The 131,258-nt window shown below is 45.0% G+C and overlaps 2 protein-coding genes across 6 annotated transcripts; one reads left to right on the top strand and one right to left on the bottom strand.

Moving 5' to 3' along the window:
* The first annotated feature begins 7,950 nt into the window (after window positions 1-7,950).
* Usp32 (Ubiquitin specific protease 32) lies at window positions 7,951-66,731 on the top strand. Of its 4 annotated transcripts, none has more exons than XM_077654321.1 (32): window positions 7,951-8,120; window positions 11,969-12,096; window positions 15,531-15,636; window positions 16,285-16,406; window positions 16,892-17,051; window positions 17,756-17,887; window positions 19,486-19,593; window positions 21,809-21,918; window positions 22,162-22,245; window positions 23,850-23,933; window positions 24,038-24,099; window positions 24,640-24,745; window positions 25,585-25,839; window positions 27,278-27,406; window positions 28,096-28,384; window positions 29,578-29,741; window positions 32,582-32,663; window positions 37,378-37,452; window positions 39,645-39,783; window positions 40,192-40,297; window positions 41,338-41,441; window positions 43,796-44,071; window positions 44,401-44,690; window positions 48,739-48,953; window positions 53,329-53,544; window positions 53,665-53,855; window positions 55,370-55,456; window positions 56,863-56,983; window positions 61,571-61,762; window positions 62,001-62,462; window positions 63,712-63,804; window positions 65,579-66,731. In XM_077654321.1, the coding sequence occupies exons 1-32, from the start codon at window positions 8,063-8,065 to the stop codon at window positions 65,747-65,749; spliced, it is 4,917 nt and encodes a 1,638-aa protein (XP_077510447.1). In that variant the 5' UTR covers window positions 7,951-8,062; the 3' UTR covers window positions 65,750-66,731. The 4 variants fall into 4 exon arrangements, with proteins under 4 accessions (XP_077510447.1, XP_077510449.1, XP_077510448.1 ...); XM_077654323.1 differs by having other exon boundaries at window positions 48,739-48,872; XM_077654322.1 differs by having other exon boundaries at window positions 25,591-25,839.
* LOC144121224 (carboxypeptidase D-like) lies at window positions 66,726-118,271 on the bottom strand. 2 transcript variants are annotated; one of them, XM_077654319.1, is made up of 26 exons: window positions 117,391-118,271; window positions 111,827-111,969; window positions 106,230-106,399; window positions 105,065-105,161; window positions 103,065-103,275; window positions 102,316-102,507; window positions 97,619-97,905; window positions 96,169-96,271; window positions 95,810-95,952; window positions 94,211-94,377; window positions 92,873-93,137; window positions 92,210-92,312; window positions 91,044-91,305; window positions 88,235-88,400; window positions 86,754-86,862; window positions 86,107-86,247; window positions 83,894-84,074; window positions 82,665-82,863; window positions 81,006-81,135; window positions 79,987-80,202; window positions 78,028-78,092; window positions 76,655-76,786; window positions 75,747-75,932; window positions 74,592-74,694; window positions 73,765-74,053; window positions 66,726-70,616 (listed from the first exon to the last, which is right to left on the bottom strand). In XM_077654319.1, exons 1-26 carry the CDS (start codon window positions 118,262-118,264, stop codon window positions 70,607-70,609), a joined length of 4,944 nt encoding a protein of 1,647 aa, XP_077510445.1. In that variant the 5' UTR covers window positions 118,265-118,271; the 3' UTR covers window positions 66,726-70,606. The 2 variants fall into 2 exon arrangements, with proteins under 2 accessions (XP_077510445.1, XP_077510446.1); XM_077654320.1 differs by having other exon boundaries at window positions 73,761-74,053.
* Window positions 118,272-131,258: the final 12,987 nt, after the last annotated feature.

Here is a 131,258-nt window from a genome sequence, read left to right on the forward strand (position 1 = left end):
GCAAATTAAGATCTATAGGCATCTGGAAGTGCTTCGCCTTAACTGAAGCATGGTGGTTTGTGCTCAGCTTTTTTCCTCGCATAGTCGCTGTTTTGAAACAATGCAAATACGAATGAAAATATCTAACTTACAGGTGCGCAAGTGCAACCTTTCTCTGAACAGTACATGTTGAGAGCGTTTTCTTGAGTGCACCACTTCACTCTGCTCATAGTTTCATTTTGCGAAGCAGCCATCTACTCCTTGTCCAAGAGGGATTTGCAAGCTGTTCTACTTTTTGTGAAACAGAATTGAATGCGATATTTCACTGCTCCCCAGGCAATTTAGACAAAGTAGCCGTTATGGTGGAGTAAACAGCTGCTAAAGAGAGTAAAGTAGTAGGTTTACTCCTGCCAGGCTGCCTCCAGTTTTTAGAGTGTAACACTTGCTAACTGTCAGATCGCGTGACTGTAGTCCACATCTGGGCCACATTGAAGCGGCACTATTAAACGCGGATTCCTCACGACGGCTTGTGCAACTTCAGCAAGACCATGCACGCTGTTCTTGTGGTTGCTTTCGTCATTTACACCAAGCTGGAGCACCACGCATCTAACGAGTGAAATGACATGCCTCTGGATGAAAACGGTAACCCCCTCGTCTGTCTGGATACTACATAGACGCTGTTATGCACCATTTTTGCTCCTGATACACCTTGCACTGCAACAGGACGAGCGGCCTATTTGATGGAACGTTTGACTTCGTGATACCCGAATTTAGAGGGCTTATGCATTCAGTCTCACGGGCCATGCACAGAACTTCATAAAGAGCTTTCTGGGATACAGCACATTTGCAAGTCTAAGGTCATGCAGCAGTCGGAGTCAGGGACCTGGGGCCATCCTACTACTGAACACTTTCTTTGGGAGTGCCTTAGCTTCTCGGAGCTGTGGCAGGGCGATTGGGCAATCGCCTCCCCCACCTGCTTTCTTAGCTTATGAATGCTGAGACACTCCTTGCAGTACCGCTAGGATGCATTCGTAGATATACCTGTTCAACTGAAGAACGAATTTGTGCAGCGACATTTTCTCAGCTCTGCAAGGACGCTGTCACCCTGGCAGGTATGGAAACCTCGGTCTTTACATGTATACTTTACACAGACGTACAGACGCAACACTCCTGTATTTTGGTGGAGCTACAGGAACAGCGGATGGCATTACACACTGACTGGACAATTGGGGTGGCAGATTTGAAAATAATAGCTAGAAGTTTTACAGTTGAGGCGGAAAGTGCATACAAACTGTGCATACAACCCCCCCGTCCTGGCAGACTAGTGGGGGGCGGTCCCTACAGAGCGGTCGGGATATATTTCTCGGGATGAGAAATGCCCGTTGGTGACCCAGTTGTAGAAGGGTTGAAATGCGGGCCAGTTGGTACGGTGTAACTTGAAAAAAAGCCAGTCACAAGGGACAAGAGAAAGAGTGTTTACGCCACAACGACTGAACTATCAAATGAGATTTATTGGACATAATAAATCTTCGTTGTGTTCGGACACGATCGCGCGCAATGCTTCTCCACAGCCGGTCAGTTGTCGCTCTGTTAAGAAGGAAGCATCCCCGCTAGCACCGCTGTTTGCCATCATGTTGAGGTTCTCAAAGCTCTGCGTTTTTGAAAAAAAAGTAACTGATTAAAAGTAATCAATTACAAAAAAATTCATTGAATTACGCAGAATGTTGCCTTTGAAAAAGTAATCGATTAAGTACGAAATTAGAAAAACGTTATTGATTACAAGTGATCAGTTACTTGTAATGTGTTACGTACAAGTTATGTAACATGTTACGTACAAGTTACAACCAACTCTGACTGGAGTGCGCAGTTTGTAGCGGTTTAAAAGGTATGTTGGGGGATCGCAACATGCAAGATTAGGCGCGGGGAAATTTGACTGTGTGAGCCTCGTAATTGCAGACAATGCCCTCATGATCAGGCAGGTCAACCATAACGCAAGTGCTAGACATTTTCCAGCACTGGAATTGGATTGCAAAACATTTATTTCGTCAAAAGGCAAAATGCAGATGGTCCGTGCTAGGTGGCTAACAGTCCACGGCTGACAGCGACCCGAGTAGGCCATTCAATGGCCCAGGTTTGAACTCCCTAGTCTGAGCTTACCAACACGGCCTCCCATTGCTCGAGGCTAGGAACTTGTATTAGAGATTCCGGTGGCGGCTCCTCTTTACAGTTTCACAATATGTGAGCTATTTCGCCACATAGTGTAGATTCTGGGTCATAATCACCGGGATAGAATTTTGATAGTAAGGAATCATTAAAGGGCCCCAGAAAGGGGCTCTCAATAAAGTTGCGATATGTCTGGGATGTTAAAGGATGCTCCTTCATAATTATCCTCCAGCAAAAAAATTTCTAATATGTTTTGTGGAAGCTGATATATATGCAGACAAAATTTGAACTTCCACATCTTCGCGCCTTTCCCACTCTCGCACGCCAAAACGGCGGCGCTCCTCCGCCAGCCCCACCCACTCGGCCCCTCTCCTACCTCCGCTGGTTGCGGCGCGCGCGGAGTGGCCGCGGCCGTGGTAGCACGTGACGTATGAAAGAATTTGGCGCTGTGAACAGTAGTCCCCCGGCTGCTGACGTCACTTGCACGACGTGACGTCGTGTGCCAGGTTTCGCGCGAAAGTCCGGCACCGCGCGTCGCCGCGAGGTGCGAAAGCGGGATTTTTTTTAATGTATTGTAGATTTCCCGCTCGCTTCTGAGGTCTCGTACGCGGCATGGACGCTCGGTGGCTTGTACTCTACATAGTGCAAGCATTTTAAAGCCAAGCTCAAACACCCGTTTCTGTGGCCCGCCAGGTGGTCTTCTGCTCCTTATCTAAGGTTTTGTTTGGAGGAGAGATCCTCCTTTCTAGTTTAAAATGGTTAGTAATGTCGTGATATGATTCTAGGCAGTCCTTTGAGAAACTCTCAGTAACAACCGCGTCCCCTGCTTGGCTGACAAATACGTCCGAGCTTTGATGTGTGCCGCTTCGTTACTAGGATTCCCAGGTCAGCCGGGACCCATATCAACTCAACAATTCAAAGTTTTTTGTTTGACCCAATATGTTCATTGCTGCCTGAGAAATTCTGCCCCTCGCAAAGGTGATGCAGGTTAGTTCTAAGAAATATTGATAGCGTTTATTTGAAAGCGACCGCAAAACTTTGGATTAGTGTATACTTCCAGCATGACTTCCAGTGCTGGAGATGCTGAGCGAGAGAGAGCCATTGCAGTTGGTGAATGCCGACATCTTCTTGGTCCGCGTCCCTATTCCGGGATGCTGCAAGATTCCACCCTCGCGATCTTGACGTGCGAGGGCAGCTTGTGCCGTCGCACTCGAGCACTTGAGGAAGGTCTCCCAAGCCTCTTTAGTGGGGGAGGGGTGGGCAGGGAAGTGGGACTGTGGAATAGAGAACAGAGCTCATCACAGTATGGGCACAAAAAAAGGGGAGGGGGGGGGGGTTCACTTTGGGTCAAGCGAGCAGCCATGGCGGGACACCAGTAGGTGTTCGTCTGTAGCTGTCGCAAGATGTGTTTGTCTGCCTTCGACGGCTCCTTTGCTGGTGAAGGGAACTGGCGATGCCGTAATGGTCGACTCGATTTCTCGAAACCGCAGAAGCGGTCGGCTAGGCTCATCGGTTGGGACGCGGAAGTAGGTGCTCGGCCAGCCGCATTCGCAGCTTCGTTACCACGGGGTCCCATGGTGGGCCGGTGCCCACACGATGCGTCTAGGCGTGGGCTCGGAGTCCTTAACTGCGTTGTATAGTATATCATAGGCTAGAGGACTTACCTCGCCTTTGACATAGCTCTGTCGCAAGCGAAACGCGAGGCTGAGATGACAATCTTGCTTTGGCGGTCTGCGACCGCGAGGGGGATAGCGACTTCTTCAGCCCAGTGGGCATAATTCTCGGCGCGGAAGGAGCTCGATCCCATTGGTTTGCAAATTCTGGCGTCCGACTACGGCTGCCGTGTAGATATATAGTGGCCTGATGGAGTCGGACCTGCGACATCAACGTAGAACACGCCGGGTTTAGAAGCATGTTGTGCATCCAGCGCCCACGCGCTGAATTCTCCGCCCTTCGTGTGTGTGTGGAGTCACGTTGTGTGGCACCGGTTCTATCCATAGCCTGTACCGCCACAGCTCCGGGATAGAGAGTGGTTACTCGGCGGGACACAGGGTATGCTTATTTTGAGGCGACTGAGTATACGGCGTCCTTGTCCCGTCTGCTGCAGTCCCGTGTATTAATTTATTCATGAGATGAGCCTCTCGCAACTCTGAGTAGGTGTTGAGCACCCCCCAACTAGGGCCGTGAGACGGACCGTGGAGGTGGTAATCAGGAGGACCAGGGCTCGTTTCACGATTCGAATAATGACGTCCAACTGCTTTATGTTAGCTGCATTCAGGCGGAGGTACGGCGCCGAGTACAGGGGCGTGACGGACGCATTGCATCCGCGCAAGCCACCGCGCCGGCAGTCGTAACATATATACGGCCTACCATTTCCCCCACGCGCTTGATTTTGGCGATGATGGTGTCGTCTTTTAGCCAGCGATGAATGCATGCATGTAAGCTCAAGACTCTGATCTCGTCAACCTCGCGGACAGGACTCTCGCAGAGAGTAACGCACATCGATGTGGAGTTGGTCTTGCAGGCACGAATGTGCAGCTGTAGCTCGGTCTTGTCTGGGGCAAGAGCGAGCCCGCATGAGCTGGCGTAAGTTTCGGCTATATCGTCGCGGCTTGCTGGATCGAGGTTGTCCCCCATTTCACCGACGCTGCGTTGGTAGCCCATAGTGTTACGTCGTTGGCTTACACTGCGTAGTGCACCCTCCCCACCCGCTGCGGGAGGGAAGGTAGCTCCATCATTGCGATATTGAACAGCAAACGCGAGAGCACAGTGCCCTGAGGAGTGCGCCCTGGTTCCCATGCGGTAAGGTCCGTACTCCTGATTATCGATCCGGAGCAGGGCCTGCCGTTGGGAGAGGTAGTCCCGGACGTAGCTGAACGCCTTTGCACCTCAATTTGTGTGGCTGAGATTGCTGCCGTGTTTGATTAAGGTCTAATGCCAGAATATCACGGTCTCTGCGTGTGGACGTCCGAGGAGCGATGATATGTCCTCGCGGAGTTGTCAGAGTACGTCTTGAGCCGACATGTGCAGGCGGTACCCGTACATGGTGTCTGCAAACGGACCCTTCGAAATAGCTATGGGCTCCGTGCGCTGGTATGGTGGCGCCAGCAGCGACCACATCGCCAGCGCCGCCTCGTGGTACTCGCCGCGTTAACCGGGCGCTCAGTCACGGCCGGTCACTCGAAGGGAGAGCGCGTTACCATCATCTCCCACAAGCAGGGGCGTAGCCAGGGGGGTGAGGTGGGGAGAGGGGGGGGGGGGGGGCGTTGTCTTTTCTAGTCGGAAAAAGGCATTGTAGGTGACAAAATCCAGAATGACTTCCGGCGCCGGTGGTTGTTTTGGTTAGCGGTGCGTGACAAAAAGTATGGTGGGGCAGCCTAAAAAGAATGTAAACAATTAAGCCCCTGCCTGTGCCACTACGTATAACAAGCTTAGCGGTGCGTGACAGTTCGAAATAATTACAGGCGGTGGGGGCTTATGGGGTTTTAGCCCCCCCCCCCCCCCCCCCTACACCCCTGAAATTTTTTCGAACTGTCACGCACCGCTGACCAAAACAACCACCGGCGCCGGAAGTCATTCTGGATTTTGTCACCTACAATGCCTTTTTCATCTAGAAAAGACATTCTGGCGCGAACGGGAAATTACGGGTATAAACGGGCAATTACGAAAATGTATGACTGCTCAAGCCGCAGAAATTTGTGCCGTTTATTGTAATAGTTAGCACCGTGATCAAAGTTACCATGCGAATACGAAAATTTTGAGGACTTCAATAACCGATTTTGATTGACCTTGCTCATTGAAAGCCCTGCTCACGCGGTGTTTCCCAAGCTACACACTCGGATATGGGTTATTTCAACTTGCGGCATCATTCGTGGCTTTCGTTTGTCCTCTTCTTTCCTTTTTATCTACCTGCATGCTTTTACTTTTTCTTTGAATCAACGGAATACCCTTCTGTAATAATGGGTGCAGAATAATTGTCGCCGTGCAGGCAGTTAAAAAATACATACTTTCGTATTTATTTCTGCATTGTTCCTCTATTATTCTAACCATAGGGCGCTGTCGCGACCGCAGCATGGCCCAAGTACACATCGCGACTTCTGCTATCATAGTTTTGTTCTTGCCTGGATCATCTGTCTTCCCGTGTGTAAAGTTTAATTACTATCTGCGATTGGGCAAGATCTTTATTTCCCCTGTTTGACGCATTGTATACAGTGACTTTTTGCTTATATATGTATATTTAATGGAGACATAGGTGTATTTAAATATCTTGTTGCGAGGTTTTGTGCATACATACAATGAATTTGTTTCCAGTGTTTTTCTTGTCCTTTATCAAGTTGTATCATCGCATTTCTAATACTCCATTTTACCTTCGCACTTCTAATGTATATTTTTCAAAACTCTTCGTTTATACATGTGCTCGCTGTTGCGAATAAAATTTCGGTGCAATTACTCGCAATACATGATCGGTGACAGCTGCTGCTGCTGCGCAGCTACACTGGAACGAAGGACAGCGTCAGTGAGATTTTTCCCTGGCCGTTGGATATGTACAAAAATCTAAATGTTCTTGAACGACAAAGATTCATTAAAATGTTTGTCCTCTGCTTGCTCATTTCACGTTCTTTACGTTTTTCACATCAGCGCCGTACACTGCTTTGCTGGTTTCGGACTGATATAGTTTTAGACTTCGTGTTATATTTTCCTTACTAATTAAATACGCAAAAACATGGAACCTTTGGTATCAGTTATGTCTGCCACGATTTTTAAGACACACGAATACATTCTTTTGTTTAAAGAATAAATATTTCACTCGTCTAGACAGGGCGTAGCGCTATCTCATGCACAATGGCATTGTCAATGGCAATGCAGTTATTATTGCGTTTGATTCCTCCACAAATTCTATGAGGAGGCCGCCCTGCAATATGCCCCCCCCCCCCCCCCTCCCCCGAACAAAATCAAAATTTCTGGCTACGCCACTGCCCACAAGGTCCCGATGCTTGCGAACCTGCCCGACCAGGAGTACCTTGAACCCCTCGACTACATCAATCGGATTTAATTGGGACGGGTTCCCGGCCCCTCCCTAACGAATGGAAAACGTCCCTCGTAATTTTCATTCCTAAGCCTGGAAGGACAGTACATTTCGACAACTTGAGACCCATTGCGCTAACCTCATGCGTGGGAAAACTCCTCTGTGCGGCATATATGTAGCGCTCACACAGGTTCTCAACTAGCTGTGCATTGGTGCCCGATGAGCTGTGTAGAGCCCACTTTAGGTTGCGTTGTGTTTCACCTCACGTGTTTGACGTGTCTAGAAGAGCTCGAAAGAGGTGCCAGGGGCTCTTGGAGCTCATCTGTCCTGCAGCTCGGTTGCAGCGTGCGGTCCAGTTGGAGTCAACCAAACGGACAGCATATTCATCGGCCTGTGTAGTGAGTTGTGCTATGCGTATCTTGAGACGCTGGCTCGTTTTGTGTGTGCGCCTCCATCGACGGATGAGACCGCGGCTCCAGCACTGGAAGTCATGCTGGAAGTAAACTAATTCGAAGTTTCGCGGTCTTTTTCAGTAAACGCTGTCATCATCATTAGTCGTTATCATTGCTTAAAACGAATATTTTTAAAACTAACCTGCATTAGCTTTAATTTTTTTGCTTTGATCCAAATAAATATTGTTTTATATTTAATTACAAATCTAACATAATATGGACGAATATTTTTGATGATGATAATGAGTTTAAAAAGAACGACATCTCTTATCGTTTTTTAGAACTCGAACATTCACCTGACCAAAAACACTCGTGTGTTTAGTCATGTGACCAACCAGCATGGCTAGCATTTTGGAGTGCGGTGGTAGTGGCTCTGCATTCCTTCTGCTCAAATGACTGCAAGAAACCTCGCTATGGCGTTACCGTGAAAAGGAGGTGTGCCATGGGTGCTAGAGACTCGAAGCCTTGTTCAATTACCAATGAAGATGCTTCCAAAAGAGGTAACAGCTCGTCCATGAAGTGGCACTTCGATGATGTTAAGCCTAAATTGCTTGTCGAAATCAGACTGCAATTTTTGCGAAAATCGTGTGAAATGTGACCTTCCTACGAGCTGCGACGTTCAGTCAAGTTAAGAGATACTGCGTGCTAGTGCATTTTTGGGCTTATAATCGACGAAACATGCTTGGATTACAATGTCGCGCTGTTATTGCATGATTGTTTACTCCTTCATTCAGACGGTCACTTTTTTTTTTCTGTTATGTTTCATTTTTCCTTCCGAGGCTCTGTATCTGCGGAAGGTGGCTTCGGTTTCGAATATCGATGCCCTTGGACGTCTTTCGTCACGTCTTCCCGGTGAAAATATGGCTGTGCATGAGAGCATTTCTTGTTCGGGAGGCGGAGTCGTGCTCTCAGATCCTGTCAGCTGTTCCCTCCTCCCGAAGGCTTCAGCGTTTAAATGGCCCCGAGAGATTGCTTTACCTTGTCTTTTAAATTACTCCTTCAGCTTTTTCCGACTCATGTGGCTGTTCTAGGTATTCTTAAATAGTTTTAAGTAGCCGAGTCGGTCGTAGTTTATCCGCCAGCTTATTTTAAGCTTTACCGCGCCCGCAGTCGCCCCTGAACAGCTATCGAAGTGAAATGTTCTTGCTTGTCGCCGTTCAAGTCGTAGCGCAGTGTGAAACTATGAGTGATTGAGGCTACTTACGTAACGGCTCTTACGGAGTGGATTTGTTTCCACTTCTAGCAGCGCTATGCGAAATGTGCGGGCTATAAATTGAAGCTTTTCGTGAAAATACGATTGTTCTTTGCGTTGTTGTGTTTCGTCACGTACTGAAGCCTTAGTATCCCCTTATTCTGGTTTAATATAATTATAGTAGCTACAGCTGTTTATTTTTAATGAGTCGCTTAATTGTGCTGATGGTTGTGATCGGTTGGACGTTGTTTAACGCTTGGGTTTGCAATTGCAGGCGCCTCGTGTTCTGTATGTTTTTGTTTTCGCGTTTTACTGTAGTCTCATATCAGTTTCGTGGACTGGCAGAACCATTAAACAGCATGCTTCCATTCGAAATGAGGAATTTTAATTTTCTTTGCATAGCTTCTGTAAAACTGTCATGGCATGATTTGTGGCAATGCCTGCCTTGATTGTTTTTGCATTTGGGAACATTCTGAGAATTTCGTCTGTTTTTTTAAATTGTATTATTAGGACAGCTACTTGCCTTTGCTCTTTATGGTACAAGCTCTTGGTAAAAATGGAAGCGTGACATTTTCCTGCTTGTGAACAGTAAATGTTAACCACACTAACTGTGAATTGGTGGTTCTTTCATGCACAGCTTTTGGAGGCATCTCTTGAGCATAATTACTTGTGATTGGACTTGCAGCTTTTACTTTTTTCACTTTTGCACTTGATTAAAATATTGCCATTGTGGCTAACCAGTGTGTTTGTAATGTGTGAACTGAAACCGTTGGAGAAGTTAACGCTACGTGCAAAAAACTTTCTTTTCTGATGCGCAGATTTTTTTAATTCAAATACTAATCAAGATATTTAAAGGATGACTTTTAATACTCACCAAGCAGTAATTTAGTTTCGGTGTTACTAGCCATTGCACTCGGTCATTTGTGGTTTCTTTGATGGTATACTTTTTGCCAATGTTGCATGCTGCTGCTATTTAAAACAATTCTTTTGAAAAGAGCTGTGTTCATTTTGGCAAGTAATGAATGTGAGAGTAGGTCTTGTAATAATGTAAGGCTATTAAATTTTTATTTCAAAGTAGTCCATCGTAGCAAGTCCGTTTAGCAGTCTGCTTTTTAACATGCCGAGTATTGGTTATAGCAGTGTACCTTTCTGATTAAAAGGACAAGCCAGCTTGTCTTTTCTTATGGTCTCATAATGTGTCAGTCTTAGCTTGTGCTCCCTCTGAAAAATTTGCTCCTGTTGTTGTTGTTGTTAGTGGCTATTTATTAATAAAAGTAAGAATGGAAGGAAAAGGTGTTGCTAGCCGCGGCATCTGCCATCGAAACCTGAAGCACCTGAGCTGCGGCTAGGGGGAATAAAAGGACAGAGAGGGAAAAAAAGGCGGAGCGATAGTAAGAAAGGATAGGGATGTGGCAGCAATGTACACTATGTACAAATACAGGATATGGAAATACATGTGGGGTGCTGCACCGCGCATGTTGCCAGGAGTACCCGGTGTGTGGGCGGGTAAATTGCTTGATGGGGGGTGGGACACCGGTCGCGGCCCACACGATGGCTTTCATACCAGCACAGATGGGTTGCCCTGTGCCACACAGCATTTGCTCATTCTTGACGTGCCGAGAGTGGCATTGCGACGTGGCTCGATAGTTGGAGTGTTTACTTGGGAGTAGATGTGCAGCGATTGGTTGACTAGGCAAACAGCTTGACAAATAATACATGTGCTTATATTTTTAGATCCATATCTCGGCTGATATTGTGGGCACAGTATACCTTCTATTCAAAGCTTTGTGTATTTGCCCGTCCTTTAATGGCCATGTGTTCTCAGGTATTGTAGTTTGCTTGGCTAACAGTGCACAGCACCTCTGCATACATGTGCGTACATCATGTAGCAAATAAGTGAGCATTTGGTTTTTATTTCAGTGCTGTTCATTAATGTGAAGAGCATCTCAGAAGTTGGACCTGGATGCCGTTGTAAAAATCGTTGCGAGGACTACTTTTGAGCTTAACTGTGTCACATCATCCTGTAGTCACTTGCAGCTTGAGTACAGCCTCGTTATTTTTTTTAGCATTCCAATCGCAAAGCACCTGGCTTCCTTCTCTCCTTGTGTAAAGCTCACAGTTTGCTGCAGTAGTCGCTCTTTGCGAGCTTTGAGTCTTTTTCCACATTTCATCTTCGTACAGCGTATGTCTAAACGTTTCCATGCATATTTCATAATTAGAGCCCTTCGTTTTTGGGTAAAACTTGATTTTACTCGGTTCTTGCACCCCGAACACATTGCTAATTGTGTTAAACCTGTCTTCTTCCCGAAATTGCCCCTTCTAAAGAACACACAAGGGCAAGGGAGCGAGTTGCTCGTTAATATACACTTATATATTAAAGGCCATAGACAACATACGTTTCCCTGAACAAAGCTGAAGGCACCACATGAAAATTAGCGAATGTCCTGTGCAATTGTTTCAGAGCCGTGTTGGTTCAACTGGCGATCTTAAACCTATATTAAAGCTTGCTATTCATGATGTAGCTTAATTTCAGGATATGTCCGAAAAGTAACTTTTAGAAGCTTGTTTGTTGAAGTTTTTTTCTGTGCAACCTGTCATTTCCATGTTTGTGTCCTGCACAAGGATGAGTGCTTGTAGTAAATTCCCTTTTGATGCAAAAAAAAAGGACCTGTATAAAACAAACTATGGAAATTTTTGCTGAATAACCCGATTGTACCCAAATTTGAATTAAAAAAAAAATGCCAGATTTTTACCCTGTTAATTTTGGAAAAAATAATACTTGAAAACGAAAGGCCTTATTCATAACTCATTGGCCTTGCAAGTGCTTTTCAGTGTGGTTTTATCCTGTCTATACCGTCATTGAACGCCCTCTTAATTTAAATTTTTTGCTTAAACGTCTCTGAGCAGAATCCAAGTTCTGTTATTAAGCTTAAAGATTGATGTAACCCTGCAAAGAGGCGCTGGCATTAAGTCCGTTTACTGTGGAGTCGATAAGAAGTTGCTAGTCTGACAGCTGATTTTTTACTCAACTTTTAGAATTTTTTTTCTGGGGTATAGGCATGTTATAATTTTATCTAGAGGAAAAGGTGGAAAGCATGAAAATTTGTTATGCTGCTAGTTTCATGTGTATGTTTCTTCCTTTTCATTTATACGCAGTGAGTGAATCAGAGTTAAAGCGGCTGAGAGATGCCTTCAAAAGGGCATCAAACCTTAGTGGCATCATCACACGGCAAGCGTTCATCAAAGAAGTGCTTGGTGAATTCGTACCACTCAAGCTAGCTGAGGTAAGCGGGCCTTCCAGTAGGGCCACATTGCTGTTTTCTTCTTTCTGAATGCTTCCTTTTAAAATGGTGCAGCTGGCACACTTTATTCTGCTTGGGGAGAACTGTTAAAGTACTGTGAAGTGCTAACAGCTGCTTTTTGCAAGCAAAGATGTTTGTGCGTGCAGGGTATCAAAAATACTTACAAAAACATGGAATAAAGCTGTTCTCGATCGAGGTGCTAAGCGAGAAGTAAAATAAGTTATGCTAATCATGTGCTTAGAGAAAAAGCTGCCCCACCTCATCACCCTTGTGCAATGCAACTTTGGTTGGAGGGAGAGTGTTTTGGTTGTTTTTTACTGTAAATTTTTTTTCAGGAGTTAAAAATCTAAGGTTCATGAAGCCAGTGAAATAACTTTTGTGGAATTGCCTAGGCTGCACTGTATTGAAAATTGTGCATACTTGATACACACACAAAAAATGATCCTACCTGCTTCACTTGTGATGAAAGTAATTGAAAAGAAGACTGAGTGCAACATGAGAGTCCACTTTCTTACCAGTTATTTGCTGACACGTGGGTCCTGTTCCTTTCATGGCTGCTTGTATGGCACTTATGTTTGAAGCCTTTATAGTTGTTACAGTCTATTTTATGCTTTGAAATGAAATTCGTGTGCATTTTTTTTCGTTCATTTGGATGCTGAGAAAATTGCTTAAGCAACTTTTGTGCCTTCAATTGCATACAAGCTCCAAGTTTTTCCTTTCTCGTTAAATGAAACAAAATCTGCATGTTTGTTGTGTATATCCTGCAGCATTGTGTTGCAGTACGTGAAGACATGCAGTGTTGCTGCGCAAGGAATGCGAAAAGGGAGAAAGTTTAATCAGGCGGATTGCAAAACTGTTGGGCGCAATTCTTTGTAGTGTGGCTTGCGGTTTGTTTTGCTTTTGCCATAATTTGGCTGCCTTTAGTGTGTCTGTTACGAGCTGCCCCGTGTACCTTTTCCTTCCGGTCTGTACAGGTCTTATCACTGCTGCTACATTTCTTGTCTAGTGCGTTTCTGTGGCTTGTGAGCAACCTATTGTTGCAGTGTGACAGTAGTAGCCTTATCTCGTTGGCTGTGAATGTAATCTTGCATATTTTTATCCCCACGTTTGCCATTACACCGAACTGTTGAGTGTCCTCTGATGCGCATGCACAGCGAAACAGCAGGAACCATTGCACACATGACTAGACCGCATCATTTGGAGAACGTCTCTAGCATTCCTTTTCTCTTTCCTATATTGTTTTGTGCTTTGTCATGGTTTGCCACTGCACAGCCATGCTGTGTAATTGTACACGGATGTTTTGCTAAGAATGATTGAGAAAAGTAAACATATACATAAGTGCTGAAAACTGTGACATCCAGAGTGCATTTTAAAAGCTTTAGTAGTCAAACACATCGTTGCACAGTAGGCTTTAATGTAGGTCTGCTTACAGAAAAGGTGCCTTAGCAGTAGGGTTTGTGGGTTTTTGTTGGAAAGTAAATTTGTGAGCCAAGTGACTGTGAGAGGTTGTTCCTCAAACTGTTCTCTTCCTTCTGGCTTCCCTTGGTGATACATATTTTGCCTCATCATGTCTTGCGTCACAGACATGGTGTATCCACGGTTAATTTTGCACGGCGAATGTGGATCTAAGTCCCCCACTTTTGACTCTAACTTCAGTGCTTGTACAGAGCGCCGTGATTACATCAAAACCGCGCTTGCTGCTTAGGTTGAAATTGCTGGTACACACCGTTTCTAAAGCGGTATCCATGTGGTGCTCCCTGCAACATATGATAGCGACGTCCACTGCCTATTGCTCCTGGTGCTGCACCTGCATGAAGCAACAAGGCTTGGCAGGAGAGCGGTGCATTTCAGCAGTGTTGATTAATTGTGGCCGCTTCAGTGTTCAGTCACCTGACATTGTCAAAGGAGTATAACTGTGCTAGTACTGTTTTTAAGACTTAAGCAGAATGAAGCACAATGCAAGCAGTGATGAAAATCTATCTTATTAGGTAATATATTGCATTTTGAAATATGCACCCGAAGAATACTGCACACTAGTGCCTACTTACATTTCTAAGTTGCTGAGAACCCGAGACAAGTCATGTGCCCTACAAAACCTGTTCCTGTTCCACAGCTGCTATCAAGCTTTCACTGAACTTTTTCTATGTATAGGTGACAACGTAGCAAGCGTTGGCAGCTTCATTGCTGAAACTGTGCTTGGAAAACGACGTCTGCTGGCGGGATAGGTTGAATTCACTTATCCGCAAGGCCTTCTGCTATTGGCTAGTCTCATGAGCCCCTTCCAGGCGATGGACAAAATTTTATGCGAACTGGTAACCTGAACAATGCATTGAGCGACAGTGGCTCAGCAGCCCTGTGCTCATCGTGCATGTGGCATGTTGCAGCGAATTATCTCCTCATGCGGTTTAAGGATTAGGTGCGCCTACTCAAGTAAAGGATACAGAAGTGTTTTCTTTTTTTCATTATGGAAGCAGATTTGAAGGATAGGTTCTGAAGATTTCCGGGTTTAATATCTATTTCTCATATTGTGATGTAGTGTGGCACCACACCTTTCCCATCTAATCTTTTTGGTATGAGGAAGTTGGTGTTTCAGGTATAGTATTAGCAGAAAGCTGAGGTAGATCAAATTTTATGGTGCAGTACAGGGATGCACTTCTGCTTAGAGAGCCACTCCCACCCTTACTACACCAGTAAGAGCAGCAATACTGAACAGCACGTAGAATGCAGTTCTGGCTTTTCATCCAGATATTGCGGCAATTACGAGGAAAGTCTCATCAGTTATCTTCTAGTTCTCCAATGAGGTGGTTATCAGAATGAGAGAGTGCTGCAACTTTTGCAAAAATAAGGTGCTGACAGTCTTGTGTGATGGTTAGCAGGAAGTGGCTGCACCTGTGAGCAGCATGGCATAAACACATCTGTGGTTGAGGACATAAGTTAGCTGAACATGTTGGCTCTCCTGGATCAAGTGATTCATTTAACAGTTAAACACAATGTGCTAACTTGTGCGACCATTGACAAGCATTAGCCTCCCTTTTGGAAACAAGGGTCCATAGCGCAGGTTCCTTTGCTGTAGGGTTATCACCATGCAGTTATGTTCTGCCACATATGTTGTCTGACTGGGTCATATCAGATTGCTGCTATTTCTCATGCGACTTTATCTGCACCTAATGAGCTCACGAGGTATGGGCATAATTTATGAACAGCTGAGTGTGCTGGCTAGTCGCACTTTTTGCCTGGGTCATCTGGCACTCACTTGACCTAATGGATGTTACATCATAGAAGAATGAAAACCTCCACAGAGATTGAACTGCTGCACGCCTCTCGAGGGACATTTGTGCCTTGTGTGTGGATTAGGGTTTCCTGTCTTCTTTCCTGACTGTGGCCTGCATCCATTTTTTTTTTTTGTCTGTGCTCAGCACATCTTCCAGGCATGTGGTGGCACCAGCAAGGGCATCACGTTCAAGGACCTCCTCTGTGGCCTGGTGCTACTCACGCGAGGCACCCGCGAGGAGCGAATTCGATGTGTGTATCGCAACGACACTGTCCCCTCTCTCCCTCTGCCCATCCTCCATTCTGTGCCTTTTTTCTTTCCCAACCTTCTTCTCTATTGTCTCCCACAATTTGTTCCACTTCTGTCCGTTTCGTTTCTCTGCTTGGTCTGATTACTTCTGTTCCTCTTTCATTCTACTTAATCCGCACCCATTGTTAACTGGCATGTAGGTGTTGGCTTTGGACCGCTGCTGTACTGGCTGGGGTCATTTTTCTTCTCTTCCATTCCTTGATTTTTTTTTATCCCTTGAGTACTGCTTTGTTTCACTAATTAGTTCAGTGATTCTTTTGCATGATTTGGTGCAATATCTGTGCATATTGGTGATAGATGGTTTTCATTTTTACATTTTGTTTGATATTCCTCTGTAAAGTAGTAAAATGGTTTGACAGCTGCCAGAGTGAAGCGCATCACTTGATGTCTACTACTTGGCACTCGAAAAACCCAGAGAACTGTTTCGGCACAGCCTGCCATCTACTTGGCATGGGGAGTGTTGACAAGCAGAACTTGTAGCAGGATATCAGGAATATTCTTGCATGCTGGATCGACGGAGAGAGGTTTTTAAAGTGTACATGGGCTCTTGGCTCTTCCCCCCCACCCCCTTCTACCCATTGTGCTTGCAGTTATTTTCAACCTGTATGCAAACGAAGGAGGCACACACATCCACAAAAATGACATGATCAAGCTGGTGCTTGCCTGTGATGGTGGTTTCATTCCAGAGGCCGTGGCTGACTGCTTTCTCGAGGTGTGGCCCGTTTCTCTACTCTTTTACATTGCGTCTGTCAGGAAGGGACATTGCATCACTCAGGAAGGGACATTGCATCACTCAGGAAGGATTCTGGAATAGCTTGGTGTTGCTTTGCTGTGAATACTGTGAAGTTGCGTATCAGAAGCATTTTCTTTGGTGCAAAATGGAATGAGGGGAAAGTGTATGGGGCTTATAATAATAGAAGTGCGTACTGTTGGTAATAAGTTCCTTACTAATTTACTCACTTTGAATTTCTTGTGGAGTTTACAGGAGTTGGAAGTGCTTGTGCTTGACACGTTGGGATGATTCACAGAGTGCATGGGTTCAGAAATACAACTAAGGCAAAAATATAGCGGGGCTTATTGCTGGTGTTGGGACTCATATTAGCATTTTTATCATGTATTTTTTATTGCATGTCTTGCCGTTGGGGGTGGGCTGTGTTGACTGATGATGCGGTGCACAACGGACTCTCTTTTTTCCAGAGTGAAAAGGTGACATTTGAAGAGTTCCAGGAATGGCTTGAGCTGCACCCAGATGCCACCTCTCTCACCAGGTGGCTTCTGAACGAGCCGTCGTCGGTGACCCTCTCAAATGATCTGGAGACGCCAACTTTCTACCAGACGCTGGCCGGAGTCACTCACTGTGAGTGCCTGTTGGCAACAGCATGCAGCATCATTGAAGGGCATCTGTTGGCCCCAAGGTTGATGGGTGCTGAGCCATGAGTGTCCATTTGCAGAGCTGTTGGAATACAGGATTTTGAGGCTATGTTCATGTAGTACACACTGTGCATTTTATCACATTAACTTCATAGCGGAGTCAAGTTGAGGCCAAGCAGTGGGTTTGGAGGGGGATGACTTGTAGAGGGTGCTGTGGGGCTATTGCCCCATGTCTTCACTGCAGGGTGAGTGACAAGTAAAGACTGTTTATTTTATTTTTCTGAAAACAGATTGGTGTATATGAAAGGAAGCTGTTGTTAATTAGGTGTTGTTAATGTCTTCATGTGAATACTTATAGCATGTGATTCAAGACTAGCTTGCGTAGCTCTTTATTATGTTGAATTAGGAGTATTTTAATCATTGTATAACTTTTTATATAAATTTGTTCATATTTTTTTGTCCTTGCCATGTTGTCCTTGCCCATTATTTAGTGGCGCAATATCTGTGGGCTAACCATTTGTAGTCTCCCACCTTTTGTTTTGCCCTGTGCATGGCGAATTGTTGGGCTGGATGGAGCTCATTGTAAGTGCTGCTACGAGCCAAATGTAGTGGTGCTTTCGTTTGCATTCTTGTATTTGTCCGAGAGTTGAGGGTTTGTGCTAAATTTAATTTTTTCTTTCTTTTGTGCAGTGGAAGAGACGGACATTATAGAGCTGGAAAAGCGCTACTGGCAGCTCAAGACACAGTCCCGGACTGGACGCTTTGACCTGGAGATGCTTGGCCCACTCATCTCGCCACCCGTGCCTCCAGTTCTCTGCCAAGGTCCCTGCTTCACTCAGTTTACTCCTTGCGTCATGTGCTGTCTTCAGGGCTTGCTTCAATGCAGCTGTGGTGCTATGCTAAATTGTTGGCATCTTAGCAAACAAATTTGGTAAACAAACAAACAAAGCTGCATTTGATGTCTTTGCAAGCATAGAATGATACAGCATGGCGCTTGTCGCTACCCGTAGTTGTAGTTACCCGTCGCTACCCGTAGTTGCAGTTACCCATAGTGGTGAAAACGTGATAGGCACAGGCTACTTCCATTATTTTATATTTGTTGTGAATTAAATTTATACAGCTACTTCCTACCTGAAACTTATTGCGGTGAAAGATGATGCACAGGCAGCTGCTGTGTTTTCAGTTCCCTCCTTGCACTAAAATCTACAAATTGCTTGTCATCGTCGTTATCACCACCAGCCTGACTACGTCCAGTGCAGAGCAAATTCTTCTTCCATGTCTCTCCAATTAACCCTGTCCTTTGTAAGCTGCAGTCACCATATCCCCACAAACTTCTTGATCTCATCCGACCACCTAACTTTCTGCCGCCCCCTGCTTCACTTGCCTTCTCTTGGAATCCACTCAATTACCCTTAAGGACCAGCAATTATCACTGCTAAGCTAGCCTCACTGAATGAGGTTCTAGTGGTAAATGTTGCCAGGTTCAGTTTCCAATGGTGGCCTGTCTGGAGCCAGAGATTCTTAGCACCCTCCGCTGCATGACAGGTCTGACCGTCGCCTTGGTCAGTTGTTCCGCTGCCACTGGGGACTGAGGGCCGGGGGTTAATTGGTTTGTTCATATAAGGTTGCGGCCAAGTGGCCAGGGTGGCCAAATCCTGTTTCTTTCTTTTAAACCTAAAACCCCACATTCTGTTGGGCACATTTGATGAATGCATTTGCCAGGGGCAGTTCTCCTAACTATACTCCTGTGATCACCTTTCAAATGTCTGGCCACGTTGCCACGCTGCCTCGGTGAGGAGCAAGCACAGCTGCATTGACTAAAACAGTGTGATGATAGAAATGTGAGATCTGACTAGGTGTCATGGAGAACAGAAGAGGAAAGAAACGCTGTGAAGCTGCAGGTTTTTGCATGCTGGCCGGCTGGCTCTGCTGGCAAATGGTGGCCCTGATGGCACAGCATGTTGTGCTTGTGGCTAGTGTGGCACAGCTTATTTTCCGTGCTTCATTGTAGTGCTATATCGTGGGATTACAAAAATAATGGACACAAACTGTCAGATGTGCTAATGTTTCTGGTATGCTTTACTGTGTCATTTTTGTGTGTCGAAGTAATAATATATATGGAACCATTTCATCATTTTTTTTTTCATTTTTAATATATTGAACAGTTTCTTTTTTTTTTTTTCGCGTTTGATCTATTTTGGGTTTGGCTGTTGTGGTTTTTTTTTCCTTGGTTCACTATTTGTATCTTCCAAAATAATTGGGCATGCTGTGACATATGAAAAGCACTAATTAGTGGACATAACCCTACTATGACAATATTTAAAAATGTTGAGAAAATCAGTGGGACACTAAATTAGTAAATGTAGTAAAATATCGGCTGCAGATGCATGGTGACCGCCAATGTGTGTGATCTGTGTGCAGGGATCTTCAATGCCTTTGATGAGAATAGGGACAACCACATTGACTTCAAGGAAATGGCTTGTGGTGTGTCGGCATGCTGCAGGGGACCACTCACCGAGCGGCAGAAGTGTACGTTGCATCGTAGTGTTCTTTCTAAGAGGCTCTTAAAAGAAAACTTTTATTAATGAAGTCAAAAATGTAAACCTTTCATGGAACATTTACGTTTACGTAACGATTCCAAACAGTATGTAATTTAATTTCGTGTAAAACAAATCCTCATGCATGCCCATAATATGTTATGCAGCTCTTGTGGCTGCAAGGAACTTGCTGAAATGCATGCCTTTGGTTTCTCTTGACCTCAAGGAATGCAAAAATTACCAGTGGCACTTAAGAAACTTTCGTGCAAGTAATGCAAAATTACAAAGTAATTTTAATTCCATTCCAACTCTATTCCTTTATAGTTCGTGCTGTTGTAAGTACTAGTACTGACTGCTAGTACACTGCATTTTTTCCTACGTTTGATCGATGACGTCACACTGTTTTGACAAATTTTGTAACCATTTTTTGGGCTATGCCAGGTTTTCGTGTCGGTGAGCCATCTAATGCTTTCGCATTAATAAGGGTAAAATTATCATTCTGCTATCGTAGAGCATGAGTTAGTTTCACGGATCTGAATTCTACGAAAAAAAGAAAATGCAGTTAAGCTTAGATTGCTTCGGAGCTGTGTTAACTTGGCTGTTTTTTTTTTTTTTGCTTGCAAAGAAGTTGTAAACAAGATGCGACAGCAGTCCAAAAGTTTATCTAACTTTCTTCTAGGTACCTTATCATACCGTATATACTCGTGTATAAGCCGCACTTTTTTTTATCAAATTTTCTCAGGTGTGGTTTATGCACTAATCAGGCCTATAGAACACACTGTGGTGCCACTGCGACTACTGTGTCAAATAATTAAAAAGCTGGCGACAGATAGGAACATATTATTTCGCCATTCATTGCCGCTTTCGCGCTGATCACCATTGGACGATCTCAGCTCATCGGCACTCTCACCGCTGTTGGACGAGCTTGCCTCATTTGCGTGCTCCATAAGCTGGTTGTCCTCTGTGCCTTCATGGCGTTTGACAGCCCAGGGACTTTAAAACTCTTTGAGATAGTGTCCGCTGACAACGAACGTCACGCGTGCAGAATCCAAGCGCACACTTACTGCAGGGACGCTCTCTTCAGCCTCCCTGTCGGAGTTGTTCCATGGTCACCCGTGGCCATCCACTTGGTGTAGCATCACCGAAATTCTGTCTCGAATGGTCGGTTAACGCAAACATCGAGAGGCAGCAGCACACTGGTCAGGCCACCAGGAATTACGTCCATGTCCGTTTGGCAGTCTGCCAGCAGGGCCTTCACTTGGTCTGTTAGGTGCCCTCTGAAGCTGTCAAGCTCAAGACAGGGGTCCGATCAGCATGGCCTATCTGTGAAATATCATACTCATGTTCCGGAAGGAGAGTTGGTGCCGTATCATAAAACGTTGAAGCCACCCTCGACTGACTTTGAATTCTGCAGGTTGAATGTTCATGTGCTGAGCGATAGCGATTGCTTTGATGCGGATAACTTCCATAGATATGTACCACAAAGCCTTCGCTCCTAGTAGTGCGAACGTACTCGACGAGGTCCTCTTCAAGTTTTGCGAACTTGCAGTGCTTCCTACGGAAAGCCTTCTGGGTTCAGGTAGTCTCGACGAGGTCCTGCATTTGCATACACCAGCAGTGAACACACTTTTCATCGACGTCAAACTTGCACCCAGTCTTCCATTTACAGTGTTCCTCAGCGTACTATTTTGACACCTGAAGTTTCAAGCCTGGAGCGTCGGACCAACTGTGCTTGCCCATTGCTTTTTGTTTGCATTCAAAAGCACGCAGCCTGCCACACGACGGCACATGCAACACAACAGATTCCGCAAGCAGTCCACACACTTCAGAATGAAGCACCGGATAACTAAGACCAATGGGCAAGGCACTGTGAAAACAGGAAACAAAGTCACGGAAACGTCGTGTTGTGCAACAGTGATGATAATGGATGCGGTGTGGATGGATGGATGGATGGATACGGCTGAACCCTTTAAATCGGGCAGTGGCTCAAGCCACCTAGCCATGTGGTAAAAACGTAACTAGTGCCATCTTGTAGAATTTTGTGGAACTAGGCGCATTTTTGGCGTGTTCGTTTTTTTTTTCTTCAAATTTTTGTAGTTGAAAGTGGGGGGTGCGGGCTATACATGAGGGCGGCTTGTACATGTGTGCATACGGTGTGTGGCACCTTCCCTCTGACCATTTTCCCCCTTCTTCTGTTGCGTCTGCAGTCTGCTTCAAGGTGTTTGACCAGGACATGGATGGCATGCTGTCGCGGGAAGAGGTGGCCAACATGCTGACTTTGCTGATGGTGCTGCAACAGGAAGAGAGGAACGACGAGGTGCAAGACGCATTGCTCAGTTACTCTGGCTCCGTAAAGCGATGCATGCTGCTACTGTATTGAGCTCTAGTTACATCAGCAACTTGTTGTTCTGCAACTGAGAGGGCTCGTAGCTCTTGTTTGCATAATTCTGGTTTGCCAGGCCAACGTGGAACAGTTTAAATTTTTTGTCTGTGCGTGAGATCATTTGTTTTCTGAAAGTGTTATACTTAAACATTATTATGCCTGCGATTCTCCCGTCAGCTGTTCCAGATGCAAGCAACTCCTGCGAGACCAGACGTGGTGCCACTTATCGATGAAGTATTTGACAAGCACGACCCTGGCAAGGTTTGTTTCAGAAAGTTGTTTTTTTAATTGTGTTTTACACCTAACCCAAATCGTTCCTCATCTTCTGAGACGATGAGGGGATGTTAAGCGCCCATCTTGCAGTCTTTTTACGCTTGTACGGCGTGCTCATGAGCTGCTAGTCACATTTTGCATTGTTTCCTGGAAAACCTGTCTGACAGAACTTTCAATCTAGTTAGTTGTGAGAGCTGTGCCATGTAACCTGCAATGCAGAACAACCTTGTAATTGTGTTATGTCCCTGTTAAACCTATCCTGGGTGTCTCAGAGGATGGACTCTGCAAAGTTCTGTTCCTGGTGGCTTTTTTGTCATTATTTTCATTGTTTCCATCATCATCATCATCATTAATGATGATGATGCCATCTCCATGCAGCGGGAGACAATTTTGGCGTAACTGCAGTTTTCTGAAAAATTTGACACATCCCAAACTAATGATTGTGAAAGTAGATTATATCTGTAGTGGCCTAATGCTCTGAGAGTACTTTAAAGGGGCTCTGAAAGGAGCTCTAATAAAGTTGCGGTATGCCTGGGATGTTAAAGCATGCCGCTTCACGAATATTGTACAGGAAGAATTTTTTAATGCGCTTTGTAGAAACAGAGTTATCTGTAGTCAAAATTTGAATTGCAGCGTCTTCGCGCCTTTCCCTCTCCTCTCGTCACATTTTGCATGCTGGAAGGTCGGCCCCACCTCCTGGGGCGAAGCTTCCTGACCCGCCAGAGTTACGCGGCTCATTTGCTGCGGCCTTGGTAGCTGCCTGACGTCGGAAAGAATCTAATCCATAGCCATCTTTCAACATGTATACGTAGATGCGAGTGACGGAGGAGGTTGCGAGCATGAAAAAGTCACCGGGAAGGGCTTGCCAACTTTCGCGCATGATTGTGGGTCCTCTGCTGCTTGTAGAAGTGTATTATTTGGCTCAGATGTTCATGACAACACAATGCAGTGATTGAGTGAGTTGATGTGCTCTCCTCAGAAGGTGTTTCAGAGCCCCTTTAAAAAAGTGCACATAGTACACTGTTCTTCATATGAAGAAAAAAAAGAATTGCACTTGGTATGTTCATGCCATGCACTAAAGCAGTTTATCGCCTCTGTCTGGCAGTATTGGACCCCACTTTTTCTTCTGCCCTGTTTGTGATGTTAGCAGTACATTTTGTTTTTGTCTGTGTTCTGACTTTTGAGGCTGGCATCTGAGTTATCCTCTGTTGCATGACACTAAGAGTGCTTTTCTAAGCTATGTAAATGCCCTTGTAACAAACATTTCACTTTTGCTTGAGGGCAAGACTGCTTAAAACTAGAAACTAGACTTGTCAATGTAGCTGCTCACACTCAAGGCAGACTTGACACACTGTTGCTAGCAGAACTGACACCTTATGATTCCCTTGATTGCTGCGCTGCAGGTGGCAAAAGAACAAGCAACGCAGCTCAAAAGAATGTAGTAAAAGGAAATGAGGGAAACGATTAGTAAAATAAGTGTTGTTATTAGTCTGTTGTGCCTCTGCAGTTTAGCTCGGTGTGACCACAGATTGACATTTGGCACGATGTTGTTTCATTTTTGTCTTCTTCATGTGCTTGTTGTTCATCGGCAGACGGGGGCCATCACACTGGACGAGTATCTTGTGTGGACTGTGGGAAACAATCTCACCATCAGCCTGCTCAACCTAATGTTTCAAGTGAGTGCTGGCCTCCTCTACAAACCTTCGCGCAGGCCTTAGCCCACAGTGGTGCTGGGCCACATTTGTCACCAATGTGTGTGCATACCTTGCTTCTCTCTCAGGTGTGCCATGTTGTGTTTGGGCTGAGGCCATCTTCGAGGGAAGAAGAAGGTGACATTGTCAGGTATGCCTGCATACTTGCTGAGAGTTGATGACTGCACCGCGTATGGTAGAGAAAAAAAGGGGGGGGGGAATGTACTTGCATTAGAGAGGTCATGGAAAAAGAAAGGCCTGCTTGATCTGTAGACTCTGAGAAGTGTGAAATCGATTTTGGAGCAGGATTTATTGGGAAATTTACTGCTTCTTGCGAAATGTCCTGCTACTTCTGCATTGCTCTTTAGCTGCTCTGTGGAAATCTGGATTGCTGCTTTGTGGGAAGCAGCTTTTGGGGACGTAGGAAAATGCAGAGTGATGATCTTGTTATCATATTGGCACTGAAGTGATACTTCCGTTATTAATTCTGCCGTTGTTGAAAACAAATGCTGGTTTAAACACTTCTTGCTGCTATCCATTGTTTGCCTGATTATCTGCGCAGTATGGACATGCCGCTACATGTGGAGCGTCTTTTCTTTAGTTCACTTTGTAAGCAAAATTATTGTTCTTTTACTGATGTCAGCATTCGATAGTAATTGTAATAGCAGCTGAAATAGCATTGAATTTCCAGGAGTTGGCTCAGGAGGGAGGAACGAAGAGGTCTCAAACCCGGCCAAATGCTCTACCTCATTTCTATGGATTGGTGGAAGTCCTGGAACGACTACGTTGACTGCAAGGTAACTGCTGTCACCACCGCCACTGTAGTCCAGTGAATGAGGCGTTCTCTTGCTGCACATTGGTTCGCGGACTCAATTCCAAACTGCGATGGTCACATTTTGGTGAAGGTGAAATGCAACAATACGACTTGCTCTAGCTTTTGCACATAAAATTTCTGCATTTTTTTTCTTTTAAAGCTATCTACTGGTAGGCATAAGCGGGACTGTGGCCTTGTTAGGCATGGCATGGAGCATCTAGAATTCAGTGGTAATGTTGCTAAGAGTTTGCAGATTCACTGACAATGGTATTACTGTTAGGTTTTTCATATTGCTTCTGTTCCATCAGACGACAGTAGTTTGGTTTGGTTTATGGGGGTTTAATGTCCCAAAGCGACTCAGCCTTAAGGAAAGCCATAGCGAAGGTCTCCGGAAATTTCGGCCACCTGGGGTTCATGTGCTGACATCGCCCAGCACACGGGCCTCTGGACTTACGTCTCCATCGAAATTCGACTGCCACGGCCGAGACCGAACCCGCATCTTTCGGATCAACATCCAAGTGCCATAACCCCTGAGCCACGGCGGTGGCCAGTCCTCAGTAGTGTGGATTTAGTGAAAACCTGGCAATGAATAACTTGCAGAGCATGGAATATTGTAATGATCAGCACTTGAGCATTACTTCAAGGGTAAGCACTTGTTTTATAGACATTTTCATATGTTCCATTGTTTGCTTAGTCTGATTCAGCTGAGTTCTGAGTTCTCTCATTTGGAAAGGTGACAGATCGTTTGACAAGCGTGAGTGTGGCCAGCATGTGCGTTGCATTCCTCAGAGGATTAGGGACAGGGGCTCACGTAGTTGGTAGTTGCAGGCCGCGGGGAGCAGCACTGTGTCCTGCGGGGTCAGTGGGGTCAAGGTGACAAGCCGGCTGCAGCGCAAGGTGGAGTCTAGCGTTGCACGGTCAGCAACTGACGACGGGAGCGTGGTGCTGGCCAGCGTGACTAGCCTCTCCACCGACAGCCATCACCTGCTTGACCCGGTGACTCCATTTGATCCAGCCACCAACTGCCCCAGTGTTCCGGGCTCTCCCAAGTGCCCCCGGCTGTCCTCTGCCCTTCAGGTGGGTGTCTTGTGGACATGTTGTTCCTTTTTGTGGGGTGCTGTTCAAGGATATCGTTAGTGTTCTTCTAATGCCTCTGGAGAAGTGGGTGCCAAGGAAAAGGAAGACCTTGTCAGATGGCTTACAGAAAATTACAAATATTGTACTAAAAGAAAAAAAAAGCATTTTTTTCTTTTAGTTTAATCTTTGATTGTCTGAGATATTTCTGTACCAAGGAATGTTTAAATATATTTTGGGCCGACTCACCTCAGCTTTATATGCAGTAAAATCCCTATAATTCGAACTCTGTGCATTGAAAAGCCTGGATAATTTGAAGAATTTCTGCAGTCCCATAATTTCTAGTGCAAATTTGATCAGATAATTTGAAGTGGTGGCGTGCACCTGTATGGTTAATTTGAAGATCTGGGCTGTTATGCGGGAATGCCTGATCCCGACTTTGCCACAAACTGGTGAAGTGATGGCCTCTTAGAGCTGCGAGGCTGCGCAGGAAAGTAAGTCCGATGCTTGATATGTGAAGCGCCCCAGTCCTAATCCTCTGAGCATCAAAACCAGTCTATGCCATGGCTTCCGGACCTCCGAAACGTGCGCCTGTGTTTGTCCCGCAACGCGATCACCTTGCTGCATGCTCGCGATGGGTTGACTGCACGCAATGCCAGTGTGCACATTACTAGCTTATCTTATTTGGGTACCGTTTAAAGAAAATTCAAATTGCACGCTGTTTACTTGGTACTTCCGCGCTGGCAGTCACTTCATCTGGCGAGCGGCAGGCAACGAAAGAGCATACTTCCGATAATCTCCCGAGGCCTGCGTCGCACCGGAATCCAAAACTACAGGACCGTTTGCAGTTTGGTTCGCCGCTAGTCCATCGGGCCACGCTTAATTGTGGAAAGTAGAGCAGAGTGCAGTTTTCTCGCTTTTGGTCTGCATTGGCTTTAGACTGCTGTCCTCGTAATCACATCATTAAGTGTTCACTGCTTTGAGTTGCGCATGCGCCTCGATTCCATCCCACATGAAGCTATACAAAACGAAATGCAGTGGCGGGACAAAGCAGGGGTGGTGCCGTATTCATTGACTTATATTTTCAGTCAAAGTAGACTTTTACATGTCAATACTATGTTGTAATCTCAAAGTTCATTCAATTAACGCAGCTTGTTCCCGAAACAGAATTTTTTTTGCCTGTGTTCCATTTTTTTGTTGTGTTGGTTAATACGAAAACTCGATTAATTAGAATATTTTTCACGGTCCCAATGACTTCGAATTAACGACGTTTTACTGTACATTTTTTTGGTGTGAGCTAGATGGAAAGTAAAAAGAGCAGGCACGGCAGTTAGGTGTCATCTGTCTCTTTATAATGAAATATCAGGGGAGGGCAGCCCAGCTGATGATTCTGGTCTGCACTGCTCAGTAAGGCCTGACAATCTTGCCATTTGAAATGCAGTGTCCGGAGTCGTCCTGTCCGTCATCATTAAACCCTTCACCAAGCGTCTCTCGGAAAGTTGTCCCAGCCTTTGTGCAGCGGCCACCGTCAATTGACAACTCTGGTCTTGTTGCCCCCAACACTGTAAAGGTCAGTGCATGGGCATGTTCAGTGATTCTTACGATGTTTATTCTGTGCTTCTCAAATTATGACTACCAGCCATTTGCAGTGTTTTTTTTGTTTTGTTTTTCTTGCTGATAATGTTCACTTAGTCATCCTCTTGAACAAGAGGAAAATGAAGTGTCAGAATTGTGTGCTTATTGTTGTGCACTGATGCATGTCAATTATTGATTGCTGCATGTTTTCCAGGTGAAGTGATTTTGTTGCTGTGGTGTGTCAGTGTGTGATCATAACCAGTACTTGTGACTGAAGAAAGTGGTCGAGGACAGATCTGCATTCAGATACACATGTGAGAGAGAAAGTTATCCATGTTCTATATAAGTTATCCTAGCACATTTGAATACCACATTACTGTATTTCCTTTAGCTTCAAGTAAAAGGTGTTTAGTGCATTTGTTGTGCTGTGTGAAACTTCTGTCATCACGGCAGAGGGTGCTTTCTGTATCTTTCCTTTTTCTTTTTATATGTTTCTTCTGCTGTTATCTGGTATGCGCATAAACTTACATTTGGAGCCAATTTTTTTTTTTAGACAGTGAGGGCTGCGATTTGGGGGGTCAACTTGTATTCGTAGTCTACTGATAAGCATTTCGGTGGGGAAAAATAAATTGTTTCCATCGGGAATAAGAAGTAGTTCCTGAAAGAGTTAATTTGCATTTGCAGGCGGCTGTGCTGACAGGTGAAGGTGGTCGCCTGGTGCGTCCACTGAGCCGTGGCAGAGACTTCGAGGCTGTGCCTGAGGCCATCTGGCGGGCACTGTTTCAGTGGTACGGAGGCTCACCCGCACTGCCTCGGCAGTGCATCCGCAGTGGGAAACATGGCATCGCACCAGAGTTGGAGCTGTACCCACTATGCTTGCGCCTGTGGCGGCATCAGCCGGCACAGTGTGGCCCCCGACAGCAGAACAGCAGCAGCTGGACGTCTGTGGTGGGAAGCGTGGCGTCTGCCTATGGTGAGCCTTAGCTCTGCCGCAAACAAAAGCAATATGCGATGAAGCCAATGTGCAGTGGCTTTAGTAGTGCAAGCTTGCAGGGGCACTAGGGCTCTGCAGGGCTTGCCTGACACAAAGGTCAAGCAGTTTTCTTTTCGGTCAACTCATAGTCCTGGCTGCCCATGATTTCAAATTGGAAAAGTTTTTTTTTTAATGCGTGAAGCATTGGAGGGCTCATGGAGAGAAATCATGGTCTGGAACTGATGCATGGAAAGGAGGAAAGTGGAACAACAACAGAAGGAGCAAAGAAGAAAAACATAAAGGTGGAGGGAGAGCAAAGGTGCTCCACATAGTACTTTTCTCATTCTAGCATAACTTACTATTTTCCTTATTATTTTCTTTCAGTGTTCCTGACCATACAGATAGCAAAGCTAGTCTGGTACGTGTGCAAGGCACAGCAATTAGCCATAGCTGCCTTTTGCCCTACTTAAAGGTGCACTAAAGAGGAATCTGAACTCGTCTTTTTACCGCAGGAACTCTATCTACACGTTCCGGGCATTCTTTGAAACTTCGAATTATTGTCCTGTGTGGCCGATTGTCCTAATTAAATCAGATTTAACATCCCGGCTCTTGCCGTTTTTTTAAACTGAACGCGGTAGGTAGGAGGAGTCAACCAACGCGTCAACCAGTCCCGTGGCGGCTTGCTGCTCCGCTATCGGCAGAGTGACACCGAAATCAGAGTCCACGTGTATTTTTTTTTTTTTTTGTGGGCCTAATTTGTGGCTACATTGCGTGTGACTGAAACTGTTTATTCACTGAAACCTAAAAATCAAATAAAAGCAAAAGCAAAGCCGCCACTGGACTGGCTGAAAGGCACTCCACGCGTTGGTTGACTCCGCCTGCCTACCGCGTTGAGTTCAAAAAAAGGCGGGAGCTGGGACGCTTAATCCGATTTAATGAGGGAAATCGGCCACACAGGGCAATAATTCGGAGTTTCTAAGAATGCACAGAACGTGCAGATAGAGTTCCCGCGGTAAAAAGACGAGTTCAGATTCCTCTTGAGTGCACCTTTAAGACCCTTAAAGAGCCCTCGTGGTGTGCTGTAGGGATCCTGTGCTGTGATGATTCCATATTGCTACTTCTTTTTGTGGAAGCATGTGCTTTGCAGACATTGTGCCTTAGTGAGCTGTTTTTTTCTCTTTTTTTGCATGCAGTGGGTGGTGTGGCCCCTGGCCAGCCTAGTCCAAGTCCCAAGAGGTATCTGGCATACCAGGCGTCTTTCAGCAGGACGTCTACACTGCGTCAGGTGTTCGACTTCCTTTGCACCAGGCTGCGGCTAAGGCCAGAGGACACCCGCCTCTGGCAGCTTCAGGATGAGGTAGGCCTCGGTTTGCTACCTGGCTCAGTTGATGAGCGTGCCATGCTTGCAGTTTGTGCCAGATTGTACAGAGGATCAGAAATTCGTGGCAACAATCTATTTTGCTGTACGGTAGCCGACGGACAATTCGGACTCCAATAATTGGGACTTGTAGGATATTTCGGACTTCGATGAGGCACCGTTAGTCACCCCATAGAAGCGCATACATATTCGCGACGGGTATTTCGGACTTTAAAAGTCCGAAAGTTCAGTCGTCTGCAAGCCAAAATCTGCCATCTTATCTGCTTTTCGCCAGCGCAAAAGGCGCCATCTTGGATTGAGGTGGATTTACTCTGCAGTTGGATTGGCTTGACATACTTTCAGTACCTCATTTTTGCCAGTAGAGGTCCCCCTGATCTCTGCCACTCTGAGGTGGCAGTCAGATTGTCATCGCCATCAACTTGCTTTTGTCGCCAACGTTATAGAGGGCAGTTATCGCTTGTCTCGTACGTTTGCCATTCGCTGTTTGAAAATGAAAATTGGTTTTTGGGGAAAGGAAATGGCACAGTATCTGTCTCACATAGGGGCAGACACCGGAACTGTAAGGGAAGGGATGAAGGAGGGACCAAGAGAAGAAAGGAAGAGGTGCCGTAGTGCAGGGGGTGAATAATTTCGACCACCTGGGGATCTTTAACGTGCACTGACATTGCACAGCACACGAGCGCCTTTGCGTTTCACGTCCATCGAAACGCGGCCGCCATGATCGGGTTCGAACCCGGGTACATTCGTCACTTGGGTTTCTCCGACCGCGTTGACCAAGTGGCGCTCCATCTTCACGAAGTTACATCCGTTCGCCGTTTTGTGATTGCGTCCGGCGGTTCCATCACTTTGAACAAAAAGTGCCTTATCTTTGCGTGTGTTTGGCGAGCGGTGTGGTGCACACTGGTTGTGGACAACATGGCCCTGCCGATGCCGCCAGGTCCATCATAGAAGCGCGGCAAGTATTCAACTGAACGCCGTGACCTTGCTGTCTAGCATGTATAGTGAAAGCACAACTTTGGTGCATATACAGGCGCAAATCGTCGCCAGCAAGAGAAATTTGTCGCAAGGTAATATCAGTGACCTTTTTAAGCCGATTTAATTGTACTTCACGGATTTTTCGGGCTGTTCGATTATTTGGACCATTTTTCGGTTCCCTTCGAGTCCGACAAATTGGTCGGCGACTGTATAGGGGGAGGGTGAGCAGGAGGTATTTTGAAGTGAAGGGCAGTCAGCTGCAGTTACACGGCACATACCATGAAACTTGGGTCACCCTCTGGGTTACGTAATTATGATTTGTGCTAGGAATTTAAGAATTTTAAAAAGCTTTTTTTTTGTATTCATTTTTTTCAACTTGAAATGTTGATTGCCTACTTACTGAACTACAATTTTGTGCGCATGTTTCATGCTTTGAGTACACCATAACTGAACACTGCACAGAGCCAAGACAATCCAGTAGAGGCACGTCTTGAGCCACCACTTGGTGGTTGTTTTTCTGATGCCGCTTCGCTGGTTTATGCTCATTTGATTAGTGAAAACTGTGGATTGGGATTTATACTAATTAGCACAACTACCTTTTGCATGATTTGGGAAGATATGGCAGTTGGAAATGCTGCCGTGTCAGCTGATGGTGTGGGTCCATTGACTGGTTCAGCTGTGGTCCCCGACCTCAGCCGAACTGAACTGCCATTGAGATCTCGACGGCAGTTCGCTCTGCTGTGTAACAACTCTTTGTGTTCAACTGAAATTAAACTTAACTGCCGTTGAAAGCACCTGTTTAACAGGGGTAATAACCAGTGCGAATCCAGCAGCATTTTAATGAACGAGCATCCGACATCACAGGCTTACATGGGTGTCTGCTGGAAACACAATGCAGTTTGAATTACCCTTCATTTCTAAAATAACAAGGATCATGATTAACAAGTTTTTACTGTGTAGTATTCCTGACAGGCTCAGTGAGGCAGATTGAAGGGGGGGAAGCGGCTTTCAAATCTCCCAAAAATGGCAAAAGAAATTGATTTTTAATGACTGTATCTGCTTGTATGTCTAGTTTTTACTGTCCCAATGTGTCATTGCTGAAATCGACCTGGAAGCACACAAAAAAAATTGTTTCATGAACTGCTGTGGCTGTGCATTGCAGGGAAACTTTTGAAAAGTGGGCATTTTTCTCAGTTATAGTTTTCTTCCTAGAAACTCACTTTGCATAGCAGATTTCTTCACTACTGTGTTATCTGTTTTGACTCCGTTTGTTTTGTTGCACTCGTACGACCACAGTGCAGGTCAAGACATTCTTTGTTTTTCTAATTTGTGAATTTTAAGTTTCTTGCATGAAATTTTTTCTCTTTTTAGGTATGTTGATGGACAGTATATAGCAAAAATTAAAACCCAAGTGTGTGCTTTACGAAAGAAAAAAAAATTTAAGAATGTCTTGATCCGTAGCACGCTAGTAGGTACGCATTGAGTCTTGATCCAGCCTTCTGCAACATTTTTTTAAATCTGCAGCCTTTTCACAAGATTCAGAAGAAAAATGTACGTTCCTGTAGATATAACAGTGAAACCTTGTAAGAAAGGTCAAAATATTGCTTCTAATATGCTCAAAAAATTTCGTGTAGATACATAAAAAAAATTTTTTTTTTTTTTTTCTGAAAGCATCAAGACACTCATGTCTTCAAGACCGTTTACTGGTGACAGCTACGCATGAAGTTATAATCATAGTGCAGTGATTGTGCAGAATTACAATTTTTCTACCAGTTTTTTTTTTTTTTTGCACCTGTGTTCTGCCATGTTGCGTTAACTTTGATACCCTTGGTTTTGTTCCCAAGAATAATCTGACCCCACTTGAAGAAGAAGGCTTCACATTGGAGCAGCTTGGGGTTGAGGATGGCGAGCAAATTCTCATTGAAGGTGAGCTCCTCCTTTCTTAACGTCTTTGATTTGATTGCATTTAACTTCATGGAAGCAAAGTACGACAAGCTCTCAGTCTACAGGGTCTTCTATCTTTGGCTGGAGGGTTTTAAAAAATTCCTGTATGCAAACTGCTGGCTATTTGTGTTCAAATAATCCACACGTGGTGACATATTGGTCTACATTGCTTGAGAAGTACTGTATATATGTGCATAATGAACCCACTCGCATAGGGAACCAGTCTCCCACTTTTCTCAGTGAGTTTTTTTTTTCCTTCCGAACTGCTAGCTTCTCTTAGCGCATTCCTCAGTTGTAGTGCTGTCCACAGCGCAGACCTTAGCAATGTGCCATAGTGCTGTGCACCAGTAAGATCGTGACTCGTTTGTTTACGGAAGCGGTAGCGGCGTTGGCTTGCTTGGCATGGTGCTGCGCGTCTGGCTGCTCTACTGTATGCTCAGCAAGCCGGCGAGCACTTGAGCATTGAAGAGTAGCGTAGCAGTTTAAACCAGAACACTATAAAGCATCCTGTGCACTGAAATTCTGAGGGAAGCAGTACCTTCAGAACCCCGAGCAATCTGGTGAGATCAGGAAAAAAAATGCCCAACTCCTCACCACAGCTAAGGCTTAATTGCGTTACATACTTGTAACCGTCTTGCGCGTTTTTGTAACCTCTCGTAAAAGACATGCACCTGACCTTCAGAGCAGGTGTTCAGCATGTTTGCTTTATCTCGCTGTGATTGGCTGGCCCCGCCAGCTATTGCAAAATTGTCGGATCACACTGTGATACAGCAAACACCTGAAGAATTAAACTATGCTAAACGCAGGTGACACGAACGCGTCTGACACGAACGCGCATGCCTTTGTTGATAAAGGATGGAAGGATGGTTGGGCGGATGTATGATATGAAATTTTACCTCTCCCAAAAAATCTGTTCTGTTCAAACTTTTTTTTCCCGTGTAATGAACCCTCCCCTCAAATTGACGTCAACTTTTCTAGGAAAAATGTGGGTTTATTATGCGAGTACAGCTTAGACCGCTTATAACGCATACCATGGGAGTCAGGAAAATCCGCATTATAAGCGGTACCACATTGTAACCAAAACATAGCATTTTCATGCATTTGAGTTTTCAAAATGGCCAGCCTACCTTCCAAAGTGCACCTGACAACACATCAGACGCACAACACTGCAATCACAGGCAACAAAGAAGTTTATTAGACCTTTTCGTCAAAGTGTCGTAGTGAATGAAAGAACGATGTCATTTTAGTCTGGCACTGCGACTGAACTGTGTTGCTAATGGCTTCAGCTTCAAAAACAGTGAGGCACTTGAGCGCTTGCTTGCTGACGTTTCTCTGCGCAGTAGAGGCGCAGTTTGTTGCAACAGTCGAGCGCGTCTTTACACATAACTTCTGCTGCACTTTCACTCACTTCGTTGGGCTCATCCTCGGACAAAGGCTCATCGCGACCATGCACCGCTGCCAAGATGTCTTCATCTGTGGCGGCTATTTCACACACAACGTCGTTGGGGTCTGCGACGACGAGCTTATCTCGTGCCAGTCCATGAAACGCTGAATACAACCATTCAGTGGGTTGAAACCATCATGCCCCAAAATGTTTGCAAAGCACCTGGCCTTGGCTTGCAATATCGAGCCACTCACAGGAACGCTCTGGGCCCGGACCTCGTGAAACTGTTCAAAGAAAGCGGCGACATCTTTGTATTTGACGCATGAATCCGCTTCCTTGCAAGCGATGTGGGTCTTCCTGCATCTGTTGCCGCAACTTGTCGCTGTTCTTCCAAATGGCGGACACAGTAGTGCCGGCGACACCATACTTTTTTGCCACCGTAACCTTTTTCAAACCGCTCTCGACGTCCCTCACAATGCTCTGCTTGGTTTCGGGAGTTTGTTGTTTTCGGAGGAGCAGACGCTATCGGAACTGAAGACAGCCGAGGCTGGCAGACTTGCTCATGTTGTCAGCTGACTCGCCCACATTGTCAACTTTTCACTACACGCGATGACACGTCTTGCTCATGGGCTCAGGCGTGACAAGATGCTGCCGCACGCACACGTGACACGAGCAGCGCTTGCAGCATCATGTCATGCACTCGCCCCTGCCGCCGCGCCCGCCGCTCCAGTATGCTCGTTTGGCCGTGCCATCAAGTGCTTTCAAGGTTTGTCCAATCAGTGTGCCCAATGGAGGCGCATTAGAGAGTTAGAGGAAAAACGCCTGCTTTCCGACTTCTATTTTTCTTTTCTATTCTCTCCTGCCTTCAGCCTTGCCTTGTATCACACAGACAACGCTCCCCCGCCCTGCCTGTTGCCCCCTTATTGCGCAGTCTGGAAAGCACGCTTCTCGCGCCCGCCGGTAACTGGCGCGGGCCGCCAGGCTTTCCAGAACCCGCGTGATACGCGGTCTTCAGTTACAGGCTACCACATATTAAGTGGTATGCCAATACATTGGACTTTATGGGAAGCGAAGCGGTTGCCACATAAAGCCGCATATAATGTGCTCCAGCATTATAAGCGGTTACATTATAAATGATCTGGGGTGTATATACAGCAATTTAACACTAGCAGTTGCCTGGATTGTCCGGAACCATTGAAAAATTGCTGTTGACTGTGACTCATTTGCAAAGAAGTGAGCTTGGCAGATGAATTGACAGGTGGCACCACCTGCCAGACAAAAGCGCAGCCGACACAGAGAACACCCACATGTGCTGGATATGCAAGTTGTCTGGTTACTACATGGATTCCAAAGGAAAGGCAACAGTGCAGTGTGCAGCCAAACGAGTAGAGTTAGAAGATGGGTTAGTAGGTTATGGCAGTAGCTAGTGCGAAACAGCACTAATTGGCAATGCCGTTGATCTTAGCTGGACTTACCGTGTTTATTCTAATTTAGGCCAGTAGTCTTTTTTTCAAATAATCATATTTCAAACTCTAGGGTCGGCTTAGATTCGAGGATTTTAAAAAACGCGCCAGTTTTTCATTGAAACTGCTAAATATGGTGCATAGCTAGCGCCATCTAGAAAAGTCAGTATCGCAGCCGCTACTCGCCGTGCCAGTAGCCAACCGTAAACAAGCGAGGTCGCCATTTTTACCTGTGTCGTGTTGGCCGTATCGGTGTGCAGCGTGGTGTTATCGCGATGGCACCAAGCAGGAGATGCCACTACAGTGCCGCTTTCAAGCGAAGAGTTGTGATAGCCGCAGAGGCATCGTCGAACCTTCAAGCCGGGCGGGACTTCGGTATCGACGAGAGAAACGTCTGTCGTTGGAGGGTACAACGACAGCAGCTTTTTGCGTGCGCTGCAATGAGGATTGGATTTTAGCGGACCAAAGAAAGGCCGTCTCCACGAAGTAGAGACAGTTTTGGACGACTTTGTTCGGACGCAGAGAGCAGCTGCCCTTCCAGTGACAACAGAAGTGCTCCAAGCGAAAGCTAGGGAACTTTCGACGGAGTGAGGCCTAACGCCAAAGGATTTCAAAGCCAGCCAGGGCTGGCTTCAGAAATTAATGAAGTGCTTCAGCTTCAGCCTCCGACGTCGCACTTCAATCACCCAGATGCTGCCAAGGGATTTCGAAGAAAAGCTGATAGCTTTTCAGCGCTATGTGCTGTGAAAGAGAGAAGCGGCAGGCTACAACCTTGGGCAAATAGGCTACGTCGACCAGGCGGCTTTGTATTTTGATATGCCAGTGGCGTACACTGTGAATGAAAAGGGTGCCAAGGAGGTGAAGGTGCGCTCTGCGGGCTACGAGAAGCAGCACGCAACTGTGATGCTGTGCTGCACAGCTAATGGACATAAACTCCCTCCTTATATGATATTTGAAAGGAAGACGCTGCCTGCTCGAGAAACTTTCCCAAGAAATGTAATTGTGCGGGCAAATGAGAAGGGGTGGATGACGGGTGTGATGGTGGAAGAGTGGATTAAGATTGTGTGGCGACGGCGTCCAGGAGCCCTTTTGGCAGATTTCGCTTCTTGTCGTCGACTCTTACCGTGGGAACTTGACCGACAGTGTGAAGGCTGCGCTCGCCCAAGCGAACACAGACCTCGCTGTCATACCGGTAGGGTGGCATGACGGGCCAGTTGCAGTCACTTGATGTCTGCATCAACAAACCTTTCAAGGATCGCCTGCGGAAATATTACACGGACTGGTTGACTGACGAAGACCACATGCTAACGGCAACGGGCCGCATCAAACGTGCATCGCTATCGCACCTGGCGGGCTGGGTAGCTGCAGCGTGGGACGACATCCAAGGTACTTTGATCGTGCACGTCTTTAAAAAGTGCAGCATATCTAATGCGCTTGACGGTACCGAAGATAGTGCACTGTTTGAAGGTGACTGACAAGGAACACAGCGACGAGTCTAGTAGCGACGACGATGTTGAATGAGCTCTGCACGTTCAGATCCAATAAATGCTGTTTGCATTTTGTGAAAGCTGTCCTCGCTTTTTTGTTCGGCCTACATTCGAGGTAGTTATCATTTTTTTTTGTTGGCTTCGGACTTTAGGAGGTCGGCTTAGAATCGGGGTCTGCCTAGATTCGAGTAAATACGGTAGTCTGTCTGGTGATAGTGATGACTTGGTAGAAATGGTTTGTTCTATTGGGCGCTTTATTTTTTTCCATGTTCCTGATATTTGACAGTGCAGCATTTTACTAGCAGACTTTTGTGTTAATTGTTGGCCGTTACTAACGTTGTTCATTCATTTTCTTTTATTAGTAAGAAACAAGGACCAGACATGGCCAGAAGAAATGTCTTGCATAATTAACTCCAAAATAGACCAAAAGAATCAAGGTAAGTAGCGTTTGTTTCATTTTTTTTTTAACTAGATGCAGTAGTATTTTTTAGTTTATAACTAGGGATACATCTTCTTGGTGCTCCATTTTATATGTAAATGCAAATGATTAGAAATGCTGTACTAAAATGTTTCTAGCATAAAATTGGTCTGCGTAGATCACTCAGCTAATTTTTGACTGTAGATCATAGAGGTAAGTGTTTTATAAAGAATAGCGAGCAGCATAGTCATGTGATACTGTATATGTGTGGGTAAGGGCTGCAGTCATGTATGGGCCACTTTCCCTAAGTTAAGAATCTATAATCTGAAATGTGTGTGTGTGCGTGTGTGTGTGTTGGCTAAAAGCAATTGCCCAGCCCTAATTGTGTAGCGCAATTGCTTTTAGCCAATATATATATATATATATATATACAGTAGAACCTCGTTGATACGTTCCCGGTTCGTACGATTTCCCGGTTCATACGATCAAAATCGAGGGCAAGAAAAAATGCCCCATAGAGTTACGTGTATTTGTTTCCCGGTTTATACGTTCCCGGATCACACGATTTCCCGGTAAATACGTTTAAAATTTTGACAAATTGTGGTCGTATAATACGTTTATTGACCAACCGCACATGTGCAAACATACAAGTGGGCCGAACGTGAGGGCACTCGTGTTTTTTGCGGCACTAGCCCGCCGTGATGGCTTCTCTGCAGTGCCTTGGTGCAAGGAGGCGAAGCACCACAACCATGTCTAGGAACAAAAAAATTAAAAACTGCGCGCTAGAATTCACGAAAGCCGTTTATGCGGGGACGCGATATGAAAAGGAAAAACGCTGAGGTTTCTATGCGGTGCATAAGGGAAAGAAGGCGAAGCTTTTACGAACTACAGCGATGCGTTTATATACCAAAGGGCCGGGTGTGAGAAACGCAACTTAAAGAGCAGAAACGCTGCGACAATCAGCCGCCGCGGTGGCTTTCCCACAGTACTTGGGAGCAAAGGGGGCGAAGCATCCAAAAATGACAAGGAAGAGATTTTAGTTACTATCGTCACTACCGTCGACGGACCGGATGCGGTACGAATTTTCTTCCGCGCTAAAGAAAGCGCGAACGCGGACTGAATTCAGCGAGCACTGGAATAGGATCTGTTCAGCTCTTGTGCCAAGGAATGCCAATCGCGTTTTTATAAAGTGAAATTGTCAATAAATTTTTCTTTTTTGCCTCATTCAACAGCTCCATTTCTCAAAACCACGCGGTTTGGATCATACGTTTTCCCGGTAAATACGTTTTTTCCCGCAATTAAGAAAAAACGTATGAACGAGGTTTTACTGTATATGTGTGTGTGTGTGTGCGCGTGCGTGTGTGTGTGCGTGCGTGTGCGTGTGTGTATGCTTTTAGCATATATATATATATATATATATATATATATATATATGCTTTTAGCCTATATATTGGCTAAAGGCAATTGCGCTACACAATTAGTGCTGGGCGTGATTGCTACATGGTGATGCTATTCATGATGGCTGATAGAAGGAAATTATTCCCACCTTCTGTTGTCTTCAAGCGAAAGACACTTCCGAAGTTCCGAAGGAGGCATTTCAGAAGGGAATCATTGTGAGAGCTCAGGAAAGTGGCTTTGTGAAACGTTAGAATCACTGCTATATTTGCAGACAGCTTTTTGTGGCTATGCAGTGGAAGCTACGAGGGCGAGGTGCAAGGTTTTCACAAGTGGGCGCCTATCGCACTCTCACTAGGGAGAGAGATAGGCTTTTAAGCTGGCGGCACGCGCCTGTAGCTTCCATAGCATAGATGGAGCATGGTATTTGCCTTGTAGACTAAACAAGACAAAAAATGAAATTCGTTTAGTGCAGTTGCTTCCTATTTAATCATTTGTTTTAATTCTCTGTGTTGCCGTGGTAGAAAATATGATAGTACTCTACTGCACTTCATAGCAGTGTGTAAAAGGCTAAAAACCGAATTGTGCTTCGTAATGCTGAATGCATGAAGTGACCCTGTGGAACACATAAATCTCACTGTTTGGGATGCGGGATCTCCAGGCTTTTGTCTTGTTAGTTATTTGAAACTGCTCCAAGGTGTTAAACTGTGGCTTTCTGTAGATGCAAAAGCTTCATTTTGCTTGCTACCCTTTATCTCGTGCTCGTTTCGTGGCGATGTCTCTGGTGTCAGTAGACTGTTCTTGATTTGCTCTCAGGCCCCACAGAGAAAGGCGCCACAGGCCTGAACAACCTCGGCAACACCTGTTTTATGAATGCGGCTCTTCAGTGTGTCAGCAACACAAGGCCACTCACTCAGTATTTTATCAACGAAAAGCATCTCTATGAACTGAACAGGTCAGTGCTTGGCTTAACTGTTGCCACTTTGCCAAAGGTTCTTTGTTGTTCCTGTGGCAGCGAAGGCGAATGAACGAAGTTATCCTGCACACTACAGAGCGCAGAAGTAGAGGGATTGATGTTCACCTATAAGCTGTTTTCTTTTCTTCGTTTTTTGAAATATCACTAAAGAGCTGCCGTTACACAATGCAGATATATAAGAAGGAAAATAAACTTTCACAGGGTTCTGTTAGCAAACTGCTATATTTGGGGAAAGTCGTCATGTATGGGCAGCACCCCCATGCACATTGAATTTTTCAGTTAGCCCATGAGTCAACAATTTTGTGCTTGTGGGTATGGTGTTGCAGCACCTTTCTTGTGTTTTTGTTTGTGCCAACCTGATCAAGGTGTTTTGTCCGTTTCATTCAGGATGAACCCCTTAGGAATGAAAGGCCACATTGCCAAACGTTACGGTGACCTTGTTCACGATCTCTGGAGTGGGACGTCCAAAACAGTTGCGCCACTCAAACTAAGGGTAAGCTTTTTTCGAGTTACTGGCTTACTCAGCGTTGTGGTACTGTCCTGCTCAGAAACTCCTTTGGCAGTGCTTTCAAGTTGAGCAGAATGCAGGCATATGTAGGTACAGTAAATCGAACTGGGATAAATAATACTTTGATTTCCTCCAACAAGTTTTCATAATTTTCGTGGGCACATCACCTTTTTAATTGATGTCGAAGCCATGTAACTCAGTATACAGTGTAACAGATCATTTTTGTTTGTTGTTCATAGAATGCTGCTGTGTTGGTCAGAAGTAACTGAACTTGGATATCGTCCAATGCAGTATAACTGGAATTTGGTCAATTTTGGCCTCTATGCCTAAAAGCTCAGCAATACAGTAAAAGAGCAGTGACTTCAGTCTGTCAATGATGTGGCCACAGCAAGCAGTTTTTGACTTGGTAGCATTTTCATGGTGTAGGCACTGCTTTTTCAAATCCAGCCCAGCGTTGCTTGTTTTTTTTTTGTAACTTAGTTTTGTATTGTCACTGAGGCTAGAAAGTATAAAAACTCCAAAGGAACTCTGTGTGAAGATGAGTATCCTCATTATTGAAGCATGCTGTCGGCAGCCATAAGGACAAAAAGTAAGCTTGCAAGCACTGTAATGTCTGACATTACCAGATCATTGGCTCCGAGTTGTTTGAATAATGGAAAATTGTCCTTTAGGCATGCAACTAAGATGAACACGCGACACCAGTTGTGGAGTGCACGCCCTCCCTGTCTGGTAGCTTTGGTCAGAAGTCCTTAAGACACATGTTTGCTATGCTATTCTATTCAGCCTTTTAATTGGCCTCTTCTAGCACCCTTTTGCACTCATGAGGGGTGTGAATGAGAAACCTTTTTGCCCAGCATAGGTTTGGAGCACTAGGGGTACGTCCCACTCAGAAGTGCCCAGTGGCAGTTAAGTTGACATGGAGACTTTTGACCATGACTGGGAACTTTTGTTTCTTCATTGAGGCGGTCTCTTTAGCATATGTGCACAGGCATGTGTGCACATGATGGCATTGGGTTCTCTTCCAGTGGACAATTGGGAAGTATGCACCTAGGTTCAATGGCTTTCAGCAGCACGACTCTCAGGAGCTCTTAGCATTCCTTCTTGATGGTCTACACGAGGACTTAAATAGGTGAGTTGGCACTCTGATAGGGCTGGCACAGGGTAGCACAAGTTGTTCTACAGCAGATGTAATGGGTCTCCAGTGTGCATAAAAAGATAATTAAAATAATGGTTTGCTTTCTTTTGTATAAAAGCTTCTTAGCAGCTGTTGCTTTTGGTTGGAGCAACTGTGCATGTTCAATCTATTATGCATGCCACGTGTTGTGTCCTTTGAATCCTAGGAATCCTATCCCCCGTTAATTAGGACATTCAGATAATTTGGACTGTTGGCAGGGTCCCAGTCAAGGCTGATTTAAGTCTAGTGTCGGACACTCGTTAACTCTGATGCAGCTGAGTTCACATCAAATAATTGTCTGTTGCTGCAAGCATGCACAGACTGGCTCCGGCATACGTGCGGGAGTGCAGGCACGCAGTGCAGAGCCGGAGATTTGGTTGCGGACGCCGCGGTGCCATCCTGGAGGAGGTTCACCGTACTGAAACCACACGCAGCAAGAGTTCCGAAATGTTATTCACTCGAGACGAATACTACTTCGAGGTTTCGAATACCAAACATTCAGATCGAATCGAATACTGAATACTGTACTACGGAATTATTGAACATTTGCACATGCTTACTGACTTGCTTCGTGCTATGTCACCCGCACACCCCTGATATGAATGCACTGGTAGGCATGACAACGTTCGGAGGGTCCTGTCAGCAAAAAATAGTGCGAACACATAGTTTTAATTTTCTTTTCTGAGTTTCGCTCCAGACCCCAGCAATGGCAGCCTTGCCTTGCATCGGCCAGCACACGGAGTACAGTTTTGTGCAGTTTTAGACCTGATTTGCAAGTCACTGGCCTTTTATTTTTTTTTTTCACCAGAAAGCATCTCTCTGTTCTAGGGCTGCTGCATGTTTCACTTGCTTCCTTTGCCATGGTCCTTCCATTCTTCTTATGCTCTGAAACTGCGTGCTCATCACCTACTATTTATAGTTTGTGCTGTGGAGCCTTTTCACACTTCACAGTGCTGCTTGTGGGGAGGCTGCACTGTTACAGCGCCGCACTGTGAAGAGGGCCGTTAAGGCCTATGTCGTTGTGCAGCAGTTCTGTTTTCATATTCCTGACAGTGTGCATGCAGTAAAGCAGCTGTCAGAACTGCAGAAAATTATCAGTAAAAATATACCATATTTATACGATTGTAAGTCGCCCCAATATTACATTTCAGAAAAAGAAAAAATAGCTTTGAGGTCGTTTAAGCGTGGCCTTTAACAATAGAATGCGATAGCGTTAATTACCCTGTGGCCGCCGCTTATTGCCAGCCGCTATCGGCTGCCGCATGCAGGTGTGCCCGTGGGCACATTACGAAACTAAAATGTATTAGTCACTGGACTACTCATCTACTCTTGCGCCATAGTCCTCACTAGTGCTGCCATTGTGGTCACTGCTGCGATTCTAATGTTGTCGTGCGGCGCAATCCCCCAATTCGCATACAGCCGCATCACGTAATCGCGTGGAACAGCTGAAAATTTTGCCTCACTGCAGCTGCCACACCTGTATTACCCGTTGGGAACGTCAAACTTGCGGCCCGGCGCGCAGTTGTTCATTTCTTCGGCGTAAAGAATGTGGGGAGGGGGTTTGCTGCTTAGTGACAGCAGCCATTGGCCGCCTTGCATGGGGTGGGGATGCCGGTTCTGCGCGTTGACATAGCAGCTGCTCAAGGCCAGCACCAAGAGTGATGCGACGAAGCTGCGTAGCAAAAATGTAACCACCCTGTGTCATGCCTGATATCTCGTTTCTCTCCTTTATTTATAGTGCCATGCTTTGGTTTCGATTGCAAGTTGACCTCCTCCCCACTTCGCTTTTTCAAATTTTGTAAAAATAGGTAGACTTACAATCGTGTAAACACGGTAAATTTACTATTACGCGAATGGTTTTTGTCAGATTTTGCAGGGTTATTCTTTAATTTGGACTTTCAGATAATTTGGACATTTCTCCTGGCCCCTTGAAGTCTGAATTTATTAGGTTTTTGCTGTATCTGCAGTGCATTCATTGCAACCACCAGCTGCCATGAATGCTTCTTTGTTGTTAATCTCAATTTTTCATTTTTAGACAGTTCCATGCATGCCCTTAGATGTTTTAGAACAACTCGTGTGCATTTGCAGTGACTTGCTTTTTTGAATCTTCGACTGATGTACTTGCCTACTAGGCTTGCAGTGTTTAGAATGGTTTGCTTTAGAAACGCTAGATAATGCAGTTAAATCCACAGTGGTTTTCATTGTGACACCTCACTGCAGCAAGTACTACTACTGTGTGGTGGGCAGGCATTGGATTTTAAATCCCCCCTTTTCCTCTTCTTATTTTCTCATTTCATTTTGCTTGACAGGGTCCAGGACAAGCCTTACGTAGAACTGAAGGACAGTGCGGGGCGCCCTGACGATGAAGTTGCACGCGAAGCCTGGGAGAATCACGTATTGCGTAACCGGTCGGTCGTTGTGGACCTGTTCCATGGCCAGCTGCAGTCGACAGTGACCTGCAAGGTGTGCGGCAACACCAGTGTCCGGTTCGACCCCTTCAATTTCCTCTCACTGCCGCTTCCCATGGAGAGCTGCGTGCACATAGAAGTTGTCGTGGTGCGGCTAGATGGCAGCGTGCCCATCAGGTGTGTGTGGTACTTTATTTTTTCCTCATTTAGAATGTGAAATATACATATGTGAAAGTGAGTGAAGGAAATATCTTTCATGCACCGATTTTAGAGAGCACAGCTGAGAACCTCACTTTGTTGTACAGAGACGCTGGCGTCAATGTGGATGTTATTAGGAATGCATTGAAGCCAATAAAGCAAAACGGCAACCTGCCTACTTTGAAAGCGGTTCGTGGTTGCATTCTGGAGTGATCACGAGGCTAAAGTTCAGTTGGTATGGAAGCTTTAATCCAAGTGAACAGTGCTCAGAACAGACACGCATTTGCTTTTTTTTTCCCTTTCCACAGGTATGGTCTGCAGCTGAACCCGGACGAGCGGTACCTGGCAGTGAAGCAGCAGCTGGCTCCGCTCTGTGGGCTGGCCCCACAGCAGCTGCTTCTGGCCGAAGTATGGGGTGCCGTGGTGCGTGCCCTGCTGCCGGATGAGCGCCGGGTGCAGGCCACAGCAGGTGGTGTGGGCCTGTACGCCTACCAAGTAGCCCCACCCCTGGAGAGTGACGAGGGTGGTGCTTCAACTGGGGCACCCCACGTGCGGGAACCACAGACACTCACCCAGATCCAGAGGATGGTGGTCACTTGTGAGTATTGGTTCCAGTTCTTATCGCGGCTGTTCTCTCCTTGCATGTGGGCTGTGCTGTGCTTTGTGGCACTTGTAGGGTTTTAAGCGGGTACCACACATGAAAAGAATTATAAATAGAAAAGTGGCTACAAGAATTTGACGAGTAGTGGTGCCTGATCCTTCATGGCACCTGCAAGTTGGAGCTGACAGCTGGCTGCTGCAGAGTCGGAGTTAAGGCATTGTCTTACGGTGTCAGCAGGGCTCTAAAATTGTGGTACAGTGCTCTCTCTCCATCTCTGTCTCCTGCAACGGCAGTGCTCATTTGTCAAGAGGTTCATGTGCAGCTATCTTTGTCTACAGGGCGTTTCAGCAAAGCCCACCAGCAGTATTTAAGTAGGCAGGCTACACAAAGGATAAGAGCCAACCAAATCCGACTGGTAGTTCTTGTGACAGCATTTATTGTGGGTTGTGTAAATTTTAGGGAATTCTTCATAGTGGAGCCGCTTTCAAGCAAGGGAGGTAATTGTGGTTGATATGGAGCTCTAAGCTGCCATATGGCTACAAAGGAAAGCGATGGATGTTTTCCAAGCCTGTGCAGCTAGTTTTCAATTGTTGAGATTTGAAGGGACTTTGCAGTGTTTCTTTGCCAGCTCTGTGGCTGCACTGTGGTTTCGCTGTGCAGTCGAACCTCTCAATAACGGAACCGGCGGGGAAGGAAAACTTTTTCCTTCTTGCGAGAATTTCGCTCTCACGAAAATGGACAAAGAAGCACACCCAGTACTTTCCAGAACCAAAATTTATTGAAAAAGGTCTCTTGTATTGCTCTGCTTCACATTGCTGTGTAGGATCTTCACGACTCGAGTTTCGCAGCTTGATAAGCTATGCACAGCTTCGTCGTCGTCGTGGTCGCCGAGAAAAGTCTGGATAACATCAAAAGCGTCAAGCACATCACGCGAGCTTACTTGCCTTCTTTGTGCTTGGTTTTCACCATCCTCGTCGTCACTGTCCTCATTTCCTTTGCGCACACTGTCGATAATAGCGTCATCGCTGAATTCCTCATGCACAATCAAGACGGCGTCCACACACAAAAAGTCATCCAGTTCAACAGCGTCTGGCACCATTGCATCGACACTGCGAAGCGCGTCCCATGCTTCGGTTAGTGGTTGCAGATCGTCACCTGCTTGCAGGATACTCGCTTCCGGTTCTGCCAAGGCATGCTGACCAGCTGCGAAACCGGCTTGCCTGAAGCGGTTCTGGACAAGGGTGGCCGAAGTAGCAATCCACACCCTGGAAATTTCGCATTTCAAGTGCCATGAAAAGATCAATTTCCGTCAGTAGCTTCATTTCGATGTTTAACAACATCCGCCGGATGAGTCTTTCCCGGTACGCAGACTTGACTCTCTTAATAACCCCTTGGTCAAGAGGTTGAATAACGGATGTGCAGTTCGGAGAAAAAAAAATCAAGCGGACGCCGTCATGACAACGTCTTCGATGTGGTGGGCACTGCAGTTATCCAAAAAAAGGCAGACTGATCTGCCCTGCTTCTGCATATCTGCATCAAAGGCTTCCAGCCAGCTGGAGAATATTGCGCGCGTCATCCAAGCTTTCTGGCTAGCAGTGTACTCGACCGGAAGCCTTCGGTTACCTTTAAAGCACCGTGACGCCTTGCTCCGGCCGATCACGAGGAGGGGACACTTGTCGGATCCGTCCATGTTTGAGCACAAAAGAATGGTCACCCGCTTTTTGCTCAGCTTGCCGCCATGGCATTTTTGTCCCTTCAGGTCGAGCATTTTCGATGGCAACATTTCATAGAAAACACCAGTTTCATCCGCATGATAAATTTCGGAAGGCTCGTATTCGTCCATTATGCTTTCGTAACTTTTCTGCACCCAGGACGATGCTGCTTCAGCGTCGACGCTTGCATACTCCCCCGAAAACACCTTGACGACGATGCAGTGCCGTGCTTTAAATCGGCTTAGCCATCTGGCGGCGCTCACCTTAATGGGGGAGCCTGGTCTTGACAAAAAAAATTTTATTAATGAAGTCACAGTTAAGAAACCTTCAGGGAACATGTATTTTTATGTGCCGATTCTAAATATGTCATTTAATTTCATGTAAAACAATTACTTGGGCACTTATGTAATTTTTATGCATGTATGTTGTGAAGAGTTTTGAAAAAAATTTGCTGCAGAAAACTTGATGGTATGTATGCCATTGGGTTCTCTTGATACTAAGGAATGCAAAGAGGGTAAAATTGTCTTCCTGCCTATCATAGAACTTAAGTTATAGCGTTTTAAAGTTGTCGCTTCAGAAATGCGAATAAAAGTGTGTACAGTAAAACCTCGTTAATTCGATATCGCTTAATTCGAACTTCCGGTTAATTAGAACTGACGGCCGGGTCCCGGCAAAGCCCTGTGTATTTCAATGGGTCAAAACTCCCGATAATTAGAATATGCCGGTATCCACGTCGGTTAATTCGAACTAGGCGCCGATGGCTGGCATTACTCCTCGCATATAGAAGTCACCTCGTAGCAAATACAATGCGCTGAAAATTTTAAAAAATGCAGATTGATGAGAAAAAAAGTAAGCCAGCACGCATGTCAGCACGCACGAGGTGAGACGTGAATTTCGTTGCCCGAACCAACCCTCCGGTGCATGCCGTAGCAGGTTTTCGCTGCCGGAGCGTCGAAGCATTGGCTTGTCTATTTTTGGCTGACGCGCGGTCACGCGGGTAGCCACCCTACCGCGGGCGCCGCCTATGCTCCGGCCACGGTGGCTCCGGCGCAAGCCGTTGCAGCAGGTCAACTAAAGGACTACCTTGCCGATTACTCGCTCAGCGATGTGTTCAATGCAGATGAAACCGCGCTTTAAGTTGCTGCCGAACAAGACTGTCAGTTACAAAGGCGACACGTGTTCAGGCGGGAAGAGAAGCAAGGAAAGAGTGACGGTGTTGGTGTGCGCAAACGCGACTGGCACGGAACGGTGCCGCTTGCTAGTTATAGGCAAAGCAGCGAGGCTTCGCTGCTTTAAAGGGCTAAAAACTCTCCCTGTTGATTATACTTTCAACAGAAAGTCGTGGATGACGAAAACTTGCTCTTTTAACAGGAGGCAGCATATTTCCGACAGGCCAAAAAAAAAAAAAAAACACTGGACACCAGCAAGTCACGGGCGAATTCGGCCTGCACGAGGCGTGGTAGCAAAAAGAAAAACAAGGGTTCGTTGTTCTGCCTAGATGCTTCCCCGGTTGGCCGGCGGTGTCGTCACGTGAAACGTCACGTGCGTGCGTAGTTGCCAACAGATGGGCAAGCGAAAACCCGCTTTCAGTGAACAAAAAAAAAAAATCTCGTTGCTATGATCATCATTACCGAACTGGCAGAAAGTAAACAGCAATGGCCGTGCCGGTGCTTGTTGGCAGAAATGAATGGCCCCGACTTGTCGGATGAGTGTGCTGCTGCAGCTTTGCCACTTCTCTGTTCCCAACTGGCTGATGTGCAGAAAAAAAAATGGCTGTGGTTTAGCTCTGGTTAAACTTGGAGTGACTCGATAGCTACAGCTGGTCGAGTGGAACTCGCTCAGTCAAATTGCAAAGTCAGTCTTTCGCCGCTCCGCTTCGCTGGGTGTTCCTTCTTCATCTTCGTCCCTGGACGTGGAGTCATTCCACTCGGTTTCACCGGCGCGGTGCGCCGCCGGCAACTGCTCCGCACCACGTGACCGTGGCGGCGCCGCCACGCTGAAGGCTTGAAATGCTAGCGTAATGTAGCTATCGCTACAAAATGTTGCAGATCACTACCTCAAACTTTCGTTAATTCGGGACTGCATTTTAAAAACTCTTCGCTGTTGAGAGGGAGCAAATGCATTGAACTCTATGGAAGTTTGCTGGGGGCGCCACAATTTTTTGTTGCCGCAAAAATTTCGTTCTTGAGGGCTTTCGTTATTGTTGGGTTCGACTGTAGTGGACGTCAATTGGGGTTGTCTTCATCACTTGGAAATCTCGTTGGTGCACTTGCTCATTGGACACAAAGGGTGGAGAAGCTTGATACTAGTGCATGTGCCGCATTGTGGTGCAGGTGTGAACGGCCCGCACAGCAGCAAGCCGCTGGTGAATGGCAGTGTTCCGTCGGGTGATGGCCTGGGGCTGTGTGGGTCGCCCATGGAGCTGGGCTCGGTGGCGGGTGCCGGAGAGGCCCCCTCCTCCTGCCAGGTGACCACCACCGCAACGTTCTTTTGCTGCAGCAGACGGGGTGGCAGCCGGTGTGGCCCCCGTGGGGCCGTAAGCAGGGTCGTAAGTGCAGCCTCGAGACACAGCGCGCGCCAAGGCTCACCCATGTGTCCGTGTGCGTGTCTGTGCGCAACAGCCAATCCCCTCTGTGCGTGCGCACCTTCCTTGCATACGTACCTCAAGTGTGCATAGTGGTGCTCCTCACGTTCACTTTTGTGGCCATCAGTTTGGTGTCCGTCACCTGCTGCCCCCCCACTTGCTGCCGCTGCTGCCGTGGCTGCTGCTCATCCTTTTTTTTTATTCTTTCTTTCTTGCCTTTCGTGTTGCCACTGCTGTTGATGTTGCTGCCTGTTTTTTCCGACACTGTGGCGTCTCTTATTAAGCTCTGTTTGATATTAAGTCTGACTGGTTGTGACAAATTTTGCTAAGGTTCCTGTGTTACACAAAACCTTGGAAAACTTTGTGTTCATTGAGTTCTTTTATGCAGACTCCTTTCTTTATCACTAGTTAGTAGCACATATAGCATGCCAGGTTCCTTGGGGCTTCACAGAACTGCTGAAATAAAAACGTGAGAGCATTTGCAAATGTTGGTCACAGGACAGTTTTTAGCTCTCTTACGCTCTGAAAGATTCCAGGATTTGAGCATAAAAAGGTTTGTGCAGATTGAGTTTGTTGTGGAGCACAACAAGGTATATATACACATGCAGTCACTGGTGCAGGTGCCATTGTTCAAGTTAGAGGCACACTATGTCAGAGGAGCAGGAAAAGCAAGCTTATCACATACAACTTAGGCAGTATTCATATGCGCCAGTGGTGCTTAAATTGTGCACTGTGGACTTTCCATAATATCGCATTATGGATTTTCCTGAAATTAAAGTTTCAAAAAGGGGGTGCGCAAATTTCATGAACACATCCTAAAAGACTCTACAAAGGTCGTAACGAGCAGTGTGCACGACATATTGCCATGTATGAGTCGACCCCGCAACTCACGCCCCTCACTGGTCAAAACAAAAAAAAAAAGTTGTCGAAATCAAAATCGGCTTGTAGCCCCTCCTCCCTTTCTTGCCCACCCCAGACCCATATCATTCGCAAAGCCAGCTGTCAAAGGCTGGAGATAACAAGGCGACAAAGCAGCAGCCTTGCATGGGCCCGGCTGAGTAGCGGCAAAGAGATCAGCCAACGGTTCGGTAGTTTAGAATTCTGGCACAACGTATTGTATTTACTCGTGTATAACCCGCACCCCTAACTTTGAACTCCACGGAAAAAAAAAAACCTCTCATATAACTCTCACGTTTACCTAAAAAAAAAAAAATGAGCACTACAAAGATACAACTGCACACTCAGTGATCATTTCATTTTCAGAACATTTATTCAAACGACCGCCACCACCATGTCACTAGTTATCCAATTCTCAATCGTCGCTGCTCTCACTGCTGCCATCCGAGGCTTCATCGCCACTCTCAAAGACTTGGTCATCCTCAGAACCATCCAAGATGTTACTGACGGCACATTTTTTAAAGCTTTTACGCACCAAGTGGGCCAGCATCTCTTTCCACGCATTCATGATCCACTGGCACAGCAATGGAATATCGGGCCTTTGCACGCATCCCATCGGTGTGAGGGCGTAACTCATGACGCTTAGTGTCGGGCGGTTTCGCGTACTACACCCCAGTTTTCAATGTTCGCCTGCTTTGTTTAAACCAGGCGAACATTGAAAACTGGGCTGTAGTACGCGAAACAGCGCCTGACACTAGGCAAAGCAATGCTTGCTGTAGAAAACGTGGCCAGTGGCGTGGGGAAGAATAAACAGACTATGAATGTGGATTTGGCTATGGTTGGCCCCTATCGGCTTGACAAGAGTCAATGATGATTGGGATGGTGGACTGCACGGGCAGGCCGCCGTGCATTGCCGTGAAGCTGACCCCCCCCCCCCCCCCCAAAGAAAAATTTGCAGATAACCCGCACCCCCACATTTTAAACCCGTTTTTTTTTTTTTTAGATTTTGGTGCAGGTTATAGTACGTGAGTAAAATACGGTACGCTCCGGAGGCTACCGGAAGTGTGCTCTCGCAGCCACTCATACAGGAAACGACCACCGGCACGAGCGAGCCGGGTAAACTGCGCACAGTTGACTTTTTTTTTTTTTTTTTTACCGGAACCAATTTACAAAGGAATTACTAACAATTTTGACACCAGTCGCTCACATTTCGCTGTCACACCGATCTTCCCAAACCTGCCCTGCGTGCACCCGTGTGCATGCTGGTGTGCTTGCGCAGCAGGGAGCGCAAAATATGAAATTAAATTTTTTTTTTTAATGAATTCAGGTAGTAAATTAGGGCTGCACAAAGAGCGTGTGTAAGTATGCTACGATGGTCCAAATGAATGTTGACATTTGCATGATTTTAGGTAATTGGACCTTAACAGTGATACACTAAGACCTCGATAATTTGAACTCTGTTAATTCGAAGAATTTCTGTGGTTCCAAACTTTATGATGTAAATTTGGCTTTGATAGCAATTCGAAGTGGCAGCCTGCATCAGTCCAATTTGAAAATTGATGGGATGGGATGCTCAGTCCCGGTTTCACCGCAAACCGGTGAAGCTTTGGTCCCTTGGAGCTTCTGAGGCAGCGTTGTAGAGCAGTTCCAATGCTTGGTATGCGAAGTGCCCTAGCCCCAGTACTTTCTGCAAAAAAAGAAAGTCTACGGTACAGCTTGGGGACCGCCAAAACGCGAACTTCCAACGCAGCTGTGAATGTGCGGAGTAATGTGCTCTCGACGGTTTGTCAAGGTACGGCCGGATTGGAGGCAGTGGTGCGTGCACTCATTGTTCTTCTCCAACCCTACCATGGTCAAGACAGCATCTAGTGGAGGCACAGTCATCAAAGCAGCTCCCATCCCTAGCGGTGTCAGTGCACATCCTGCAACGCAGTCATTCTGCTGACTGTGTGCAGCGCCAGCCGGCGCCATTTCTTTGGGTTGTGTCCTGTGGTTAGGGATAATTTGCCAGCATCTGGTTACTTTAAATACCATTGTGTATAAGTCGACCTTTCTTCAGAAAAACTACGATCAGCGATTGGATGGTCGAAATATATGTGGAGCCGACCTATTTGCAGGGTCTAAGGTAGTTTTGGACGAGTGGCGTGTAGTACACGCCCCATGCCGCTGCCCATTCCCGGCAGGACGCACAAGGCTCCATGTGTCACTAAAAAAAAAGTCATTCATTCATTTGCAGGTCGGTTCTGCTAAAGACAAATTGAAATTGCGCACCATTTATGCGGCTCGTTTTAACTGGTGGTCACGACTTCTTTAGACGAGCGGTAGGCAGCGCGAGACCAAACTTTTCATTTACTCTGACACTCCCCAGGACATGCGTCGTGCCGGAAGCTGGAAATGCAGAGCTGTTTGCAGTTCGCTTTACCGCTAGTTAGTCAGGCTGCAGGCAAGTGTGGAAGGCAAGGTGGAGTGCTGTTTCTTTTTTGTTTTTGTTTTTTTTTGCTTTTATCTTCACTGGCTTCTGACTCCTGGCCTTTTGTGATAAAATCGTTACATGTTTACTGCTCAGAGTTGCGCACATACCATGGTGCCTATTCCTTGGAATTTTGTATACAAAACAAGTGCGGTGGCGGGACGAAGCGCCGACACTGACCCAGCAGTATACAGTAATCGCAAAGCTGGCCCAATAAAGGTCACTTGTTCCCATAATGAAATTTGTCTGGATGCCATTCTTATGTGTGGTTTGTTAATTCGAAAACTATGTTACTTCAAATATTTTCCACTGTCCCAATGACTTCGAATTAATGAGGCTTTACTGTATGTTGTACTAAGTAATGATTTTCAGATATTGCTATTGTTTCCACTATCAGTGCTTAGCTCAGCGCTTCTCTGATATGAGAATGCAATGACTCATGGCACTTTGATTGCATTTGACTGTGTGTTGGGATGCTAATTTCGGCCTCGAAGGTGTTGCCAAAGTTTTTTTAGATCTTCCAAACAAATTAGTCACGGCTTAAATTGTCACCCTTTGTGAAACAAACCCTTGTTAAACCGTGGCATTGCCCCTGTCTATGTCTATAGCAGTATCAAGACTCTCAGTGGATATGTGGTGTCTCACTCTCATCAGAAAATGTTAATTTAATCCCTGAAAACAATATCCTGAGACCCGAAATAGTGTGAACAGTTTACTTGGGAAGCATCGCACTCCTCGGTGCTACTCTTGTCTGCCCTAACTTGGCCCACCCTCACTCAAGCACACTGTTATCTGACAGCAGTGTGTAGAAACTGCAGTGCAATTTGCACTTTTTTTATTGCTGTGCTAGAAGTAACAATCTCTTCATTCATGATTTGACATCATCCATCTGACTCTTGCACCCTAGTCACTTTAACTGTCACTACTGGAAGGCTTCTCTGTGATAACTGATGGTTATTTCTCACTGACCAGGGACAAATGGCAGGGAACGAGGGCCTGCCTGAGCGGCCAGACACCCCAGGTTCAACATCGTCGGGAAGTGCCGCCAACTCAGGATCCTGGAATGGGGTGGGATCCTACCCGGAACTGCCATCTGGCATGAGCTCTAGCCTTACAAGCAATTGCTCAGCAGCTGACCTGTCTGAGCTTCCGCGGAGAAACTTTGTTGTTGCCTACCATCGAAAGATGGTGAGTACCCTTGTGGATAAAAGGCTTCAGATTGCAGTTTTCCTTCCAAATGTAGAAGTTTTTGTTGTTCGAAACCTTGCTCTCCTCTGAATTAAACGTGTGTGGCTCCATCTGTTGCAGATGCGGCAGGACGTGTACTTCCTGTCGTCCCAGAAGACACGGCCAACGCTGTTTGGCCTACCTCTGGTGTTGCCTTGTCACGAAGGCACAAGCCGGCAGGACCTGTATCGGCTTGTCTGGACACAAGTCGCACGACTCGTCTCCCCACTGCCACCCTCTGAAGCCACTGTGCCCAACCATGCGCAGGACTGGTGAGTGTCAGTTGATGAAGTGCATGTACTACCAAGGTGAAAAGAGTCCAAGATGTGGGAGCAGTTGTTGAGGCACGTAGGTTGCGAGTGCATGCAAGCGGAGTGTGCACACCAATTGCCCTTTCCAATGTCCAAGCCAGCTTTCACTGTTGCAAGCGGTAGAAGCACACTTCAAAGACACGCCGAGGCGGAAGAACATTGATCAATCACTAACTTTCATCTGGCTTTATTTGCGCATCAGACCAGCAAATATAAAGTAAAAAAAGGTGTGCACAGAAAGAAATGAGACGATTGACACACTTTCACTTGCACTGCTCGGTAAAGATCAATTTGGATTAAAGCAGTTTAGCCATGCGCTCAATACATTAGCCGATACATTCGCTGCCTTTCTTACAGGATAGCCTTCTAATAAATATGCCATTAGTATCTCTGTGGCACTCTTGAAGTCTGAATTGATGCTTCTCGAGTGGTTACTTTTATGCTTTGGCTGCCTCGAGTGCTGCACTGATTGGGGGCAGTCACATGCTCTGAAGTTTGCATTATCTCTTTGTGTTTAACTCTACACTCACCGTCAGAAGTTTATGGACGGCTACTTTTTTGAAGAAATTCAACTTCTGGCATCCGAACTGTACTGCTTGAGACATAATGCTGCACTGTGTAGTACGCACAGTAACAGTTAGACTGCATATATTTATTCCATGATGCATGGGAAGGTGGCGATGAAATTAAAATTCTTTTGCTAATAACACCTTCCATAAACATTTCACTGTGGGTGTACATGGAACCATCGCGTGCGGCTATCAGCATACCTTTCTGGCACCAGCAAAGGAAAGTAAGTCACTGGTGTGAGGTTTAGCAGTGTTACGAGGACATAGTTGTAGGCCACTTGGTCAGACGTTCCTGCTTCCATCCTGTGTTGTTTGCAGTTTTTCGTTGCTGTAATCATTGAGGAAAAAGTAGGCTTCAACCACACAAGCCTGTAAAGGGGTGTTATATTGGTGTCGACATGGTTCTATTGGTGTTGAAGAAGGTGTTTGTAACACTACGTAGTTATCCTGAAAGAGAACCTCTGACTGAACACAGGACCCCTGAACACAAGACCTCTGCATACAAAAACATGTGTAGTGTTTGAAAGGTCAATGCATGTTGTAAGGAGCTCTGAAAGGAAACTGGTGTAGGCTATGGCTGCTGATCTCTAAGCGTCGCTAGCAGCTATTCAGTGCAGTCACGAACTGCAACAGTAAATTGGGGGGCATTTGAAAAACTCTCCAAGTATCTGGAGCATTGAACCAAAGACCAGGATAGTGCTGATGCATGGGATATTAAGAGTGTTATATTAAATATCTCCTAAGCACAAAAATTGTAATGAATATGAAGTGATGGGTTCAGCAGTATTTACAAGCTTTACAGTTCGGGGCACTTGTATGCATGTGGAGGAGTGTAAACTGTGGTCATGTTTGCGGAATATCTGTGATAGCTTGATTCTGATGTCTTGTTTACTGATTTTGTTCTAGTGATGATAGTCTTGGATATGAGTACCCATTCACATTGAAGGCTGTGCATAAGGATGGATTGATGTGTGCCTGGTGCCCCTGGTACAAGTAAGTGTGCTCACAGCCTGTACCATTTTGTAGCATTTTGTTTTTTTGCAGCTTCATATCCCACGTGCTGTATTTTTATGCCTACAACTTGTGTGCACAGCTACTACTTACATTGGCTATAAGGACAATAAGCTCCATACTCTCATTGGGAGTGTTGATTATGATTATGGATTTTTATGGCGAAAGGGCATCTGTGGCCAAAGAGCGCCATTGCACAAGGCGTTTTCGATTTCTCAAGGTGGGGTCAAAGAGTGTTCAGTATAAGCTCCTTGTAGTTCTGCTTTGCTTTGCACCGCAATACAGTTGCAGCTCATTAACTCGTGACTTCAGTACCAGCGCAGATAGAAAGAAGGGACGGGATCGGACACAATAGTAAAGATCGCTATCTTCTACCTGCTCTGCCTCAGAAGTCATGTTTAACCAACTGGCCAACAAGCATCAGTCATTAACTCAATATGTTGAAACGCAAGAAATTTGATTTAGTGCATTTCTGACTAAGCCTAAAAGAAAGAAAAATAAAACTAGTAGCAGTAAAACTTTGTTGCACCAGCACGTTGCAATTTATTTACATAGAACAGAATTTCCCAAGTACAGTGTTCAACCAATTTTTCATACTTAAAGGGAGTGGGAAAAAGGTTCGCTCCAGTGACTATAGCATTACGGATGGCTCTGTGACACTCTCAGAATAATTGAGTTATTTTAATTTCTGGAAACTTAATTGGTGACTGTACCAATCAATGCAAGTTTTTGTGATTCATGGTGGGGTGGCTAATGCTTTCTAGTGGGCATATGAGCAGCCCTCTGATGCTACTGCTATCTGTGTAGTAGAACCCTGCTCTAGTAAACTCGAAGATACGGTAGAACCCCGTTTCAGTAAACTCTGATATAGTAAAGTGAAGCTGCTGTCCCATTTCGCCTTCCATAGATGACTGTGCATTTTTTTTTCCAGATAGAGTTAAGATTTTTTTTTTTCGAAGAAACGGCTGTAGTAAAGAGTGTCTGGCCGTGGCGATGTACTTCCCACGGAAGGATGATATCACGAGGCAAATACACACAGACTGTGCTCATTGAGATAGCTTCACCACCAAGGTAGAGGGCCGCGAGGAGAAGCCAACTTTTCGAAAACATTGAGGCCGTCAAAGTCGACAAATTATCCAGAGGTGCACTGGCTACTTGATTGTCTGGCATGATCTACATCACAAATTTCTGGACAGAATAAAAACTGTAAACCGGGTTTTGAAACAAACCAGTTACAAGTTATTGAACTTTTGTAGCTTCTAAACATTATCATAGGTTGTTTATCCACTCTTGTTATGTCGGGTTGTACTCATGTTCTTGACGTATGTGAACCGCTTAGATATATTTGTGGAGGCACGAGTGTACATTTTAGTATTCCTTTTCCCCAGATTTTGCCGTGGCTGCCCAATAGACTGTGATGATGCAGACTTCAACTTCAGCTCTTTGTACCTGTCCATTGACTGGGATCCAACTGCATTACACCTTAGGTACCAAGCTTCACAGGAAAGGGTGAGTTCGTGCGATATTCCAGCATTACTGTGTGGTGCAAAACAGTGTCCTCAGAGTTACCATTTTATGAATTGCAGAAGCTGTGTGAGATTTAGTTATATTACAAAGACTTTGCATTTCATTTCTGTGTTGTAACCTGGCTTTGCAAGAAGGCAGCTGTGGAAGTTCTTAACTGCTCCTGAAACCTGCTACGTCAGAACCCCACTGTCATATTTTTAAAAGTGACCAGGAAAAAAAAACATACCAGCCTGGAAGCGTGCATGTACAAAATTTATTTATTTATTTTATTTATTTTTTCCTCAAAGGTTCCTTTCGGGACATTACATGAGGGGTGGGGATAACACGGCAAAAAATATTATACATTAATGAAAAATGGACAAAAACTATGTTGATGAATAGGCTTCCTCGATAGTGGTCTTGAACAGTCGATGATTCATGATGGTGGCCACTTCGGCGGAGAGGTTATTCCAGTCACGGGCAGTTTTTAAGAAAAATGATTGCTGGAATGTGGTGGTATGTGCACGTTCAGGGTAAACAGCGTTCGGGTGGTTATGGCGGGAAATGCAATGCACACGTGGAATTAATCTGTTGGCTTCTGGAAAGTTGTGAAAGAACTTATGAAATAAGCAGAGACGTGCTGCGTTCCGACGGGTGACTAGCGTAGGCAACTGCAATCGTGATTTCAGACCTGAGATGCTGGTATGATAGGAGTAGACAGATGAGATGAACCTGGCGGCACGATTCTGAACTGACTCAATGGTATTAATTAGGTTAATCTGATGGGGATCCCAGACAGAATGAGCATATTCAAGTTTAGGTCTGACGAAAGTCTTGTAAGCGAGCGATTTGAGAGAACTTGGTGCTAGAGCAAGGTTGCGCCGAAGATATCTAAGGACACTTTTTGCAGAGTTAGTTATGTTGGTGACATGGAGAGTCCAAGGTAGATCATGAGAGATATGGACGCCTAAGTATTTGTAATGATTGACCGAAGAAATTGGGCAGTTATTAATAGTGTACACTGGCTGTACATTGTTGTCTGCTGCGGCTTTATTATTATTATTTCTAGCCGGGGAAACATGCTTCTCTGGATTTTGCAAGGCTTTGTGGCTCTTGCAATTGTCGCATGCACAGAATGTCTTAAACACCCTGCAACGGCTGTCTGTCTGCCTGAGCAGCTGTTGGAAGGGAAGGAGCATTGAAGATGAGAGGTTACCTCTTGGTCTTTGCGAGCGTCGTTGCCCATGGAAAGTAGCTGTTCTTACTTCGCATGGTGCGTGCATTTGTTGGCGGCATGACCTGCGGTCACATCGCACTGTCTGGTATAGTGATGTACAGTGACTCTCTGCTGTGATGCGACGTAGTGTGAATATGGCGAAAGCATGGCTGTGGCTCGTATAAAGCCTAACGCTATTGCTTGCATGCAGAAAAATGGGCAGCGGCAAAGTTCGCAATTTTTAAAGCCGGTTTTTCCGCCGAGGACCATTTTCCAGGTCCTGCCGAGTCCGAAAATCGGTCAGCGACTGTGTTTAGTGTCCTCGTGGAATTTGTGGATTCTTTGTTCTCAGTTTGCGGAATTTGAAAATTTCCGCCACAGAAACTGCAGGCAGGGATTAGATTTTTACCCTTTGTTTACTTGTGTGACGCCACGCTTGCTACTGGGCATGGGATTTTCGAAAGAACTAGATGCATACAATGTAATCCACTTATAACGATACCAGATATAACGATATATCACTTATAACGATCAAATTCTTTAGATTAATCAATTCTCCCATTGCCCCTATGTAAAAATAAACCGTATATAACGATACAATTATCGGTGAAATAACAGATACAACGCTAAGATTCTGGCTGCCCGGAAGGTGTTTTCCACCAAAATTTGTCTGAAAGTTTGACAAAAATAAAATACTGTAAAGCGAATGACGCAAAAACTCCGCAAATGAACCTGTGTGGCAAAATTCATGGAGGAGCATTGGTTACAGCCCTGGGAACCAATTAGTCGCAGTCGCTGGAGGGAGGAGCTTGCTTGGCCGCCGCACACAAACATATAGTTTCCGCTTGTGTGTGTGTGTTCATGAACTGGGTAACTCACCCCCCCCCCCCCCCCCCCCAACACCACCACTATTGTCATTGACATGGTTGAGAATTTACTTTTTTTTTTAAAGCATCAGCTTTTCCTGAAAGTTCCCCATTTCACGCAGACCTTGGCAGTGCGCCAAGATGCTGTGGGCTGATAACATCGCAGCATGTTTGTTTTGATTGATAGAAGCTCCGGAGGGGGTGAGGGTGGCTCTCTCAGCGAACTTGGCAGAGCGCCAAGACTCTGTGCGTCCTTGACAGGAGCAGGCAGGTGGCAGAACTTGGCAGAGCGCCAAGATGCTGTGCGTCCTTGACAGGAGCAGACAGGTGGCAGAACTTGGCAGAGCGCCAAGATGCTGTGCGTCCTTGACAGGAGCAGGCAGGCGGCAGTGGCCCCATAGGGTAATACCTACATGCATGGCGGAATACGTGCGTGTGCTCTTATTGCTTTTTTTTTGCCGGTCCAGATATAACTATAATCAGTTATAACGATCGGATTTTTCGGTTTTCTCAGTATCGTTATAAGTGGATTGCACTGTATTACACTTTTAGTTAGATGTATGCAGTGGCTCTGCGGGTAACGAATACACACACACAGAATGCATGTATCTCGCTTCATCTTGCAAGTGTATGCACACTACAGTGCATACACTTGCATACAGAAAACTGAAAAATCTGATCTTTATAACTGATTATCGTTATACCTGGACTGGCAAAAAAAAAATTGGCTATGGTTTAGCTCTGGTTAAACCTGGAGTGACGCGAGAGCTGGGCGTTCCTCCTTCACCTTCGTCCCTGGACGTGGATTCACTCTCCTCCTCTCCACTCCCCCCACTCGGTTTCATCGGTGCGCCACGCCGCTGGCAGCAGCAGCTGCTCCGCACCACGTGACCAGTCACGGCGCCGCCATGGAGCTGAAGGGGTGCCACGCTGAAGGCTCGAAGTGCTAGCGTAATGTAGCTCTCGCTACAGAACATACCCATGTATTTGCCCATGCATGTAGCCACCACCACCGGTGCTCCTGTCAAGGGTGCACAGCATCTTGGTACTCTGTCAAGTTTGCCGAGTGAACCACCCCCACCCCCTCTGGAGCTCCCGTCAAAAGATAAACACGTGGCGATGTCACCAGCGCACCTCATCTTGGAGTGCTGTCAAGGACTGCGCTGTAGACAGCGCGAAACGGGGAAAGTGGGGAACGCACAAGAAAAGCGAACACTTAAAAATAAAGTAAATTCTCAACCATCTCAGGCGGAAACTATGTTTGTGTGAGATAGCATTGTGTGGAAACGGCCAAAGAAGCGATTGTGACGACGATAGCATTTGGCTCTGAAGGCCGTAGGCAACGCTCCCTCACGGATTTCGCCACACCGGTCTGTTTGCAGACCGCTTCAAAGTATTTTATTTTCTATCAAACTTTCAGACAAATTTTGGTGGAAAACACCATCTGGGCGGCCAGAATCCTATTGTTGTATCCGTTATTTCGCTGATAATTGTATCATTATATACGGTTTATTTTTGCATAGGGACAATGGGAGAATTAATAAATTTAAAGAATTTGATTGTTATAAGCGATATATCGTTATATCTGGTATCACTGTGCGCACTTCTGGCACATTATGCGATGCATTGACGAGGTAGCGACATGCTGCTCGCCCGCTTCAGAGTAAATACATGTCGCCGCTGCATTCTTTGATGCCATGGCTCACTCTAAATGGTGGCACTCATTTTTGTTTCGCACGCTGTCACCCACATGTCAAGGTGTAAGCAACAACTAGCCCTTGTTTTTCAGATATGGCAATTTTCAAGCTCTTAGGCCTAACTATATGCAGTGTACGTTTGTCATAGCAACGACGCCTGACAAAGCAGTTATCCAGCTTTTTGGCAGCTTTTATATTTTCTCCTCTGTGCATAATTTTTCTTGGAACAAAAATGTCTCGTGATGCACGCACCCACCCATGTCATCAATAAAAACTGATAAAAGTTTATTCAACCGAGTGCTATGTGCTTTGACTTTGTCAGTAGATGGCAACATTGTATGCACATGCACTTGAGGGACATTATGGCACGGCAAACTGAAAGTGTTTTGTTTGTGGCGTTTGCAGCACACGCAGCGCAGTGAGTGATGTGTACGCAAACTAAAAGTGTCAATTGTGAACGAAGCATTCCGCTTATTGATGAGGTCATGTCAGTTTGTTTTGTTGTTTTCTCAGAGGCTTTGGTATGCTTCGGCATTGAGACAACACACAGCACACAAGCACTGACAACCTTTTCCTCTGCCCTTCTGTCCCGTCCGGCTTTCCCTATGCCGTCACACACCTAGTCCTCTCCTGCATTTATTCTTGCAACTGCAAGGTTTACGCGTATCCTACTGTGACACTGCCTGCAACTGGGTCTGTAACGGACACCTTCACTGCTGCACAGTTTGAACAGCTTTCAGATTCTGCTTTCCTCGGTGCCACCTTTAGAGGGGGACTGTTTGTGAACTTTTTCTAAACTTCTGTTGTGTAGGTCTTCAACGACCATCCAAGTGTGGAGCGCACGCGGCAGCAGAAGGTGGAGCCCATCAGCGTGCACGACTGCCTGGCGGCCTTCACAAAGGAGGAGCAACTCGGTGACCGGGAGAAGTACTACTGCTCACATTGCAAGCAGCATCAGCTGGCCACCAAAAAGCTGCAGATTTACCGGCTGCCCCCCATTTTGGTGAGCACTCACAATCCCGCATGTGCTAGATGTGTGTTTGATGGTTGCTCAGTGCAGAGTAGCGAGGAGTGACTTCTGAGTATTTGTTGCTGACATAACCAGCATGTCTGCTGGGCAGTGAGCAATACCGCCTGAATGTGTATCCACAAGTACGCCTTATGTACTCAGCCACAGCTATGCCATAACCTGCTTCACCGTTGTCAGGCTGTTGTGGCCCTGCTTCTTACGCTTGTTGCAGATCATCCACCTGAAGCGCTTTCAGCTGCTCAATGGCAAGTGGGTCAAGTCACAGAAGATTGTGCGCTTCCCCTTCAAGGATTTTGACCCAACCGACTACCTGTCGCCAGTGCCACGCAAGGCAGCGCTCAGCTTCCGCCGCTCTCAGCAGGCCCATCCCACGGCCTCCCCCCTAGTCAAGCGGTTGAACCCTGAGCCGCCCTCACGGTCGAGCGTGGCCAGCCCCATCCGGGGCCGACCGGATGTTGCCGAGCTTCGGTCAGGCTTCTCTTCAAATGCCCAACAACCGCAGCAGCAGTTGACAATGGTGGCTTCAACAGGACCATGGCCCCGCAATGGAGTGCCACTGTGTAATGGTAGCGTGGATGCTGGCGGTGGCGGTGAGCCTCAGGACCACCACAAGCATCGGCTGCACCCAGGCTACAGTCCGCTTGACCTCAAGTACCAGATGTATGCCTTAGCGGTGAGCAAAAGTCTTGTTGCGTGACCTTGGTGTAGATGTCCCTTTTCACAGCATGAGCTGGTGCATGAACTTCACCCGGTATACTAGTAAATGTGCTTAGTTTGCTCCGCACATGGTGACAAACCCTAGCTTGATGGGCTGTTCACCAGAAGAGTACCTTCCAAGGCAGTGCTGCGCTTTCTCAGATGTTCATTGTCCCAATTTTTTGTTGTTGAAGGGTATGCTTTCAATTGGGTACCTAAAAAAAATTAGTAGGTTATTCAATTTTTCAATTCAATTTATTTTCCCATGTACACATGGTGAGGGTCAAGGGAAAAAGCCAGAAATTGTGGCTTGACATGCCCCTCAGCCCCTACATTGCCAAGGACATTGCATCGGTTTCAAAACAAAACTTCAATATTGAACCGCACAACCTTCCTTTGTCAGCCTCAGAGATTCGTGGTGTCCATGGAGTAAGGAAAATTCCTCCAAGGTGGCATCTCTTGTCCTATGATGTCATGAAGCTTGTACTTGAGAGATTGGCCTGTGGCAGCGATACCTGTATTTTGGTTCTTGCTATTTTCTACCTTACAAGAGCTTTGTTTTCAGTAAGAGTGGCGTCTTTGTGATCAGGAGCTGGTATTCTAACGATACAAGCCAACTTCAATTTCTCCTCCGTGTCCCTTTAAGCTAAGTGGGGTAGTGGTAGTGACAGATGTGTGCTGCATGTGTTGTAATTCACAATGTTGTAGCAGAAATACGAGTAAATGTACGAATTATACGAGTATACATATAAGTAAATACGGTCCTTTTATAAGTTCCATGGAGTTTACTCAAGTGTCCCTTTAAAAATGCATAAGCCTGCATCAGAAGACATCATGTGCACTTGCACCATCTGCAGTTCGCACCTGTACCATCTTCTAGAGGCTTTCAGTCATGGTAGTAATTTGATGCTCTCCTGGAATGGGTTCAAAATGGGACTGCACTTACTGTCTGCAGGGCTGGTGTGCCACTGTGTATGCCATAAAGCGGGTACGCAAAAGCTTTTATACCTTTCAAATCTAGTTGGGAGTGGCATCAACATACGTTTCATCTTTTTTTGTGTTTGCACTCAACGGAACTGTTGCAACTTTGAACTCTTTCCCAGCATTACCGCGATTGTTTCTTTTGATTATGTGCCAAATACTGTCAGACCTTGCTGCTTGTGCATTGCTTAAAATACAGGTGCATTGTGATCAGCATTGAGATACTTTGTTCCCCTCTCTTGCAGTGTCACACAGGCATTCTGGGCGGAGGGCATTATGTTTCTTATGCCTGTAACCCAAACAACAAGTGGTATTGCTACAATGATAGCAGTTGCAAGGTGAGTTGTTTGATGGGTATCAATTATGCAGTTGTAGTATCAGTATCAGATACACAGTTGTTGGCGCTGCCCAAGTTTACAACGATGTCTGCAGGATTGGTGTGTGTGTTGGACACAGAATTTCAGTGGGCAAACAAGTAGTTCAAATTTTTGTAAAACAACTTTTGTGTGTGTGTGCATTGGCACGTCTAGTGTAGCAAGTGAAATAATGTGCTTTGTCGCCTTTTAGCTCCTGCATTAATAGTTTGCATTGTCATTTCATATGCACTGAGCGTTATTTTTCTTTGACAGCAACTTCACCTCACATCTTAAGGTGCTTCTCAAAGCTGCTTTCACTCCAACAGTTCAGCTGTGGTAGATTTCCTTAGATGCTGATGGAGAGGCTTAGATCCGTGCATGCGTTGGTGTTTGTAAATACCTTGTAGAGGTTGGAACTAGGGCAGGGGGTTCTCAGTCTGGTTTCCATAGAAAATTTTGGGTTCCTTGGGGTGTGTTTTGGGTCCCCCGAGTACGTACCATATTCACATAAATATAACGCTTTTTTTTTTTGGTAGTTTATCAGTTTCAGAACGCTTTACGCATTTTAGTCAGAACTTTAAGGTGTGAATCTAACGCAGTTTCTTTTGTTATTCCTGCTGATGAAGTTAGCTATAGCGACCTTCACCTCGATAATCGCTAGCAGCTAGGAGAAGCCATGTTTTTGACTACCTTGGAGCCACGCGATGCGCATGGGGAAGAAGGTGGTTATGAGCTTAGAAAGAAGGTGATGCAGGCCTTTTAAAAAGAGATGGCGCATAAAGATTTAAGCAGTGTAGGTGGTGGTGGAAAAAACTTTATTGTTGTGCAGAGCGGACCCCTCTCGGTAGGGAAACAGAAAGGACGAACAGGCTCGGAACTGGGCAACATGAAATGCTAAACAGATTGGCGGTGACAGTGGCAGCTTCTGCATGGGACGCTGCATGCGCTAACACGTCGAGCGCTTTGCTGCGCTTGCTGTTGTTGTGTGCATTTCTGCAGCGCTGACTGAAATAATACCAATGTATCCATACCGATGTATTCTGGTGTGCAGTGTCCATTTTTTTTTCTGTGCCCTCGGCTGTAGTTAGCTTGAACAGGCTAAGATCACATTATAGTCATGATATTTAATTTTCGTGAGGTCTCAAGCTCCCCCCTCGCATTATATCATTTATGGTCATGTTATATACATGCAAATACAGTACATGAGTGCATGCCTCAATCCCTACGTTTGCTGTGCTCACATTATTTTGATACTAATCATATTGTGATTGCATACAGCAGCCGAGTGTTTGATTATACAGCCAGTCATTTTTAATGCAATTTAAAGGTATTTTTAAGGAGCAGTGGGGAAGGGACAAAAGCCAAGACATGCAGGATTCATCAGCGTTGTTTGGAAGCCTTCAAGGTTCCTCAGTGATTAAAAGATTGAGAGCCCCTGCACTCGGGCATGCATATTTTTTACCCTTGACAATAATTGTCAGAAGACAACAGTTGCAGCCTCTAGATCTACAATTCCCTTCACACCACGACAGTTCACTCTGGGGACACATATATTATTATGCTTTTAAACTGCACAGGCTTTAATTCTGGAATGTTAGTAAAAATTTTAGTATTACATTTAATTTTCATAGTAGCCTTACTTGCTCTTTTTGAGTTATGAAGCATATCTAGAGTTTGCATACACTGCCTGCTGTTCCTGTTAGATCTGTAGATGGTAACAACTCATTTTGCACCGATGCATTTTTTTTTCACGCAGGAAGTTCAGCTGGATCAAATTGATTCGGACTCGGCGTACATGTTGTTCTACGAGCGAGAAGGCATCAACTACGAAGCATACATGCCTAACACAGAAGGCAAAGTGCCTGACGCAAGAGACATTGATGATGAGTTCGAAAATGACTTTCGCAAAATGTGTGTCTTGCAGTAGGTATTGCAGTTAGAAGGGCAGCGTGACTGCCTGCTTGTTTCATTCTTTTCCCCTATTTCTCCGTCGGGCTCATTTAAAGAGTGTTGTGAAACACGAGATCGAATGCATTCTTCAGGTGTAACACCCAAACAAGCCAACCCTTGTTGGAGGGGGACAGCACAGCAGTAACAGGCTCAAACTCGCCGTCAGCCCCTTATTGCTTGTGTTTTCAGCTCATTTCTGTGATTTTTGGAGCTCTGACACTAATGTATTGTGAACAATAGCTGTGCTGGGAAAACTCCCCCCCCCCTCTCCCTCTTCTTGTTTTTTTGAATGCCTTTATAAGGTCTGAAAACTGCAGTTTGGGTGCGCACTGAGAAATTCATTGCCCTGCGTTTCTTTGTGTACAAAACGCGTAGTAGAGTGTAACAGAATGCTTGCAGCTGTGCTGGTTCATGAAGCTGACTGGAGTGTGTTGTGGTTGCGGACTTAAGCAACATGCAGAAGAGTTCTTCTGTGCGTTGCACAGATAAAAGGCAATTGCATTCTTCTTGGTGCGCCTCCTGCCCCCCATCAGGCCGACTTCAGTGGGTGTGCGTGTATGTGCGGACGCAGCCTTGGGTGCCACTTGTGCTGCCACGAGGAGGAAATCGCTGGTACGAGAGTCATGCTAGTTGTGTGATAGGTCATTTTTCTAATCAAAAAAGTCAGTTTTCAGGTGTTTTTTACATTTTTTTTAGGAAGTAGCAATGGCAAGTTTAATATAAAGAATGCTTAATAAGTGTACATATATACATATACTACTATAAAGATTATACATAAATATGCATATCTGTGCTGCCTGTTTGGGGAAGCAAAGTGAGTGAGAGCCCTTTTAAGTGATCTGGCAAGACCCTCTGTTTTATTGGGGCTCTCTCCAACCATTGCATGGAAACGGCTGTGCAGGTATAGTCTCTGTTGTGAGTGAAGATGGGAGTATTAAAAAAATACTCGTTGCCATGGTTTTGATTCCTTTATTTCTGCATGAGAATGACTAGAGGAGAGTAGTTTCAATCTTTTTTCTTATTCCACACTTTGCTCTGTTTGAAGAGAGAACGAATGTCAACAAGTATTAAACTTTGTTTTTGGAAGACATGACAATGACACAGGGTTGATGCAGCAGCAGATGTGTGAATCTGACATGCTCGAGAATGGCTTGCTTGGCTTTTAAGGCGACTCATTACTCTGTTGAACCTCTTTATGCTTAAGAAGGTAGGTGGGGATCAGAGGTGAATTATTTTTTGTCATAGAGCTATGAAATTTAGCATGCCTGAAATACCTGGAGTAGTTTCCATATTAAAATGTTATATGCTTCAATGCTAAAAGAACTTTGCAAAAATGCCTGCCATGACAACAGAATAAGGTATAAGAGCCTGCAGTCTTTTAAATTTTACCCAAAGGAATGCTTGATGGAGCGATTTCTCAATATTTTAATCAGCCCATTTTTTTCTACACAATTTTATATCCATGCTTGCATAATGCACTCATTATCGTCATGTCAAACTAATGACTGAGTACAAAAAAAATGAAATTCTTTATCGAGGAATACAGTGCAACAAACCGCACGAAAGTCCATGAAGTCATTGTCAAAGAGAGGACAGCGCCCCATCCTGTCTTGTTCTTTACTGTGTCATCTGTGTGTGCACTAAAAAGAACTGAGAATGGACCAACTAGCCATCATCCGATAAGCCGGCAGCGCATCCCGTGCTGTCATGGAAACTGAACTGTGCCGCGGTGCCATACCTAGTTGTTTATGCATCGCCAAGGTCTTGTGTTCGCTACCAAGCGTCGACTCTGGCCATTCTGGCCTCCGACGGTACATCGGCATGACCGGCACTGGGCGAACCTACGCGCCCACACTGCTTGCGCGATCACATCAGTTGGTAGAAACTGCCCTGTGCTGCAGCTGCATCATAACCCGAAATGAAGCATGGAATCCTTGTCGCTTTCACTGCTGTCTCATTTTTGTCTTTGCAATGGTTCACACACAGTACGCTGATCCTCTGTCGCTAATGGCAACACGGTCCTCGCTTAGTTCGATTCGTTTGCCTACAATTGCATCCTCTTTTTCGGGATGACAGATTTCTGCTTTCTGTAAGCATGCTTAGTCTGAAACGCGCGACCATCCATCACTGGTGCACAGACAGAACCTCGCGCTACAAAGGAGTGCTATCTCGCAGAATTGCTGGAGAAACTGCACCGATTAGCAGCTACACACAAGGCGCGCTGAGCATCGTGTGACGCCACACCAATCTATGCTGAACAGCTGCTTACCAGGGGCCACTGCATTGTAACTTCGTCCGTTTGTTTTTGATCGTGAACACATTATTCTAAACGGAGGAGAACTGCAGTGGAACCAGCTTTATCGCACTTTAAAATCTGCCATTTTCACGGAGATTACAGCCAGTTTTTTGCTACCACTGAAGTCACTTCTGGGCTGTTATTTCCAATCTTGAATTTTTCTAATATCAGATGTTCTGCGGAATTTTACTATTTGATCCCCGCGTTACCCTCTTAATTTGGCTTCAACTGTAACTTTTGTTGATATCCTTGCTCACAGCATCAATTACTGAACTACCACTACCATTAATTTCTGCAATCCTTAAGCACAGCCTTCTCTAGATGGCATTTCATTTCACACATCTTCCATCAGCAAGCACTACAATGGAAAGCTCTCAAGATCATGTGGGTATGCTGCTCTTAAAACATTAAACATGCACACACACACACATACAGCCCACAATAGACAAATCTGCTGTAATGTACTTAGTGCACATTACATCCCGGGTAAAATAGACAGGGTAGCATTTGAACATCTCTCTCTGTTCTTGGCGGAGCAGAAGAGTGAGGCAAACTAAGAGAAAGACACCATTGGGCGTTATGCATAAACTTTGGTTGTCTTAGGATGATGTTCGTGTTTGTGTATTTGGAAATTCCTTCTATTTTTAACGTGAAACATGACAGTAGTACAGTCTGCTAAGTACAGCATGAAAGACGTGCAACCTCCCACACAGCACAACCCAGCCCAGACAATGGGACCATTGGCCACTGCAATATTCTGCAGGAAAACGTCAGGTGAAAAATTACTGAATACAGTATTCGCCTCTCTAAGCACATTTACACACATGGAAAGAAAGTATGTGGGTTAGTTGCAGCAAAAAGGACCCTTTGGCTTTGGCACTGTTCATAATGGCTCGGGAACAAGTTTAACTGAACGGAATTTCGGGGTACAATCCTTGAACTACATACAAGGCCAAACCTTGGGGTGACCACAGCATTAAGCATAGACGTGAACCATGAAAAGCTGCTACAACCAAATTGTTTAAACGCTGCCTGCACAGTGTGCACTAAAGCACATGGATTTCAGCAAAACAACATGCTATTATGCAACAAAGCCAAAGAATTCAGTTGGCTGCCCAGCTGAAATGAAGTAACCTGGCTGAGAAAGTTTGCAATGAACTCGTAACGCCCACTAGCAGGAAAACCAGTCGAGTGTGGGTGCAATCACAGTAGTCGTACACAGAAATAAGGCCACTGCACATATTTTAACTAGTCACTAAAACAATGTAAAACGCTTTGTTTTTCTTCAGTTCACCTGTTGCACAGACGACGTGCAAAACATGCACAACTTCCTATGTACACAGTGAAACACCGCCATTAGTTACATAGTAACGGGAAAGTTCTGCTTTAGTCGCGCAAGTGTTTGAAATATATATTAGATGCTATATCACGTGGCACGAGGTGCGGCTGCTCAGAGACGTCGCCCAACGAATCCTCCTATCTTGGTACAGGTGTATAGATGTGAAAGAAGCAGTGCCACAGGAGTGGCTCCCCCACTTTGTTTCATCACAGTGGCCTGGCCAGCTAGCAGTGAAGCAAGTTACTGCTAACCTTCGATCATTAAAAATAGTACGCTTTCAAAAATGTATAGAAAAGAGAAAAAAAGGTGTAGAACGAGATTACAAATAAAAGATGCACCGTGGTCAAAGCGTTAAAATCTGCCAGCACTGCCCAAACCACGTTGGCATCAAGTGTTGACTGCTGAAGCTAATCTAGTGCACTTGTTTGTTCCGGCTAAAAGCACACAAGCGAACTTCCAACACCTCATCACCAGTACACAACAGTAAGCTTTTTCTTCATGAAGCACTGTCGTTCAACAAAAGTATGATGTACACTGTGTCCACGAGTGAAAATTCAAGTAGCAAACAAAACCTCTTCTACATATGCAAAGACCAGCCTCTACAAGCGCCAGTCACACATTAATGAGGCAAATGTTATGCTCCGTGTTTGAAACTGCTACGTACTGGCAGTGCTCGGTTCAGCATCCGTGCACAACATTAACAACCTTCATGTGCATTGTGCTTGTTTACTCGCTTATCGTGGTAGATGGAATGAAACCAGGAGCACTTCTCCCATATTTTTTTTTCCGTGCTGCAAGGCGCCACAAGTCTGCTTATGTACAACACTGCAGAAAATTGACAAGCGCTGCAGAACACCTCGCACCCCGTTTGATGCACATGTGTATGCCTCGAACATTGTAAAACGCCAGTCATTTTTCTCGGTTGCAACATGAGCAGGCTTGGTGGTTGAACACCACACTGCTTCCACTTTTCTCCTTTGAACAGTAAGTAAGGGTACAGACACCAACGCTCTGGAAGCATCTGGCTTCCAAGATCAGACAAAGTCTCTGCACGTGGCAGCTGAGCAGGCAGTGCTGGGGGCATTTCCTTCCTGGCTCCTCGCTCCCACCTTGGTGAGCACATTGGCAGCTCAAAGGCTCCATCAGCACCAGACAGATGAGGCAAGGAAGCCTGTGAGCTTGGATGCCCCTAGCACACTTTAAATGGACCTGCATTAACAGAACAGAGCCGTTAACATCATGGATGCAGCTTCATCATCATCATCAGCCTTACTACACCCACTGCAGGGCAAAGGCCTCTCCCATGTCTCTCCAATTAACCCTATCCTTTGCCAGCTGCATCCACCCTTTGCCTGCAAACTTCTTAATCTCATCCGCCCACCTAACCTTCTGCCGCCCCCTGCTATGCTTACTTTCTCTTGGAATCCACTCCGTTACCCTTAAGGACCAGCGGTTATCTTGCCTTCGCATTACATGCCCTGCCCAAGCCCATTTCTTTCTCTTGATTTCGACTAGGATGTCATTAACCAGCATTTGTTCCCTCACCCACTCTGCCCGCTTCCGATCTCTTAACGTTACACCTATCATTTTTCTTTCCATGGCTCGCTGCATTGTCCTTAACTTAAGCTGAACTCTTTTCGTTAGCCTCCATGTTTCTGCCCCGTAGGTGATTTCCGGTAAGATTATGCTGTTGTACACTTTCCTCTTGAGGGAAATTGGTAAACTGCCACTCATGATCTGCGAGAATTTGCCATATGCGCTCCACCTCATTCTTATCCTTATGAAATGAAAAACGCCACCAGCCCCATGCTGGGATGAGTAATTAGGCCAAATATTTCAAGGCTGCCTTCAACACTGTTTGAACTGTCCAGACATTTTCTTTGCATCAGGGGCATTTGAAATGTTGCACAGAGACGGGTACAAAAATAACTCTTGAAATAAACGGAAAGAAAAGTTGACCAACATACAAAAAATAAAAAATTCAGGTGAATAAAGTTCTTTCGACACACTTTTCAGAGGGCTTCACCTTCTTCAGCGATGCAAATGTGCCAAACCAATTCAAGTGGCCTATCCACACACACCGTGGAAGTTTATATTTCACGTTCACTGCAATATGATTTCACTAGGGGTGTGCGAATATTAAAATTTTAGAATATGAGTCGAATATGAACAAAAAAATTCCTTTGAGTATCGAATCGAATAGCTGTTCAATATGAATATATATATATATATATATATAAACAGGCTAGCATACATACTTTTCTTTTTTAAATATAATATATCGCTTTTGCCACTGAAATAAATGAAACTAAGTTGACAGGAAGAAAAAAATACCTTTGAACATCTATTCTGTACGAAAAAATTCTCAAAAATAAAAATATAGAAGTTATCCTTATTTTTTTCTAAACTGTGTATGGGCTTCCCATCAAAGTAAACAAAAGAACTAAAGACTTGGCACCATTAAAGAAAAAAACTGATGTGTTTGGAAATGTATACTGCTTAATGTGTAACAGTTTGCAACGTCTAATGTGGTCATTAATTCGCATTTCAATGGGCCAGAAGAAATGCCTAAATTATTCGAAGTTCAAGTTCAAAGAAATGACCAATGACGCACCGGCGTCTCAAAGCAGTGCACAGCTGGGTTCGACAGCTGGTGGAGCTCAAAAACCGAAATTACACTACCGGGATATTTTTTGGCCTAGCAACATGGGCTATAATGCATCATGCAATAGGCGAGATTTTTGCACGAACGCTTGCCCAGCTGGTGACAACTCGACTCGGCCCCCCCTTCAGGAGTCCCTTGCGAAATTCTGCAAGTAGGCTTTCGCGCATGTCACAGGTGAACAAAATAGTATACGGTGGAACTCTGGCTAGAAGTGTTGTGAAGGCGACAGTACGAGTGCTATTAGTGTGGGCGTCAAGTATGCAACACATCATGGAAGGATCAAAATGGCATTCTTCTGGGCCAGTTGGTACGGTTTCATATGTGTTGTTGTTGTTAGTGGCTATTTATTAATACAATAAAATACAATGGAAGGAAAAGATGTTGCTAGCCGCGGCATCTGCTATCGAAACCTGAAGCACCTGAGCTGCAACTAGTGGGAATAAAAGGACAGGGAGAGGGAAAGAAAAAGGGGAGCGACAGTAAGAAAGAATAAGTTCTTATGTGGTGAACTTTGGGACACAGGGACATAGCGAGGCATATCAAAACACAGAACACAGCGCTGTGTTCAGAGTTTTAATGTGTCTCTCTACGTCCCTGCATCCCAAAGTTCACGCTGGCCCACACATGGAACGATCAACCACCAAAATAAATGCACTCCCACATTGCAGTTGTTCGAAGCGAGAGGGCAGTTATCTAGTGTGGTATGCTGGAAGGCCCACTTGCAGAATTTCGCATAAGGTCCAAGTCTAATAACGAACTTGCCACGCCGACTAGTAACTAGTGCTGAGTTACTTGAAATATGGCCGAATCACGCGAGTTTCATGACGATAAAATCCGAACTGCCATGAGAAGGCTTACATCGCAGCAAGCAAACACAGTTGACATGACGCACCATGCTCCAGCACGATTGGCACCTGTCTGTGGTAAACGCAGCAATCTCTGCAGCTTTCACTTTTGTAGCATCCCACCAAATGGCACTATAACAATTCATGTTCAAAAACAGGACATAGCAAAGAAGGCATGGGGCGAGTGGCGCGCGCCCATCACCCCCGCTCGGTTGCTCATGCCATTCAGGCACCGGCAGCAGATGTGTGGTGAAAGTGGGGACGGCGAAGAGCGCCAGCAATGTGAGGTGAAGCTGTTCGCACTTGAGCATGCAGCATCATGAGCGAGCGAAATTCATAGCCGCCGAGGCAATTGGTGTCCGAGGGCAACTGTGGATGTGCAGACTGCAATACTTTAATTTCCTTTTTTTTTAGATGAGCACATGAAGAAAAGCGGGTCCTTCTGACCCCCCCCCTGCCACCCCCACTCTCCCCACCGCACAGTTAGCAGTACTGTGCTTTCATTGTGCAATCCGTGGCGAAAGGCTAGTGGCTGCACCATAAAATTCCTCTCCATGTTTACAACTCCCGAGTAATGCGGGTTGACTATGGAGGTTTGCTGGGCTATTTCATCTACATTTATTTCTGATTTTGGCTTCCGTTCTGCACAGTCGTTTCGAGTTTTCACGCGAAAACTGAATGTAACGAAAACCTGCACATAACAAAATATGCGGACTTTTCTTGATTTCTTTATATCCAGGTTTAACTACTGCCGAAAGTGCAGCTTGTGCTGGTGCCTGGCTTACACTAGCCAACATGCATTTCCAACAGCCCGGTATGAACTAATAACCTGGAGAGACTTACTCACTTTGCGCTGCTTTTCCAGTTGCGGGTGTTGTAGATCTCGTCCTCTGAGGAAGTTTCATCATGATACTCGGCTGCCTTGAGCAACTTGCTGTGCACACTGCTACCAGCATTACCGCCCGAAGCCTTGCGGCTCTTCTGCTGCCTTATGCCGTCGTCGTCGTCATCGTCATCAAACAGTGTCCCGCCGTTGCTTTGAACAGGCATGAAGCCTGCCCTCTCGGGCTGTCGTTGGCTCATAACAACAGCATATAGACACAGGGCAGTCACCATCACCAGCAGCACAAGAGAACCTGCACCAATGGGGTACCAAAGAATGCTTGCAATCAATAACGGCTTCGATCAAGGAAGCATAGGAACAAACCCAGCAGTTGTTTCATGTTCCCCTTTGCTAGATTTATACCACAAAATGAGTTGTGTCACAATGATGTTGCCGACCAGAAAGACTAGGCGCTCTCGTCAACTACGGTGCGCCGTGAAACAAACAGAAGACTTTATGTCTTCTGAAGACATGAAAAACAACCTTGAAGTCATTAAAGTTTGCCAGCCAAAAAAAAAGCTAGCACACACGCCAACTTAACTTGACAGAATTAAAGCAACAAGTTAATGAATAGAGCCACCTTATTAATGCAAGTGTTGAGGAACAAAGCTAAGATACAAAGAGCGAAAATTGATACATAAGTTTCTCTGCATCCACAGCTCACATATTTTCCACCCTTTCACCTGACATATCAGTCATGCATGGAATTATCTTGCAAGGCGAGGATTAGTCATGTTTTACAGAGACTAGCATTTTTTGGCAAGCAGGAAGGCATTTGTGCAAATCCTCACCTGCGAGAACAACAAACACATGCTTTGGTAGGCCAGCAATCACAACGTTTTCTTGCAGGAGGAACTCAACAGTTACGGCACGGCCAGGATGGACTTCCACAATCTGTATAGAAGTGGAAAGAAAAATATAAGCAACTGCTGTAACACAAGGCATTTATTTCCCAAGAACAAAAATGTTAGATGTGTAACATTACGTTGTATGCTACAACTGCCACTCCCTGAAGGCCTCATGTACAGAGCATGAGTCGCCAAGAATTTGAGACGGCAGTACTAACAGTAAGGTTAAGTAAGTTACAGATGCTAGCATAGCTGGCTGTCAAGTGTTCACTGTTTTTGCCTCGTTTTTTTTTTACTTTTCGCTCTTGTCCCACTTTCTGGCACATACACTGTGACAGCAAAAGTGAACCCAGCAATCCCATCTACTCCCTGTAAATGGTCATAGCTCCACTCACAGATGTTTATTGTATGCGATTCAGTGTCGCTGCACTAACAATATTTTAGCAGTAAATTCCCTTTTTGTTCATCCACTCAGTGTGCGGCTGCTAGAACTGGGTGGCTTAAATGTGAAGACATTCTGAGGTTTAAAAGTGTGCTAAAAAAGCTGCCTTTTTTCATGGAGACGGGCACCTTAGCGTTTTTCCTCCATAAAAACGCAGCCGTCCCGGGTTCGAACGGGTTCGAACCCGACCGTGGCGGCTGCGTTTTTATGGAGGAAAAACGCTAAGGCGCCCGTGTGCTGTGCGATGTCACTGCACGTTAAAGATCCCCAGGTGGTCGAAATTATTCCGGAGCCCTCCACTACGGCACCTATTCTTCCTTTCTTTCACTCCCTCCTTTATCCCTTCCCTTACGGCGCGGTTCAGGTGTCCAAAGATATATGAGACAGATACTGCGCCATTTCCTTTCGCCAAAAACCAATTATTATTATTAATATTTTCATGGAGACGGCATGAAATCTTGGTTTGTAGTTCTCAGAAAAATACCAATTCTTCTGGAATTTAGCTTCCCGCAAACAACTGTTAAATTACAGTCTGTGGAACCACTGCCAGGCAAGCGCCTACGCTAATTGACGACCGCATGCCACTCATCCTGTGCCCTGAAAAATGCTGAGTCGCACAAAATGAGCTACAGAGCTCTAGGTTAACAGCGTCACACCTTTGTCATGGTGTAATAGTCTGGGGCGCTGATCACCACCTGGTAGCTTCCCTCTTGCAGTGGGACCCAAAACTCGCCCAGCTTGGTGCTGGGCTTGTGCAGTGGCTGCCCTTCGATGGTGATGTTGGCATCAGCAATCGGGTCCCGACTCTTGGTGCGAACGTAACCTACCAGCCCCTGCGTAGCCTGCAAGCAACAAAGTTGGCACAGTCGTTGACATCGATGACCCTTTTTCATGGTAGCAGTCATTATGAATGACCAAGAATTTCAGCTGGTCATTAGTGCGTGCTTGTCGCTATCATTTGAAAACGAGGGGGTTGCTCAAACAACAGCTGCAGAGGGAAGAGCACACTGCCATGGAGGAAGAACTCTAAAGTAAATTGGTTTCACAAGAGACCTTATGCCCAGGGTCTTCGTCCCTTTGTTCTTAGCCTCAGTGTAGTTGAACTAACACTTCTTTTATGTGTTTAAATCAGCTGGCTGGCCAAATCTGTTACCAAAGTCTGTAACACAGGTCTGAAGGCAAGGCACGATTTCCTCTTCTTGCAAGGAGGGTAGCTCAGCTGGCATTGCAACACCAGAATGCAAAATGGCGGCTGGTGGTGGCACCCACTGATTTGTTTGACCAGGGAGGAATCAAACTGCTTGTTCAGCCTCTCGAGGTAAACTGTATACACATAAAGAACGGGCTACAGGAATGAAGTTACACACTAACGCAAGCAGTGGCAACATCACTTGAGGGCTCAATTTGAGGGCTCCTAATTTTCATTACTGCATTCTTATGAGTGCAAGTCTTCAACTACAACAGCCATACCATCATGACACTATCATGTTAACCTTTTGTAAAACAACACAAACACCATCAATTTGGCCAGTTAGTTCACTACACATACTAGTTCATTACTGACCTGGAGTAGATAGTTGAGTATCGACTGCTTGTTTTCAACCCACAAAGTAGAGAACTTGCTGATGTTAGGTGCTTGGCAGCAGGAAATGAAAGCAGCTGTCTCATAGGTTCCAGTCTCCCTGTAGCTGAAGTCCTGTAAACAGAGGCAACGAAAGCATTTCGTATCGCAAATCTAGGACCCAGTGGTACTCCAGGTTCTTGTGAATAAGCACCAAACAGCCAGCTCACTGCAGCCAAAAAAAAATCTTTTTAAATAAAGAAACAACTTTGCTTTGTGGCTGTCAGCATAAACTGCAATTGGTAAGTAAGTATATGGCAAACTCGTAAAATTAGATTTTATTTAAGCACCAACTGTACCAGAAATTATTTCCAAATCTGTCTACTGTATGATGTGAGCAGTTATTTTGAATGCAAAATATTGTGAAATGGAGATGAAAGGTTATACAATGTTAAACATTTCACTCCTTCAAACCACAGTAAGGTAATACTAACAGTGAGAGAACTTTTTGAAAGATGTTACTTAGCACTTGTTCTGCCCAACCTGTTTCATTTGACAAGCAAAGCCAGGAATGTGCTTTCTTCAAAACCGCTTACTTCTTTTTGACACCAAATGTGGCTCGCAACGTGGGTCGCCCATCGCTGGCACAAAGCATGGCACAGCGCATTTGAAATATTTTCGCTATTTTACATTTTTTATGTAAAAGAAATAAGAAACAGTACAGATGCATAAACACCACCAGAGAGCGCTGAGCAAAGTCCTTCAAATGTTTATAACATAAGCAGTAAAATATATAGCAAATGACCCTTTTTGTTTCATACTACTCTACTCTTTTTTTTTTTTGTCCATATCAAGCATCCTCAGTAAGCTAGTCTTCAATCCTGACAGCACCTAATTCACACAGATTGTGGCTGCAGTGGCTTCTGCCAATGGCATTCAGCTGCCGGGCACGAGGCCACTGGTTGGATCCTGGTGGTTACAGCCACATTTCAATGAAGGCAAAATGCAAAAGTGCCTGTGAACTGATATTGCACTGCATGTTGAAGAACCCCAGGCAGTTGGCATTATTCCGGAGCCCTCTACTACAGTGTGCCTCAGAACAGTGTTGCGTTGGCATGTAAAAATTTGTCAATTACTAATTAATATAGCTCATAACTTCAACTAAGTGAATTTACTTGTTATTTTAAGCACTGTTCATATGACTAATGCAACAAGCAAAACAAGAGAATTCGTGACACAAATTAAAGCAGCCGCATGCAGTAGACCATAGTGACAGTTTGCTGAACATTTCGGCATGAAAAGTAAGCCTTTGTTTCGAGATAACCAATCTGTTAAAAGAAGACAAAAAATAAACACATTTCTGGCACAAAACTTACCATCAAAGATCCATTTAGGTGGCCAAGGTCTGCAGACTCGGACAAAATTCCATCAGATGTGTTGTCTGAAAGACACCAAAACAAAAAGAAAATTCACAGCAGCACCAAGCATGAAAAACAAACCGCAAGCAAAAGCTCGCATGTCCTTACATAATCACCACAGAGCAAGAACAGAAAACTAAAATGTGAAATCATGAGCAGCATACATGTGGGTGGAAACAAAGCAATTTTCATGCTGCAGAGCTCTGGGGAAATTTCCAGTGCACAACTGCTCCTTGACACACACAGCCGAGAACCATAGCTGCAGCGGGTACAAGCTAGATTTCGCATCAACCCACAACAGAAAACCTTACCTCTTTCCTTACCGCGCCTATTCAAATCATTTAATTTGAACAATGGGGGCAAATTGGCCCATTCTGCGCAATGTCGGCCGCTTCTGGACAAATAACGCCATCCAGTATGTTGCAAAAGAACTGTACTATCAGCAACAAATGAAACGTGAAGAAAGGCATTGAAACACGAATAGCAAAATTATAAAATTTTAGCAGGGGGAAGCTCAATACTAGCGCAAAAACTGTCCTTTAGAAGTGTTAATCAACCTGTCATATTTCCTTACCAGGGGCTAATAAGTTTGCATTTTTGTGTTGGCATTTCAGCTTTCGTGTTTCCGTTTCATTAGTTGCGTGATAGCGCTTCAGTTTTAGATTCGATTTTTTCATAAGCTGAATGAGGGAGCATTTTTCATTGCAAGCACAGCGAGCATGGCATCCAAAGTAGCATCTTCATCTTGCACCAACCCTGCCCAGCAATGGCGGTGGTCTCGCAATTTTGCAGCATCGACACTTGACTTTTTTAGATGCGACAGCTTTATGTGAAAAGATGACGTCCTTTTGTCTGATTTTAGTTTGGACAGAGATGACTGTTCCACTCAACCTTGACTATTGACAGGTCGTTATCATCATCAGCAGCAGCCTGACTACACCCACTGCAAGGCAAAGGCCTCTCCCACGTCTCTCCAATTAACCTTGTCCTTTGCCAGCTGCGCTGACCATATATGCCTGCAAAATTCCTAATCTCATCCGCCCACCTAACCTTCTGCCGCCCCCTGCTACGTTTGCCTTCTATTGACAGGTGCCCGCCTGCAACTTTCATTTTCACTGTTGCAGAGGAGATTTGCTGTTTTCTAAGCCCCCCTGAAGGCACCGGCCATGTTCTGAATGATTCCAAGCCACCAGAAGTGTAGTAAATTGAGCTTGCTTTCTCCAAGACGGCCCTGGTTCAACCTTGGCACTGCACTGTGAAGTAGCCCAATGAACTTCACACGAGCAAATATTTTTTTTTTTTTACTGATTGGACAGATCAGTATGAAAAGTTCTGTAACTTTGAATACTCATTTCAGACAGGGTAATGCATAAAATGTATAGTATTTATTTGTTAATCTTTATTTTTCTGACAATATATTTAATAATCTTGCGAATTTTTGTGTAAGTGAAATTTTGCCAATTTTTTCTTATTCATAAGCAATTCGTATGCTGTTTTCTTTCTTTGCCACTAAAAAGGGAGCTCTAATAGCTACACTATGATATGCTGCAATAAAGAAAAGTTTTTTTAACTTTATGGGTGAATAAATTTTTAGGCACACCATTGTGAATGCGGCTTTTTTTTTTACGGCAATGAAAGAGCTAAAGAAACACTTGAAAATATGAGTGTGCATACATCTATTAACTGTCTCGAACCTCACCTCGCATGCTGAGATAATCAAGCACAGTCTCGAAGCCTACAAAATTTTGAAAGAAAACTTGGCTTCCCTCAGCCTTCCAGTCGAAAAAAACGTAAAGAAAACTCTGCCTTGACCCAGACGAAAAGCCAGACCAAACTGCTACTCCTCCAATGGGACAGCTGACATTCCTAGCGTTGAAGATGAGAAATAAGCAAAACGAGCTTGTTTTGTATACTAACATCTTTTCTGTCCGCAGGCAAAGGCCCCACCAAGCATCTCATCATTGTGGTACGTGTAAGTCTTGGCCAGTCTTTTGAGCACTGCAGTGTCGATGGCACCCATGTTTTTAGGCAGTGCCATCGCCAGGCCACCAGTCAGTATGTTGAGCGACGTGACGAACGGATAGCGTTGCGTCCACTGTTGCACGGCGAGGACTTCGGGACGTGAACTGCTTCCTGAAATGAGTACCCGCAGTGAACTCGGCTGCAATGCACAAATGGGTTTCAGCACTTTTCACTGCACTAATGCCAAGGTAGTAATGCTATCCTTGTGTCAGCATCAACACCAAAAATGCCCACAGGAAACGAAGCGCTGTTTGCGAGGTGCAAGTGCCACTGTGGCGAAGCTCCACTAAACCGGCAAAAATATGAAGTAGAAAGAAAGAAGAAAAAGGGAGAAAAGAAGCACGGCCTCACTGGGCCAAGTCTACTGAAATGAGCCCATCCTTCACAATGCCAGCAGCATTTCTAGCTACACATTCAGAGTTAATTTTAGAAGCATTAGCTACAGAGAAGCACTCCAATTGGGCCCACTGTCTCAATACCTTCTATCCAGCAAAACCCTCCAAATCTATGCCGTACCAGAGCAGGTCCAATCCAGGCAGTAAAGCTCTCCCATCAAATCACATGAAAATTTCATTACTAGTAGTATGACGCCGAAGGGCCCTAGCAGTACTTTTCCAAAGGTACGGAGCCTTTAGCTCTATCTTGTGTACACCTATCCCAAGTTTGCCAAGCGGAAATCGGCCTCGATACCTCTACAAATTTTGCCTCTCTTTCCATCCGCCCTCTCCCTTCCTTCTATCACACTATCCAATGTTTCAGGTGTCATCAGTTTTTTTCAAGATGGTAGTTACGATGCAGCAGCAGATCCTCTCTTCCATTACAAAACCAGAAACATAACCCATGCACATGCTTAGCCAAAACTGGCGTACGTGCTCTGAGCACAATTATTTTCACTCCAGCAGTCACGGACTCACCGTCGAACATATAGAACAGGTTGGTGTCACTAGTAGTAGATTCGTTTGAGTCGCAGTGGCCGATCGAGGAGGTGGTGATACCATCAGGATCAAGCATCGGGGCAATGTGAATTCGTGAGGAAGCCATGATCTGCAGTGAAGTAACAGATAACAGGCATCAGTGCTAAGCAGAGGTGACTAGCAATGCCAGGAGTTGGCACAACACTATGTACAGCCCATGACCCGTGTACTTACTCAAATGGCATAATCACTGATGCTGTTGGTGAGAAAGAGAATAGTGAAAATAAGGCAATGAATTCCATGCAATACATGTTGTGAAAAATGAATCAGTGCAGGCATAAAGCCAGTGCTAGCTAAAGATAACTAGTTGCATGAGCAGAATTTAGACTGAGCAGTTCAAGTTACTAATTGTACAATAATTGGTGTTTTTGTAAACCACCTTATTTGTTTATTCACTTGACATGACTGCCAGTAGCCAAAGTGCTTATAACAGCAAACAAAAACAAACAAAACTGCATTAAAGTTTAGCAAGCTTTATTTCCAGCTCAAGTCAGCATTAAATACTGGAAGCAGATGCACCGGAAATATCTGCACTGTTTTTTTCTGCATTTGCAAGCACGGGCTTTTTGTATGGTAAGATACACCAGAACCAACCATTCTGGATACAAGCCCTGTTCCTCCTTAATAAAGCTGACGCTATAAAGTACTCTTTCTTAATAATGCATTTCATTTATACTGGCGTCACTTACAATAGCAACTTAAGGTTTTGTTTAACTGTTTCGTTCAAGAACTCAGCAAATAGGCATTAAATGACTGCATGGATAGACATAGGTAAAAGCACTCCAAAAACAAACGCCCTTGAGACACTAGTAACATTAGATGATAATGTCATTTATGGTGCCAGTGAGGAGTACGTATGAGGCTGTATATGCCAGGATCCAATAACTCCAGCTCGTGCTGCACAACACTACCGAAGCTGCTGGAAGGATGTCAGAAACAGCACAAGCAATGGGCCAAAGTGACACAAACACGCGCACTAGATGTCCATGCCACATTCTCCTTCTTAACAAACTTGTCTTAAGCCGTTCTGTCAGAACTATTCGAGTCCATTTTCTTTACATGCTTCAATCCCGCACCAACCAGCCAAAGTGAGCCCTCTTCTTTTGAAGAAACCATCTATCTATACTATGCTTCTACTCCTATGTGCTCTGCTTGGGGGCTTCCAAAGCAGCTATGCCATACAGCAAAATATGCATGAATGAGCGATGCAATGCTCACACGAACATCTCACTACAACAGCGTTATCTGCAGCAACTATCTGAAAACGACCATTTTTACCTAGGTAACTTTCAAACCAGCCTTTTAAGTGTCCTCCCTAATTTGATGGCTACAACAACAGCTCACTGGCTGAGACATGCTGCACATGGAAAGTCACCTTTAGTCGCAATGATCGCATCGTGAAGGGGGCAACATAAACACTTTGAGGGCCCAGATTTCAGTGCATGCTACAGGAACCTCGTGTGGTCATAACTAGCCCATGATATCCCTCCACAACACGACTCCAGGACATACATGAACAACTGTCAACGTAAAAAGTGACACAATGAAGCTCACAGCCACAGTGCGCATGGCTCTGCATGCAACCATAGGAAGGCTGACCTGTGTGATGAGGCTGTTGTGCTTGTAGCGGGTGGCCAGTGTGTGGGCCAAGTGGAGGAGCATCTCAGTGGCGGCCAGCTGGGAGCCCCCTGCCAGGCCAGCCTGCAGCCGGATCTCGGGGACACCTGGCCGGTGCACCCGGGGAGTGGCGCCCAGCACCAGCGCAGGCAGGTCCCGCCCGCCCGCGCTGCTGCCCAGGCTGCGCACAGGGCCACACACAGGACTTGTTGCAAGAAAAATCTAGGAATGTCCTCACATTTATATCCCAGAGTACAGGAGGCACTATGCTGCACAGCTTAACAACATCAACTACCGAAGTTGCTGCAGCAAAGGCACAGGCTCAACAGCTATCATCAGACCTTTTTATTATTATTATTATTATTATTATTATTATTATTATTATTATTATTATTATTATTATTATTATTATTATTATTATTGCACAAATTTGCCCTTTAGCATAAGTTAAAGAAAAAGATAGAGGCTCGTTTCCTAGCTAAATCCTAGCAGGGCTCAACGTTGAAGCCCATGAGTTCAGGCTCTGAGGTCGGGTGGGTGGCTTATGTGGTAGGCCGGGTTGCCACCCAGCCAACTTAGCAAAAACAAAAGAGCAGTCAAATGGAGAGGGCCAGAAGTGCCCTAAATATTCGGCTGCTGTAGCTATTATCAGCACTAGGTGTTGGTTTAGCTATGGTTTCTGATTACAAGGAAGTTTTTTCCACTGGCATTTAGTGAACAATCACTCACAACGTAGCAGTGCTCAAAACAGCATGCAACATACAACAAAGCAGCCATGCCAAGTTTGTGCCTGATTTCCACACAGATTATATAACAAATTTCTACAAAACACGACATTAATAAAAAGCAGAAGGTGCTGCTGAAGCCCTCAATGACATCAATGACAATGCTCTTTAAGAAAAGGTCAGTAACTAGATATGAAGGAATAAAATTAATTTTCTACATATTATTACGTTCCTGTACCATGGTAAGCAGCATATATCCCCCCAAAAAATTGCTCATGGATGATGTATGCATGAAATACAAAGAGACCCCTGTGAAAGTTGTTCCAGTGAACAGACTAGGTTGTCTCGGGGCAAGGCATCCTAAGTATTTGTGCAATTGCAACAGAACACTTAATATGACCTCCTCAAAGAATCAAAAATGCCCTCATTGAGGTGGCACTGCAACAGCTGAGAATGCACGTAGCCGCTTGTATTACAGTCACTTGCCTGTAGAGGTAGGTGGTGTTGGGATGCTTGTGGGCGATGTATCTGAGCAGCTGCAAGGCCTCGGAGTAGCCGTGGTACTTGCGCTCATACGTGTCCGGCTCAAGTACCAGCACAAGGCTGGTCCCTTCGCCCGCCAACACTGTCACCCGCTCCACCCTCATCTCAAACTCGGACGCAGACGCTGCGGGGAGGAAGACGCGCAACAACATGAGTCATCATCGTGTATGGGGCAATCACAATACGACAGCTGCTCATGCCACAATGACGGGCAACTACACGGGAAACTAGCACATGAAACAAGCAAGCGTTACGAGAGAGTAGTCTGTTTTGGCAGAAGGCATTGAAAGCCTGCGTTTGCTAAGCAGTAGTCATACGGTGGCCAATATACTCACTGAGCCTAATAAGTAGCATTGAACAGTAGATGCACTCATTTGGCACACCATCATGCCAGCGTACATGCACAAGAATTTCATGCACATACCATAGCATGCTTGCAACGCTGAAACCTGTTATGGTTAAACTCCTTGCTAAGCTCTTCAACAATCAACAAAAATTTATATGCCCATGACTACACAGCCACTAAACAGCACTACTGTTACGCACAGACTATACATAGGCTGAAATGTAGATTTCACTTACTTTCAACACCACCACCAGTGCTGCATGTTTTGAAAGATGGAGTTTCTGTTTAGTATTCACGCCTGGCACATTATGCTACATCACTTGCAACAACGCTTGTGCTTCAGCATAAATGCTCTTTGTATGTACCACACAACATTTGGCCATCGGGGAAGTGCACTGTGTCTGAAGTACAGTCATCACTACCTTTGTGAAATTTACTGTGAAACAAATTTTCATAAAGAGGATTTAACATTGCTTAACAAGCTGAAAACAGGATTTAAACTAACATGCATGTAGTTTTTCCCATGTGTTCTCTAGAGTTCGACATAAAGCTAATAAACTGCAAACAAGAAAAGGGGGAGGTGATCCTCAACTGTAACTTAGTGCAAGTTGATAAACATGTGATGTACATGTAGTGTTCTTGGAATGAGCAGATGACAGTATTGGGCATGCAGATGAGCAAATGAACACAGGTATGTATCTAGAGAAGCTATGGTTTATTGATAAAAAAATAAATTATGCCCAGGCCACAATAACAAGCACAACATAAGGAGCTGCTATAAAGTGGACAGGAGAGGTGTGCAAGCGGCAGCTAAAACCGTGAATAGAGTCCATTCTTTCAAGTGGAGAGCTTGCAGTCCGCATAAAATGCAGACCTGGAGAACTGAAAAAACACAAAAGGGCAGGACACCTTGCTCTTGCAAAGACATAGACGAACGTGAGTGACAAGGAAAGGCAAAACCAAGAACTCGAAAAATGCCAACAAAGTGCTGTTCTGTGAACAGGTATCTCATTTACAGAGGGCTTGTGGGGACTTTGGTAACACCAAACTTAATGAAGATGCATAACTGGCCCCACAAAATGGCAGTACAGAGCATGAATGAAAGATGGCAGCATCCACCCGATGACTACATTTATGAGCTACCTGTCGTCATCACAGCAAAGACAAACCCACCATGGAGAAATAACCACAGTGAAACTAGGCCACTAATCCTGCTTTCAACATACTTGTGTGATGAACAGCATTTCCTGCACAGTTTAGACAGCGATATTCTTTTTTTTTTTTGTTCCTGTGTCAGATTAAATGAAATTAAATCCAAGCTTCAGAAATGCAAAAAATCACATGATGTGTAAAATGCTAATTTTTCTGCATTTTAAGCTCTATTTGTCATAACAAAGTGTCACAATGAAAATAAAGAAAAAAAAATAATTCATTTACCATGGCCCCTTTCTTTATGGCCAAAGTCAGCTGTTTTACAAAGTTCACCTGTTTTACTAAAACAAGTGATGAAAATGTCCCCACAGCCACTGCCAGTTGTTGAGCAAGAACTACACCTACTTCGAGTAACGCATACCACAAACTTGGCACATTTGGAAACTAACACAAGAAAAAAGCAAATGTTCAATGGCAGCCACAATAAACCTGAAAACTCTCCTCAAGTTTCACCAAGTATCCAACTATGCAGGTTTCTGCCAAAATGACAGGGACCTGGTTCATTAAAAAATCAGCAAAACAGAACACTTCTACCATTTTTTCTCTCATGCATTCAGCTGAGGTACATGAAAGATCAGGTCAATTACATAATGCTTACCTGTAAGCACCACCTTTCCAGGAGGTACAGCAAGGCAAAAAGCACCACTGGTCGTTTCGACAGGACGTCTGCTTGTATGGACACCGACGGTTGCTTTGGTAAGCGTGGTTCCATACTCGTCGGTAACGCTGCCGTGGATACCTAGTGTGCACACGCACACACAAAAACAAAGCTATATTGGTCCGCTGTCAGCAACTCTGAAAACAGTACACTGCGAAACCAAGCTCATAGACTGACCACAAACCAGGATCCCAGTTAGCTGTAGTCTATAACTTGCAGTGCTTCTACAGGCAATATCAAAGTATAGCAACAGATTAGGTATACACTTCCACTTTGCACATGAACTTAGAACACTAAGCGCCCGTTAACTGCTTTTGTTGCCACATGTAACATTGTGGCGTCAAACAGCACCAGTTGACAGTTTGTACTGTGCATGCTATCTTGCATCACATGTTCATCCCTTCCGGTCTTTCACAGGAGAGTTAATTTTATGTACAGTGCACCACCCCAAGGCATCAAGCTACCAGCTGTGATTCATAAAAATAAAGATGCACACGATTAGCCCAGGATAACTGAAAAAAATTGCACATCCCCACTTTCAGTGCCAAAAAAGGTTTCTTCAAAACATGAAGCAGCAACTGCCTTACTTGTTTTTGCAGCTTCCAAAAATTCAAGGAGGGGATGCAATGTGCGCATCCAAAGCTTGGGGATTTCTTTCCTTGCGGGGAAGTCGCAGCAATCCAAAAGCACAGATGCCTGCATGACAAACCAAGGCAAGAGCACATATCTGCTGGAAGCATCTGCAAATATCAAGAACCTGCTCCGTAGTCACTTCATATCCTCCTTTTGAATAAAGGTAAAGAAGTTCACCATGTACAATTAGCAGCACATAACGAAGCAGTGCAAGTTCACCACCTTGAAAAAGTGCATGCCAAAACACAGCTACATGAGTTCAGCATTTGCACTGCGGATATTGCAACAAACTGCATGAAGATGATAGGCAATACAACATATGCATAAGGTGGAGAAGCTGTCGCACTGTGCGAGTAAAAGTTGTGCACCCAGTAGGAGTTAACATGCGCCTAAGATTAAGCAGCATATCAGCTAATTATTCTTTGCTATTTGTGAAGGTACTTTAGTAAAGTGACATTTTTATTTAGGCGGAAGCTGCTGGCTTACACCACCTCCACAACTGTTATAATGCAAGCATGAAACAGATTAGTGTGTTACATGCTGAGCATGTTACAAAAATAAAATAAAATTGTACCAAATAAAATTTAAAGAGACTTCCAGATTGCATCGCTGTTTTGTGCATTTGAATAGGAATAATGAAAACATTATGGCACAAGCAGGTTTAAAGTGCTCCTCATTCCCAATATGATGCACCGGGGCCATGAGTTTCAATAAAATATGAGCCAGAGAGACGATGCAATCCTCAAAATACCCCGAGGAAAACACACTTCGGGAAACTGCACAATCCTAAAAGAGGAAAATAATAAGTGCAGCAGTGGCTAGCAGTGGGTCAACCAAGAGGCACCATGCATTGAATTCATCCAATGATCTGCATTCTTAACAAAAAAAAAATTAAAAAAGATGGGGCAGGAGGCTTGCCTGAAAAAAAATGCTTCTGTGGCCCTCACTTTTATTGTCAAGCCTAAAAGGTTGAAATTAGCAGAATAATCTCAAATGTGGTTACAACACATCAAAGAAGCTCAAATGACAAGATTGAGCAAAACCTCACTGCATGAATTGTGACCACTAGTTATAACTGAACAGTACAGACTGAGATGCACACATTAGTTAGAGCATGTGGTCCTCGCTTATTTGAGTACTGTCATGCACTGTCGGCTACTGACTTGGCATAGGTGAAAAGCCAACGTGGTCGCTCATTTCATAACAGTTCGATAGCTAATAAAAATGACCCCTCATGATCCCACAGCAGCACTGCTGATACAAACATGTCAACATTTGAGCCCGATGCGATTACCATATGCCACCCTCCATGCAGCGCCAGTTCCCCATTAAAAAGAACGCCCGCTAAGTTCACACTTCATTTCATTCACACAAATTTTCAATCCAAATTAATGACAGTGCACTGCATGGGCCACATACTCTCAGACCAGCTCACCATGAGAGTTCCATGCTTGGTGTAAGCATACTGGAGCAAGGAGCCATCGTGAACAGGCTTCAGCTCCTTTCCACACTGGGACGGAGCCAACTTGCGGAAACCTGCCACAAGGCCATCCATGGTCAAGTTGTCCAGCAGGCCACTGTTCGTTTCGTTCAGCGCAATCCTGCATACCCCAGCAACAATAAGTAAGCTGTTTCGTTCTTCAACAAAGGTATTACAGTCAAACCTCGCTACAACACTCCTACAATAAAATTTCCTCCACAGTGAAGTAATTTCCAATTCCCTGTCAGCAAACCACACAAGGCAATGCAATTATTTCCTCCCACAAGACAATGTTAGGAGCGAGGTTCCACTTTAACGAAATTTTTACGAATAACCAGCCATCTTTTTATTTGCACATCCAAATTTGTCTACCTCGTTCGGTTTCACCAAAAACGGCTGACAAAGTCAGTTTGCACTTACAACAGTGCTGCTGACACTCCGTGCAGGATCAGACTGGCATGTGCACATAAAGATGCGATCCGGCGCACGCGATGGTTATGCCGTCAGCTCGAGGGGGGGGGGGGACTTTGCACTTGCAACATGCAGCTTTTCCGCTCGCTTCGCTGATGAAAGTGTAAAGACCATCAGCTATGCGATCGTTTCAGTTACTACGCCGATGGTGACAATAATGAGATGTTTTATGACAAGCGACCCAGTTCCAAAGCCCTTTTGCTGCAGCTGCAGTGCTGCAGCGAAGTCCAGTCTGGCGAGATCGAGCAATGCGGTGTGCAAACATGCACTGATATTTTACAGCACACTGCCACCTTTTGCGTTTTGCCCCATCGACTGCGGCGGCCACAATGGAGGCGAAATGCAAAAGGCACCTGTGTGTTGTCACCTCTTTCTCGCTTCCTTCTTTCACTCCCAACTTCCTCCCTTCCCTCATGGCAACCATGCGCACTGTCCACTAAGAAGTGAGCCAGTTACTGTGTCAGTTCCTTTCCTCAAAAACCACTAATTGGTGAACAGCAATCCACCATTGCCCGGTGTGCCAGCAAACATCAGGTCATTGCAGGAAGTGCGCCGGCGGCGTGGTGCACTTTAGTCTCGCTTTTGCACCATAAGCGAGCATTGTGCTAGCATTTTTTTTCCCCCATTATCGTGCACAGTCTAGGGCAATTTGAAGGTTATCACGTTCGTTCCGGAAAAATGGACGAACAAATTTTTCCCGGCATGAGGGCCACTTAGTCTGCAGCAAACATGACAGTGCAGGGTAGAGGAATTCTTCGGCTAGATAAACTTATATATTTGTAGCAGCCTTCTTGCAAAAATTTCATGTTAGAGCAGTTTATTCAACGTAGGTTAAGCCTGAAGTGATCACCTTCCAACAGGGTGACAGTGGTTCAAGGCGCAGTTTCAGCGGAAAGTCATGTCGCCGGTATGTTCGTACCACACATCGCAAAACGTCTTCGCAAAATCAGAGCAATTGCATAACTGGCAAGTTGTCCAGAGCATCAATTTTGATGAGCACGTGGCCTCTATTTAATGCATGGTGATGTGAGTGCACGCATGCCTTGTCCACGCCGAAATGCCCCGAGGCAGCGTGGTATAAGCACGGACCCTTGCAGGATGAAGGCAAGGCGCTTCTGTAAGGCGTGTGAAAAAAAATCTGTTTTGATAGCCAGTATAGCGTGTACGTTAATAAAGAAAATATGATCATTGCCTGAGATTTCCGTAGCACCACGAAAATCGTGCCACGACACCGATTTTGAAACAGCGAAAGATCAACGCTGATAGACTTGTAGGAATTAACATCGTTCATGAACTATCCAGTCCAGTCTGGCAATGTTCTGGCCCCATTTCACAACAAAGTTTGTGCTTTGGCGAATATTTTGCAGGTCCCGTGAATTTTGTTGCAGCGATATTAGACTGTATTATTACCATTATGGTTCATCTGAGCATAGCCATGTGGCCACAAGGGAAGGCTATAAAGCTTTCCAATTCCTCATTTTTGAAGGAAAATTTGTCCAAGTTTCAGAGCAAATTCATCCTGGGCCTAAACCAAGAAAAATTTTTCTTCATTCAAGTACGAAAATTTGTAAGGCTGCAAACCTTTCATTTGTAGCTTTGCGGCTGTAATCAGGTGGGGGCTAATGGTTAACATTTCCTTTGTTTGCAATCTTACCCACCTAGGGAATTTCTTTTAAAATATTCGGGACTGTTTCACTCTTTGCATCTCCAAAGCTTATGGGCAGAGTAACCTAATAAAGTCATGGTAACCAGCCATTTCAACACTCTCCACCCATCTAATCTCACACATTATGTGATCACAATTTTTCACAGCAGTGGCAAAATTTTGGTGCATAACTAATACAACCTTACCTCTTAGGCACCATCACCAGAAACAACGCCCACTGCATGAACACACATCGAACATCTCCAAAGTTTACATTATCGCTGATTAAATTGGCACCAATGAACAAAAACAGGACTGCTGCAAAACCTAACCGCCTGAAGCTGTGCACATCACGTTCATCTATAGCCCAGGAGAGCTTCAGAACAAAGAATGCTTGCTAGCAGACTGGGGCTGTAGGTCAGTTAGAGTTCCAGTTTAAATAACTTGAACGGGCATTCATATTACACAGCACAACTCAGCATCAGATGTGAAGGGTGCTGTGTTGTGCAAGGGAATTGTGGTGATGTGTAAGGGGTTTGACGGGAGTGGGGGTCTTGTTACAACAGCTGATGCTGTAAAACTTGCAGCAACTGCACATTATGCACTCAGTGTTATTCCGCATCCCAAAGCCAAGTCCCCAAAGCCCACCTGACACCAACGCCTCCTGTGTCAAGAACCAGGCCTGCCACATAATGCGACACGCCCAGGCCCTCCTTGACAGCTTCCACAACAGGGAATTGGCTGTGGAACTCGTTGCCAAAATGGTCCTCTGTGTCTCCATCATCCGATGGATCCGAGTCGCAGATGCCCTCTTCGGAGTGGCTAAAGCCAGCCTTGTCCACAGAGGGTACAATGTGCACAACCACCTTCTGCAGCAGGTCCACTATGCGCTGGGACTTGAGCTTGTAGCCTGCACAAGAGCAAGCTCTCTTTCATTAGATCTAATTAGTGATCAGAATGCCCTAGCCTTACACAACTTTAGCCAGGTCACATGGGGAGGTTCTTCATTGGCAAGACCAAACTAACTGAAGCCACATAACTACTGTGAGCCCAAGTAATTAAAATATTGAAGCTAGTTCAAAATATCTCAGCTTTAAAAAAGGCAAGAAAGAGAGAACTGAATGCACTTTTCTTGATCAAACTTTACACAGAGTGCTTAATTGATTCGTATTTGCTCCTTTAACCTTGTTGTCAGCATTTTTCATTCTAAGCTAAATACATACAAGTGGGCCCAGTCTAAGGAACACGGCTTGGAGAGCAAGAATGCTTAAACAGGCAGCCGCCGCCGCGGCTTCCCTGCAGTTCATTGGTGCAATGGGGCAAAGCATCCGAAAATGATAAAAAAAGAGATCCCGCCTACTTTCGTCACTGCTGCTTATCGACCAGATGTATACGTAAGGACAATGCGAATGCAAACTGAATTCTGCGAGTGCTAGAAAAGGAGCAGATGAGACCTTACGGCTAGAAATGCTTATCAACATTTTTATGAAGTGAAAGTGTCAGTAAAATGCCTTTGCACTTCATTCAAGAGTTACATTTTTTGAAATCTTGGGCGTTTGGATCATATGTTTCCCTGGATAGTACATCTTTTCCTGCACTTTTTAAAAATATATTAACGAGGTTCTACTGCAATATTTTCTTTCTTTTTCGTACGGTGAGAATTTAACTAGACGACACACCAAAAAGAGAAGAATCACATGTTCACACAATGTGCACATCATCAGCGCGCAAGTCACTTGATTCCACAAAAACCACTAGCCTAATTCTGGAGAAGAAACAGGAGTGATCAAAAGGTGGAGAGCATTAAAATTCACCTGTTACAAGGTGCCTTGCCAGGCGGATCAGCATCTCCCTTCCTGCAGGGCGTGCTCCATTGAGGCCTCCAATGAGAACAACTTCTGGTTTCACTTTCTTGCTCTGCAAATATCATAAAAGGGAGTGATGCAATGCATTTACTGCAGCCAACCTCCAAGTGAAAAAGTAATACAGCCTACAGCTTGGCAACTAACACATGGCTTAGCTTCAAAAGTTCATATTTCTGGGCTGTTTGAGTAACAAAGGTTTCCTATAAAACATCTGAATGTATCTGCTTTGGAGCTGTTGATGACGCAGACAGCAGCACCTGCCAGGTCACTTCAGATGAGTGCTTGGCCACTACAATTATTCAAAGTGCAATGACTGTCAGTCAGACCAGTGGCCAGCACTCCTATAGGACTCTCTCAAGCTAAGTAATTATATCTGCTTTAGATTATCCAGACTCATCACTACTGCAAACCATTAGTTTAAATGCTGTCCATAAACAAAATTTTAAGACAGGGCAGTTAGTTGTCTCCAAAAGTCAATGCTCTTGCTTTCCATAGATATCAACACAAAACCTGATATGCTATCACCTTTCTAGAAGCACACACTACACAGAAGTTACAAGTGGCAGCTTTTATGGCCAGGTCAGGTTACATCAACTAGGTTGTGTGCCTTACCGGTGCTGTGATTCGCAGGAACTGGAGTGCAGTTTCACCTGGCGAGCCAAAACTGTCCTTGACCTCGACGATGTCAGAGTAGTTCTGACGCAACTGCATCAGCAGGTTGGTGAGCTCATCAGCGCCCAGATACTTAGGCTCTCCATTTTCGCCAATAAGGAAGTCGTGCTCCCTGGACCACTTGGCGTAGCGACGGTTCACAGTGAAATTCACCGACGTTGCATTGCCTTCCACAACAGTCACTCGCTGCACCGGCAGTGGAAACCTGAACAAAAAGAGGACAATAGTTTGCATTTGCTTTAAGCACTCTTGAGCCCCCTGGAAGACAAAAATATCACAGAAAAGCATTCCCAGTCACATTTCATGGGAACGCACAAAGATGCTGCCACACAAACGGGAAAGTGGGTGTGACAATTCATTCTCAGTGAGACGCAGGACAGCTGAAGAGGCCATAATGGTGCTTCTGCTACTGAAGCCGTCACATGACAGATTTCTTAACTCCAGTTGGCAATGACTCAAAAAAATGATGAGAGGGCAAAACCTACACTTATCTTGTGCTCATGTCACTATTTCTACCAAGTGCTGGTTTCCTTGTGCGCTTTCTGGAGCATGTGGTGCGCACTAGGCAAGAAGTTCCTTGATGCATCCTAATGGCACGACAATGCACGTCATTCTGCTACTACACCTGCTTTGCAAGCTGTTCCAATGCAGTTATTTTATAAAAACATCAGAACATTCTCAAGGTTTTGAGAACCAACAAATGTTATTGAGCAATTGCTTCTTGTTCTAGATAGTCTATCATACAAGTAATTTTAGATTTTAAAAATTTGTTTTTGGCTCCTCTAGTAGTCCGGGAGGTTTTCAGCAGAGGCCACACCATGGACCAAAAGCTTAAGGTCACTGTAAATGTTCCAAACTGCAGCAAGCGTGTTGGACTCTACAAACTCACTAAATTTATTATGAATACTATGACTTTGGCTTGAAAAGTTTTATACCACAAATAATTTGAAATGATGCTCATTATAAAATTCATTCCCCTCTGATGTATTAATACAACAGAGGAATGGACTTCCATAAGAAACAAATGTAGTTCATCAAACAAAAGAACCCTTGTATAAAAGAACACGATTAGAAAACTGATAGCCAGCTTATATGCAACACTCCCGCATATGACTAAAACTAAGGGGCAAATTGAAGTTAAGACATGTAACTCCTTAGCTTTGCTTTGTGGTAGTTGATGTTGCCACACCTGAACTAGCTGCACAGTGGTTAAAAATGTTTTTTCAATGCTGTTGTCAGACAGCTGAAAAAACTGCAATAACAGATTAGCATACAGACCCATCAACGTATGCCCGGACTGAGTAGGTTGCAGGCATGAGGAGACGCCAGTAGTCTCCATCCACGGCCGAGTGAACGTCATGATGAACACCAAGAACGTGTATAGTTGCATTTGGAACTGGTAGTCCGTTCTCATCTTTAACAAATCCCTTCACACCTTGGTGAACCTGTAATTATTTTGCCAAAAAGAACCACGGTCAGTCTACATACACTCACAGTTCACATGGTTGATGCCATTTTAGGCACGTAATCACAAACGAACCAGATTGACACAAAGGTAGAAGTTGCAAGGGTGGGCTTCCATTTGATGTATAGTTTAGATATAGCCTGCTATGTACTCTGTGAAGGCTGCAGAGGTTCGTTCTGTATGCAATCCAGCACTACAATGAAAAAAAAAAAAAATTCTGATACGTGCAAGGCGAAATACCCAAGACTGCAGAAACCTCAACTTTTCTGTCGAGCACATCATAAGCTCAACAGCTCTTGGGCTAAAATGGGCTAAAGCACAATGCCAACTTCACGAAAGTGTGCGCATTTCATCCGCATTCACAGTTATTTACCACAAACAAAGGGAAGCTTTAGGCCTGCCACAAATCTACACATTTTTGCAATGACAGGCAGTTCCTACAATGAATGTGAAAGTACTGCATTACGCTTACGAGAGAGCACATTCTCTCCCATGCAGTCCCAAGTGCCACCTGACATAAGCACATCACACAGGAGCAAGAAATGCATCCCTTTTTTTTGTTTCCTTTCAGTTACTATTCTCCACCTTACCAACAAATGTGTGTTCCCTAGCAGCCAGACATGCATGCAGAACCTTAGTTTACAGAACCAAATGATTAGCTGTCTTTCCCTTTCTGTTAACGTACCTTACAGTGACACCACTGAGGACAAATAGAAGCTGGCCTGGATCGATAGGGTAACAAGTTCTAATTGCAAAGAGGCCACTCTCACTGAAAGAGGAGCTTTATAAGCTAAAAAAGACCAAAAAAGAAATACAGGTGTTGCCATCACCAGTCAATTTCGCACGTAAAATGCACGTGTCAACACCAATTTTTGGCGCAGATCCACAAGGCTACAAGACACCGCCATAAATCTAAAAAAATAGAGGCTACCAGTCTTTTTTGATAAGAACCGCATGAGATTGAATTCACTCATGAGAAGATATATAAATCCAATTTTCTCTCCGATAAATGTGTCCGCACAAATGACAACACAGCCAGAAAAGAGAATCAATTTCCTCAGAGTTCCTTTAAGCAGCATGTCGTTAATCACTGTTCCATGCAAGTAAAAAAACATACTAATGTAGCCAGGAAAAGCTGCATGACTATGATTACAGACTAGTTATGCTTAACTACTACACAAGAGGACAATTATAGATGGCCTACAGTGTGCCTGCTGCTAGCCGGAAGCAATCTTACCAGGACCTAAACAGTAACAGGAAATAAAAGCCTGCCTAAAAAAGTTCATGTATTTCCGGACAAAGCTCTGCATAACTTCACATCATTCCGAGTTCCTTTTCTTTATGCGTGCAAACAGTCTTCCATCCATGCAGTCAGTCATCGAATTACGGACTAGCAGCAAATATAAACTTACCTTCTCCATAAGCGTTACGAGCGCATGCTTGTGCTCGTTCCAAAACTTTGGCAGCTCAGATGCAGGTGGATACTTGTAACAGCCCATTTCAATAGTCAGTTCATAACTGTTACTGTGCAGGTAGTTGAAGTCCTGCATTCCACCTGTACCAAGGATAACAGGAACGTTCAAAACGGAACTTGCAACATCACTTTCGGTGTTTTCCAAATGCACTTTCTTTAAATAAAAACGTTATTTTAACAAAGCATTTATTATATGCATGTACCATATAGACTTGGAAATGCAAGCATAGCTTCATGCAAGACGTGAAAGGTAATCAATAAATTAGGTTCAGCTACAAGGATGGAATAAGCTCTCACCATAAACATTGTACCAGGCTGCACCGTTAGTGATCCCATCTTTGAATGCATCATCCATGGGCCCCTTTGGACACGGCTTTCCAAGGCTCATTGTTGGATGAGCCTGAAATGACATGGTGTACAGTGAAAAAACTCAGCGCAAACCGAGCTATGTCCACAAGGTTGTGAGGCATAAAATGAAACAAACAGAATTGCGGCTTTACAATATAGAACAAAAACATATGAAGTTTGAGCACATGACCACGTAATGTCACATAACATCACATATGCATACAGCACTGGCAAATGGTGGCGTATAGATTCCAAGCTTTATGCAGAGTGCTTTGTTGTGCAAGTGATCGTATAACTAACCACTCTCCACGCTTACAAGTCAGGGGCTTAAAAATGTTGGTTACTTGTCCCGCAGCAAAACTTAGCACCGTAAGATACAGGAGATGCATTTGAGGATGCTCTTTCTGGCCACCTGATTTTGCCAGTACAAAAGTGAGTCACAGTCAACAAAAATGTTACACTTATATGCCACATAAGAGGCCTAAGTGTTTTCCTCCTTTATTTTTCTGCACCATACTCTAAATAAGTGACTGAACTGGCCTATCAGGTCAAAGTTGAAGACAATCAACTTAGTATTGATAGTAAGGCTCCAGTATGAACTACCTAACAACGCTGTGTCCATTCGCAAGCTCCAACAAGTACTGCTCATTTTCTCCAAGACACCAAAGCTACATGCACTACTTGCCATAAAACGTTGGCAAAGAGAGGTCACCTAAATAGGATGACATAGTGAGGCACATACCTGTGCACAGGTATGTCACCATCGTCATCACCATCATCAGCCCGACTACGCCCACTGCAGGGCAAAGGTCTCTCCCATGTCTCCCCAATTAAACCTGTCCTTTGCCAGCTGCAGCCACCGTATCCTTGCAAACTTCTTAACCTCATCTGCCCACCTAACTTTCTGCCACCCTGTTATGCTTGCCTTCTCTTGGAATCCACTCTGTTACCAGCGGTTATGTTGCCTTCGCATTACATACCCTGCCCAAGCCCATTTCTTCCTCTTGATTTCGACTAGGGTGTCATTAACCCGTGTTCTTTCACCCACTCTGCCAGCTTCTGGTCTCTTAACATCGCACCTATCATATTTCTTTCCATAGATCACTGCGTTGTCCTTAACTTCAGCTGAACTCTTTTTGTTGGCCTCCACATTTCTACCCCATATGTGAGTACCGGTACGGTATGTCATGGTGGCACAAATAGCATGCTAGCCAACTTGACAGTCATCACATGGTGGAACAAAGCAGTGAAAAATTACGAAGACTGGAAAAAAATGAAAGCTTAAAGACAAGAGCTCACCTAATCTGTTTCCTGTTTTCCTTGCACTGCTTTGCCCTGCCATGTTTCTCCCACAATCTCGCCCAAATCTGCACTCCTATAACAAGCTGCATGCACGTACCTTGGCATAAGTACGGGCCAGGTACCGAAAGAGAGAGTCATCTGGTGTGGCACTGTAGATACGTTCCACTTTCTCCTTGTTGCCGTCATATGGGTAGTTTGCCACCAAAGCACCACCGTGCAGGCTGCCTGACAGCACTATGGGACGTGCCACTATGAAGTTCATCATTGCCACTGTCTCCGGCTCTCGTGGGTGATGTGCCTTTTCAGGCTCATACTGGTCGGGGAAGTTACGGTTCAGGTCAATATTATGGGCATTGAACCGGCCCACCACGCTGTTGTAGTCATCTACGAGCAAAAATAACACATTTGACATTAGGCTCCCCATCCAAAGCCAACAATACTGACTCATGTTTTCCTGTATTTTCTTCGTGGTTTACAGGAAACGCCCTAGTGGCTTTGGGGAAACCCTTCAGGTGTAGTGGAAATCGAATGAAAGAAAAGTCACAATTAGCGTACACCTGCACATAGCCCTAATGCTACAAATGAAAAGTTTTACAGTGTGAGGATGGTTGCGGTTGCTGCCTTGTGTTTTTGTTTATAGCTTTGAGATCATCATCATCATCATCAGCCTTACTACACCCACTGCAGGGCAAAGGCCTCTCCCATGTCTCTCCAATTAACCCTATCCTTTGCCAGCTGCATCCACCCTTTGCCTGCAAACTTCTTAATCTCATCCACCCATCTAACCTTCTGCCGCCCCCTGCTACGCTTACTTTCTCTTGGAACCCACTCCGTTACCCTTAAAGACCAGCGGTTATCTTGCCTTCGGATCACATGCCCTGCCCAAGCCCATTTCTTTCTCTTGATTTCGACTAGGATGTCATTAACCCGTGTTTGTTCCCTCACCCACTCTGCCCGCTTCCGATCTCTTAACGTTACACCTATCATTTTTCTTTCTATGGCTCGCTGCGTTGTCCTTAACTTAAGCTGAACTCTTTTCGTTAGCCTCCACGTTTCTGCCCCGTAGGTGAGTACCGGTAAGATTATGCTGTTGTACACTTTCCTCTTGAGGGAAATTGGTAAACTGCCACTCATGATCTGCGAGAATTTGCCATATGCGCTCCACCCCATTCTTATCCTTCTAGTTATCTCCCTCTCATGATCCGGATCAGCTGTCACTACCTGCCCTAAGTAGACGTATTCCGGCACAATTTCTAGGCTCTCGCTGCCAATTGTGAACTGTTGTTCCCTTGCTAGACTGTTGAACATTACCTTGGTTTTCTGCATGTTAATTTTTAGACCCATCGATCTGCTCTGCCTGTCTAACTCGTTGATCATGATTTGCAGTTCACCTCCTGAGTGACTCAGCAAGGCAATGTCATCAGCAAATCTCAGATTATTTAGGTATTCTCCATTTATTCTTATTCTCAACTGTTCCCAATTCAGGCCTCGAAATACCTCCTGCAAACATGCGGTGAACAGCATTGGCGATATCGTGTCTCCTTGCCTGACGCCCTTCCTTATTGGAATTTTATTGCTGACTTTATGGAGGACTATAGTAGCTGTGCAGTTGCTATATATATCTTCCAGTATTTTGACATAAGGCTCTTCTACCCCCCGATTACGCAATGCCTGTATGACTGCTGAGGTTTCCACTGAGTCGAATGCTTTCTTGTAATCAATGAAAGCTATATATAGAGGTTGGTTATATTCTGCGCATTTCTCTATCACCTGATTGATAGTGTGAATATGATCTATTGTGGAATATCCTTTACGAAAGCCTGCCTGATCATTTGGTTGATTAAAGTCTAACGTTGCCCTGACTCTATTGGCGATTACCTTAGTAAATACTTTGTAGGCAACGGATAGTAAGCTGATCGGCCGGTAATTTTTCAAGTCCTTGGCGTCTCCCTTCTTATGAATTAAGATAATGTTTGCATTCTTCCAAGCTTCTGGTACAGTCGAGGTCATAAGGCATTGCGTATACAGGGTGGCTAGTTTTTCTAGCACGATGTCCCCTCCATCCTTCAACAGATCTGCTGTTACCTGATCCTCCCCAGCTGCTTTTCCCCTTTTCATTGCTTCTAAGGCTTTCTTTACTTCATCTTTCGTTACTGGCGGGATGACGCATTGCTGTGCACTGCTGTCTTTCTCATTGGCGCTCTGATTACATTGGCTACTGTACAGCTCAGTGTAGAACTCTTCGGCTACGTTAACTATCTTATCCATATTGCTAATGACATTGCCCTGCTTGTCTCTTAATGCATACATCTGGTTTTTACCTATGCCTAGTTTCCTCTTCACTGCTTTTAGGCTACCTCCGTTCTTTATAGCATGCTCAATTCTCTCCATATTAAACTTCCTTATGTCGGCTACCTTGCGCTTATTTATTAACTTTGATAGCTCCGTTAGTTCTATTCTATCGGTAGTGTTAGATGCCTTCATGCTTTGGCGCTTCTTAATCAGATCTTTCGTCACCTGAGATAGCTTCCCGGTATCTTTTCGAACTGTCCTACCGCCTACTTCTACTGCGCACTCCGTAATTATTGATGTCAGGTTATCGTGCATTGAATGAACATCAAGATCATCTTCCTCAGTTAAAGCCGAGTATCTATTTTGCAGCGCTATCCTAAACTCCTGTGCTTTCCCTCTTACGGCTAACTCGTTAATGGTCTTCTTCTTTGCTAGCTTCTTCCGTTCCCTCTTCAAGTCTAAGCTAATTCTAGACCTTACCATTCTATGGTCGCTGCAGCGCACCCTTCCGAGGACGGCCACATCCTGAATGATGCCAGGTTTAGCGCATAGTATGAAGTCGATTTCATTTTTAATCTCACCATTGGGGCTCTTCCAGGTCCACTTCCTGTTTTCTCGTTTGCGGAAGAAGGTATTCATGATCCGTAAATTATTTCTATCCGCGAATTCGACTAATAACTCTCCCCTGCTATTTCTAGAGCCTATCCCATAGTCACCTACCGCGTGGTCGTCAGCCTGCTTCTTGCCCACCTTCGCATTGAAGTCGCCCATCAGTACAGTGTACTGCGATTTTACTCTATTCATTGCTGATTCTACGTCCTCATAGAAGCTTTCAACAGTCTGGTCATCATGGCTGGATGTGGGCGCGTAGGCCTGCACCACTTTCAGCTTGTACCTCCTATTCAGCCTAATTACTATTGCTGCTACCCTCTCGTTAATACTGTAGAAATCCTCTACGTTGCCAGCTATATCCTTATTAATGAGGAAACCCACACCTAGTTCTCGTCTATCCTTTAACCCGCGATAGCACAGTATGTGTCCGTCCTTTAGTACTGTATACGCCTCACCTGTCCTCCTAACTTCGCTAAGCCCTATCACATCCCATTTAATTCCCGCTAGTTCCTCAAACAGCACTGCTAGGCTAGCCTCACTAGCTAAAGTTCTAGCGTTAAGCGTTGCCAGGTTCAGATTCCAATGGCGGCCTGTCCGGAGCCAGAGATTCTTAGCACCCTCCGCTGCGTCACAGGTCTGACCGCCGCCGTGGTCAGTTGCTCTGCAGCCGCTGGGGACTGAGGGCCGAGGGTTAATTGGTTTGATCATAGAAGGTTGTGGCCAAGTACTACACCCGGGTGGCCAAATCCTGCTCTGGTGAGAGAGTGCGTTGTCGGTTCTGGTCACCGAGATCAGGCCGCACTCCAGGCCTGGTTATGCAATTCCATCGACACGCGGATTTTTCTTGTTTTTTTTTTTTTAACCCGGTGGAGAATTGCGCGGCACCAGGATTTGAACCCCGGTCCTCTTGCACGCGAGGCGGATGTTCTACCTCTACGCCATCGCTCACTCTCTGCTTTGAGATAGTGCTTCTAAAAAAGAGGCGGCATTTGGAACATGTACATACTCGACCTGCAGCCATGAATAAATGTAAATTTTTGGTTTCCATGTTGAGGCGCACATAGCTCATCACTAATCTGATGTGCTATTTTCAGGCCACCTCAAGCTCAGCTTTCTCATGCTAGCGTGATTATTCCCTTATATTTTATCAGAGCTGCAGCAATTAACTGTGGTCCACTTCTAAATGACAAAGAAATCATGCTTACTGAGTAGTCTTTAAAGTCGTATCGTTTATAACGGTTGTGTCTGCAATTTACTGACCACTTTTTTCTTTTTTTTTCTAGAAATGCACTTGTTGACAGAACATGAGCACAATACTTATATTAAAAATGAGCTAGTTGTCATGTTTGTGCTATGTGCAAGTTTTTTTTTTTTTTTAGATTTATTCAAACATATAAATACAATGCCAACTAGTCTGCAGTTTTATGTCATATTAAAGAGATGCCATTCACTTGAGACAGCATGCATGGCAGTCATAATAATGACACAAGCCCAAAGAAAGGTCACAAACCATTGCTTGGACACAATTATTTTCCAAGAAGTTTGCTCGGATGATTTCACGGCAGACAAAGAGCAATGTTACAACCAGAATTCTTCCCTCAAGCAATGTATGCCACAATGCATATGAACTGCAGTAGCAGTGCAGTGAAATAAATTGGTTGCACATACCATTTCCAACATTTCTGTTCCAATGCTTTACTAATATAATCAATGTTTGCAAACCTTGAAGTAAATCACTTCTGGGTTCTTCTCCTAGGCCAAAAATTCTCACCACTGCATCTTCATAGCCGTTACTAGCCTTGACTAGCTACTGCACTAAATCAGAAATCACGGCAGCTAGTTCAAGAAGCAATACTAAGAGTCTTGCCCAAGTAAAAAAATGTTCCTTACTGACGTGCGCCCTTTCATAGCCATCAGGGTTCATTGAAGCCATCAGGTAAATGCGTGTACTGTTGACAAGAGTCGTCAGGCGGCGAGACTTGCCGTACTGCTCACACAAAAGCTGCGCCAACAGAAGGACAGCTTCACGACCAACCACCTCATTGCCATGAATGTTGGCAACATACTTGAACTCTGGTTCACCTGCAATATGGAAACAGAAAGAAAGTAACATTTAAAAAGCTCCCCCCCCGAGGCAAACAAGTGGCAGCGACAGCTGCACTTCAAAGCCAAAAAGTTTCTGCCGTAGTTTCCTCCTTTGTAAACAATTTAACTGTGGCATAATGCTTGATGCCGCCCTTCACATGAGCCACTACGAACTAGCACCGTAAAGCACAGTGCAAGCTAAGATCAAATGAGAAAGAGGAGACGTATTACACAAAAGGATTACATAAAAGACTTATTACAAAGTAGGGACTTACATAAAAGATTGTGTAACATGCATGTCATCAGTCACTTGTACCATACTTTGTTTCAGAAGTTGTTGAATACCCCGTGTACTTTCCTACTTCGTGGTGCTTAAACACATGTTTAGCACGAGCTTAACTTATCACAGCATGAGGATAGCCATACCTGACCCATTTAGCTGGAGGCTGGCTGTAAATAACTGATCAGACAAAAGCATCCATCTAAATATGTTATTTCAGTCATCATACATAGCTCACAAGGTGTGATGGGGGTAATAAAATATTAATCCATACCTGGCTCATGCCTGCCAGGATTGTCACTGATTTCAAGAAAGTAGAGGTCTCTGTCCTCCACAGATTTGCCAATGCTGAACATTCGGGTGATGCTTGGGCACTTCTCGGTAACATTCGTGAAGATTGCAACCAGTTCCTCGTGACTGTGGTGCTTGAACTCGGGTTTGGTAGAAAACTCGAAGTCCGAGTCGATGGGAGCATTCTGCTTGGGCTGGAAGAATGTGCAAATTCATGCTTTATGCCAACATAGAATATAGATGTGAAGCTTGACTTCATAGGTAAATGCAGCGCAGAAAGAAATCAACCTACTAGTTTGCTGTTTGCAATGCAACTATGCTAGAAACGCTCAAAATGACCGTTTGCTCTTAGTATTACAATACTGAGTTAAAGAAAGTACACAGAGCAAAGAAATGTATAAAATAACATGCAACTAAAGAAAATTACAAATCACTAAACTTTCCGATTCACCTAAATGCAACACCTGCTAATACAGCTCCCCTGTTATCTCTATAAGAAGTGATATGCAAGGGTGTCCAGTGCTATCTTGCTATCTATAGTTGGAAGACAGGTGTGCACATTCCCATGCAGCTAGAAATCCCCATATCTCCTTATCTTCCCCGAACATCCCAGTAGCAGAGCCACATCAGAGAAGCAGTATTAGCTTATCAATTTTCATACGCTCTCAGTTCTCAAGGTAAACACAGCACAGACAAATACGAAAGCCTGTTATTTGGGCCTTGAGCAAACAGATAATAAGCAGGATCTCAGATATAACATGTGAAAAGAGTCTGACACATGCCCCAATATGGTAAGTGATACTTTTTGAACAGCCTTCCTTAGCAGAGTAGTCAACCTGCAACTTCTATGACATTGCTGTTATGGTAAGAAAATAAGTAATTGCTGCTATGGTAAGAAAATAAGTAATTACTACCCTGCTATCCTGCTGCAGCCTGCACTTGGTGTCTTGTGGTGCATTCTTTGTGTAGTCTGTTCCAAAGTTAGTGCACCCCTATGTCATAATGAATGATGAACTACATTCCGTGTCATACATAGCAGGCAGAGCTGCTGAGGCTACGGAAGTAGTGTGTCCGCAAAAACATGTTACTCCGTCACATATCATTCGTTCTTCTCATAACCTCTGTGATTGTTTGGATGAAAGAGCGGTATAAAACGAAATGGTGGCAATGAAAATCGTGGTCGAAGCTGTGAGGCGCTCAGTGTTCGGGCCCTCTGGCTATATTTTTCACTGAGTGTGAACTACTTTTTTAGGAGCAGACTGAGTAAGAGCGATTCACCTAACCAGCCGTGTATCATACCGCCTCGTGTTATTCTTAGTTCCCGAAATCTCGATGAGTCACAGGACAAAAATGTGACAAGACATAAAACGAAATCCGGGAGGTTGCCAGTTATGGTACTTGAGATTTGTTATAACAAAACATGCCCGCATTCACTTGGGCTATATTACGAACTACTCTTCGGGCACAGACTTAGCCTGCATGAACAGGCATGCTAGCTTTGGCAATGTTGACTGCTATGTATGAAATGGAGTATAGTCCCCTTTAAAGCATTAAATGAAACCTCAATACGTATTGCAAATTGCAAAACATAAGCTACACTGAGAGAGTTCTTTCTACAATAAAACTGCATGTCTCTTCAAAATTAAAGGCCAGGTCACAGAAACAAGAAATAAACATAAACGAACTGCAAAAGAAAAATAAAGCAGAAAAGAGCTTGAAACAACATCGATAATCAGTTAAAACAAGTTAGAAATGACAGCCATGGATTAAACTGAAACAAAACTGGATGAAAGTGTAGATTCATGAGAAAATAGCTAAGCATTCAAAGTGGCATCTAAGCAGAATGAAGGCATTTGCAAAAATTAGCTATACCATGCAAGTATCCTGAAGCTAAAACTGACAATGCGCAGCTAATACAAACAATGCTCTGAATACAAGCGCCAAAGCAGCACACTTATTCTGAGCACACTGAAGGATGCTTACCGGTTTGGTTACCGACGCCAGAGGCATGAGGATGACATCCACCCACGTGGCAGCACCAGTCATCACTGTTACGTTGCGTCGCACAGTGCTCTCGTAACTGGACAGAAACGTGGTTTACGCTTAGCTAAGGTGGCCAACCAACAAGCTCATAGCACCAACAGTCTAAGGTTACTTACCAAGTAGAAACAGTTCTTAAAATTTACAAGTGCACCAGAAAATTCCAATGGCATTTCTCTTAATAGACCACCTTGTCACCGTTCAAGCAGTTACACATAAATGCGATTTACATAGGAGCCTCGTTTCACACTGCTTTAGCATACACTTTTCCGTCATTCAAAAAAGCAGCAGGGAATGACACTATTTAACAGAAAGACTGCAAGGTACTTAGAACGCACAATACATTAGTATAAAAATTAAACTCAGACAGTTACTGAGAATATAACAAGACTTGGGGGCAAAACAAAAATTTGCATTTGACAGCACAGATTAAAACATCACAAATACGTCCAGTGACGGACAAACCATTAGGGCTACAGACAGAAGGTGATGACAGCACGACAGAATGCCATGTGACCACTTCAATCCTATCAGAACATTTGCTGCACTGTACCAAAGAAGGTGGTATCATCAGCTCTATACTGCAAGTTACATGCATGGCCAGCGCAAGTTATGGAATTGAGTGAGGCACATCAACATTGCTTCCAAACAGTCTCATGATGTTTCACACTGCATTGGTGCCGTCTTAAAAGATACGGATGCAATTTTAAAAGATCAAAATGCTCAGGAAACAAACAAAATGTAAGCACTAAAGTCTTGGCAAGCTCATGCAAATGCCCCCTTCAAAATTTCAAGGACAAGCAACCTTAGATGCAATAATGACCAACCATTGCCGCAGAGTGCGATTATCCAAAATTTGCTTTCAGTCAATAGTAACGAAGAACAAAAAATTCTTTTGTCCACATGATCTAGCTTTCAACAGAACCAGCTAAGAGTATGATTTGTTTTGTTTTGAAACGCAAACATTTTCGTAACATTGCAGTGACAAGGCATGGCAGCCTTTTTTGTCCGCCAAGCTATGGCCCGACAAAGTTCAGAAAACAGAAATTATGCAGTGGAACAAAAGGCACAAAAAAAAAAGAGGAAACAACAGAAAAAGAGGACCCACCCTGGGCTGGACACCTGAAGAGCGTAGTTCCCAGGGACCAGAAGCCTCCAGAACTCGCCCCTGTCAGTTGTGGTTATGTTGTGCTGGATACCTTGCACGGTTACCGTTGCCTTGGGAATAGCCTTGCCAGTGCCAAATTCCTTGACCACTCCCTTCACACCCATGTGCACCTTGTAGTCAAGAGGAAACAGACACATTTTTCAAGCACACCACCATAGCTCTTACTACATGCAAAACCTTGATGACTACTGCACTGAATACAAATATTATCCTGCATATAGAATACACAACAGAATACGGAATTATAGGTAACCAATAAGAAAAAAAGAAATATTTTGCCTGAGAGTAAACGATAACTGTAAAGATGGCAATGTAATCTTTTCTGACGATGTATACAGTTACAACACCAACTCCATCATGTGCTCTTTGTGATGCAGCACTGCATCTGTCCCCAGCAGTGTCATGAATGAGTAAAACAGTTTCTAATTTGTTGCAATTTTAAGTGCTATTCTGAAGATTCAAGTTTAAAGTATCCTGTAACCTTCACAAGAGCAATGCTTGGCATTTGTACAAAAAGCAAAAAGTTTCAAGAACTGTAATGTTTATGGGACGCAGCAAAGCCGCTACATACCACTGCACACATACTGTATGTCAGTAAATACCTGCACAGTTTTTACTGCTTCTCATATGGCTGTCGCCTCAATGATCCGCTATAGTAGGAATAAGCTGCTAAATAAAAAAATGTACCCGAAAATTTCAGTGATCTCGTAAATATTTTGGCGAGAAAGTAAGTCAGCGATTTCTTTGTAAAGAATGCTTCACAGAAACAATGCAGTGTACTCATTACACAATTACGCTAAACCTAAATTACACTAAAACTAAAACTAAACCTAGAAACAGTTTGGTGTTTTCCTGTAGTACACCCTATCAATATGGTAACCAAAAAGCATGAACTGAACAAACACCACCGTATCAAAAAAAAAAAACGGAGTGGCGATGCTCACTCCTCTAATGGGGGAGTACATTTATAAACACTTTTCATTTTTAAGTAAAACCCAATTTTTTTTCCAAATTTTTGCACTCTGTTTCTCCGAAAATCAGCTATACCTGATTTCTAGCCAAAAAACCATTTTCATGATAACATAGTCAGCTAGTGCAAACAAGTGAAGGCATTATTTGGTATAGGAGAGCAACTGTGAACATTTCGGTTAGTGTCCTCAGTTCACTTTACTTGGCTTCAAATACTTGTGGCCACTGTAAACCAAAGCGTGCCTTCAATTCAGAATAATTTGGAACAGTACCTGCCACAAGTGAGCCACAACTACAAGCTTTCACCTGACACCTCGTTGACTTCATCGTATCACAAACCCATGCTATTCAATACTGTTCTAACAGTGCTAAACACTGGAATATTGTTTAACTCGCTACAATACAGGAAAAGGCCCAGGTGACAATAAACTGAAATGCAACAAATGTGAACATAATGTGTGCACTAAACAGTAAAAAATTAAAAATTCAACATATGGTACATAATTCTTTTGCATCAACTACCTTTCATAATTTTCTCGCTGAAATAAAGTACCATAGTTTACTATTCATGAATGGCAACTGCTTCTCTACCCTTCTGTCAGCGTGACTTATACAGTGGTATGACATACAAAAAATCCTTTTTTTTTTTTACAAGTATAACTGCATGGCATGACCTCATAGTTCATAATGTGGTTCTTCCACGAGCTTTTCAAGGAATCTTTTTTTCGTGTTTCCAAACAGGTGAAGAAAATCCACGAAAGCTAACGTGTGTGTCAAAAGCAATCCACCAATGTTTTCCTTGACTGCTTAGTAATGCTAAGAGATATTCTAAGGTAAGACAAATAATGAGACAAACGACATGGTATTGCTCATCCCTTGTAGATGATGGGAGCCTAAAGAATCTAAATGCCGGCTATTGCTGCTAATGTGGCAGAATGTTGGGACTACATGTGCATTTACTAAAACGGTTTCCACATAAAAACTGTACAGTCCCAATGCCCCATGTATAACTGACGTAGAGGTATGACTCGACTATCAGTGAAATTCTCTGAGAAAAGCACAGTTTATGGAATGGCATAACTGATACAATGGAGCAACTTATAGGCCAGGAAAAAGTATTTTATGTGCAACAAAAAAATGAGCACTCAAATTTCTTTTCACTGGTGACAATAACAAAAAAGCAAACATGGGATGGGTAATGAAAGACCTAATTTCTACTCAATTTTCAGATGAAAAATGCTGTCCAGTTTTCTACCCTCCTCATTTAAAGAACAATAAAATCCAAAAACGAATGAACCTACTTATATTGCACTGGACACCCAACAATAGCTGTGCAGCAGTGGGCTGCATGATACTGAGTTGGCAAGCTGCAGAAAACAATGACTCCAGATGCAATTCTACTGCGCACAGCTGCAGGTTCTACTATGCCACAAACACACAGGCATAGATCAAACAGTGTATGACAGAATCAGCACCACAATACATGTGACTAGACAGCATCTGCCTGATAATGCAAGCCAGTGGCACCAAGCACTAAAACATACTTTTTCAAATCATTGTGACAAATAACCTGCCACAGTGAATTAAAAAGTAAAGATAGAAACAACCTTTGCAAAAGTTTGCGCTGTAAAAATATACCAGAAAACAGTTCTCGATAAAAAAAAAAGACTATTAGTCAACATAACACAAGTTTAAAAAAAAAATAAGCACGTAAATAACGATAACAATGATGAAGACAACAATATTAATATGTATATAAATGTAACCCTATAAGTATATAAGTAGAGAGGTAAATGGATGCATTTCTTACAGTTCAAAAGATATTTTAAGACCAGATATAATATATACAAGTACATAGGCCCCTGACAGTCTGTACATGAATTCATGCAAAATGGTTCATAAATCAGTGTCTAATTTCTTACCGCATCTGACATTCTGCAAAACCAAAATTGACTACGAGACCTTATTGGTTACATTTATAGTTTAAACAAGCAATGGCTTATGTAAAGTCAACACATCTAAAACTATGCATTTCTATTTCCTTCCAAGAAGTTTCTGACTAACCTAACCTATAAAACACTTGCCAAAATCAACTATCTTTTTTTTTTTGTTTCAGCAAAGTGCCACCAAACCAGGCGAACAAACAAAAACCAGCCGAACATAAACCGCAGCACTACAAAAGTAACGTGACCTTCTTTATGTACACTCATTCTTTTGAAGTGCATTCCAGACACAAGCAAAGAAGAAAAGCACTAATGGTGCAACAATCAACAGCCCACAGGCACCAAAGCCCGGCAGACAGACAGAACCTGTTCACATTCCTCACCCACAAAAAGACAGGAAGAAACGTTTCCCTCCCTTTTCTCTTTCCCATGCTGTACCTTCGTGCTTGAGCGAGCAGCTGGGCAACTTCTCCTGCACACATCCGCTTTTCCTGTCCCTTTCTTTTTATTTTTTTTCTGGACGTTCCTGCCTGTGACCTCCCCCCCCCCTTCTCACTCTAATTGCCCAACAGCTAGCAGACAGAAAACCAGTTGAGCAAGAAGGCCAATAGACCCCTCAGAGGCACTCGCAAGGAATGATGCCATGGGCAAAGTTACACTGACATCGTTTCGAAGGCAGCTCTACTCAGTGGAAGTGAAGTTAGTTGCTAGAATAGAAGCCTCTGCCACCTGACAGAAGTAACCACAGCTTTCTAAAAATATAATTTTTAAAGTGTTTTGCAAGCACTGTATTACTTAATTAACAGTGCTCTGTTACCTGGTGTCATATACAAGACTCTTCCTAAACTAACTTCCTTTGCGTGACAGAATAATGAGTGTTGCACATAAAACGTAGTGGTCTTCTCTCAACTGGCGAACAACAAACCAGTCATAAATACACAACACTTAATGGCTGATACGCTTCAGCAATGTGAAAGCTAAGGAATGCATTTAAAATACCTTATTTAACTGGCAACTTCAGCCATCCTACGTGTGGTATGCCAGAATTAATAGAATCAGTGCACAGGTTGCCTCAAGTAATGTTTCATTACTGCCTGGTGTCATTGCTCAGCAAGCTGAGTAGAATCAACCTTTTAATAACACATGCAGATGAGCGTTAGGGGCATTGAGTTTAAAGCAAGAGTATAGGATCCAAGAACAAAATTTCATAGCATAGCTGTGCCAATGAAAGCCACTGTGATAACTGACAGATGCAATAAAACAATGCCGCTCAGGCAGCAGCTGTCCGAAAAATGCCAATGTCCTAATAGATAAGAACTCGGGAACTTGTCTGAGTTGGTATTGCAGAACGTGAGTGGTGGCCCATGCCATATGCTTGGTCCCTGATGCCAGCAACAAGTAGTAGTAGTATTAGTAAGTGGTTTTTATTAAAATAATAGTAAAAAGGAAGGAAAAGATTTTTGCTAGCCCCGGCATCTGCCATCGATACTGAAGCACCTGAGCTGGCGCAGCGGAAATAAAGGATAGCAGGCAGAATGCAGAAATGAAATTAAAGAGGTGATGGGACAGGAAGAGAGGATAGGGGGAGAAGTAATATATGCAAACTATATTACCTCTCCTTCTGACCTCTCGCCCCAGCCCAGGTGCTTCAGTATCGATGGCAGATGGCGGGGCAAGCAAAAATCTTTACCTTCCTTTTCATTATTATTTTAATAAAATCCACTTACTACTACTACTTGTTGCTGGCATCAGGGACCAAGCATATGGCATGGGCCAGCACTCACGTTCTGCAATACCAACTCAGACAAGTTCCCGAGTTCTTATCTATTAGGACATTGGCATTTTTCTGACAGCTGCTACCTAAACAGCACTGCTTTATTGCATCTGTTTTATTGCCAGCAACAAATTTTTAATTTACTTGTCCTGAATAACTACAAAGACAAACTAACTCATAATAATTACAAAAACAAACTAATAAATAAACTAATGACTTCACATACTGTTTTCAAAGTAAAAAAAAGAACAGGAAAAATACTTCAAATAACTCAGTCATCAGCAATGGTGTACTTTTGTATAAAAAATATTTCAAGCCCGTGCCCTTTTATAATTTGCAGGAAAAGGAAAGTGAGGGGCGACAACTACAGGAATTTGCATCCCATAAACCCTCAACAGAAAAACAGTTCTCACCTCCAACCTTGCACCATTTACCTGTGCGCCTTTTTTTTCACTTAGCAGGAATTTTATCCATGCACAACAAATTACCACGTATACTGCAAAAAGCCAGCAGTGAAATGACGTCACGCTGCAGCGAAGCAATGCCACAAAGAAAACGACCAGAATTCTTTCTGTGGCAAACACTTTCAGTAAAATGAATTTTACATGCCAAATTTCCAGTACATTATAAGCTTGTGTTTTGTATTTACCACAAAGGCTACTGACTCCTGCACCCCAATCTGATATGAGGAGGTGGGAGGGGAAGTAACGAGGAAGAAACGATCATCCAAGAACAGTGCTTCCTCTGCCGACTACCTTTGATCATACATGGAGGGTACACCATGAGGCTCATCAAAGGCCCGGGAAGCAGTACTCTCACTGTATTCCATAAAGAGGATAAAGCCTCCTTACCTGTTCCATGTAGCTCAAGAGGGCATTCTTGTTTTTCTCCCATTCACTCACAAGTGTGTTTGCCCTTGGGTACTTGCAACAGGATATCTCAAGGGTGATCTCAAAGCAGTTTGTGTAGAGGTAGCTAAAATCCTGCATACTCCCTAAGGGCGAGAAAACAATGCAAATAATGTGGTTAGTTGCAGTGGAGTGAGAAAGGATGGAAACTGCCTCAACCCCTAGAGTTGCCAAATACAAATTATATCTGTCAAGAAAAAAAAAACAAGGGTGAGAAAACGCAATGCAGCCCTCTGAAAAAAATATATATATTCTCTATATACAGTATTCTTTCTGAAAGAACAACAACAACACAGTGGCATTCAAACTTAGTAGTGACATGAAAACCTTGAATGGTACCAGTGGAAGAAATGTGGTCTTACACCTCTGCTTAAGGGGGAATGTTAGGCAAGAATGACCAAAGGAATGATTTATTCATTTTTCTCCTAAAAAACTTTGGGATTCCTGAAGAACGAATCCTCTGAGCAGCATGCTCATATGCATACTGCAATACACATAAGAACAGCACAAACCATGCCAATGCACTCTTTAAATTAAGCATGACTTCAGGCAAGCAATGTTTATTAGCTCTTTTTGGGTTCAAAACAAAGAAAAACTGCTGAAAACAATTTTATTTTTACAAACTTGATAGAAAATATTCCAGAAAAAGTTTATGGTTTTGAATAAATCAGTTTTGGGTGCCCTGGAACTTTGTCAGAGCTTGATTGCCACCAAGTTTTTTTGTTTGTCCTGCATCATAGTTTTTGGAGTTTACAAAAGCTTCCAGCTGCATTGTGGCTTTAAAATACATTGTGAAGACAGTGGTGGCTGCCATTTTTCTGCCATTTTGTGAAAGTAGTGCAAGTTCTGCAAAAACCAGTATATTACACAAGGTGTGTTTTGTGATAGGGTGCTGAACCTAATAGAGATAACAAGGACAAATTTCCATACCTCTGCCAAGATCAAGAAGAAAAGGATGAACAAGGAATCTACTAAAAAAAGGGTTGGCAGTGCAGTCTGAAAGAAATAATGCCTAAGACTATGCACCAGGCTAGTTTCATGATTGTGATTGTGGGACCAAGCTTCAAACTGCAATTCCACAAAACACAATTATAGTGCTTTCAAGGAAAGTTTCCTCTGCAACTAATAAGCCTTTCCCCGGGATTTCTTTTTATGATTTCATTGCATGCCCACTGCATGTACTAAACCAAAAAAATTACATTGGAACAATATCTTTATTAATTTATAAATAAATTTGTCTTGCAAGGAAGCAAAAATACTGAACGACTGATAGTGAAAATTTATTTTCAATGTACAATAAAAGCAATCACTATTATTTCGATTCAGAAGAAGGCCCTTGTCAAGGGCAACAAATGAGAAAAGTGCCAATGCTGTAGCTCAAATATGTATTTTAAAAATGTTCCTTAACAAACAACAAATTGTAATTTTTTGTAATAGCATTAGTATGCTTACTATATTTGAGAAATTTCGTGCAAAGAAAGTAGAACATCTTACAAATGACTTGGAAAAATATGAATTTATTTGCTTGCACAGGAGCTGAAATAATGGCAAAACAAGCTGAGAGTTATGTTAGCCTGCCACACCTCCCTCAAAAGCAGGAAATAGCCCATACTACTCGCCCGATTCCCATCTCCAGCCTAATTGCTAAAACAGGCCAATAATTTCAATTTGAATCAAACACTATTTGATTATAATTACTATGAAACAAAGCTTCAGCAACATTACAAAAGGTGTGCAGAAAAGCTAAGATTATCAATCCCACATCATAATCACCTTGAAAACTTCAAATTTTTTTGCATGCACTTTCAATCTTTCTCAAATTCAGTCATACGATGCTGTCTTATCTTAGCATGTTTTTTTTGTTTTTGTTGACAGAGAGGAAGAGACAGAGGAAGGATGATATGCAAAGGGAAGCACTGAGGTCAACCTGAGCCTGAGCTATAATTACCTCACCTGCGTTTCTGCACTGGAGAGGGGGAAGTTAGTTCACTGAAAAGGGGTGCAACTACTAACTAGCATCATCAGTTACACAAAGCACACATGATGCAGATCAAAGACATTTGGTAATTACACGAAATGAGTTCACTAAGTTCCCTATTCACTAAGCTGGGAAATTCATCCATAGTCTATTTTTGCACAGCTAAACCTTCGGTATTTCTAAAGCCTGGATTTACAGACAGCATCAGCCGTCACAATTAAAGATATAGACCCAATAGAACCACACAGTTTTGCATGTGTCAACAAGAAAACTTTTTGCTGGTTTACTGGCTCAAAATATCTGCATTTCTAAAGCGGCATAATGCTAAAATATCAGCGCAGCCCTGGTGGTCGAGGTTGGGACCAGCCACTTGGGGGAATTAAAGTTGGACAGTGATGGGTCGGGGGAATCAGCTTTTCCCAATGCCTAACCACTGGTGATGTTTGCGCCCTCCCCCCATGCATATCGAACCCGGATATTTCAAATTACTGGCTACATCGAACACAGATTATCCTTGAAAATCCCATCTAAAAGTACAGGAAAGTCACGGTTGTTCATGAAACCCCAATTTCGCCAGTCTTTCGATATGTCGAACCACGTGCTGCACTCCTGCAAGTGGTGCCTTTCCTAACGGTGCTATACAATCACTTTTCGGGCGCAGAGACGGGACGGCTGAACGGCATAGGGCATCTTCTGGCAGCACTAGCGCTGTGAAACCACATGGTCAAATGAACGCAGGGCATGCTTGATGGTGGCCTTCGGCCTCCACTACGTGGTGAGGCCAACATAACAAACTTAAGACCATCAGCAGCCCATGCCTGATTTGCTTTGCTGCTGAAGATCTTATGGAAGCCTACTGAACCTTAATTTTGGACATCTGATGACATGCAGGGGCTAGCTCCAAAGCACCATTCACTGCAGCTTTGACGCGAAGCAGGTTAGGTCCAGCAATTCCTAGCATGCGGTGCGCCCCCAGCACGCCAGCGAGCGGCACATCGCTGCAAGTAGTGCGTCACTAGCATGAGTGCAATGTATTCTTGCTTGTAAGTTACACACAAGCTTAACTATTGCCATTTATCAATATATTGAATTATTTCGAGATCACCTTCAAGTTCGATATATCCGGGTTCAAGTTACCATCTGTGCCAAATGAAACGCGAACAAGAGAACTGGAATGCCAACACAAGAACACCAATATATTAACTCCTCGAGAGAAAATACAGATGTGGTTGGCTAATGCTTCTAAAGCAGTCTTTACATCTTCAATGTGAAATAAATTTGTGCTAGTACTATTGAGGTTTCTCTTAATGTGTTGTAATTAATGAGATATCATTTTGCAATTTATGTTTCAATTTTCTTGTTCGCACTTCATTTTAGGATGATAGTACTTCTGTGAGAGGTGGCCGTTTGAAAAAATGCATTCCCGCGAGAATTTTCGGAAAGGTTCATTGCAGCTTGGCACTGTACTGCACTTTAAGCAGTCATTCTCTTCCCCTTTTCCTCGTCCTAGGGAAGGCACCATTACAGACATCTACCCAATCTGCGGCATATGCGCTCCCTGCACCATGACAGGTGTGCGTATGCACCTGTCACCAGGAGAAAAGCGCTCAAGAAAGGAGCACTTTGGACGGTTTAACACTAGCAGTTGTTTAAAAATGGACATACTATAGATTTTCTTTCTTACTTTTCATCAGGCTGTGACAAGAAAGAAAAATGAAAGCCATGACAGGTGGTCAGAACAAAAGATCAAACAAGAGCGCAAATGGTAAAACGTCCGCTTCGAACAACGCAGCTTGCAAGCGAAGCCACGTCACTCTTTGTTAATCTCCCGTCAATCAGCATAATCGACTTATGAAAACGCCCATGTCAGTCACATAGCGCACCATGATTACGCAACATAGAGAGCGCCAGGAGGACTAGCCTGAATCTTTACTGTTTTCCGCGGCTGTGATATTTTTTTTTTCTAAAGATCACCGCAAGGCGGTATTGCGGTGCATTGCGCTTGTTTATTAAATAAGCAACGTACACAACAAGGGTGTGATAAGGGTGCGCGTCACTCTCGGAGAGTTTTCGCATACCAAAAACGCTCCATGCGAGCCATACGTTCGGCGTGTCAGCGCTACCACTTGCACCTCAAAGAAGCAAGAAAGCGTTTCCGGCGTCTTCCGATAGCAGCACCTGCCGTAGTGCATCTTCGTCATATCAGTGGAATGCATTTACTGTGCAGCGCCGTGCATACGCGGTCTTTGCTAGGCGAATTTCTGCGCCGCGCGATATACTATCACTCGGAGGATTGTCAGGTGCTATCTTGAGCGTTCGCACGTGGCTTGCCGCGACCGAATGTCATTCATTGGTTTTTCCCAAGGCAATTGCGGACATCACAATCCAGCAGAAAAAAAAAAAAAAAGGAACATGGAATACATCTTGCGGCCGACTGCCAATGGAAAGCGCAGCATCGTTCGTAGCCTCCCGAATTTGTTTAATTTTATACAAATACCAAAAACATTCCCTTCAAGAAACAAACAACAGGCAGGCAGTTATAAGTGCTTCCTGCCGCACACTCGTAAAGAAGGACCGTGTCATTCACTGCGCCGAAATAGCACCAGCTGTAGCGATGCGCAGCTGAAAGCGCCCGAAGTTCAACTCTCCGAAGCGTTCCTAAACTTGAAACGCATCGTAAAACACCGTACTTAGTAAATGGTACGCTCGCTTAATTGCAGTACTACACCAAAAGCGAGAGGGGTCACGCAAAATGCCCGACTTTTGATGACTCTGCGGGCTCCAGACCCTCGTCGACGACCGCGCAAAATTTACAGACCGAGGCACACCCTGCTCCGGCAGGCCAAGCTAAAATTCGGCCGCATTCGGGCGAGCGGAGCGCGAAAAGAGGAAACGAACTGCGACAAAACGCTCCGACCGAACTATTTTGCCTACGAGTTGCGCGCGTGACAAGCATCAAGGAAGAGATAGACATCGAACGACGAATAGGTGCGCCGGGTAAAAACCCCGACGACGACAGCTTCGCCCACCGCTCGCTATTTCTCGCGCCACTTAATTTCGCCAAGCGGAAGCCGCCCCCAGATTTCGGTTCAGGGCGCGCGGCTACGCAGACCGTAACTGGTTTTCCTCCAGCGCTCGCTGCCTCTGCGCGCACCCGCACAGAGCTCCGCGCGGACTTTTTGCCTTTTTTATGCCTATTTTTTTTTCTTTTCGGCGTCCGCTCCCGTCGACTCCGCCGCTGCCGCGGCCGCTAAGAAGCAAGAGCGTCGTCACCCGGGGTCGATAAAGCCCAGGGGCGCGAGGTTCACGTGGTCGGGGGTGCGCGGGACGAAAAGCAAAAGCTCTCCGCGGACAAGATTGCATTTCGGAGCGGTAACGGATGTTGCACGCTGCACCGCATCGCACGCTCTTACGTGCCGTCGCTGCTGACGGGAGTGATAGACGTGGAAGTGACCTTCTAAGCTCCTGTCATGCCACAGTAAAAAAAAAAAAATGAAAGAAAGCAGACTTCACTGCGGCTGGTTCCTACCTGATACGGAGAGCCACTCGGCGCCGTTGGAGATGCCGCCGTCAAAGTATTCCTGACACTGGGGGCTTCGGAACATATCACTGTGGGTTCTCGCGTAGGTACTCGCCAGATGCCGGAACACCTCGTCATCAGGGGTCAGGTTGGGGCTGTCCTTCGGCGCGTCTGGCGATCTGTAGTCGTACGGGTACAAGGCGACCACGAGACCGCTGTGCAGGCTAGCCGAAAGCACGAATGGGTTGCTGACCAACCACGTCATGATAGCCAGGGTCTCGGGCTCGCGGCCTGCTGTCATTGTGGTCAGGTCAGCACCGCTGCCTGGAAAGTTGCTGTTCAAGTCGACGATGTGGCTATTAAACCGGCCCGAGTCGCGGTTGGCCCCTTCGCAATCGCCTTCGCTGGCATTGGCAAACCCGTCCGGATTCAGCGACGGGCAAAAATGCAATTCTGTGTTGTTGATGAGGCGTGTGATGCGGCTGTCGGTGCCGTAGTTATCCAGCATGTACTCAACAAGGTACAGGAGTAACTGGCGTCCCAGGGCCTCGTTGCCGTGGATGTTGGCGGTGTAGCTGAACAGCGGCTTGCCGATGCCCCGCACGTGAGCATCGGTTGTGATTTTCAGCACCCATATCTGACGACCGTTCGCACTCTTGCCGATGCTGTAAACAGACGCTAGCGACCGATGCTTGCTAGCGAGTGAGTGCAAGAAATCGGTCGTTGCGTTATAGTCCAAATACCTGGGAACGGGAAACGCTTCGTCATTTGCACTCACTGCACTCGCAAAAACTAACGTAACTAGCGCGATCACAAGCAAACATATTAAACACCGAGCGCGACCATACACGTCGGGCCCCAGGCTCGGCGCCATGTTTGCCATCAGTCAATGCCGCCCAGTGTACCTAGCACAATATAATGTAGTACCTAGGCCTAGGCCTGTGTACCTGCGTGGCAAAATGCCACGGTTGCGCCCATGCAACACAAAATTCTGCTTTAAAGAAAACAACTTCGTTGCTTAGTATCATAACATGAATAAACAGATATTGTGTTTTCGAAGGTTATTGGAATGTTTATTATAAGCTATTCAATTTCATGTTATCAAATAACCCGAAACCGAAACTAATAAGAACGCGCGAACTTCAATCCGCTTTTTTTTTTTTTAACGCAACAGTGCATACTCTCAACAATATGCATCGTTGCAACAGTCAACAAAACTTAGAAAAAGGAAAGGCGCGTCCAAGTAACATGGCTTCCAGTCGCATGTTCTATAAAAAGGTATGTAAAGATAATTCGCAGGGCACGTTACACATGATGATGTACCCGCGTACTAATATAATTAACAGCGCTGACACATGAAGGTCGTTGTAAAATTGACTCTGCAATGTGAGCATAAAGGATTTGACCACAATCCATCACTCTCATCCTTTCTTTATTTCTTTTTCAACTTTAGGGCCACTAACTCGTGCGACTAGCACAATAAGATTTAAACAACGTTGTACCATGCGCTTCGTGAAACTATTATAAAACAGTCTATTAGATCAGCTGTAGAGGGCAGTCGGAATGCGGCGTGACAGAAAAAGACTGCAGCTGACGTAGTTTCAAGAATTTTGCGCTAAGGTATGCGTGACGGGACTTTACGAAAGCAGCCTAGGTTTCTATTGCAACGCCGTGGAGGCTGAACAAAAAGAACGCATTATGCAAACGTTGTAATTAGAAAGGCCAAGGGCATGCTGTCTATGCGCAGGTATGACGCCTATTGGTTATACGGCTCATATACTTTAATATATTATTTCTGTTCATCCTCCTCCTTCCAAGCATGTTTTACCACATTACCTATGTGCACGTAGGAAGAACTTGCCTGTTTAGTTTTGTGGGTGCCGGCAGAGGTATAGACTTGGGCGTAGCTGTGTGTAATGAATTATTTATCAATATTTCTCAGATAAAGCTATGGGGGAACACGATTCTTGAGTAGCCCCGCGTTCCAGTCCCACGAGCCCGACACCAAGACCAAAGTAGACGCTGCGCAGGTGACGAGTTTCCCGTCATTGTCTTGAGCGAAGCTCCAATAATAATAATAATAATAATAATAATAATAATAATAATAATAATAATAATAATAATAATAATAATAATAATAATAATAATAATAATAATAATTGGTTTAGGGGGAAAGGAAATGGTGCAGTATCTGTCCATGTATCGTTGGACACCTGAACCGCGCCGTAAGGGAAGGGATAAAGGAGGGAGTGAAAGAACAAAGGAAGAAAGAGGTGCCCGTAGTGGAAGGCTCCGGAATAATTTCGACCACCTGGGGATCTTTAAAGTGCACTGACATCGCACAGCACACGGGTGCCTTAGCGTTTTGCCTCCATAAAAATTAATGTGGATTAGCTCAGCTAATCTTCTTTCACTCGATCCCTCCTTTATTTCTTCCCTTACGGCGCGGTTCAGGTGTCCGCCGATATATGGGACAGATACTGCGCCATTTCCTTTCCCCCAGAACCAATTATTATTAATAATAATCCAGGATATACAAAGCGAAAGATGTCGTTGGTGTTGAGAATGTTCTAGACGGCGATATGGCTTTGAGCAAAGGAAGGGCGCATAACTGGCTCACTGGATATGCGGACGTCTCATTGGTGCTTTGATACATGTGGCGGTGGTGAGAGAGAGATGTGGCCTGAATGCAATATCGCTGACAGCGTTGTTCATTAACCCATATTTGATCCCTCGTCCACTCCGCCCTCTTCCACTCACTTAACATTAAATCTATCATTTTTCTTTCCACAGCTAGCTGCGTTGTCCTTAAGCAGAACCCTTTTCGTAAGCCTCCATATTTCTGCCCCATAGCTACTGGTAAGATACAGCTGTTATACACTTTTCTCTTGGGGGATATTGGTAAACCACCATTCATGACCTAAGAGGACCTGCCAAATGCGTTCCACCTTAATCTTATCGTTCTAGTTATTTCGCTCTCGTGATTCGGATCTGCAGTCACTACCTGCCCTATATATATATATATATATATATATATATATATATATATATATATATATATATATATATATATATATATATATATTGTAGTGTGGTAATCTTCATCGATATAACCACTGACATGCGTCGCGTGCTGCCGCTCTCAAGGACGAAGAAGTTGTTCGCTGCCTTGCTCTTTCGCCACGCCTGACGCTTCGCTGCGAGTCTCCCCTGAGCGGCTGGAATCATCTGGGTTCACCGAATAAACACACCCCTACAATTGGTGCAGGTGCTGCTGGGTACGTTCCCGTCCACCCTGGAACTAAGAAGCCGCACGTTACCCTCTGCTTCCAGCATGCCGGATGACACTGCCACGACATCGTCGCCCCTCCCAACCACCGTGCTGTGTTCTGGAGCTCTACGGCAGCGTGATCCGTGCTTCTTCAGTGGCACAGCCGACCAGGACGTCGACGATTGGTTGGCGGCATATGAGCGCGTCAGTAGCTACAACAGATGGGACGACGCTATCAAGCTAAGCAATGTAATCTTTTATCTGACTGACGTGGCGAACCTCTGGTTTCGCAACCATGAGGCAGACCTGCCATCTTGGTCTGCATTTAAAAAGAATTTTGCAGAAGTGTTCGGCCGCCCTGCAGTTCGCAAGCTCCGGGCAGAACAACGCTTGCGTGAGCGCACTCAGCAAGTCGATGAGTCGTTCACTAGTTATATAGAGGACATCGTGGACCTATGCAAGCGTGTCGATCCGCTAATGACTGAAGCGGATAAGATCGAGAACATCATGAAAGGCATCTCTGACGACGCGTGCCAAATGCTCTGGGTAAAAAATCCTGCCACGGTGAGTGACGTGATCAAGCTTTGCCAGAGCTACGACGTGCTTCGTAAGAAGCGCGCTTCTACCCGGCGGTCCGGTGTTAGAGACGACGCCATCTCTACACTTGCGCTGGGCGGTTCTACCCCATCAGAGGACAGCCCTTTACTTCAGCAAATCAAAGCCTTCGTTCGAGAAGAGGTCGCCCGCCAGCTATCGCTGGTCCCTCAGTTACAGGATAGTGGCCGCCTTGTTCCTGACATGGCTCCGTCTTTGGCCCCTACCATACGGCGTGCCGTTCAAGATCACATCGCTGACGTTCTTCCTCCCAGCTCCATGCTCCCGCCCAGCCCTGTGCTGCCGCCCAGCCCCGTGCCAGCGCAAGTAACGGCACCACTGACTTACGCCCAAGTTGCGGCCAGGCCGCTCATGCCATCAGCATCTCTTTCCTACCAGGCCGCTCCTTCCAACCTTCCTTCGCCTTTGCCTGGGTCTGCATTCCATGTCCCTATTCCAAGGGTACGCCAACGCCCTACGAACCCTTGGCGTACCGCGGACAACCGACCAATCTGCTACTCTTGCGGGCTGCCGGGCCATGTCGCACGCCTTTGCCGCCAACGCCTTCCACCTTCTCGACCTGAACTATGGAACTACTCCTACAATACAGACCAGCCCTCGCCGAGAAATCCGCCCAGTTCCGAATTTGTATCTCGTGACAATCAAACGTACACAGCTCGCCGATCACCTTCCCCTCGTCGCCGTTCCCCGTCCCCACTCCGACGTTCTACCGGCACCGTTGAGGGAAACTAACAGTCGCAGTTCCCGGGCAAGAACTGCGCTTGGTTCGAACTCTTCAAGTCCTCGGTGTTCTCCCACTAACGTAATTCAAGTGTTTGTCGACGGCGTCGCAGTATTCGCTCTAGTCGACACGGGCGCTGCCGTATCAGTCATCAGTGAAGCTCTTTGCCGTCGTCTTCGTAAGGTGACCACCGCACTTTCCGACTTTTCGCTTCGCACCGCCTCATCACAGCGCATTCATCCCTCAGCGGCGTGCACGGCCCGTGTTCTCATCGAAGACGTCTTATACACCATCGAGTTTATTGTACTGTCTCGCTGCTCACACGACATCATCCTGGGCTACGATTTCCTTTCCACTCATCATGCCGTTATTGACTGCGCCCGCGCGGAAGTTTCCTTTTTACCTCTTTGTGATACCGTCTTGTGTGACGTCCCTACCCGGCCTGCAAAACTCCTCGTCGCCAGTGACACAGACATTCCTCCATTTTCTGCTGCCCTCGTTCCACTCTCCTGTGAAAGCGTTATTAGTTCGACTGTCTTCTTCACACCTTCCGACGCCGCTTCACGCCATCCCTGCCTCCTGCTTCCATTTGCGGTCCTCAAGATCGAAGATGGCCTTAGTGCAATGTACGTCTCAAATCCATTTTCGTGCCCGTCCGTCCTGCTACGCGGCGAGTGTCTCGGTCGTATTGAAGAACTTGATCCCGCGCTTGTAAATACTCTTCCTGCAACGCCTACTTCATTAGACGTTAATGTGCTCAGCTCTTGCGATACAGCGACCGCTTCGACACCACCCGATGTTCTTCAACAAGCTATTGACGCAGATCTCCCACCCGCACAACGCGATCAACTCGCTGCTCTTCTACAGAACTTCACTTCTGCCTTCGACCTTCCTCACACTGCTCTGGGTCGCACGTCTGTCGTTACGCACGCAATCGACACTGGTACAAACGCACCTTTACGACAGCGTCCTTATCGCGTGTCGGCCTCTGAGCGCCAAGTCATTGCTGACAACGTGGACGACATGCTTCGCCGGGGCGTCATACAGCCATCTAACAGTCCATGGGCTTCTCCGGTTGTTTTGGTCACCAAGAAAGATGGTTCCATCCGGTTTTGCGTCGATTACCGTAGGCTTAACAAAATCACGCGCAAAGATGTCTATCCTTTGCCGCGAATCGACGACGCCTTGGACTGTTTACAGGGAGCCGAGTATTTCTCCTCTTTGGATTTGCGCTCCGGCTACTGGCAGGTACCGATGGCTGATAATGACCGCTCGAAAACTGCCTTTATAACACCGGATGGATTATACGAGTTCAACGTTATGCCCTTTGGCCTCTGCAATGCCCCGGCTACTTTCGAGCGCCTGATGGACACTGTTCTTCGTGGACTCAAGTGGCAGACCTGTCTTTGTTATCTGGACGACATCGTAGTTTTTTCTGCCGACTTTTCTTCTCACCTTCTCCGCCTAAAGGATGTCCTCACGTGTCTCGCCGGCGCTGGGCTTCAGTTGAATTTGAAGAAGTGCCACTTTGCCGCTCGAAAACTCACAATTTTAGGCCACGTAGTTTCTAAGGACGGCATTCTTCCCGACCCCACCAAACTTCGCGCAGTTGCAGAGTTCCCGAAGCCAACCTCCCTGAAGCAGCTTCGGAGCTTTATCGGCCTCTGCTCCTACTTTCGACGTTTCATCTTGAACTTCGCCTCTATCATCGCTCCTCTGACCCAGCTCCTTGCCGGCAGCTCCGACCTTTCCGCCTGGACTCCAGCCTGCGATAAAGCCTTTGACACTTTACGCCGCCTTTTGGTTTCGCCGCCCATTCTACGCCACTTTGATCCGGCTGCGCCTACGGAGATCCACACTGATGCCAGCGGTATTGGGCTTGGTGCCGTCCTTACCCAACGTAAGCCTGGTTACAGCGAGTATGTTGTAGCATACGCCAGCCGAACATTGACAAAGGCAGAATCTAATTATTCAGTCACAGAAAGGGAATGTTTGGCCATTATTTGGGCTATCGGAAAATTTCGTCCTTATGTGTATGGTCGACCGTTTTACGTTGTGACCGATCACCACGCTTTGTGCTGGCTTGCCTCTCTGAAAGACCCATCCGGTCGCCTTGCTCGCTGGGCTCTTCGTCTCCAGGAGTTTGACATTCATGTCATTTATCGATCAGGGCTGAAGCATACGGACGCGGATGCTCTTTCCCGCTCGCCATTGCCTAGAGATAATTCGTCTGACCACGTCTGTGCCTACGATATGTCGACTCTTACAACTATCGACATGGCTACCGAGCAGCGGAATGACCCCTGGATCAATGCACTTTTGAATTTTCTCTCAAGTCCTACTCCCGGTCATTCCTCCAAAGCGCTCGTCCGCCAAGCACACCACTTCTCCATTCGTGACGGTCTTCTCTATCGCCGCAATTATTTGCTTGATGGACGGAAGTGGCTTCTAGTCATCCCGCGTCATCTCCGCGCCGACATTTGTGCTGCGTACCATGGTGACCCACAATGTGCTCACGGTGGCGTATTGAAAACCTACACACGCCTACGTCTGCGATTTTACTGGCGTGGAATGTACCGCTTCGTAAGACATTTCGTGCGCGCTTGCGAATCTTGTCAACGCCGAAAAACTCCTCAGAAGTCCTCTGTTTCGTTGCAGCCGTTACCCTGCCCTGCTCGTCCGTTTGACCGCGTTGGCATAGATCTCTATGGCCCTCTTCCGACTACTCCTGCTGGAAACCGGTGGATTATTGTGGCCGTAGACCATCTGACTCGCTACACTGAAACATCACCGTTACCCTCTGCCTCTGCAAGAGACGTTGCTTTGTTCATTCTCAACAACTTGATTCTTCGCCACGGGACTCCGAAGGAACTGCTCAGTGACCGCGGACGCGTTTTCTTGTGCGACGCTCTCGAGGCCCTACTGAAAGAATGTCGCATCATTCATCGCACCGCTACTTCTTACCACCCTCAGACGAATGGCCTGACAGAACGCTTCAACCGTACTCTGAGTGACATGCTGGCCATGTACGTCAACGACGCTCATTCCAACTGGGACCACGTTCTTCCCTTCGTAACCTACGCGTACAACACTGCGATACAGACCACCACTGGATTCTCTCCCTTTTTTCTTCTTTACGGGCGCGAGCCAACCTGCACAATGGACGCGCTTTTTCCCTACCGCCCTGATGTTTCTGAATCGACGCCACTCTCGGACGCCGCCCAGTATGCAGAAGAATGCCGTCAGCTCGCTCGTTCGCTCACAAAGGAAAATCAATGGCAACAAAAACACCATCGTGACACTGGTGAGGCGCCTTCATATGCGCCCAACTCCCTGGTGTGGCTCTGGGTTCCTGCCACAACCGCCGGCCTGTCAAAGAAGCTTCTTGCTCGGTATCACGGTCCATACCGAGTGCTTCAACAAACATCTCCTGTGAACTACGTAGTTGAGCCCGTTACGCCATCTGCGGACTTGCGTCGCCGTGGACGCGAAATAGTTCATGTGGACCGAATCAAGCCCTACTACGATCCGTCTGTCCTTTCGGCACCATGAGTCGCCAGGATGGCTCCTTCTCTGCCCGGGGGGGAAACTGTAGTGTGGTAATCTTCATCGATATAACCACTGACATGCGTCGCGTGCTGCCGCTCTCAAGGACGAAGAAGTTGTTCGCTGCCTTGCTCTTTCGCCACGCCTGACGCTTCGCTGCGAGTCTCCCCTGAGCGGCTGGAATCATCTGGGTTCACCGAATAAACACACCCCTACAATATATATATATATATATATATATATATATATATATATATATATATATAGACGTATTCCCTTACCACTTCCAGCATCTCGCTACCAAATGTAACCTACTGTTGCCTTCAGAGGCTGTTGAACCTTACTTTGTTTTTCTGCATATTAATTTTTAGATCCACAGTATCTGTTTAACTCATTGACCATGTTTTGCAGTTTCGCAATGGCGACCTGTCCGGAGCCAGATTCTAGCACCCTCCACTGCGTCACAGGTTTGACCGGGGAGTTTGTGTGGGTAGACAATGTCCGTATCAAGGCAAGGAAGACTAAGGAAAGTGACGTTTACCGTATCTCCGTAGTTGATGGCCTGTCTGTTTTCACGTAAACCAATCACCACACATCGATAATCATCGTGCACTACTCACTAGATCACATTAAAAGCCTCCTCCTTAATTCAGCTGATACCCGTACGTCTATTATCCATTTTAATTCTTGCTGTTTACCAAAGCACTACGATGACTTGGTAAACTTTTTAATGCTCGCTTATCATGCCTTTTCACTATTTGTCTTTCTGAGACATGGCTGTCATCCGATGATGATAGGCTATTTGCTTTACCTGGCTATCAAAAATGGATGCTATTATAGGTCAACTGCTCGACATGGTGGATCTGCAATGTTTATTTCTAACGTTACATCATACAAACGCGATATATATATATATATATATATATATATATATATATATATATATATATATATATATATATATATATATATATATATATATATATATATATATATATATATATATATATATATATATATATATATATATATATATATATATATATATATATCACACACACACACACACACACACACACACACACACACACACACACACACACACACACATACACACTGTTTGTTGCAACGCTAAACGCGCACCGTAAAATGCTTCTCTCGCGGAAACCGCTCGCTCATTCCCGCTGGAATTTGACGCAGAGATGGCATACGACAGTCTTGCTTTTTCCAGTGCATCCAAGTTTGGATGATGCACTTACATAGCTGATTTGGTCAGAATTAATCTGTGCGCAACATTGGCAACTCCCATAACAAGAAGTTTGCGCGTAGTGCGCTTTTAGCGTTGCAGCAGTCTCTATTTGTTAGACTTTTCTTCCTCAAATAAACAATAGGATCGAGTATGTTTTCGTATTTGGAAAATTTTGCTCTTGTTCCTCCTTGCCCCTCCCTACATGCGTACGCATGTTTCGAAGTGGCACATGGTCGCGTTCAGTGGTTCTGGTGACCGGGCCGCGCATACACGCGACACCCATAGAGTTTCTAAGGAACTCTACGCACGACACCACCAGTACTACGGTGAAAATTAATATGCCGAAGGCAGTCACGTGATCGTTCGGCGTGATTACTGCAGCACGACTGCAATGACGGCGCCAAAAGATGCCGAGTAGTGGCTAGTAGCCACTGAAAAAAAACAAAACGAATGCTTCATTTAAACCCTGGTGGCAAGGTTTTGTTTGCCAAATATCGTGCCTTCAAAGTATATTTGAAGCGCCGCCCCCACCCCATGAGACCGGCTCCTCCGGAAAAACGATGAATTCAAAAGCAACAACGACAACCAAAAATGCGGCAGTATAATGTTAGCGGACGCGAGAGCTCGTTAGAAGCGAAACTAATGCACGCGGTGTTGGTGGTCAACTAATGGTCGTTGTTTGAGAAGGTTGAATGTCAATCACGTGGTATATATCTTGCTTACGCAGCTAGTCATGTGGCGTGCGCCGCATGCCGAATCGGTTCTCCACCTTCTGCACTACTGCCATGCAGTCAACGTGCAGACAACATGCAGACAGTACGCTCCGCGCGCACGACCGCTGCATTCTTCAGTATCGATTACAGATGCCGGGGCTAGCAAAAATTTTTTTCCTTCCTTTTTATCATTATTTTAATAAAAACCATTTACTACTACTACTAAAGAGCACCGCGGCTCTCCGCTCAAAGTTCCTCGCAGCGAAATCTTTTTCCGAGCCCCCCTCCCACCTCCCTCCGCTCTATGGAAAAAAAAAAAAACGCCTAAATACTCGTACGCCTGAACAGAACTCTGGGCACCATTTCATCAACCAGTCTGAGACAAACTGCCTTAAGTCAATCACTTGTTTTAATTCAACTGAACTAATCAATAGTACGCCAGCAACCTCGACGTTTTTTACCCGCGAGCACCGCGCGAGCATTCCGCGAAGGCGTTCAGGGCGAACGATGGGTCTCTGCAAAATAGCTAAAGGAAAAATAATGGGTAGTGCCTCGTCGTCTGCAAGGCAGGCCGCCAACCTAACTGATCCCATACGATCGAGAAAAGGAAAAAAAAAACAAAGAATGATTAGAAATATGCAAACAAAAATCGCACACTAAAAACGGAAGCGAACAACACTGTGCCCCCTTAAACGTCATATTAGAAGATTTGAAACAGCGACTCAGCAGCACAGCGCGAACATGTAATCAGTTCTATTCACACATCTTCATTAAAAAAAAAGCAAAAGGAATCAGCGACCACATCGCCATACATTCATTATAGTTTTGCATTTTTTCACCGCTGGAACACCGCTATGCTGGTACGTTCGCCTCGTGTTGCAGTGTTTCGGCATAATAGGTGAATTTCCGAGAAGGAACAAGGAACCGAAGACTAAAATATAGGTTAATCGGGAGAATATAAAAGTGGAATTATATTTGCATCTGCTTGCATTACAGAACGGTAATATACAGAAGTAGTGTGAGATTCGAAAGGGGAAGTCACCGATCAAAAGCTTCGACGGTGTTATACAAGTTTTTCTGGCTTCGTGCTTTTTTAATCGAATCAGCATGCAGGTGTCCTTGTTAGGAACCGCCTGAATCACATTCTCTCGCCTGTGCCGACTACTCCAGTTTCTGTTAAGTCAGCTTGTAATGTTCAGCAGTATCCCCTTTCTTGGACTGCAATAGCCCCGACGTCAGCGCCGGCAACGAGCATGAACACGAAGCAGTCTTGCTTGGGGCCATCCGCGCTGCGACGAATTTATTGCGTGCTTGTTGGACTGAACTTGTTTGTTAGCGGCATCAAACAAAGCTACCGCGGGTCAACGTGAGTTACGTGCTTTGCGCGCTTTCGGGAGTTCGAGCCGACCGACAGGCAGCTACGGTTGCTACGCCATCGGGGCAAGGGGGAGGGTGAGTGGCATATGCTGTGACAGCAGCACTCCTTCCGAGAAGACCTGAGGGGTGCGTCTTCCTGTATGCTCGGACTGAACGGACATTACGGCGCAGCACCGGAAGCTAAGAGGGAACTGCGGCATCCGGTTGTCCAAACAGGGGAAACCGAGTGTAAACCGAGCACCAAGCGCCATTGCATGAACACTGCGGTGATGCGCTGCAACTCCGCTTCGGAAGCGGCACTCGTCGGAGTAAGACGTGGCAACTGCAAAAAATCTCGACCTCAAAATTTCGACCTCACTCAACCTCTAACTATAACATGCATGAAGTTGAGGTTGACCTCATGAAGTCGAAACCTCATGAGGTTGCCCACCTCTGCTTGTAGGTAACGCGTTACAAGTAACTGATTACTTGTAATAAATAACAGTTTCCTGTGTGCGCGCGCGAAGAATCTGTAACCATGCAGTAATCTGCTACATCCCCCCCCCCCCCCCCCTAAGAAAAAACGGGTTGTAATCAGTGTTTAACTTCGAGGACCTGAAATGAGCATGGAGCGACAACAATCGAGCCGCAGAGAAGCCGCGCGCGCAAGGGTATCCACACATATGCAAGCACTATAGATGTATGGACCTCCTGCATGTTTGTAAACAAACGAGGTGGCGCTGCAGTCGCTAGCGAGCTCGTGGTAGGCAAAAGGTCGGGGAGTGGCGTCGCGGATAGGTGTTGTGCGCGGGTTTTCAAGGCTTGTAGGCGCGTTTCCGGTTTCTGCGAATCACAGCAATGGTCGATGCTTCCAACTTAGTAATTTGTTGAAGTACACGAGCTCGCGTTGTCCACGTGCGGCCTATAAAGAGAAATAGTTTGCCACTGTGTATTGTATATATGGTTAGTAGTAAACATGTAGAAAGCGTTCCTGCCGTTTATTTACGCGCTAGGCATTGAATAAAACAAGTTTTGACACTCTGCACTAGCCGGAATGATTTTACTTCGGGACAGTAGTGAGGGGAAGTGCTGGCGTTGTTTCGCCGGAGCAGACATGCGCTCATCGTCTGCTGACATACGTACGTGTCGCGCTGCGCGAAAAGTGGGGACAGAGTCGTGTCCCCGATCTCCTGTCTCGCTTAGCGCTGTTTTTAGCCGCATGACCACGCACCAGCCAGGCCGACTTGTCCTCTTGTTAAGCTGGTCGATTTGGTGAAAATTTTTGATTTCTAGAATTATTTCCTTTCCTAGCCCTGAAGTCTAGTTTCGTGACGAAAAATTATAGCAAAATATTGAGTACAAATTTATAAATTACGCTTTTTAGAAGTGTGGTCGTCAAAAATTGTGAGGTAATTTCTTTGATTTCAGTGCCGCATTTCTTTGACCAAAGCGAAAGCGAAGATGCCATAAACGAGGGAATAAACTTTAAGGTTCGTTTTCTGACCTCTCACATTTTCTGCGACTGGATCACTCACCTTCGTAATTCGCATGAAAATCAAATGATTCCATTTGTCGCAAACTATTCCTGAGATGTTGAGGAGCGTAATAAATCTCTCGATTTTTTCCCTACACGTGCAGTATTGTGTTAGTTATTTTTTGTAAGAAACGTTTTCATGTAACTATCCATGCATAAGTACTGATCATATAGAAAAACAACTAATCGCGTCATCATACAGAACAGGGCTTTATGCACACGCTGGCATAAAAAAAAACTGCGCACTATCTACTGAATTATTTGAGACCTAGCTTGGGGGGACTTGACGACGGTGTTAATTATAATTACCCAGAACTGCGCCAGATATAGCTATAAATAAAAGGAATGACTGAAACTAGCGTAGGAATTTCATATTTGCACCAAGTTTAGTTACATATCGCATGCATGAATAACGAAAACACTTTTCATGCCGCGTCCCCTCAATCTCGCCACGTGTCTGTTAGTAGCACGCCTGCGGCTGCTTCTTTCCAAACAAGCTTCGCGATCATGTATTACCTCATGAAACATGACACATGCATGATGCAATGAAAAAGCATATGGCGTTTAGCACACTTAAGGTACGCTATTCTAAGCACACCAACGCGACCGCGCAAGATTGACACAACTTACCAGACTTCTTTCTACTCGAATGAAATAATTACGTCGTCATATCAAGAAACAGTTTCAAGTAACTATTAAATGTCGCAAAACGCGCCATTTAAACATGGTGTGCTATTAACAAAAAAACGCATTCCTTGGGGGCGAGTGAACCTGTCGGCGCCCCGTACACTCCGGCTCAAGGTGATAAGTACGTGTGCAGCTACATGTCTTTTTTTTTCCTTGAGCAATTATCAGCCTACTATCCTGAAGTT

Source organism: Amblyomma americanum, chromosome 2 (assembly GCF_052857255.1).
Source record: "Amblyomma americanum isolate KBUSLIRL-KWMA chromosome 2, ASM5285725v1, whole genome shotgun sequence".
In the NCBI taxonomy this organism is placed as follows: domain Eukaryota; kingdom Metazoa; phylum Arthropoda; class Arachnida; order Ixodida; family Ixodidae; genus Amblyomma; species Amblyomma americanum.

Excerpts from the sequence above, each read along its gene's own strand:
- Usp32 (XM_077654321.1), top strand. The coding sequence starts at position 8,063 with ATGGGTGCTAGAGACTCGAAGCCTTGTTCAATTACCAATGAAGATGCT. Across the intron at positions 15,637-16,284 it reads CCGCGAGGAGCGAATTCGAT|TTATTTTCAACCTGTATGCA; the intron begins GTGTGTATCGCA and ends TTGTGCTTGCAG. Across the intron at positions 24,746-25,584 it reads ACGACTACGTTGACTGCAAG|TTGCAGGCCGCGGGGAGCAG; the intron begins GTAACTGCTGTC and ends CGTAGTTGGTAG.
- LOC144121224 (XM_077654319.1), bottom strand. The coding sequence starts at position 118,264 with ATGGCAAACATGGCGCCGAGCCTGGGGCCCGACGTGTATGGTCGCGCT. Across the intron at positions 82,864-83,893 it reads AACACCACCTACCTCTACAG|CCTGGGCAGCAGCGCGGGCG; the intron begins GCAAGTGACTGT and ends CCCTGTGCGCAG. Across the intron at positions 76,787-78,027 it reads ACCTAAATGGATCTTTGATG|GACTTCAGCTACAGGGAGAC; the intron begins GTAAGTTTTGTG and ends CTCTGTTTACAG.